This window comes from Megascapheus bottae, chromosome 5 (assembly GCF_031878675.1).
Source record: "Megascapheus bottae isolate mThoBot1 chromosome 5, mThoBot2.hap1, whole genome shotgun sequence".
NCBI lineage: Eukaryota > Metazoa > Chordata > Mammalia > Rodentia > Geomyidae > Megascapheus > Megascapheus bottae.
Window position 1 is genome coordinate 53,759,013 of NC_143513.1, and position 144,179 is coordinate 53,903,191.

At 38.7% G+C, this 144,179-nt stretch overlaps 3 protein-coding genes and 1 non-coding gene across 12 annotated transcripts in view; 2 read left to right on the top strand and 2 right to left on the bottom strand.

Moving 5' to 3' along the window:
• Positions 1–398: 398 nt before the first annotated feature.
• On the top strand, positions 399–68,932 carry Glcci1 (glucocorticoid induced 1). Of its 3 annotated transcripts, none has more exons than XM_090333155.1 (8): positions 399–1,257; positions 30,898–31,049; positions 38,465–38,551; positions 47,001–47,117; positions 51,842–51,994; positions 55,797–56,007; positions 64,762–64,882; positions 66,047–68,932. In XM_090333155.1, the coding sequence occupies exons 1-8, from the start codon at positions 783–785 to the stop codon at positions 66,390–66,392; spliced, it is 1,662 nt and encodes a 553-aa protein (XP_090189281.1). In that variant the 5' UTR covers positions 399–782; the 3' UTR covers positions 66,393–68,932. The 3 variants fall into 3 exon arrangements, with proteins under 3 accessions (XP_090189281.1, XP_090189282.1, XP_090189283.1); XM_090333156.1 differs by having other exon boundaries at positions 47,004–47,117; XM_090333157.1 differs by lacking the exon at positions 399–1,257 and adding an exon at positions 1,328–1,370.
• LOC150063417 (uncharacterized protein C14orf119 homolog) lies at positions 33,826–34,290 on the bottom strand. Its single transcript, XM_090332359.1, has one exon. It carries the CDS (start codon positions 34,288–34,290, stop codon positions 33,826–33,828), a length of 465 nt encoding a protein of 154 aa, XP_090188485.1.
• A 17,765-nt stretch (positions 68,933–86,697) lies between the features above and the next one.
• Positions 86,698–144,179, bottom strand: part of Ica1 (islet cell autoantigen 1) — a 142,877-nt gene continuing 85,395 nt past the window's right edge. For 3 of the 7 annotated variants that reach the window (XM_090333162.1, XM_090333163.1, XM_090333164.1), the window contains 9 exons: positions 129,930–130,055; positions 128,739–128,837; positions 115,804–115,898; positions 113,959–114,011; positions 111,327–111,389; positions 111,185–111,226; positions 100,016–100,201; positions 99,333–99,602; positions 86,698–86,971 (listed from right to left, as the gene is read on the bottom strand). In XM_090333162.1, coding sequence (XP_090189288.1) covers positions 86,850–86,971; positions 99,333–99,602; positions 100,016–100,201; positions 111,185–111,226; positions 111,327–111,389; positions 113,959–114,011; positions 115,804–115,898; positions 128,739–128,837; positions 129,930–130,055 — 1,056 coding nt within the window. In that variant the 3' untranslated portion in view covers positions 86,698–86,849. Of the gene's footprint in view, positions 86,972–89,192; positions 89,345–99,332; positions 99,603–100,015; positions 100,202–111,184; positions 111,227–111,326; positions 111,390–113,958; positions 114,012–115,803; positions 115,899–128,738; positions 128,838–129,929; positions 130,056–144,179 lie in introns of all 7 variants that reach the window. The other 4 variants (XR_016535538.1, XM_090333165.1, XM_090333166.1 and 1 more) reach the window with 4 other exon arrangements.
• LOC150063419 (small nucleolar RNA SNORA30/SNORA37 family) lies at positions 140,120–140,247 on the top strand. The gene has a single exon (XR_016535754.1). It is a non-coding gene; the product is annotated as a small nucleolar RNA SNORA30/SNORA37 family (small nucleolar RNA).

The following is a 144,179-nucleotide window of genomic DNA, read 5'->3' on the forward strand; positions in this document are numbered from 1 at the left end:
CCGAGGGGAGACGTGCTACTGTGGTTGGAGAAAGTTCCCTTCATTCTCAGGCCACAACCAATCATTCGAGTTCTTGAGGAGGGCGGGGGAGCCAATGAGGAGCTCTCGCCGCGGCAGCTGCCCGGCCCGAGCGCCGGGGGGCGGTGCCAGGGGGCGGGCTGCGGGCGGAGGATTAGTTGCCTTTCCAAGTGAAAAGCTAGTAGAAGCGGTGGAGGCGGCGGCGGCGGCGGCGGCGGCGGCGACGGCGGCGGGGGCGGCGGCGGGGGCGGCGGCGGGAGCAGCAGCAGCAGCGGCGTTCGCGGTGCAGCCGCGGAGCGCGCGGCAGTACGAGGCCCTTTCCACCTCCACTCCCCCCACCACCCCGGGTTCTCAGGAGCCAGAGTCGCGGGCCGCCCTGCAACCGCGGGCTTCCCCGGCGCGTGCGGCCCCGCGGGGGCTGAGCAGGAGGAGGCTGCGGGTGGCCCCGTCGCTGCGGGACCCGGGCCAGTACCCTGACAGCGCGATGCCCAAGGCAGCAGCGGCGGCGGCTTCGGGCTCCTCGCGGTCCGGGCCGTGATCGCCACGCCGAGCCCAGCGGGGCGGTTGGGGCCGTTGGACGTTCCCCTCCCCCTCGTCGAGCCGACGGGGGTGCGAGTGGGGCCGGGGGAGCCCCGAGACTCCTCCCTCCCGGCCTCCGCCTCCCGGTACACACCCGCACGCGCTCGCGCCGGCTCCCACACGCCCGCTCGCGCGCCTCGGGGTCGGCCGGTGGCGGCGGCGGCGTCCAAGGCCGCAGAGCCACCATGTCCACCGCCTCCTCTTCCTCCTCCTCCTCCTCCTCTAGTTCCTCCCAGACCCCTCACCCCGCGCCGCAGAGGATGCGGCGCAGCGCCGCGGCTTCCCCGCCGGCCGCCGCCGGGAGCGCGAGCGCTGCGGGTGCCGGCGGCGCGAGCTGCGTCCCGGCCGCAGGAGCCAGCCGGCTGCTGCAACCCATCCGCGCCACGGTGCCCTACCAGCTCCTGCGGGGCAGCCAGCACAGCCCCACGCGCCCGCCCGCCGCCGCCACCGCCGGGCCCGCCGCCGCCCCGCTGAGCAGCCTCCCGGGGCCCGCGGCGGCCCACGGCCCCAGCCCGCCCAGCCCGACGCCTCCGCCGCCGCCGGCCGCCATCCCGGCCGAGCCGGCGCCGCGAGCCAAGGGCCGCCCGAGACGGTCCCCAGAGAGCCACCGGAGGAGCTGCTCACCTGAGAGAAGGAGCCCCGGCTCGCCCGCGTGCAGAGGTAGCGAGCCCAACCCTCCCGTCCTCCCGGGCCGGCGTCTCCCCGACGGCGCCCTCGGCGCGCGCGGAAACTCCAGCCTCCCCGGGCTGCGCCGGGCCAGTGCGCGCCCCAAGGTGTGAAAGCGGCCCCGGAGCCTCCCCCGCCCGCGGGCGCTGTCGCGGCTCGCGGGCGCGGACTGCACAGCAACTTTTCCCCTGTCCCTCGTGCCACCCCTCTGATTTTTATCTTCCCTCACTGGCCTGCGTCGGAGGGTTTTTGTTGTTGTTGGTGGTGGTGGTGTTTGCTTGTTTGCCCTTTTTCCTCCCGGCTAGCTCCTTCCTCTAGCTAGCTGTCTCCCGTTCGCGGTCGATAGCCAGGGAAGGAGGCGCTGGGGCGAAACCCTTCAAGTCGCACACAAACTCTCCAGCAGCGGGGAAGGTGGTCCTGGTAATCTCCGCAGCCTTTGTGCTCTCCTGCGAAGTTCCTGACATGCCCGAATAGTGTTTTCTGTTCTCACTTTTTGGAGGGCTGGTGGCATTAGTTATTTTGTAAGGCTTTCCTTTAGATGTGTCGAAGGGACACTTTGAATGTTCAGTGGAAATGTATAGGGTTTTCTTTCCTCTTTTTTTCTTCCTTCTTTCCTCTTTTTTTTTCTTCCTTCCCCAGACTCTATTTTTATATAGTCATGTATCAGAGCCTTACTTCACTACAAATGGTTTTGTGCCCAGATCATGATTTTCATGAAGGATTTCTGAAAGAAAAGTATTTGTGTAGAGTGTTCACTTTTTCCTTCTATTTTAAAGTACACTTCACAGCTCAGATGAGCTGTGTAAAGATCTCAAGTTTGTTTTTTTGTGGTTGTTGTTGGATGTCAAAGGTAGTGGTGAGTTGGCGAGTGCTGTGGGCTTCTCTTACATGTTTTCTGTTTTGCTTTGGTTTTGCTTAATGTCTAGGGACACAATGCATGATCTTAGTTGAGTCCTGGGGGAGAGAAAGTAAGATTAGCCCAAACAGGGACTTAAGCCCATAAGGGAGAGTAGTGTAGCTAGTATTATTAGATACCAGTCTAAAGCTACAGTTGCTGTTGCTGCTGCTGCTCCGCTGCTGCATTGTGGAAGGAAGGGGTCATAGGAAGGAGTGGAAAAAAAATCTCTGCCTGGAAGGGAAACACTGTCAAGCTCTGTACTATGTTTATATGGTATGTGGAATTTTTTAAATGGGAGTTTCTTGAAGAAGGTGTTAGAGTTGGCAAAAGTGTTTGCATTACAATGGATCACAGTTTTGGTGGTTTTAGTTTTTATATTTCAGGCCTGCAATTAGCATGTTCCCAGGCGTTTGTTTTCAGAACACTTGATGGTGAACCCCAGGGTAGGATGTAGTGCAGCAGGGTAAGTACACGAGCACCGAGAAATACATCCTGTAATCTGTATGCGCCGGGAGGAATTTGCTCCCCCCTCTTCCCCCAGGTCAGGCCAGCTGCTGCAGAAACTGACATCCCCCAGCAAATCCTGAATGAATGAATGAAAACAACGTGATCGCCCTAATAATGACCACAACTGAACACACATCTTTGGCTGTATTTTATAGAAAAGACCACCATTTTCTAACAGATTAATGCCATATGCAACTCCCTTACACATTTTCAAGAGCTATATTAAATAAGAGGTAACAGAAAGAGGGCAGCAGTTACATAAAATTTTGAGTGATTTAGCTTTAACAATGCATAAATTGAGTTTAGGGGATTTTCTTTTAGAGAGTAATATAAGAAGCATAAAATAAGCACTGCTGATTATGTGCAGAGGATTTTGTTAGTAGAGTAAGAGAAGTTTTAGCAATTGCTACAACAGTATAATGACCAACTAGTACCTCCTTCCTTTTGTTGATAAACAGTAACATCTGACAAAAGATAATAGTACATCTTGTTTTTCTGCATCCTTCAAAAGCCCTAATTGCTTAGGAATTACATGCCCCATCATCAAATAGTTTTAATGAAATTTGTGATCAGGTTTAAGCTCTCCTCTTTGTTGTAGCATGGCACATCGAGTTTAATGCAATTTTAATGCAATCATGATGAAAACACGTTTCTGAATCTTGTTGTGCAGGAGACAGATTTGCAGTGTCAGAGCTTGTGTTGGGAATTGAAAGGCTTTCTTTGCTAGTGATTTTTTTTTTTTTTAAACACCAGGTGGTTTTGTCAGTTTCTTCCATTGAAGTGATTTTCAATGCCACCTCTGTACCCCTCAGTTCCCTGATTGTATTACTCTTATGTTCCAGCTCTACATCTTGCCTCTATTAAACTACCCACCCAATCTGTTTTGTCTACTTAGCCATTTAAAAATCATACTGTGCGTTGGTTGAAATTTTCAAGTGATTACTCAGTTTCTCTTGCATTCTGCAAGGTTCTGACTTCAGTAGATTTCAGCCTCCATTGGTCAAGGCTCCTGTGGCTGCCACTGCTGCTGCAGACACTGACATCACGATACTACGTGAATGAAAAACAACGTGCTCCATGTCTTCCTCTGCTGTCCACCTTCTTCCTTTTCTTCACAGTTCAGTGTGTGTACGTGTGTGTGTGTGTGTGTGTGTGTGTGTGTTTAGATAATATGGTGGTGTTATCCTTTAATAAGTACGATCTAGTAGATCGTGGCTCCAGAGATATGTATTTTATTTAGAGGAATATTATTTACAGAAAGATTGAAGGGCTGTAGACTTTTGCATTAGAGGTGTTATCATTTAATCTTCGGCACATTTTTGAATGGCATGATGATTATGGAAGAAAATTTAGAAACTAAGTTTTCTAATTCTTTTGCCAAGAAAAAATAATAAGACAATGGAATCTCTAAACATATTATGTCACTTTGTCTTAAATATATGCATATATATATTTATAGAATGACTAGAGAATTAGTACTCAGATTATTTTACAAAGCTGAGAAAAAAACTAACCGCTGTAAGTAGAAGCAATTGTAATATTATCAAGATACTAATTTATGAATCTCAGCAAAAAGGTAGTGATTTCATTTGCACTATATAGTCGTAAATAATTTAAATAGTTACCATAACAGAAGATGCATAAACTTGGAAACATCTTGCTCTTTATAGAGGCATAGAGTTTAACAAATTGAAAGTTTTATTTATGCTCATAGATTATAATCTTTTTTCTTTCTTTTGTATTATTGAAACTTCAAGGTTTGTTATTTATATTCATTTCTGTACTTCTCCTATTAGCAAACTGTCACCCTCCCCCTTGTTTGGTTCTGAGGGGTCTTGAAGGGGTGAATGACAAGCTGCTGAATGCGTCCTCAGGCTCCCTGTGATGTGTTTGTGATAGATGTAAAATCATAAAGTGTTATGCAAATAGTTATTTTTTGTGATGGTAATACACAAAGTCCACCTTTGAGATAAATAGAACAAGTCAAGTGAGACTATAGCCAAATGTTAGTTCTAAAATTAATGATCTTTAAGCTAAAGCCATTAGTAGTAATAAAAAAAAGTTTTTTTTCCCCCCCTCAAACCACATAGAGCAAAACTCATGGATTTAAGCATAGATTAAAAACATACACCCTTATACTATCACTGTACAGGAGTGTAAGTATCAAATGCAAATCCTCATGGTTCATAAAGATGTAAAAACATTTGCATTAAGGTACTCTGGTTGGAAAATAATGTTTTAAGTGTACAGAAGCTTATTTATATAGCTTTTGTGACAAATAGTGTGAATTGATTTTTGATTGAGCATTTTAGGTTTCTTTAGGTCTAATACCTTGGCAGATAGCTAACTCCATAGTGAAATTTGAATCAGATTTTTTCTCTGTCTTGAGATCTCATTGTTTTGTATATAAAGAGGTTACAGTTCTATTTTAAGAGATAGTACAAAGCCAATCAGCATATAATATGTCATGACTTTCATGCAGTATGTTTATATCTGTTTTAATCAGTTCATTTGCTTTCAGTATTTTATCTTTCCATTAAATTCCTTTTGAGTAATTTTTGTTTTGTGCTCAGTTGTAGGATACAGACATTTTAAATATTTTTCTCTTTTTTAAAATAAATACTCATGATAATCTTAAAGTTTACATCTAAGCTAATATTTTGGGGGACTGAAGTCTTCCTCCCCATTTATAATTTTTTCAAGCATGTATTGCGGTCCTTCCACAGCAAATAGGTAAAAACTTTAAACTTTTCTAAAAGCATATTTTGAGATACAGATTTTTGATAGTCTAGTAACAAAATATTTATAAATAAAATTTGCCATTAAGTCCAGAGACAGACTAAAATCTTTGTGCTTTAAAATAAGAATTGAAGGTAGAATCCTGTGAGAACATTGATCATTCCAGGGAGCAGAACTGGACCCTTTCCATCTTTTGAATAATAATATTATTATCTCCTAAAGGCATACCGTTTTTGCTTTTTAACAAAACAAATTGAAATTATAGCACAAACCTTGGGTTCAATAATTGCTGTTGCAGAAAGAAAAGCTGGTTTTCAAGAAAGGTTTTGAGTCTCTGAGAACTTCAATAAATACAAGCAGCAGTAGTGTTCATTATTTATAGATCTAATTGTGTCCAGTCACTTATCTCATAGTGCTTAATAATCTTTCTAGTTCCATGAGTGAGTAAAATAAATAAATGAATTTGTAGTTATTTAATCAATACAGTAAATTATGTTCAGAGAAATATATTTCTTTCAAATAACTTACTGAGTTTATTGAGTAATGAATACCTAAGGCGTATATAAACACCTAAATTTTAAAAAAACTATGTAAAGTTGTGTGTGTATGTGTTGAGCTGAAAAGTCCTTTCTTTCATAACAGAACTTTTGACACAGGTACATTTTGTTAACTCAAGTTTTACATTTCTGGAAAGATTTAATGCAAATTAAGATTTTGTACATTGGGGAAATGTTGAAGGATAATGATGTCCTTGTTTTCTTTTTGTGGTAATGCATTTGAATGTTTTTGAAAAAGAAGTAACTTAACTCCATGCAATGAGTAAAATGGAAGTAAATGACAGTATTCAACAAATAGGAAACAAATTTCCTTTTCCTGAAATTTAAAAAAAAAATGTTAAAAGCCTGTTTTACCAAAACCTCCACAGATGGCTAATAATAATCATCTGCAAAGGAGTATATACTAATGATGTTGTTCTTAATATTAGTTCATTCTTTTTTCTAGTGTTAAAATTCCCAGACACAGCAACCTGTTCTAGGTCTGTAACTAGAACTATTGTGTCTTTTCCCTATATAATATTTTTCTTTTAAGAAATGCCTAAAAAATCAAACCAGTGACACTCTTTTTATGTCCAATATCCTGCTTAATTCTTCTTCATGGGGCTTGAACTCTAGGCTTGGGCGCTGCCCCTGAGCTCTTCAGCTCAAGGCTATACTCCACCACTTGAGCCACAGTGCCATTTTCAGTTTTCTGATGGTTAATTGGAGATAAGTCTCACAGACTTTTATGAGGGTAAGGGGGTTGGTTTTGAACTGTGATCCTCAGCCCTCAGCCTCCTGAGTAGCTAGAATTAGAATTGTGAGCCACTGACGCTTGGCTTGCTCCTTAATTATTTTAACAGTTGGTTTAACTTATCTAAATTATTAGGGTCTCCAGACTGCTTTACCAGAAGTAGAGGAAAGATAATACAACTCACATATTGACATAGATAGCTCGAGAAACTGATAAAAGAACCAGATCCACCATCTCTTACCTGTTATATTGGACCCATAGAAATAACTATGAATTCACTCATCCCCTATTCTAGAAGAATAGGTTAGATTGCAGAACAAATTATATCTGCAGTAAGATTACACACCAGTGGGCTGGGTTTTTTTTTATCGCTCTTGCCCAGTTATTCCAGGACTTGGAGATTTCAAAGGCAGTAGAATGTATTAATTACAGTGGAGAGGTCAGTAGCATAGAGTTTGGGCCCAAGGCTCCTGACAACCAGAGTGTGGCATGAAGGTTTAGGGTTTAGAACCCAGCCCCCAATGGCCAGGATAGTTGTACAAGATTGGACTCCAAAGTGGTACAGCTCTATACCAAGATGACTCTCCCAAAGGGATCTTTCTATCATTTGGGCTTACTGTTACAAATCCACAGCTGGAAGGAATCTCTGCCAGCCATGATCCATTTTATTTTCTCTGTGCTGCCAGCTGTTGTCTGCCCACCCTGCTCTGGTCAGTTCCATCCAGACTGTTCATCTTGCCAGCCTTACTTCTCCAGGGCAGCTTTCTTTCTTTCATCATTGCTGCTGCTTCTTTTTTTTCTTGCCAGTCCTGGGGCTTGAATTCAGGGCCTTGGCATTGTCCTTGAGCTTTCTACCACTTGAGCCACAGCACTACTTCTGGCTTTTTCTGTATATGTGGTACCCAGAAATCAAACCAGCTCAGTAAAAGTGGGAAAGACCACTTGGGAGAAAGTCTTTGTCTGGGACCTGATGTTTATAGCATCAGGAAGGCCTCAAGGAAAATGCTTCTCAGCTGCTCACAGGAGTTGAACAGCCTGCTTATATAGCTTGGGATGGTAGTGGGGGGCAAGACAAGAGTGCCAGCCCCCTTGCTTTTGCACTATTCTTGGTATAGTCTTGTATGTAAATGACAGATAGTGTTTACATCAGTCATAGGTCTTCTCTTGGGTTGTAGTCTTGTACAAGCTGCTTGTTGGGGCAGTGCCCTCTGGAGCTGTAGTTTTTATGCTTGAGTGTTGGCATGAGGGTTATATAGCTCCCTGGTTGGCAGTCCTTTGCTCAAGGCAGATGGGTTTCTGGAGTAGGGTCTGGCAGCTGTCAGTTAAAGATTAAGTTTCTCTACTCCCCAACATCTTTGCATAAAGGAAAAAAATCAAAAGGGTGATGATTTCCAGAAAAAGCACTTTTAACGGTATGATAACAATGATTACTTTCTGACCTGGTGTGTCAGGGAGAGGTGGTCTCTACCATCTATTTCAATGAGTCTGAAAAATCTCAAGACTTCGCTTATGATTAAATGTCTTTTCAGAATTTCATCTTAGTAGGAAAAACATCAGTTAACACTGATTTAATTACTTTTAGTGAGTAGTGCTAAGGCAAAGGCCAGAAAAGGCAAGTTCACCAGAATCCCTGTTTATGACTTTCTATACTAAGCTGCATCTATAAGTTGTAGGTCAAAAGGAAGAAAATAGTTAAGTATATGGTTATAGAATTAATATTTTCTCATTCCTAATCCCATATTCATTCCAGGAGATTGTTCCCTTGCGCCTAACTCTAAAAGATTGATGATAATTAGCTGGGATTTTTGAACTAAAAGGAAGACTAAGGAATGAGTTTTCTTTTGTTTCCATGGCACCATTTTGCTTTGCTGGAATAAGCTCTGACATTTTCAGAATATCTAAAAATGTGAGACCTAGTTTGGTGAATATAACCAAAATAGTATTTAGAAGGATTGACCATTTTTCTCCAGTTGTTCTTTGTATAAAGGGGTGGGGGTGGGTAAGGATCCCAAGGTGACTGTCTCTGAGCCTTCTTTTATGTAACCTATAGTGAGCAGAGCAGATGTGTCTTTCTTCTTTCATAGAAGTTATATATGGTAGTAAGCTGATTAATACTTCAGAAATTACTGAGAAGAATCTGGTCTCAAATGATTCTCTCAGTAACTGATGCTTGGTTGGCTCAGTCTTCCCTAAGCACTAACACTTAACTCCTTCAGTTTGTGAGTTTGAAGTCTACATACATAGCTCAATGAATTTACAGTTCATCTTAATGATGGCTTGCAAAAAGAATAATGAATTAAAGAAACTAGTGACACCCTCTATTGTGTGGCAAGGTTAGTGTCCACGTTATGAGACTTGTCAAGATACCCACTATACATACAGAAAACTTCTTTAGCTTGCTGTGTAGCTGATGACCAAATTCTTAACTGCTGACAGTAATGGTCTCTTACTATGCCTATGAGAGAGCTTTTGTAAATAGTTCAGCAGCTAATTTTATCTATCTATCTATCTATTTATTTATTTATTTATTTTTTGCCAGTCTTGGGACTTGAACTCAGGGCCTAAGCAAATGTTCTTCCACTGGAGCCACAACACTACTTCAGGCTTTTCAATATATGTGGTGCTGAAGAATTGAACCTGGGTCTTCGTGCATGCTAGGCAAACACTTATCACTAATTTTAATTTTATTTTACTAAAAATTAGTAAATACTGCTTAAGTGAGAAATTAATTGGTTCTGCTTTTTTTCCCTTACGTACCCTGCTATCCCATCTCCTCACCCTTTTTGCCCTCTCTTCTCATCCTCCTCCCTTTGTACTCTTGTTCCTCCCTGCTGTAGCCCAAGCTGTGCTTGAACTTAAGTTCCTCCCTGCTGTAGCCCAAGCTGTGCTTGAACTTAAGAGCCTCTTGCCTTACCTACTAAGTACTGGAATTATAGATGTGGGTCACCACATACAGATTCTGTCTATCTTAAGCAGAGTTAATATGACATAAATGAACTGTTGGCAATTTTGTTAACTCTGTTAATGTCCATTATATTCCTGATGAGTACATTTAGAAGCATTTATATCTTCAACTTCAAGTATCTGTTTGGTTCCACATTTGAAAAGAGCTCTTTCAGATGTCAGATGTCATAATAATAGAATGACTTGGGGGAATTGTTTTAAAGTTGTCCCTATGTATATTACTTTCTCTTATTGGATGCAGCTTTAAATAGATTCACATATGGCTTCACTAAACTTAATATGTATTGCTGCCTTACAGTATTAAAATATTTAATATAGTTTGGCTTAGGTTAATATCACTGGCTATTTTCCTCTGTGAACACACACACACATACACATATGCACACTGTTACCACAACTGTGGGTGTGGTTTCTGGTGTAGTGATGCAGTAGTATGTAGTAATAGTGTTGTGTAGAAATATATAGACATTGAAATAAGTAGGAATTGGCTTTGGCTTCTTGATGTTTTGATTCTACAGTGACTTTATTTAGTATACTTTCAGTAATTTTTATTTTATCTACTTTTAGTTTTTATTTTAAAGAAATAGTAGCATTATAGCTTTTTGCATTATTAATTGATGTTAATATTTAGGATAATTTTTATATTTTACTTTGTACTAATGTATATGGCCTAAAAATATCCTTGCAGGTGTTATTATTTTGTTGGTGGTGGGGTTGTGGGGCTTGAACTTGTGGCATGGGTGCTGTCCCTGAGCTCTTTTGCTCAAGGCTAACATTCTACCACTTTGAGCAACAATACCATTTTCAGTTTTCTGGTAGTTAATTGGAGATGAGAGTATCATGGACTTTCTTGTCTTGGCTGGCTTTGAACTGCAATCCCCAAATCTCAGACTGTTGAGTAGCTAGGATTATAGGTATGAGCCACCAGTTTCTGGCCCAGATATTGTTATTTTAAGGATTAAATATTACACTTAACCTCATAGTAAAACAAACATGTTAGATTTTGTGGAACATTTTTTTTTAAAGCTGCATTATGAAACATGGAAGAAAACCCATGGCTCCTGAATATAACTGTATAATTCATTTGAAATTGAGTGTAAAAGTAATAGGAAGGTATAGAAAAGTAGTAGTCTTAAGTTACTGTTTTACTCATTTAAAAATATTTCTCATAGTATAAAAGAAAGTAATCATAGTTTAGTTACTGACTCTGAATATTTGACCCACTGCATCATTCTCATAATTAATATAGCTATTTGAAAGGTCTTAATAACTTTTTTTCATTTGTCTTAAGTGTGTCTTAATATTTCTGCAATCTGTATTAAGGTAATTTTTGGTGAATTCATAAGCAGCACCTGTGTCATTTTCAGTATTTCAACATTTATCTAGTTTGTTGTCACTTTGAAGGCCCTGCAATAATCCAGATATGGTGGCTAAAAGCCTATAATCCTAGATACGGAGGGAGAAATAGGGATTCCATGATTCTAGGCCAGTCCAGGCATAGAAGTGAGACTCCATCTCAACTAATGGCTGGTTGTTGTGGCATGTACCTATTATGGTAGCTACAGCTTAAATACAACTGCTGGTCAGGCAGTGGTGGCTCACTCCTATAATTCTAACTACTTAGGAAATTGAGATCTGAGATATTCAGGAAGCTGAGATCTGAGGATTGCAGTTCAAAGCCAGCCTGGACAGGAAAATCCATGAGGCTCTTAATCTCCAGTTAACTTCCAATTAAGAAAACTGGAAGTAGCGATGTAGCTCAAAGTGGTAGAGCCCTAGCTTTAGCATAAAAGATGGCTCAGGGACAATGCCCAGGCCCTGGGTTCAAGTCCCACAATTGCCAAAAACTAAAAATAAATGAATGAATACAGTGACTGTGTTCAGTGTTGCATAGCTGTCATCCCCTGGGACAAAAGGAAGCACAACTAGAATTGCAGCGTAGGCTAGTCTGGGTATAAAGTATGAGACACTGCCTTGAAGAGTAACCATTGTCAAAGGAGCTTCAAGTGACAGAGCACCTGCATAGCGAGCATAATAAGACTCTTAAGTTTAGTCTTCAGTACTGCCCAGGTGGTGGGCAGCAAGGAGGAGAATGTGGCTGTTGCTACAGTAAATATTGTTTAAATATGTAGTATTTAAATAGATATTTCTGTTTGAGAAGAAATGTATTCATATAGGGGAAGTATATGTGAGCATACCCAGTAATTGTTAGGACATCAAATCTTGTAAATACATGGCAGAGTTTAATATTAGTAGATGGTATTATGGTGCCCGTTTTCCAGAGTGCTTTAAGTAACTAATGGTCTTTATCTTCATTCATTGGTGGTATTAAACTTGGACAGGCATTGACTTAGATTTTTGTACTAGTAAAAGGAGCTAGGCATTCATGAAGGTAAAGATAGGTGGGACAAAGATAAATTATGTCAGGATAGGATACATATTAACAGATAGAAGGCAGGCTTCTGCCTAAGTAAGTTTCTAATTCCACTTAGATTCCTTTAAGTGAATTTTGTTGAGGATCCATGGAATCCTCTAGAAAATTTAACACTACCATGTCCTAAATTCAGTGGGCTCTTTCAGTTAAGAATTTCAGTGGTGGCCAGGAGTTTGGCCTAGTGATAGAGTGCTTGCCTAGCATACACAAAGACTAAGTTCGATTCCTCATACCACATATAGAAAATTCTGCTGGAAGTGGTGCTGTGACTAAAGTGGTAGAGCACTAGCCTTGAGGAAAAGTTCAAGACCCAGGACTGGCAAATAAAAAAATAAAAAATAAAAATTTTCTGTAGTTTTGTAGTCACTCCTAAAGGCCATAATTTATATACTAATCTCCAGTCAAGAATACTGTGAAAATGTGAATGGTAAAGCAAATTTTAGAGTGACTGCATGCTTTTAGAATATCTAATGTGAAGTACAATGATTAAGTTTACCAAAATGTTATTTACATATATTGTTTTAGAAAGCCAGTTGCACAAAGTTGAGATTCAAGTGAGATTGCAAAAACTCATTACTGAACATCATAATTTCTCTTTCCTGAATAAAATATTCTGAAATTTAGCAAAATTAATAGTCTAGAACATGGTTTTAAATGAACATAGATATTTTCTATTCTCTTTGTAATCTGAGTTTTAAAATTCAAGGAAATTTGTTATTCAAGTAACTACTAAAAGAGAAAGAACTAATATACTGATGATAACTCGTCTCTGAAAAGATAATGCTTACATGAGGTAAAGTCTTAAGTTGCATGCTAGTGGTTCACATTTGTAATCTTAGTTTTTCAGGAGGCTAAGACCTAGAGGATGCATGTTCAAAGCCAGCCAGCTGTATAGAAAAATCCATCTCCAGTTCACCAAAAGAATGCTGGACTGGAGGCATGGCTCAGTTGATAGAGTACTAGCTATGACCAAGCAAGCCGAGGACGTGTGAAGCCTAAATTCAAGCCCTGTGCCTGGCAATAAACATATTCCATTTGTATATTATATTTTGTCCTTTAAAAATTATGACCTAAATTTCAGTTCCTTAGAAAACAATTCCCAACCAGCTTTAAGTAGTATCCTTATTTATTTATTTTTTTTTTTGTGAAAAGCTTCTTCAAAAGTCTCTGCTCTTATCAATGTTAGGAAGAAAAGGCTATGGTGTAATGATTTTTTTTTTTTTTTTGCCAGTCCTGGCCTTGAGCTCAGGGCCTGAGCACTATCCTTGGACTTTCCTCAAGGCTAGAGCTCTACCACTTGAGCCTCAGCACCACTTCTGGCTTTTTTCTATGTATGTGGTATCGAGGAATCGAACCCGGGTCTTCGTGCATGCTAGGCAAGCACTCAACCACTAGGCCAAACTCCCGGCCCCATGGATATATGATTATTATGGGTTGTGCTTGGGTATTTCCCTTAGTATGATTTTAAACTTGAAGTTTCTGTATATACTTAAGGGCCAAGAGATTAAGTGCCAGCTGACTTGTTCACTTGTATAGCTTGGTATGTGTGTGGAAGGAATATTGACTGCTAAAGATCATGAATTCCTTTTTCATCAGTTGCCAGATAAATCAGTGACTGATACTTTCTCCATGCATAGTAGAGGGTCACAGTCATCTTTTTGTATAGTAATTTAAAGTTATTAAGTAAAATACATGGGGTGGTAGTGACTTAGGATTTTGCTCACCTAATATAGATGAAATCAATGGAAGAGTGGGTGAGAACAATTATTCGAATTGTTCAGAAGGGTTCTTTGTTTTTATTTGTTTGCTTTTTTGGTTTGTTTTGGCTAAGAAATAAGAAGAAAGTTTAGTTCATTCTCTTTTCTGAATCACCTTTTAATTTAAAATTAAGATAAAGTTGTACTTTATCTTCTTAGCAAATGCAGTTTTTTCTGTTAGAATATGCTTTTTAACTTTTGAGCAAGGACTGTATTGGTATCTAAATTTGACATTGGTATGGACTCTGAAAAGTGTAGTTCTATCCAGGCATGATTCATGCCTGTAATCCTAGTAGTTGGCAGGAAGGCTGAGTCAGGAGGAACTATATAGCTATACACTCTTGTCAAGAAGAGTGTATAAGAGTGCAGATTGTGCTTGTACACAACAAATTAAAACTTACATTCTTGATAGTCTAAAAAATTACAGATGTAAGTATTTTGAAGTATAATATTGCATGTGTGCATGTATTGCTACACCAAGACCTGAACCAGGATCTCATAGTCTTGTTTGGTTTTCTTCCTTACAGTGGCCATTCCTTGGTTTATTGGTACTGGAGTTTCTCAGACTTTTCTGTCTGGGTTAGTGCTTCAAACTGTGATCCTGAATAACTAGGATTATAGGCATGAGCCACTGACATGTTGTTGGACCTATATTTCATAGTAAAATATGTTATATGCCCTTAGTATGGGAGTTAATACTTAGTTTATATGCTTTGGAAAGGAGACCTAGTACATATTTATATACTATTGAGACAAGAATCAATTTGTTAATAAAATTTACTCTTTATGATTTTAAGATAATGGGTCATATGCTTTAGTGACTCGTGTGTAAGGAGATGATTTAAAAGTGTAGTTACTAAGAGTATTGAGTGATTTAATTTTAAACTCCAGAGACTTGGTATGAAAATGAAACCAAATGGTTTCTTTAATTTGTTTACTGGTACTGTGAAACAGTCTTAAGAGATATTCATCACTACATTGCATTTTTCCCCTACTTATAATCTTTGACTTTTCTTCCCCTTTCATTTCTCCTACCCAGCTTACTTCAGTACATTGTCCTGTCTCTTCAAAATTCTGTCCTATTCTTCACATTGCTCCATGTTCTAATTATTACTTCTTTCTTCAACTATTGACATTGATACCTTTTACATCTTTTCTCATACCATTAACCTTTGGTTTACCATTTTACTATTACAAGAAGTCTTTGTGAGGCAAAAATGATTTTGATGGAAGATTTTTTTCTTAGATCCTTGGTTAATAAGAAGTAAAAATCCAGCGTGTTTAATTTGACATGAAAGAGCCACCTTAAAATCTTCCTTGGTATACCTTGTTTTTCTGCCAAACTGAATTCAGTTTTGTACCACCATCCACCCCCCCCACTTCTGTTTTTTTTTTTTTTCAAAAGGCTGTTATCCATGTTTTGAATATATTGCTTGTCATGAGTTTATCTCCAAAACAGCCCAGTTTTTGTTGTTTTTGCCTAGAAACCCCCTGAGTTGTTTGAAAGCATCTTTCAAATGTCATTTTTCTTTGTATAAAATGTTTCCATCTTTTCTAGGTAAAAATCACTGTTACTTCTCTGAGTATTATATTTAAACCTTTTTGTTGCTGTTAAAGGTGCTTTGATGGCTTACCTAAAAAGTAATTTCTTGGGAGCAGGATTTCTTTCTTCCTTTTTGTTAATGTATAATTTATTTACTTTTTATTATCTTCAAATACTTGTACAAGGGAGTTACCATTTAACAAAGCAATTTGTTAATGTATCTTGATCAGTGTTACCCTTTTCAACATTCTCACCCATCCCTCTCCTTCCCATCTTTTCCTTCACTCTTACTTTGTAGGCTATAGATTAGATACTTGTCTGCATTATTTCCATCTTCTCTTCATTCCTCTATTCCTTTCCTCTTGACCCCACCCCACCCTTTTCAAGTACCCGCTTCCTGGTGTTTTATTTTGCTGAACTTTGATTTTGGCTTTCTAAGGAATTATACTTACTTTAGATCTCCCTTGAATCTACCATATTTCAGTTAGTACATTTGTATATACTTGCATATCACTCAATGTATTTACTTAAGAGTTTGTAAGCAAAATTTAGCATTGACACATAAAGGAAAATATGGATCCTTTGTCTTTCTGGGATGGACATTTAACATACTTTTTTTTCCCCAAATATTCCCATTGGTTTACAAGTGGTACAATATCATTCTTTCTAGGAGATGAGTAGAATTCCATTGGGTATATATAAAACATTTCATTGATCCATTTGTCTGTTGAGGGCTGATTGCATTCCTTGGCTATGTTGAGTAGTACTGTAGTAAATATTGTTGTGATGGTTGCTTTACTATATCCTTTTTTATAATCTTGGGGTAAATGCCCAGGAGTGCAGTTACTGTATCATAGTGTAGTTCTATGTTCAATTTTTTGAGGAACCTCCTACTGTTCTTTAGAGTGGTAGAACAAGTTTATGTTCCCACCAAAAGAGTATTAGGGTTTGCTTTTGGCCTGCATCCTTTTCATCGTCTGTTACTGTTTGTTTTCTTAATGATATTTGTTCTAATTGAGGTGATGTGGAATCTCAATATTGTTTTGATTTGCATTTCCTTAATGACCACAGATGTTAAGCATTTCTTTTTGTATCTATTGTCCATTTTTCTTCAGAGAAAACTCTCTTTAGCACATTAGCTCATTTATTAATTGGGTTGTTGGGGTTTTTTTGTTTTTAAGTTTTCTGAATATTAGGGCTATTAGACCATTGTCTGACATATAGCTGGCAAAAATCTGTAGGTTGTCATTTTAGCCTGTTGGCTATGTCCTTGTCATGCAGAAACTTTCGTTGATGCAATCCTATTTATCAGGAGTATTTTTTTTTAAGTTGCTGTACTTCTGGATCTTTACTCAAAAAGTTTCTCCCAAGTCAGGTGCAGTGGCTTACGCCTGTATTCCTAGCTATTTAGGAGGCTGATCAAAGCCAGCCCGGGCACTAAAGTCCATGAGACTTTTATTCCATTTAACCACTAGAAGTGGTGCTGTGGCTCAAGGGTTATGGCAATGGCTCAAGCTGAAGAGCTCAGGGACCTGTTGCCCTTATTATGTCTTTATAATAGAGTTTGAAATTTGGTAATCTTATTCTTCTAGTACTATTTTACCTACTAAGGATTTCTTTTGCTATTTGGGGTTTTTGGCTTGCTTTCTCTATTTCATTGAAGAATGAGGTTGGGATTTTGATGAGTATTACATTGCATTTGTAGATTTTTGGCGGTATTGCCATTTTCACTATGTTAATTCTTCCAATCCAGGAGCAAGGAAGGCCTTTCTACTTCCTTAAGTCTTCCTTAATTGCATTCTTTAAATTGTTAAAGGTTTTCAATATAGAGACCCTTCCTGTCTTCAGCTAAATTAATTTCTAAGGTTTTTAAGTTGTTACAAATGGAGTTACTTTCCTGATTTTAGTCTGTATCTTCTGTTTGCATACGGAAGAACTACTGATTTTTGAGGGTTTATTTTTTTGGTTGGTCATGGGACTTGAACTTGGGACCTGGGAGCTCTTTTTGCTCAAGGCAAAAAAAAAATGTTCATCCACTTTAAGCCATAGTGACACTTCTGGTTTCCTGCTGGTTAACTGCAGATTCAAGTCTCAAGGACTTTTCTTCCTGGACTGGCTTTACCAGTGTTTTAAATTAGCTTGGGGGAAGAGTGTATAGGATCCTTTAAGTACAGGATCATATCGCGTGCAAACGGGGTAGTTTTACTCTTTCCTTCTCTGTTTGGGTCTCCTTTATGTTTTTCTCTTGCCTTGTTCTTGCTAGGAATTCCAGTACTATATTGAAGAAGAACAGAGAGTGGACATCCTTGTTTTGTTTCTGATTTTAGAGGAGAGGGAATTATCTTGGTTTTTCACTATTAAGAATTATGTTGGCTGTGAGGGCAGGATTTCTGATCTCTTAAGGATATTTCTGCAAATCAATTGTGTTTCTATACCTATTTTTTTTTCTGGTCCTAGGGCTTTAACGCTAGGTCTGGACACTGTCTCTCTTGAATTTCTTTTGCTTGAGGCAAGCTCTTTACCACTTGAGCCAGTTGAATAGTTTGTTGAAGATAAGAATATCAGAGTTTCTTGCCCAGGCTGGCTTAGATCCACGACCCTCAGATCTCAGCCTCTTGAGTAGCTAGGATTATAGGCATGAGCAACTGATGCCTGCCCTCTAAATTCTTACCTCCAAAATAACCGGTGCAAAAAGGGACTAGAAGCATGGCTCACATAAACTACTTCTCTAGCAAGCCACTTTCAAGTTGACCTTTTTTTTTTTTTTTTCAGCCAGATCTTTCTGAAAAGATATTCATGGAACTAACTCACTTTCTTTGTATAAATTGTTTCAGTTGTATTATTTTCCTTGTGACATGTAGTCAAGGACAACAGCAGCAAGAGAGTAGATAGTAGACAAACACCCTACCAATAGGCCACATGTCTGGAGAAATGTTTTTAGAGCTAGAGCATTTTATTTATAACAGTGTCTCAGGAGTGAATCTCATTTAGGGTTAGATATGACTTTTGAAAATAACCAGAAGTCATTAAAAGCCTAAGGTAGAGAGTAAAATAATTTAATAAATTATCTTATTTGTAGTGACAGACTGTGATGGTTATTCAGTGTGATTTACTTTAAAGTTTTGTTCATACTTTTTTTTTTGAACTTGCTAAAAATGGAGGGGTTCCAGTAACATAATAGGCAAAAGTATATTTCCTTTCCTCTTTCTCTCTCACAGTTTTTACCTCCCAACCTACCCACAAGTTGTATAGCTGATTTTCAACACAGTTGAATTATCTTTTTTCATTTTGTTGGTTGTGGGGCTTAAACTCTGGGCCTGGATGCTGTTCCTGAGCTCTTCAGCTCAAGTCTAGCACTCTACCACTTGAGCCACATCGCCACTTCCATTTTTTTCTGGTAGTTAATTGGAGATAAGAGTCTCAGGGACCTTCGTGCCCAAGCTGGGTTTGAACCTCGATCCTCAGATCTCAGCCTTTTGACTAGCAGGATTACAGGCATGAGCTACTGATGCCCAGCCAGTTGAATTATGTTTAAGGATAATTCAAATAAATGGTGACCAAGACTTATGATAAACTCTTATGTGGGTTAGCCAAATATTTTCCCCTCCTAGATTATAGTTCCTATCTCCTTTGCAGTTAGATAAAAGTAAATAATACATACTTTAATCCTTGTGCAATTAAAAGTATACTGTACCAATGCTTCTCATTCTTGATTTTCTTTCATCTCCAGCTGGATTCAGATAATCTGGTAGAACACTTGAATCAGGCCCTAGGGCAAGGGTGAAACCATAAAAGTCTGAATGAGGAAATGAAGACTTTAAAGGCTGTCTGCAGGATTATACCCATTTGGGCTGTTATTACTATTGGCCACCTAAGTTTTTCAGATTGTAGCTTCTTGCTTTACTCAACCTGAGAGTTTAAAGAAAGCTCACTAGCTGCTGCTATGAAGCTAGATCACTGAGGAGACAATGAGACCCATCTGTTACATTGTCAATTATGGCAAGATGATCTTCAAAACAATTCAAAAGATAGAGGGAAAGTTTTGTATATTTGCTAAATGGGTTTGTTATTTTAATGAATGTGTTGTGTTGTTGGTTATACGTTGTATGCAAAGTTCTGTTATATAAACTTACCCCCTGTTTGTGAAATATTTGAGCATAGAAATATGATCTTTTATCTCTGTGGGGGAGCAGGACCTGAAATCAAATAGCCATTCCTTTTTTCTTCCTTTTTTTTTTGTCGGTTGTGGGACTTAAACTCTGGGCCTGGGCATTGTCCCTGAGCACTCTCAAGGCTACCTTCCTACCCCTTGAGCCACAGCACCACTTCTGGTTTTCCAGTGGTTAATTGGAGATAAGAGTCTCGTGGACTTGTGTGCCCAGCCTGGCTTTGAACCGAGATCTTCAGATCTCAGCTTCCTAAGTAGCTAGGAAAATAGACATGAGCCACCACCCCCGGTTCAAATAGCTTTTGGAGTCTTATATTTTATTCATCATTATTATAATATAGCGCCACATGAATATTAAAGAAAAATGTAGACCTATTTGAGGCTTTCCTAAAGTATCTCTTTTGATTCAGAGGTTCAACATGGATGCTAGACAGTTTTTAGTTTTTGAATGTCTAGTTCATAAGGGTGTGAAGAGGCTCAGTAAATAATATCCACAAATTTAATAAACGTTTCTTGAGCACCAGATGTTACAGAAAAATATGACAAAAGCCTTGCTTTTAAGGAGTTCACTTTGTAGTAGATAAGACTTACATTAATCATTTAAGTACATACCAAACAGGTTTTTGGTTATTACTTTTTTTCCTTTCATTCTTAAGTGAAAGTAATATGACTAAAATTTGAGTAGTAGGATAGGTACAAATGCATAATGGGACAGCTCTGTGAAGAATAAGTGAACTCTGCATTATTTATAAAGCACTGAATACAAACTGTTCAGTACTTTTCCCATGTCAGAGCTACATAGAAATATTAATGAAATATGAAGAGAGAGAAAGGGGAAAAAATGAATTGTCCTTTTTTTATTGGTTAATATGGACTTCTTGTCTTCCACATTGAAATGTCTCCAAATATATCTGAAGGTACTATTCAAGTTTTTATTCCAAATGCCCCAGACCTTGGTATTTTTAAGCTGTATCAAAAACAATAATTTGTAAAAATTCATTTGATTTTCGGGCAATGGTGTTGAAGAGTGTTCCTCCATTATTTAAGAGGAAAACAAAATCAACTTAGATGTTAATAAACTCTGGATGGAACCTTGTGGCTTTAGTCTGTTACTGTATCCTGGATTAGTGACATTTTGAACAAGGAACTGCTCCATCAATATCAACAGTGTATTCTTGACTAAGATTGTAATTGTCAGTTTTATTTTTACTCTAGAGAAATAAAAACATTATTCTAAATTTTTAAAATGTATTTCATGACTCTGTTCTCCTACTTAAGTCATACTGTCACCTGGCTTGTTTTATTTCCTCTTGGATTCTCAGTCCCTTGGCATTGTTTCCTGATAGCCTTTTGTGTATAATATTAGTTGAATTGTTTGGGTGGAAGGTGTTCAGTGTTTGCAGATACTGACTTCCACACAAATGTGATTGGTCTAAGGCATTTTATTTCAGATATTTTTCTTATGCCTTTCCTTATGATCCACAGTTAACTGTGTACTGGACTATTCTATTAAGTTGTATAAGCTAATACATGTTACCCCCCTACTATGGGAAAGTGTTTAAATGCTTTTATCTTTTTATTGATAAATTGTATATTAAGAAATATTTGATTTATAATTTAAAATATTTTAGTTTAATTAGCACAAGAAAAACTGTCCACTTATTTAGTAGACTTACATGTTTTCTAAATCATATGAAGTTATATTATTCAAATAGGGAAAGAAAATGCTGACAATTTTTATGGGAAGAGTATCATTTCAAATTGTTAGCAAACATAAGATACCAAAATACTTTATTTACATTTTTTTAAAATGTATTTGGCTCCTATTGTGCATATGCTGTTGAGGTGTTTTGTTTGTTTGTTTGTTTGGTTTTTGTTTTTGCCAGTCCTGGGCTTGGGCTCAGGGGCTGAGCCCTGTCCTTGGACTTTCTCAAGGCTAGCACTCTACCACTTGAGCCTCAGCATCATTTCCAGCTTTTTGCTATGTATGTGGTACCGAGGAATCGAACCCGGGTCTTCGTGCATGCTAGGCAAGCACTCTACCACTTGGCCAAACTCCCGGCCCCTTTATTTACATTTTTATATTATATTCATTGTATCTCACATTATATTTTTCAGCTGGCCTGATCTGCTCGTTTTTATAATTTCCATAATGTAAATAATCATAATCAGTTTTTTATTGGCTTTGAAATTTAAGAACACTTTTGCTATCTTCCTTGGCTACAGGGGTCAGGTGTCTTTGTTCTTCTGGGACACTTCCACATTTATGCTGTTGCAGGTGTAAGGCTCTTTCTCAGGGTTCCCCCACCACTCTGTCCTTTCCCCAACCAGGCTTCCAGTTTCTTTCTTTCTTTTTTTTTTAAGTTTCCAAGCACATACCACTCATGGTAAATACTTTTCTTCATAAAATAATTCCTTTTTATTGGACACTTCCTGGTTTTTGGGGCAGGATTCCTTAGGATGCACTTTGAAACTTTGTGATTGTTGACTTTGAGGGGAGAGAATAAGCAAACATTCTGTTAATGAAATCCTGTTTAAATTTCTCCTTTCCATGTGGAAGGACTGTTATTTCTTTCTTTGGTTTCTTTCTCTTGTTTTTCTGAGAAGCAAATATCTGTAAGGCTAGCCAAGACAATGAAAATTTTGTATAAGAGTATCTTACAGGTAGGTATAAACCAATATAAGTAAATATCTAGTTCTAAAACAAATTTGATAGCTCAGATTTAGTTTTTAGTTTTAGTCTGGAAATTTGTAGTCTTCATTTCAAATGTGCTGAGAAGTTTCCCCAATTATACATATGATGGACCTTCTTTGCTTATCTACATATCAATTATTTTCCTTTCAATTCTTTTTTGTTCTATTTTAAATTCTAAAATTTGACTTATTTTCCAATTCATATTTTGGTTCAGTCATGGTCCATTATGTTTATTCTTTTCTTCCCTTCCTCCCTTCTTCCCTTACTTCCTCCCTCCCTCCCTCCCCTCCTCCCCTCCTCTCCTCCTCCTCTCCTTCCCTCCTCCCCTCCTCCCCTCCTCCCCTCCTCCCCTCCTCCTCTTCTTCCCTCCTCCCCTCCTTCTCTCCTTTCTACCCCCCCCCTCTCCCTCTCTCCCTCTCTCCCTCTCTCCCTCTCTCCCTCTCTCCCTCTCTCCCTCTCTCCCTCTCTCCCTCTCTCCCTCTCTCCCTCTCTCCCTCTCTCCCTCTCTCCCTCTCTCCCTCTCTCCCTCTCTCCCTCTCTCCCTCTCTCCCTCTCTCCCTCTCTCCCTCTCTCCCTCTCTCCCTCTCTCCCTCTCTCCCTCTCTCCCTCTCTCCCTCTCCTCTCTCTCTCTCTCTCTCTCTCTCTCTCTCTCTCTCTCTCTCTCTCTCTCTCTCTCTCTCTCTCGTTTTCTCTTTCTCTCATTCTTTTTTTTTGTTGTTCCAGTACTAGGGATTGACCTTGTGCTTGGCTTTTTCACTCAAGTCTGGCACACTCTACACTCTACCACTTTAGGCTTTTTTTTGGGGGGGGGGTGGGTGGTTAACAGGAGCTGTACAGGCCTGCTTCAAACTGGTATTCTCAGATCTCAGCCTCTTGAATAGCATAAGCTACCAGTGTTTGGCCATTCTGTTTCTTGTAATTTAAGTTTTTTCCTAGTTTTTTGGGTTTTTTTTTCTTAGAAATATTCCTGATTATTTCTCTCTTCCTTCTCCTTTTTCCAAACATCGCTCCTGAGTTTTTCATTTCTATTCATTGGGGAAAAAAAAAGATTTTTAGCTTGATTTGAAATAATAGGCTCTAGTTTTCATCTTCTTTGGGTGTATCTTTCTGGCATGCTCTATTTCTTTTACTCCTTGTCCTTTTTTTCTTTGTGATACTTGATATAATACTTACATACTTATTTGTTCTTTTCTAGTACTCATTTTTTAAGTGAAGTGATTTTTTTAACTTTTAAGAAGATGAAATCATTCAGAATGGTGCTCCTACTGTCAGAACCCCAGTGCACTCACTTGTGTTGTTTTCGTAAAATGCCTTAAGATCTCTTGCTCAGAAATTAACCTCCTGGACTCCCTCAACTCAACATATTTTTAGTTTCTCTTTCTTTTTCTTATACCATTTCATTCTTCTCACATTTGAATCAACTGCAAGCTCTGTCAATGTTTAAACTGTAAGTTAAACCCTTGAAACAGGATTTTATAAAATCAGTCATTCTGATTAATAAATATTTGCCTGTCATTTACAATATGACTGCACTTTTGGATGGTTGTTTTGTTTGTTATAGTTGTATTTTACTTGGTGTTTTGTTTGTTATAGTTGTATTTTACTTGGTGATTATTTCTTAATATTTGAGTTTATTAGTCAAAACGAAGTTCAACTGTTTGAAATTTCTGTTAATAGAATTCATGGGGAATTCATAACATTAATGGAGCTCCTTATACTAGGTACTAATTTGCTAAAGTTCTTTAAAGAACTATCATTCTTCACCAGAAAAACTTAAAACACCCAAAACTCTGGTATCTGTCTTATCTTTAGCTTTTGGTATCTAGGCATTCTTCCAGATCTTATTGCTAGGCTTTTCATGGTTTTCTTATAGAAGTCTTCTTTACAACTTTGATATAGAAAGAGATTCTCTTGGATTTTTTTTTGAAAGTAGTCTGGAGGATTTCTTCTAAAGTATCTTGTCTCAATATGTGTGTTATTTGACATGGGTTCAATTGAGTGAGCTGAAACCTGGAGAATCATGCTGAAATGGCTGCTTGGCTGCATTTTTTCCTTGGATTTGGGTTACAAGGTTGTGTCAGGCCTCATTTGCTCAGAAGCATGTTTATTTCTCTTGTCAGCTTCTTGATTGGGTCTTCTCCAGATTCCTACAGGGCAGCCATATGGAGATTGTTGTGTGTTTTTTAGATTGTTCCTGTGTCAGGATTCCAGATCTGGTTGATTAGTGTTTCAGAACAGACTAATACTTAGAGAGTTTTAGGTTTTGGTTTTTACCCTTTGGTTTTATTTTGGATAGCATATTCGGGTTTACTGTCTTTCCTGACTCTTACCTGAAGTTCATTTGAATTTGTGATTTGTTTTATGTGGCTGCCATAGTGTAACTCATGAGTTAAATTCTTCCATGTAGTAGGATTGGGAGATGGGGCATAATTGGGAGGCCCTAATGACTAGGTTAATGTGTCACAGAAGTGAGGAAATGAGTTCTAACTCTGTGGGATGGGATATGTTATTTTAAGTGTAAGTTGTTCTAAAGAAAGATGAATGCCCATGTGTTGCTTCTTCTACAGGGGCCCAATGGCCTTCTTCCAGAAACTAAGTAGGTACTTGGATTTTCCAGTTTTTGGAACCAAGAGACAAAATAAACTCTTTTATTAACTACCGAGTCTCAGGTATTCTGTTACAGCAACAAATACAGTGGTGGCCCACATATTTGGCTAACTTTTCATCATTTTGTATGCCAAGGAGGAAAGAAAAAAACAGATAGTTGGTAAAGTGCATACGAGGTAGGATTATAGGGAAATGAGAAAAAAAGAGATTGCAGAGTTGGCTAAGGCTGATGCAGGCACAGAGCTATTATAATATTAGGACCAAACAGCAAAAAATTGGACCCACCCCAAACCATATAGAACAAGACCTGATAACTCCTTTACTTCATTACAATGGCATCTCCAAGTTATTAGCCTTGAAAATTTATCTGCTTCATCACGCATTTGACACCAGAATACATCTGAAATCTGTGTATTTGGAGGGACTAAAGGAGTAAATCTTACTCCAGGAAAATCTGCCTTTTGCCCCTTCATTCAGGAATAATCTTTCCCTCCATTGAAGTTAATCCAAAATCCAGGTGATGCCATTCTCTTGAGTATGTACTTCTACTTTGAATTACGTTTCTTACCAGTTCCTTACTTCATCCTATCTGTTAATTCTCTTTCTGGAAGCACTGAGTAGAGAAGCCTCAATCTGTCACTCTAATACTTCCCCAGCCTTCCCTACCTAACACCCAGCCATTGTGCTGACTTTGGAAAAATAAATCTGGAACTGATTCTATTAGATGGTCAATAAGGAATATGCTAGATTGGATAGAGGGACATATCAGTGTCCTTTTCACAGTTTTTATTCTGTTGATTGGTGTTTAATTTTTAATTTTTTTTAAAATTGTGAGGCAAGGAAAAATTATTCATAATGTTATCATAGGAATTTTGAAGCTATAGCTGTCAAGATTAGCTCTCATTGCAGAAAGACTGAAGTAAATCTGTTGATGAGTTTTAATAGGTTTGTACTTAAAATCATTAAGCCAGTAGTGGAAAAATTCCCTACTCTATTTATGGCTATTCATTTTCTCTTCTGTCCCTTCCTTTTTCCCACTTCCCTTCATTTTCGTTGTACTAGGGTTTGAATTCAGGGCCCTGAGAAGTATTGCTGAGCCACACCTTTAGCCCTGTTTGTCACTGTTTTTAGATTAGGATCAAAAGAAACTATTGGACTTTAAAGTTAGAGTGATTTGAGTTTCAGTGTCATGGCCAGCATTTTTTGAAGGAGCTGACCAAATTTTTAAATATATTAGATCTAGAACTTAGTTGCTAGATAAAATTTAAAGAACTGATTAACTTATTGAGCACAATATTTTGAGTATGTGGTCAAACTTTAAGTACATTTAAAGGAACTGCTAGGTTATTACTAAAAAAAATAGTTTATTTATTTGAGCACCTATATCCTAAGCACTTTGTAACAGTCCTCCAGACATTGGTTCTCAGGGTGTTTTCTGTTTTGTTTTAAGTAACATGTGAGTCACTTGAGATGCCTTTGTGAGACATTGTCTTAGTGTTTAACCCAGGCTTGTCTCAAATTTGGGAACCTCCTGCTTTAGAGTTGATTTCAGCATGTGTCATTTATGGTAGATGCAGAACATTTCCCATTTCCTTATTCAGCAACCAGAGTCTCACATTATTGATGAAAAATTGGGCCTAGAAGTAAATTTTTTTTTTGTCCATCCGAGGGCTTGAACTCTGGGCCTGGGTGCTGTCCCTATGCTTTTCAGCTCAAGGCTACTGCCCTACCCTTTGAGCCACAGCACCATTTTCAGATTTCTGGTAGTTAATTGGAGATGAGAGTCTCAGTGACTCTTTAGTGCCTGAGCTGGCTTTGAAACACCATCCTCAGAGCTCAGCTTCCTGAGAAGGTAGGATTAAAGGCATGAGGATGAGGTACTGCACCTGGCTTTAGAAGTCAATATTTTTAATACATTTTTTTCCTGCTTTGAGAATCATTGCTATATGACCTCAGTGGTTTCTAATCCCAGTGATGCACCAGAATCTGTTTGCTTTAACTAATTTGTTAAGTTTTGGTCTGTTCAATAACTTTAATCAGAATCTGTGGAGAATAGACCTTGTAATTTAGCTTCATTTTTAGTAGGGTTCTGGTAGTCTTTTCATAGAAAATATATCTTAGGATATTGTCCATTGTTTAGAATATCTGAGTTACCTGTGGGCTTTGTGTCTTCGTGATCTAGAATCATTCTTAAGATATCATTTCTGGGTCAAATTTTTAGACAACTGTTTCTGTTACTGCTTAGACACGCATGCTCTGTTGGTGACATTGTAAGGCTTAAAAACTATTGCTAATTTAAAAAAAACTCAACATCTTTCTTTCTTCCTTCCTTCCTTCCTTTCTTTCTCTCTCTCTCTCCCTCTCTCTCTCTCCCCCCCCCCCCCTCTCTCTCTCTCTCTCTCTCTCTCTCTCTCTCTCTCTCTCTCTCTCTCTCTCTCTTTCTTTCTTTTTGCCAGTCCTGGACCTTGAACTCAGGACCTGAGCACTGTCCTTGGGCTTTCTCAAGGCTAGAGCTTTACCACTTGAGCCACAGAATCATTTCTATGTATATGTGGTACGGAGGAATCTAACCCCTGTCTTCGTGCATGCTAGGCAAGTACTCTACTACTAGGCCAAACTCCCAGCCTCCTTTAACATTTTTTTAAACCACTGTTTGGTAAGTTTTACACATATACACTTGCATATAAGTGAATATATATGTATGTATTAATGGCTTTTCATTTCTAACCTTAACCAAGTTAGCTTGTAGGTAGGATTTTTTTTTTTGCTATGTTACTGTCATGGGATGAACTTTTTCTTTTTTCTAATTATCGAGGTAATGTATAGAGGGGTTATAGTTACATTTGCCAGATAGTGGGTGCATTGCTTCTCACATATTGATACCCCTTCTTATGTTTTTGTCCCCATTTCCCTCCCCTACCCCTCCCAATCATCTTGTTTTCCCCCTTCCCTTTTCTATTTCAAATAAACAAATAAATGTATGTACAATATACCAGGTAACAAAGCCAGCTACAATAACAATATGAGATTAACCAAAAGGCAACAAAGGAGAAGAGAAATAACATAGTACATTAACAACAATAATCACTCAAGATAAAGCTCTTGTTTCCATATTCTAGAGACCTTTCATTTGGTCTCATCCTATATGACCTTGTATATCTAGGTTTAGAGCTATTGTAATCCTCTGCTAGGAAAGTCCTCATGGAGTAAACTTTTAACAGTTTAAAATCAAAATTTCTTTGTATGTGTCTGCAGTTTTTCTTTAAAAACTGCTTACTGATATGGTTTATATACAGTAAAGTCATAGTATTTATAGTTATTTTAAGCACTTAAAGAATTGTACAGCTTTCCACAACTAGAATCCTGCAAGTTGTGATCAGTGATAGTTTTGGAATTAAATAGGAAGTGTTGAAGTGTCATTATGACAGTTAAGTTTCAGGGAGTTAACAGTTCTTGTACAAAAGACCATTAGCACTTTATCAGAAATTCTAATTGTTACTTAGATGTCTTCAGTTTAGATATACTGTTCCCGTGTCATCAAGATGGGGAAATTTTGGTTAATCAGGAATTGACTGAGAACTACACAAAAAGAGCTAACAGGTTTTATTTGCTTATACTGACTGAATATAGAATAACAAGCTTGGAGGGTGTTAAAAGTCTAAGAAAAGAATGTGAGTCTATTATTCAGTCTGTTATTAACATTATGTAAGGCTATGCTGTAACAACTCAAAATTGTCACATTGTCTTTACCACTTGGTAAATACATTTTGGAGAGTGTGGTGATTTTGAATCATAGAACCCTGTAGCCAAAGCTTTTAAGGCATCTAACATGTTGTAACTTCCTGGTTTTTGTTTTATAAGAGTCTCACCTAGGTAGATCAGGCTTGTCTGCAACTTTCCAAGTAACTTAGTCCTTGAGCTCATAGTCCTGCTCTTAGTGCCCTGTATGAGATGTGCACCATCAGGCTCGCCTGACTTTTTTTTGGTAGGAAAAAATTACCAGAATACCATATTTTCAAACTCATTAATCAGTCAATGTCAAGTAGTTGCCACTAACAAAAAATTATTGGGAAAAAATGAGTTTGGCATCATGTTACATTACTCTGGATTAGATATTATATTTATTTACTTTTTTAAATCTTGACTGGCTTGCTGTTTAAATTGAGAGCTATCATGTTTGATTTTCTGGTTTTAGAAGACTTTACTATTATAATTTTAGCATGAAATTGCCAATTGACTTCTACAGAGTAAGAATTATTTGTGTGGCACTCAGGTACCACAGAAGGCCTTTTCTCTGTTGATGCCATATGAGGAAGGAAAACACAAGGAGCAAAATGCAGAGGTTTTCGCATCTTTGCTACTGAAACTTGGAAGGCTCATCCACTGTCTCACTAAGGGTGTGATCTCTTAAAATTGTCACATTTCTTGCTGAATTTATGAAATTATCTTACATTTATAAGGAACAGTTTAGCAATAGGACTGCGTTATGTTTTAGCTGAACTCATTCTACTACTTGAGAGTTTTCTTTGGTATATTTGTACAGCAGCATTCATACCATCTGCTGCTTAGGGTTTTGTTTTTGTTATTTGTTTTTTGTTTTTGCCTGCCTCCCTATCCTTTATTGACGTGCATATGTCATACTTATACTTCTTTATTATATATATTATATATGTACATAATAAACAAGTGTGTATATATGCACATACATTTATGCATATATATTCTTCACAGCTAGAATGTAAATTTGAAGGTAGGAAAGCAGCATTCATTAAATAATTTATTATGTTCAGGTATAAATAATGAAATTAGTATAGAATATACTTTCTTTTCTGTTTATTGTACTGAGGGTAGAATTCAGGGCCTTGTACTTGCTAGTCTTGGCCCATGCCTTCAACTTTTCATCTTTTAATGACTTTTTTTATTTTCTTTTTTTTTTTTGATAGCATCTTACATTTTTACCTGAGAATAGCCTCGTAACACAATTCTCCTTCTTGTGCCTTACATGTAACTGGTATTACACATGTGTTCCATCACACTATACTTGTTTATTGAAATGAGGTTCCACTAACTTTTTGTACAAGGTGGCCAAAAACTGAGCCACAGTGTCACTTCCAGTTTTCTGGTGGTTAAAGAGTCTCACAGACTTTCGTAACCTGGCTGACTTTGAACCACGATGCTCAGATCTCAGACTCCTGAGAAACTAGGATTACAGGCGTGAGCTATTGGCATGGGCTTGATGTAATAGTCTTAATTAAAAATAGATGGTAGAGATGATCTGAAGATTTTTATTACATGTCTCTAAAATGAATGGGGTCTAGGGTTGTGCAAAAGCCCTGATACTTTTTGCACAGTTTCTAAATGTGATACACTTTTCTTAGAATAGGGTCTGTAAATTCTGTTCAATAATATGAGATTTGGGTAAATATATTTTATAGGGAAATAAATGACATAACATGTACAAATGTTGAACTCTAAAAGAAATTTTTTTCCTGCAAGTGAATATTTTTAATGTTTGTGGTCCATATGGCCTGTGTCCAAATCACTCAGTACTACTACTGTTGTATGAAAGCAGATATGAACAATACATAAACAACATGTTCCACTGTGTACAAGTGGCAAACCAGATTTGACCTGCAGGCTGGAGTTGGCTCTCCTGGTCTCCTGTAGCTGAGAAGATGAAGACTCAACTCTCCGCTGTGTCTCCAGTGTCCAGACAACTGTTTGGTCCATAGTCATGCTCAGGACGTAAATTTCAGACATTTTTATGAATTTATGCATTTTTATAAGTAAAGATAGAGTTTTTTTTTTTCTATCAGACACTTATTTTGAGCAATTAGATATAGTCAAGGATAAGGAGTCTTAGCCACAGATCCTGAAGTGTACTCTTTTTTTTTTTTGTATTTTTTAACTGTAAGTAATAGAAGGGTTACATTATATTCACCAGATAGAAGGTGCATTACTTCACAAACATTGATACTCTTTCTCATGACCTGGTCCCCTTTTAACATTTATTTTTCATCACTTTTTTATAGTGGACAGGCCAAAATCTCAACAAGTTCGAACTTCTAGTACAATAAGGCGAACCTCTTCATTGGATGCGATAACAGGACCTTACCTCACAGGACAGTGGCCACGAGATCCTCATGTTCATTACCCTTCATGCATGAAAGATAAAGCAACTCAGGTAAACGTGACAAAATCAGTTTTCCTATGACTTATTTTCCTCACAGTAAAGAAAATGAAATGTAATCAGTGTTTATGAATAGTTGAAAAAACAAAACCTTAAGTAAACTGTAGCATAATTTTTTGTTTTCTGGATTTTAGAACTTTTTAAATTTAACATTTAATAGGTACCAATCTATATTACAGTTTTAGAAAACATGGTAGTTGTAAGGATGCTTCCCAATAGAAATTAACATAATGACTAATAACCATATTAGAATATAATGCTGAATAAAATTTTGTATAATTTTTATAAATAATTATAAACAACATGAATAACAAAGTTTATGTGAAAGGTTTGTTTCTTCTGTGCTTTAAGCCAAGATTAAAAACTCAGAGAAATAGAAAATGTTCAGTTGGTCACACTTCAAACATTCCCAGAATAATCTCTAACCTTGTAGCTTGAAAAACTCCCTCTTGTAACATCTTGATTCATAATTAGTTGAATTCTTGATGATACCTTCCTTCAGAATTTATTAGCATTATTGAAAAACCTTAAAAGTGTTTTGAGCATAAAGGACTTATAATATAGGTAGCAAGATTGAATGTATGGAAATTGGTAATAGACAATAGTAGTAATAGACATACGTAGTAGATGAGTAAAACATGTAAACACAGGACATTCCAAAGGAAGAGAGCATTTTATGATAGGTTTAAAAAATAAATAAATAAAAAGAATTAGATCCATGTCAGAATAATGACAAAAAGAGTTAGGAGAATTTGAATGTGATCTTTGGAAACTGTACTTTGCCATTTTCTCAGGAAATGTGTAAATTAGCTTATCATTAGTCCCATCACTTTTGCTTTTGTTACATTTTATACTGGCAGTCTTTTGTTTTTCTGTTCTTATTTTAGTGAGAAAAATTCCACCTGATAAATAGTGGGATTCTCAAGTAGAAATAACTTGCAAAGCTGAGAGATGTTGGCCTACAAATTTAGAGCAAAATTGAGTCACAGTTGTGCAAAAGTACAGGGCTACTTGGCTGTCTCATATTATTACAGTATTTTGTATACTGTATACAAAATACTGTATATTGTATATATGTTGATTTGTTTATTTGAAAAATAGCATAGGGAAGGGGGAAAAGATGAAGGGGGAGGGAAATGGGGACAAAAACATGGGAAGGGGTAGCAATGTTTGTGATGTAATGCACCTTCTATCTGGCAAATATAATGTAACCCTTCTATTAATTACAATAAGAAGAATATTTAAAAAGTACAGGGCTAGAGTATGATAAAAATAAAACAAATAAAATTTAGTGTTTGGAAGGTACACAGTGAGGCATGGGCTAAGTTATTCATCTGAAAAACAACAAGAGTGTTGAGATTTAACTCATACTGGTTTTTTTATGGTTATAAAAATCCATTCTCGGGGCCGGGAGTTTGGCCTAGTGGTTAAAGTGCTTGCCTAGCATGCATGAAGACCCGGGTTCGATTCCTCGGTACCACATACATAGAAAAAAAAAGCCAGAAGTGGTGCTGAGGCTCAAGTGGTAGAGCTCTAGCCTTGAGAAAATCCAAGGACAGTTCTCAGGCCCTGAGCTCAAGCCCAGGACTGGCAAAAAAAAAAAAAATCCATTCTCTATTTTGATATTAAAAAAAATAAACTGCCAATGGTGGAGGGGATGACAATGACCCAGCTGCATTGTATTCTTTAATTGCTTTTGTTAAATGGCACCTCTTTTGTGCCACTACTCAAAGATAATAAAAACGTGGAGAGAAAAAAAAATAAACTGCCTAACTTGTAAAGTGTCACTTTATACCTTTTTAGAACAGGAACAGAATTGGAACATCTGCTACCAAGTCCCAAGGTATCACATACACTTTAGGTCATCGCTATTCAATATTTTCACTGCTATCAGGAGTCAAAGAGCATAGAGGATAGAGTATCTCCTTTTCCTAATTTTTCTCTTTAAATCATTTTATTGTTATTGGAATTGTGATGAACAGAGGGTTTACAGTTACCTAAGTCGGGTAAAGAGTACATTTATTTTGGGGCAATGTTGCTTCTTCCTGCTCTCTCTCTGCTGTCCCCTTCCATCCCCACTGATTTTCTTTTTGCCAGTCCTAGGCTTGAGCTCAGGGCCTGAGCACTGTCCTTGGGCTTTCTTTAGGCTAGAGTTTTACCACTTGAGCCACAACACCATTTCCCGCTTTTTCTATGTATGTGGTACTGAGGAATTGAGCCCAGGTCTTTGTGCATGCTAGGCAAGCACTTTAGCACTAAGCCACACTCCATACTTCAAACTCTTCCCCCCGCTCCCTCTGCCCTCTGAATTTCTAGTTTTTCAGATCATCACTAGGAACTCCATTGTGCTAGTGTCTGATCAGAGTATAAACCCAGACATCTAAATGCAGCTAAACTAGAAACATACCTTATATTTTTCTTCTTTCCTGTTTTGAAAGGAGAATTTTACTTTATACCCATTATGGACCACAGACTGGTATTAGCAAGTAGGTACTTTTTAGTTATAGCTGCAAAAGTCATTGAATTCTTGAGTTTTACATCTCTTGGAAAGCAAAGTAGGAGACTGATATCTCAATTTGCTTAGAAAAATACCATTTCCACCCAGTCCAGTTGATACACTGCTAATATTGAAATAAGCGTGCCTGTGCTTATCAAATTCAGTCAGCTCACTGGATACTACCCCAAAATCTTCAAGTGACACATCTGAACAGTTTTCACTGAAGAGTCATAGCCTTGGCTCTGTTAGCTATGGCGTCTTCTTTCTGAGTTATCAGTCCTTTCCAGCTGTAGCAGCCACTGCTTGGTAAAACTTTGCCACAAAGTCTGGTTCACTAGCTTCCAGTTGTCGGACAAATTCATTGCGCTCCTGCTCAGCCCAACCTCGAAACCACTGATCCCAAAGACGTAGTTGACACTCAAAGATACAAGATGGACAGTTTGTCCTAGATACACTAAGCTGTTCCAGACTGTCGAGTAGGGGCTGTAATTTTCCTGGCACTGCTTTAGCTACCATGTCCTGCAGAAAACGTTCCCATTGGGGACCAGACCAAGTGGCAAACCAGTGAAGAATGCACTTCATCTCCTGGGATGTGTTATAAGACATTGGAGGAGGGGAGGAGTTGGTAATGCTGTCGGGTACTGAGGGTAATGCAGAAGGCAAGGATTGTGACAGCGAAGAGGAAGGTGACTCCAGTGGCATCCTCCCCTTTCCTTTCAGAGCGCTCCCTGGGATCATCACAAAAGTCCTTCAGATCCAATTACACGTCCATGTTTCCTGCAAACCCTGGCCGGAGCCAGCAGGCTGCCCCTACTGTTGTTTTTTAACTTACATTTTGTTTAATTCTCACAAGAACATTGCAGCTTTACTCTGATGAAGAAGCAGAAACTTAGGGAAATTAAGTGAATTACTTTGGGTCATATACTCAGAAAATGTTGAAGCCAGATTTCTGATAAGTTCTATTATTTTCTCTTAATGCAGTAACCAGGTACTGTTTATAAAAGGTTACTATTCTTTTTAACTAACAGGAAAAAGGAAAACCCACAAGAAAACTTGCTTGGACATGTGTTTTATTCTGAAACTTTCCAGAAAAATTATCTTACTTATTCTTAAAATAAAACAAACAAACAAACAACAACAACAAAAAAAAGAAACTCAGAAATAAAAGGAGTGAAAAAAAGTAAAAGGCTGGAACTGAAAGTGGATTAGTATAGTCTTAGAAACCAAATAACAAAAATGCTCTGCCAAAGATTGTTGGCAGATGCTAAAGAAAGTTAAGGACTAGATTTAGGGATTAGGAAGACATTTTCTTGGAGAATGTAGTATTGGAAAATCCAGATAGGGAGTAATGTGGAAATAGAAGGAAAAAGCATGGTATTAAATGCATATATGTCTTGATTTGTGCAATGGATATCACAAAACCCAAGTCATCATGTTGTATGAATAAATAACTAAAAGTAAACATGGCGAGTGTTGTAAGACGTATTAGCTCTTGGAGACCAAGCCTACTTGTAACATTTGGAAGGTGTGCAGCAAATATATAAACACATAAACATGAAATAAATGATAAATGATAAAGTTTATTTAAGATTTTATTAAAGATATGTCAAATAAAATATGCTTGGTCTTCTGTTAATGAATAAATCTTTGTATGGATCTATAAGGTCAAATTTGAACTAAGAATTCCTGGATTCTTTATCATATTTCAGAATGTATTCACATGGTTGAAGCCTAACCCAGGCACAAACACTTACTATCTGTTCCTATCTCATGCTCTATTCTGTACTTTAAGGTGTCTTTATATACATAAGTATGTGTGTATATATATATATATTGGGGGGGTGTAGTTCTGTGTTTTGAACACAGGTCCTAGGTTCTAAACTTTTCTACTTAAAGCTAGTACTCTACCATTTGAGCCACAGCTCTGCTTTTGGCTTTTTGTTGGGTAATTGAAGAATCTCACAGGGTTTCCTTTCCTGGATGCCTTTGAATCATAATTCTCAGATCTCAACTTCCTGAGTACCTAGAATTACAGGCATGAATATATCATGGTGTGCATATCCTTTAGCCTCAAGATTTCTTCACCTCTGCGAGAGGAATGTAATTAGAGAAATTAGCAAATCAAGGAACCAATGTGAATTAATAAATTTAATACAAGGCATCAATAGCAGTAAAGAATCACATGATCATATATACCTTATTTTGAAATAAATTTACAGAGGACCAATCGGATAGGTAGATAAGTAATAAGGCAAATATAGAAAATATTATAGATAGAATAATCTAAGTATTGACTTGGAGTATTCATTGAGCACTTTTGTATTTGTTTTGCCATATTGGGGATCAAATCCATGGCTTTGTGTGTGTTAGGCATGCACTTAACCACTAAGCCATACTTTTTTTATTCAGAGTGAGGAAAAAATCATTTATAGAAGTTATGATACTTTGTGAGTATTCTTACAGATACAGCCTTTTTAGAGAAATAATTATTAATGACTTCCATGATATATAAGCCTATAATCCCAGCTATGTGAGCAGTTTGTCTAGGGCAGTAGTAGTCCAGAGCTGCCTGGGCAAAAAGTGAGACCCAGTCTGAAACAACTCAGGTTGCGCTCACCTTACAGCACAAGGGCTAAAGGCATAACTCCCGGCAAATACTAGGCTCTAGGCTCAAACCATAGTGTCACCAAAATAACAAAAATAATATTTCGAGCTTGATGTTTTCCCTTTCTATATTGTAAATAGGTTAAAGCCATAAGTAACAGAAATATCCAATGCTTTTATCTTCTTATAGATATAGAAAAGTAATTTTTAAATCTATCTTTAATTATCTTTTTTATATATATTTTTATTGTAATTAATAAAAGGGTTACATGATATTTGCCAGATAGAAGGTGCATTAATTCACATACATTGATACCCTTTCACATGTCTTGGTACCCATTTCCCTCCCCACTTTAATTATCTTTAAGTAGCTGTATGAAGGCATTGCCATTCGACAAAGTAGTTTGCCTATCCTGATCAACCTTCTAAGCCTACCCTTATTTCTGTAGGAAAAAAAATAATGTATCTAACATGTATTCACATTGTTGCCTGTTCAGTCCTCTGCAGTGGGATTGTCTTTTAGCATATTTTATTTAGAGAGGAGTGATCCTTGCAAGGAAAGCTGGACTTGAGAGGGTGAGCACACTTTTCTCTCTCCTGGTAGTCTTAAGTGGATTCAACTAGAAAAGAAGAATCTCCCTCCTACAAATAATAAATGTATTAAACACTATATCTCTCCAACATGACTCTGGAATTGTGTGTTACATTTGAATAAGTATGCTTGCATCATACAAATAAGTGAAATTTAAACAGGTTTTATAAAACTGTGTGTATGTCCATGAGAGTATGTGTTTTGGTTTTTTTTGATTGTTTGTGGGTCATGGGGCTTGAACTCTGGGCCTGGGCTCTGTCCCTTAGCTTTTCAGGTCAAGGCTACTGCTTTGCCCCTTGAGCCACAGCCCCACTTCTTGTTATTTAGTGATAAATTGCAGGTAAGTCTCAGATTTTTTTTTAGTGCCCAGGATGGACCTTGATCCTCAGATCTCAGCCTCCTGAGTAGCTAGGATTATAGGCATGAGCCACTGTGCCCTGCAAGAGTAAGTGTTTTTGTGGTTTTGGTTATGGAATACTGCAAAAATCAAAAAAAAAAATAAAATACTAAAAAGAAAGGAAAAAAAAAATAAAAAAACATAAAAATAGTATCATACATAGAATAGAGAAGTTATAATATAACTCTCTCCCAAATCTCTTTGACCATGGAATCCTTTTCTTTTACATGTTTCCTTCCATATAAAGGTAGACTTATATTCTAGTCTAAATAGTAGACAGAGTAACAGACGAATTAAAAGGAACTTCTTGCTGATATGAAAGAAGAGTTTTTGCTATTTTGCTATTTTCCTCTTTCAAATGTTGAAACATTTCTCAGAATTAATAATTTATATTAAAATTAGCTCACTGACTTCTTAAATTGATTTGATATAGTGATTATTATATCTTTTGGTTTTTAGTTTAGATAACTTACTGAAAAACAATATTGATATATGATAGACTATAATAGAACTTTGTCCAGTAGAGTGAATATTCCATTTCTCTGCTGTTCCATGTAACAGCCCACACCCAGTATCTACGTGGAATTACTGAACATTTACAATGTGACAGTACAACTTAAGGAACTGAATCTTAGTTTTGTTTTCATTTAAACCTGAATAGTTATATGTGAGTAGTAGACATGGTATTGGATATAGTACAATGCATTTGTAACCAGAATGTTTTTATATCATTTATTTTAAATCATTGTGCTTGGATATTATTAAATGGTATTGTTAAACAGGATAAGTCAAACATCTTGAATTAGTTATGTTTAGTTCTAAATATGTTTGGGTTTTGGGGTTTTTTTTGCTTTAATTTTTACTGTGTTTTTGATTTAGGACCTTACAGTTGCTAAGTAAGCACTCAAACATTTGAGCTATGTCTCTAGCTCTTTTTGGCTTATGTTTCTACTAGAAGGTTACATTTTTTGCTCTACTCAGCTTACAACTGCAGTCTTCCTATTATTGGCCTAGAAAGGTAGGACCAGTGGTCTGCCATATGGCTAAGATTGCAGGAGTGTGCCATTTTGCCTGGCTTGTTGGGCCAAGATGGGGTCTCCTGAACTTTTTGCTTAAACTAGCCTTAAACTGCTATCCTCTGTAATCTCTGTCTCTCAAGTAGCTGGAGTCACATGCGTAAGTCATTATATCTTCTATTTTAGATATTTTATATAGCCATGAAATTCTGTTTAAAGGATTTTAGGGTAGTTTTTTAATTGGTATGTGCTAAGAATTCAGATCATAGAAACAATTATATAAATTTTTCTCCCTTCTTAAAGACACCTAGCTGTTGGGCAGAAGAAGGAGTAGAGAAAAGATCCCATCAGCGTTCTGCATCATGGGGAAGTGCTGACCAACTAAAAGAGGTAAGGAATTTCTGTTTATATTCTATAATATGTTTTCATTCCAAAAGACTATTGTACTATTTCGCGAATGGATTAGTACTACTTTTATTTGTTATATTCAGAATTTAAGGGTTTGAGTCTATATTTTGATGAACAAATCAGTTTTCCTTATTTGTATTTTTTATGCCTTTTATTAACTTTCACTACAGTCAGCTGCAGCATTTCCAGTATAAAGTCTGTTCTTCTGTAATAATCTCTATATCTATTCATTTTGATTGCATTTCATTTTTAAGTCATAGCAATTAAGAGTTATAAATTATATCTATATATGATAATATCGATATGAGATAGGATAGCTTGTTTTTCTTCAGAGAACTTTTTTTTTCTTGGTAGTGGGGCTGGAACTCTGGTCCTGGGTGCTGTCCCCAAGTGCTTCAGCTCAAGGCTACCACCCTGCCTTGAGCCACAGTGCCACTTCCAGTTTTCTAGTGGTTAATTGGTGATAAGAATCTCACAGACTTTAGTGTCTGGGCTGGCTTTGAACCATGATCCTCAGATCTTAGCCTTTTGATTAGCAAACATTACAGGCTGAGCCACCACACCCAGCATCAGGTAACTTTCTTTCTTTTTTTTTTTTTGGCTTTTTTTTGGCACTGGGGATCGAACCCAGGACGTTGCACTTGCTAGGCAAGTGCTTTGCCACTGAGCTACATCCCAGCCCCAGGTAACTTTCTTAAGACATCCACCATAGCACTTTCTTTTGAGATACAAAATTACTAGATCTATTAGAAATGACCTATTATTTTACTTATGATTAGCCTGAAGATAATCTTTGTATCTATTTGAGGTTTTTTTTCTTCTGGTAGTATTATGGATCTATATAGGGAAGCAATGTATTTTTATGAAATTACAGAAATTAGCATGCATGAAGCCCTGGGTTCAATTCCTTGGTTACCACATACATAGAAAAAACTGGAAGTGGTGCTGTGGCTCAAGTGGTAGAGCACTAGCCTTGAGCAAAGAAAGGTCAAAGACAATGCTCAAATCCTGAGTTAAAGCCCCAGGATTAGCAAAAAAAAAAAAAAAAAAAAAAAAAAAAAGGATATAATTGCAGAGATTAAAGCTACATAAACAATCATTTAAAAAATGGTATTTAGGCAACAGTGGCTCATGTCTGCAATCTATCTACTCAGCAGATAGAGATCTTAGGATCTCAGTTCAAAACGAGTTTGGGAAGGAAGGTGTGTAGACCTTTATACAATTAACTACCAAAACACCACATGTGGAGCTTTGGATCAAATGGTAGAGCACTAGCCTTGAACAAACAAGCAAGCAAACAAAGTCTCATAGACAGTATTCATGGCCTGAGTTAAAGGTCTAGGACCAGCATGTGTGCACCCACAAACACACACACACACACACACACACACACACACACACACACACACACAGGGGTTATTTTCTGTGTTGCAATCTTCTCAGAAGGGAGAACTCTTTTTTTTTTCTTTAGTAAGAGAACCAATTTGATTATTTTAACTTAAGTTCTCTTACATATTAGAACTTTACCATTTCTTAAAGTGTAAAGTATCTATCAGTGGGATCAATATTAAGTCCTCTTTATTTATTTTTTTTTGGCAGTGGTGGGGCTTGAACTCTGGGCCTAGGTGCTGTTCCTGGGCTTTTCAGCTCAAAGCCACCTCCCTATCCCTTGAGCCACAGCGCTACTTCCTAAATATTTTAATATGTCGCCGGCTGCCAGTGTCTCATGTCTATAATCCTAGCTATTCAGGAGGATGAGATCTGAAGATCAAGGTTCAAAGCCAGCCCAGGCATGAAAGTCCATGAGACTCTTACCTCCAACTAACCACCTGAAAACCAGAAGTGGCACTGTGGCTCAAGGGGTAGAGTGCTAGCCTTGTGCTGAATTGCTCAGGGAAAATACCCAGGCCCAGAGTTCAAGTCCCACGACTGACAAAGAAAAAAATTATATGTCATTTATTTTCTCCAAGTTAAATTTTCTCACAATCATGTTTATACTTCTTTAATATTTTTATATTGTGTAGAATATCAGTGTCCCTCATGTATTGTGGTATCTAAACAGATAGTCTGTTACTATGACTGTAATACATTTTTTTTGTAGCTTCTTAATGTCATGGAAGTAGAGAAAGCCATAACTCCTACTACCACACACATAACTACATATGAATAAAATCAATATACCCAGCGGCAACCCAAAAGAAGTGAAATTGAGTGTAAATACTATAGTAGGACCGTAAATCCATGCATAGAGTACGACTCACAAATAAATGAACTTGTAGTTCAACATTAAATACAATCTCAAAGTTATCACCAAAATTTGATATAGTTGAATTATAGAAACTTGATCATGACTACACTATTAAAAGAAATGAATGACTTACAAAGGAGATTTGATTACTTTTCTCAGAAAGCAGTCATAAGGCTAGGCAAGACAGTCAGAACAACTGTTTCCAACTTTCTTCAGTTACTAAATAAAAGGTGAGAAACTGTATGAAAACTGCTGAATACGGTAAGAAAAGGGAGTGTGGTCTTGCCTCTTGCTGCTTCTCTTCCCTTCCCTTCTTATGCTCAGCTCAGTTGGTGTGTCTTCTCAGCCACAGTAGGCAGACCTTGAGAACGAACAGCTTTGCTGACCATGCTAATTTAGAACATTGTAGTTACAATAGTGATCTTGGTGACAGAACAGGGAGGACTAATGACTTCACAAGTCAGAAGTGATAGTCCAGTTGGGGCAAGCAACAAACTCTAGAGAGATTTGATAAGAGTTCTGAAAGGTAAGATAATCAGGGAGACTTGAAAATTACTCCACATAGCCCAGACTGATAGAGCTGTGGACCTGAATAGCAGAGAAGGGAGAGGGCACAAGTCATCCAGACATCCCTGGTCTGGTGCCTCAGCATAGGTGCAAAGGAAATTGAAGAAGGCCAATGAAAATAATATGCAGAGAAGACCGTGAAGGTTCTGAACTTCAAATGTTCCTCTGATCCCACTCAATACCCATTAGTGGTCAATGACACCTTACTGGCTTAGGGCATTTGCACAAAATCTGATCCATCTTTAACGGAACACTAAGACGAACACTAGAGAATAGTTTGGTTTTTAAGTGTATATCAATGTATCTATATAGATATATAGATATTTTCCCCCCACACTAGGCTTGCCTAGGCTGGTAGCTCATGTTTGTAACTGTAACTGCTCAGGAGGCTGAGATCTGAGGAGTGCAGTTTGAAGCTAGTCTGGACAGGAAAGTCCACGAGACTCTTATCTCCAGTTTGCCATCCCTCAAACTGGAAGTGGAGGTGTGGCTCAAATGGTAGAGTGCTAGCTCAGGGACACTCCACGCCCTGTGACTGAAGGAAAAAAAAAGTCAGGCTTAAGAGTTAGGATGTTCCAAGGTCCTTGGTTTAATGTCTAGCACCATATAGGAAAATACCAAAAAAAAGAGAAAGAAAAAGAAAGGAAAAACTATGAGATTTAAAGTGCATTGATTACTACCTTATTGTATATTACAGATGAATCTGAGTTTTTGGCCATCCTGTTTTTTTAAAAAAAAAAAAAAAGCAAGTAATTGTGACAGTAGCAACACTTTGTGGGAGAAAAATCAGAATGTGGAGTTGCTGACTATGTGATATCTAAAAAAACATTTAACCTAAAATTTTGTGACATGCAAAAAAGAAAAACTGAGACATATGCAGGGGAAAAAAAAGTACTTTTAAGAACCTGCCAGTGGCAATTTTATCTTAGGCATATGTTGAATTTAGCCAACAGACAACTAAAGCAGCTATTATAAAATTGTCAGGGAACTGAAGGAAATCATGCTTAAAGTATAAAAGAGAAGTAAAAGAACACTCGGTTAATAAAGAGCTTTTATAAGAATAGTTATTCTAAGAAAGATGCCCACAAAATTCCAGACAAAGGATCATGACTAAAACTAAAATTTACTACATAGCTCTGACAGATTTGAGTTAGCAGAAGTAATCAGTGACTATGAAGATGTATCAATAGAATTTATAAACTGAAGAAGGTGGGTGAAAGATAAAACATGGAAGAAAAGTCAAAAAAATCTCAGAAGTCTATGGCACAGCATATCCAAGTACATATACTTAATATGGAACCCTGAAAAGAGACAAAGCAAAATTAAGTAAGAATGGAAGAAATAATGGCAACCAGGCATCAGTGGCTCACTCCTGTAACTCTAGCATCTCAGGAGGCTGAGATATTAAAATTGTGGTTAAGCCAGCCTGGGCACAAAAGTTGTAAGACTCTTAACTTCCAGTGAACAACCAGAAAACCTGAAGTAGTGCTCTGGCTCAAAGTGGTAGAGCACTAGCCTTGAGCTGAAGAATTCAGGAACAGCACCCAGGCCCAGAGTTCAAACACCATACTCGACAAAAAAAGGAAGGAAGGAAGGGGAAGGAAGAGGATTTTACAAACTTGGTTAAAACTGTATTATGTCAAGAAGCTGAACCAACTCTAGTTAAGAAGATAGCCACAGGCAGACAAAAGAAAACCTTCCCCTTCCCTATTGATCTTCCTCCTCACCTTTTAAAGTTTCCACACTTCCCAGTAGTGTCTTAAACTGAGCACAAGTTTTTAACACATGGGCCTTTGAGAGGACATATCAGACCCAGCTTATTCCCTTGTTTGGCTGTTGAAAATAGTGCTGTGATAGAGACGTGCAGGTATCATTCTGGCAAACATTTGCGCTCTTTGGGATATATACACAATAGTGACATGGTAGGGTTATAAGAAAGGTCTATTTTTAACCTTTTAAGAAACTTCCATACTGATGTTCATAGAGCATGTACGGGTTTACACTCGCACTAACAGTGTGTCAGTGTTCTCTTTTCCCCTACATCTTCCCCAGTATTTGTTGTTTGTTTTCTTGATGGATACCATTGTGACTGGAGAGAGATAGAATCTTAGTGTACTTTTGATGTGCATTTTCTTTATGGCTAAGAATGTTGTATGTCCCATTATTAAAGTCTTGGGTTCTTGTAGGGAACCGAGTGCAGGGTCAGGCTGCCCATGAATCTGCATCACTAAGTATAACCACTTATACTTAGCAGAAAGTGAATCACTTTCTGCTGAGACTTGATTACCATTGGGTACGAATGTGTTATTGCTTTATCATTCTCTACTGAGACCTATAGTGAGAGTATGAACGTGTTATTGCTTTATCATTCTCTGCTGAGACCTATAGTGAGAGTAAACATGTGGATCTCCTCCGCCCTGCCCACCTTTGTGCTGATAGGCTCCTGCACCCTGTATTAGCTGAATGTACTTCCTCAATAAACTGGCTCCTGCCTTGACAGGTCTCCCTGACGCATCTGATTGTCCTCTGGTGAGGGAGGGTGGGGTGCGGGCAGTCAGTTGGCCCTCCTTTCTAGGCTCGTCCTGGTTGGGGCATGTTCTCTTCATCCCTCCTGCAGGTCAGGAGGGACTGAGGACTAAAAACCCTGACAGGTTCTTGCTTTTTAAGTCCAATAGTGTTCATTAATGCAATTGTGTGTACCCACTTTTGAGTCATATATGTTAAAAACTATTTTAATGACTTGTTCCCTTTTTAAAGAGATGGCCTTTGTTTTGTCTCATTTTGATTTGAAGTCTACTTAATCAGACTTAAAAAAGGCTATACCAAACCTGCTTTGGGGGCCTATTTGTTTGGAAGATCTTTTCCACAATTTCATCTTTAACCAAATTGTTTTTCTATCAATAAGATAATATCTCTTGCAGGCAACATTTATTGGGCTACATTTTTAAACCTAACTTTCCATTTGCTATCTTTTGTTTTGAGCCTTGGGACAATTAACATTTAGTGTTGTTAGAAGGCTGGTAGTAATTCTTACCATTTTATTGTTTTTATAGTACTTGATGCTTTCATTTCCCCTTTTAGATTCATTTGCTTATCTACTCATCTCATGAGATTTATTCTGTCCTATATTCACAGATACATTTATGTTCCTTTTCTGTCTCCAGCATTCCTTTTTAGTCTCTTCTGCAGTGTTATACCAATCATACATTGCTAATTTTCTTAGAATGTGTTCTCCTTAGGTTATGAATTCACTGGGTAACCTTGGCTAGAAGGGTTTTATTGAGTGCTCTAAACACATTTCATGCCTTCCTTGCTTAACTCTACCAAGAAATCCATTATCTTGATGGATTGACACTACTGTATAGTTAGTTTGGCACATCTCTCTTGCGGCGTTCAATAGTCTTGTCTTGTTCTTCACATTCATAATTTTAACTGGTATATCTTGGAATAGTTCTTTCCTGATCTAGTCTGTTTGGTATTATAAGCTTCTTATTTCAAAATGTTGTTTCTTTCACAATATTTGGGAAATTTTCTCTTATTTTATTGAATATATGTTCTATCCCTTTAGCTTTCATCTATTTCCTTTCTATGCTCATGATTTATATGTTAGGTCTTCCCCCTTTTGTGCTCATGATTCATATACTTGGTCCTAAAGGCCTTGTATATCTCATTCATACTTCTTTATATATGTCTTATCCCTAATCCCTGATAATCTGTTATCAACCTGATTGGCTGTACTGAAGAGCCTTTCTATTGAGTTTTTAAATTTGATTTACTAAAACTTCAATTAGATTCTTTTCCAGGATTTCTATATCTGTTAAATTCCTTTTTTCACATCCTCAGTTATCTTCTGTACTTTTTTCAGCTGTTTATTTGTAAGTTTTTCTGTTAATTTGTTTCCTCTGTTTTTAAATCACATTTTGTTCATTATTCTTATGGTCCACTTCTGAGTTCTTTGGTCTTTCTCCCCCTTTACCGTCCTTAGCAATACAATTGGCCTTTGGAGATGTTGTACAGCTTTATGTTAGGATTTCTATCTGTGTAGTGTGTTTAGATTTACACATATGAGGCCAATCTATTGGTTAAGAGTTTTAGTTACCTGTTAGTCTTGTAGTTGAAATGTTCACCAGTGCTCAGGACTGTGGAGTGAAAAGGTTACAGTGTGGACAAATGTATAGATCCATTAGCCAAACTGTTCTCTGTATGCTCAGTGCACAATCCCTAATCCCTTAGCATCATCGTATTTGTGTATAGATTGTTGTTACATGAGGGTTGAGGGTGGGGGATCACTGTGCTGTTGCACAGTGTATTTTAGTCAGTAGGACAGTCAAACTCCCACTTGCTGCACAGGTCCTCATGTTTGTGCTTCCCGAAGCAGCCCATTTGTGGGGGTGTTTCCCTAATGTGCCTGACAATGGGGAGAACAAATCTTACACTGCATTCTACATTCGTGGTGGGAACTGAGAAACTTAGGTGGCCCACCTCTATTCTTTCAGTTCCACCTAGCAGTTCATCACTTATGGGAAGACTGAGGCTAAAGGGTTTCATGTAAGTCTTGGGTCATCTGTGGTTGGAGCACTCAGCCCCACCTGGCAGCAACCTTCAAAGCTACCTGATAGCTCTTAGATACTTAGCATTCTATCAGCCACTGGCTTGTTGGCATTTCTGTAGTGTTCTTCGGACACTGAGACTTGTTGTAGCCAGTGAGGTTGAGGGAACTATGCTCTGAACCCTTTACTTCTATTCCTTCTTTGAAGTTTCAGTTTGCCTCCTCCCTCCCCACCACCATTTCTCATGGCTGCTTCTTAATTGTTCCAAGTACCTGAGGTGTGACTCACTCTCTAGGCTTCCCTAGTGTTAGACCACTTAAAAACAACTAATGTAAACTGATCATTTTGTAATATGAGTTCTCTGCTAGGTGAAGCTGTCTAGCTTTGTATCTGAAATAGCCCTCAGGCAATGAAGTTGTTCTCAATAGGCAGGATGAAACTGCTGAGCCTTTTTCTGTTTTCAGAGCATAGGAGCTCCTCCCTCAAGATGCAACATTACTACAGCTCTCCCAGGGGGAGCAATAGGTTGTCCTGTGATATTGACCTGTCACACAGGCAAGTCACTATTGTGCCAAGACCTAGGACTGGGGTATAAGGTTTGCAGGACAAGGTGGAGGCTTTGGCTTTTCCTTGCTAATGGAATTGGGACTTTGTAACAATCTTTTTTTTTCCTCTGTTGACTTTCTGTGTTTCAACATTTTTCAGTTGTCCTGTTCTCTCTTAATTCTCCATATTTTTCCCCAGTTCTGTTCTTTCAAATATAGCCTTTTCATGTTACTTAGGTTTCTAGCTCTCAGAGTCTGTCCATTGAACTATGAATGAGAAGAACTGTATAAGTTTGTGAAACATTCTGCAGTGCTCTATACAAGAAGTGAAATATAGCATCTATTTGTCATTTTCAAAAGCTTTAGTCACAAAAACTTTAAAGGATAATTTATTGTGGTGTAATCTCTCTTTTTGAAACATTTGAGAAAAAAGTCATTAATATTTGAAAGTTGAAGAAAAAATAAAAAACATTGGTATTTATTTTTGTTGTCTTCCTATTTTTCTTTTCCTCTTCCCAAAGCAGATTGCCAAACTGAGGCAGCAACTGCAGCGCAGTAAGCAGAGTAGTCGTCACAGTAAGGAAAAAGACCGGCAGTCACCTCTCCATAGCAACCATATAACAATCAGTCATACTCAGGTAGGCTGAATTCTTTTTGTCCATATTTGAATAACTCTTGGTTTTTATTAAAAGGGAATTAATCCCATTAGGAGTTAAAATATAACAGTCTTTAATAAATTGCTACCACTGTATTAAATGGTTTTTATGTTGTTTTTTGATGTTGTTTTGTTTTACCAGTCCTGGCACTTAATTACAGCACCTGGGCACTGTTCTTGGACTTTTTATTGCCCAAGGCTAGCACTCTGCCACTTGAGCCACAGCGCTACTTCTGGCTTTATCTGTGCATGTGATACCAAGGACTTAAACACAGGGCTTCATACCTGCTAAGCAAGCACTCTACTCCTAGGCCACACTCCCAGCCCCAATCATACATTCTTTTTAAAGTGTATCTATATGGTATGTTTATATATGCACATATTTAAATATGCTCATTTGTACAAATTTACTGTTTATTTCTTATTTCCAAAGAGATTTCTAACTTCTGGACAGCAAAGACCTCATTTTTTACTTTTGATAAAGAACATTTCACATACCTGTACAGTGAATTACTTATTATTCAGCAGTAAAAATGAAACAGTTGATACATATGAAAGCATGGGTGAATCTCAGTAACATGCTAAGTTTAAAAGGTTTGGAACAAAGGCTACTTATTTTGTTATGTAAAATTATTTCAAAGGTAAAATTTGGGGCCAGGAATATGGCCTAGTGGAATAATGTTCTCCTAGCGTGCACAAAGCCCTGGGTTCGATTCCTCAGTACCACATACACAGAAAAAGCTGAAAGTGGTGTTGCAGCTCAAGTGGCACAGCTCTAACCTTGAGCAAAAAGTGTCCAAGGACAGTGCCAGGCCCTGAGTTCAAGCCCCAGGACTGCAAAAAGAAAAAAAAAACAAATGGTAAAATTATAAAAACTTAACATTGAGCCCAGGAACTGAATCAAGAGAAGCCATAGGTTCTAAATATTACTGTGCCATTAACTGGCTGGCAGTTTATATTTAACAGTGCTCAACTAACTAACTGCATACTTAAAGTGAGATTTTAGTGTATACTGATAAATCCTTACCAGTACTGCAAGCCTCAGCATTTAAAGTGAAAATTCACATGTGCTTTCCTTTTTTCCTATTAATCTGATAGCATTAACATATTATTCTTAAATTTATTTCAAGCACTGTTTCTTAGAGTACAATGCACTTGAAAGTGTAGTGCACTTGTACTAAATTGATTGACCTAACACATCTTACAAACTGTTTAAATTTACATTGGATTGTTTGCCATCTACTTATATTTAAAAATACTTACCTTTTGCTATACAGGTATTTGTAAGTAAATTTGAAGTCCAAACTGTTTTAAAGTATGCAAAAAAAACGTTTAAAAAATGGATATTTAGATTAAATAAATTGGCTATTTATGTTGATAATTTGTTTTTTGCAAGTCCTGGGGCTTGAACTTAGGGTCTGAGTACTACCTTGGGCTTTCTCAAGGTTAGAGCTCTACCACTTGAGCCATAACCCCACTTCTGACTTTTTCTTTGTATGTGGTACTGAGGAATCAAACGTGGGTCTTTCTCACCTGGGTAAGCACTCTCTCATTAGGTCAAACTCCCGACCCTATGTTAATTTTTGAAGCTAATTATGCACACTAGAGGATTCATGAAGCTCTTTTTTTATTAATTATTTTTTTCTTGTAACTTTTATTGTAATTATTAGAAGGGTTACATTATATTCACCAGATAGAAGGTGCATTACTTCACAAACATTGATACCGTTTCTCATGTTTTGGTCCCCATTTCCCTCCCCCCACCCCACCCCTCATCTTGTTTTCCCCCCTTCCCTGTCCTATTTCAAAAAACCAAATATGAATATATACAATATATCAGATAACAGGGTAAAATACTATAACAATATGAGATAACCAAGGGGCAGTAAAAGAGATGAGAGATAGCATAGTACATTAAGGACAACAATCACTCATTCTATGGCTTTTGTTTCTATATCCTGAAGGTCCTTATGTATGTTTTGCTCTATTGTAAATCTATGCTAGGAGAACCCAAGGTTTATACTGGTTAAGACAAATGAGGGAAACCATTGAGCCTATGTTCCTTTGAGTCTGGCTTACTTCACTTAATATGATTTTCTCTAAGTCTTTCCATTTCTTTACAAATGGTGTGATGTCGTTCTTTCTGACAGCAGCATAGAATTCCATTGTGTATAAATACCACATCTTGTTGATCCACTCATCGACTGAGGGGCATCTGGGTTGGTTCCATATCTTTGCTATGGTAAATAGTGCTGCAATGAACATCGTTGTACTAATGGATTTAGTATGTCCTTGTTTCATGAAGCTCTTTTATATGATTGTTTATTTGAATTTATTTTATTTATTTATTTATTTTTTGCTAGTCCTGGGGCTTGAGCTCAAGGCCTGAGCACTGTCCTGGGGTATTCCTCAAGGCTAGAGCTCTACTGCTTGAGCCATAGTACCACTTGTGGCTTTTTCTGTGTATGTGGTAGGAATTGAACCCAAGTCTTCGTGCATGATAGACAAGCACACTACCACTAGGCCACACACCCAGCGCTATTTGAATTTTGTATAGTGAAAAGGTAAAAGAACTGTACCTTGGGGCTGGGAATTTGGCCTAGTGGTAGAGTGCTTGCTTAGCATGCATGAAGACCCGGGTTTGATTCCTCGGTTCCCCACATACATAGCAAAAAGCCGGAAGTTGCGCTGAGGCTCAAGTGGTAGAGTGCTAGCCTTGGGAAAGTCCAAGGACAGTGCTCAAGCCCTGAGCCCAAGTCCAGGACTGGCAAAAAAAAAAAAAAAAAAAGAACTGTACCTTAAGATAAGTACAGATAAATATAAATTTTTAATTTCAGAAGTCTGAAATGTGAGGATTGTGGTTGAAGCCAGCCCAGGCAGGAATGTCTGTGAGATTTTCAACTCAAACTAACTACTAAAAGATCTAGCAGTGGATCTGTGGCTCAAGTGGCAGAGCAAAAAGAAGCTCAGGGACAGTTCCCAGGCCCTGAGTTCAAGCTCCAGGACTAGCACCAAAATAAAAGAGAGAAGCAGAGAGAAGAATATTAAAATGAATGATCTTCACTCATTACTGACTGAAAAGATAATGTTTTTGGATAGTACTTTATAGTTTATCCACAATTAATGAACAAATTGTGTTTGAGTTTAAAGTTACAAAGGATTATTTTTAATGTCTTGAGATATTGTTTCTGAAGGTCATTGAAAAACAAGGACAATAATTTGAAAACTCTACAGTAAAACAAACACTTAATTTGTATGAATAATCAGATAGTAGTTGTAGGAATTCCTTAAGGCAAGTGGGTGGGGGGATGGTGAATACCGAGACTTCTACCTTACACTGTCCACAAAAATGACTAGGTTTAGTATTTAAGAGTGGAAACCCACAAAAGTACCAAAAGAAAAATGTGACACTAAAGAAGTAGCAGATGGGGAATAAAGTTAAAGTTTCAGCTTTCATTCATACATCAGAAAGAGACAAAATATGTCAATAGGCAGCAATGTACAGCTGGTAGAAGCACTGCATTGAGTATGGAAAGATGGTTGTGCTGTTCAGTGAGTGGAAGTCTTCTTCATTACTAATCATGGATAGCAACAGAAATCATTTGGTCTTAGATGAGATCATCATTATTGTGTGTGTGTGTGTGTGTGTGTGTGTGTGTGTGTGTGTGTGTGTGTATGTGACACGTACCCACCCTAGGGCTTGAACTCAGGGGCTTAAGCACTATCTCTTAGCATTTTCGTTCAAGGCTGGAGCATTACTACTTGAGCCATACCTATGATCTGGCGTTTTATTGATTAACTGATGATCAGAATCTCACAGACTTTCCTGACTGGCTTGGCTTCAAACTATGATCCTCACATCTAAGCCTCCTCAGTAGCCAGATTACAAGCATGAGCCACTGGCTCCTAGTTATTTACATATATATATATATATTGTTTAATTTCCTATTGTTTAATTTCCTAACATCAAAATGCCGTTTAACATTTTTTTGGTAGACCTTACAATAGCTATCAGAAGTGGTTAATTTTTGGTAACTTCAGAGGATTTCTATATTGCCTAACAACCAATTCATTATTTTTTTTAATGATTGACAAATAGAAATGAAAAGTACTAAAAGGTAATTGTCACTATATAGGAAACAAATCTTGAAAACATATACAGAACTATGCAGTGGAATCCCATGATAACTTACGTAATTTCAATTACATTTTCCCAATAGTGAAGATGCTGTCCATTATTCTAAGTGAAGACGCATGTACGTTATAAAGTTATGCCTTTATACTCATACATGTCTCAAGAATACCGTTACTCCATGTAATTTTTAACCTTCCTTATTTTAACATCCTATGTATTTATCAAATTCATGCTCTTTTGAAATGTCAAAAATAATTTATTTGACTTTTTATATTAGGGTTTTTTGTGCATCTGTGTAGTGTATAGTATGTTTAGAGACTGGAGATTGCTCTTGTGCAACTGAGCTCCATCCTCAGTCCTTCAACTACTTAATCAACTAGTTGATTGATAAATTAATCACGTTATGCATATATTAAACTCAGGGCTCTGCACTTGCCACGCATGTGTGTGCTCTACCACTTAATCTATGTCCCAAATTCTCTAGCTCTTCAATTTTTGAGATTTACCATGCTAATTAGCTCTTAATTGCTTTGCACAAATAACCTAATACCACTTTATCTTCTGTATCAAAGGGTACTGGATCAAGGTCAGTCCCCATGCCACTGTCAAATATGTCTGTGCCAAAATCATCTGCTTCACGTGTGCCCTGCAGTGTCGAAGGAATAAGTCCAGAATTGGAAAAGGTATTCATTAAAGAAAATAATGGGAAAGAAGAAGTGTCCAAGGTAAGGTTACATGGTATATTTAAATATTTACTTTTCTCCTTAAATATTACAGACTTTCTTAGAAGTACAGTTTTATGTTAACTGCATATGAAAATAGAGTTTCCATATGCAATTTATCTATTTAGTGTGCAATTTAGTGGCTTTTAGTATATTCATAAAGTTGTGGAACCAAAATCAAGACATTTTCATCGCCTAAAAAGAAATTTCACATCGTTTGGTAGTCATCTCTTCTTTCCCTTTAACATTCTTGGCCTTAGGCCAACCACTGATCTCTATGGGTCTGTGGATTTTTCTATTCTAGGTATTTAAAATATATGGAATATTATACTACATAGCCTTTTGAACCAGCTTTGTTCACTTAATATACAATTTATATGACTTAAGTAGGTTGTGACATTTGTAATTGTTTCCTTAGAGCCAGACAGTACACAGTTGTATCAGATTTTATTATTCAGTTGTTAGTTGTATATTTCAGTTGTTTCTACTTTTTGACTATTATGAATGATACTGCTATAATATGTGTAAAAATAATGTATTCACGTCTCTTGGGTGTATATGTGAGACTGGAAGTGTTCATATGGTAACTATGTTTAATCTTTGAAGAACTTACAGATTGTTTTTTCAACTATTTATGTAAGCTCCAGTTTCTCTACATCTTCAACATGTGTACTTCCCTGATTTTTCAAAATTTAGACCAACCAATAGATGTGATATGGCATTTTATCATGCTGTTATTTGCATTTTGTAATGGCTAATGTCTTCAGCATGTTTCTATGAGCTATTGGTGATTTTATATCTTCTTTTTTTAAATTTCAACCCTGTGCTCCATTTTAAAATTGGATTAAATGTCATTTTCTAATTTTGTTTTTTGTAAATCCCTTCATTTTCTAGATACATATTTCTTTGCATTTATATGATTTTCAAATAATCTCTATATCAGTTGCCTTTTCACTTTCTTTTTTTGGTGTATGTGTGTAGGTCATGGGGCTTAAACTTGGTCTGGTCATTGTCCCTGAGCTCTTCAGCTCAAGACTACCACCTTACCCTCAAGCCAAGCCCCACTTCCCTTTTTCTGGAGGTTAATTGGAGATAAGAGTCTTGGGTCCTTTTGTGCCTGGGCTGGTTTTGAACCTTGATCATCAGATCTCAGCCTCTTGAGCATTACAGGCATGAGCCAGCGCGCCAGGCGCCTTTTCACTTTCTTGATGATGATTTTAAATCATAATGTAAAGAAGTGAAGTTGATCAAACATAGAGAAGAAGATAATCACTTTTTTGTCTATTCCTAATTTAAAGACACCAAGGACAAATATACAATTGTACTCTACTGAAATGCACTTCCTAGAATAATTCTGCTTCTAAATAAGCCATATCCTAATTTCATAGTGATGGTATCAGAATTCTAAGATAATCAACAAACTTAAAACTCTGAAGCATTTTAGGGGCCGGGAGTTTGGCCCAGTGGTAGAGTGCTTGCCTAGCATGCACGAAGACCCGGGTTCGATTCCTTGGTACCACATAGTTAGAAAAAGCCAGAAGTGATGCTGATGCTCAAGTGGTAGAGTTCTTGCCTTGAGGAAAAATCCAAGGACAGTCTTCAGGCTCTGAGCTTAACCCCAGGACTGGCAAAAACAAAACAAAATAAAACAAAACAAAAACTCTGAAGCATTTTAAATTGTACCTCAAAGTTTTAATGAATCAAAATGTCAATATAAATCAAAATTATCTAAATATGTAACTTAGCACATATGGTAGTTAGCTTGAGATAGTAATTCCCCTATGTATACATATTTGGGGGTATTATGTTTAGAAATGACAGATTATGATCTTAGATATGCATCACTAGAAGATTTCTATTTTGCAAACATAAGTGTATGTATACATAAATGAAAATGGTTTTGACATCCTTATGCCTTGTAGGATCACCATTACATGGGGACCATCGTTGAAATATTATGTGGTTCAAAACTACATACAATTTCTGTTCTTCAATTAAAAATAAATAAGCTAGAAAAAAATAAATCAAAATTGTCACATTAACTATGTTTATGGTGTGAACTGTTATTTCCACTTGTATTTAGTGCAAATATGTAGAATTTTTTTTTTTTTTGGTAAGTTATGGGGCTTGAATTCTGGGCTTGGGATCTGTACCTGAGCTCTTCAGCTCAAGGCTAGTGCTCTACCATGTTGAGCCACAACACCACTTCTGATTTTCTGGTAGTTAATTGGAGATAAAAATCTCACGGACGTTCATGCCCAGGCTGGCTTTGAACCTCAGTCCTCAGAGCTTAGCTTCCTGAGTAGCTGGGATTACAGGTGTGAGCCATCAGCACCCACCTGTAAACATTTCTAACATCTGTTCTGTTGTAGTTCTATCACTAGCAAAACAAAAGGTGGTAAAGGAAATTAATTTATATTATCCAATTAAGAAAAATGTGAAAAATTATCATATAAGACAGGAATAATGGATGTGGTGCTGTGGCTCATGGGGTAGATCGGTGGCCTTGAGCTGAAGAGCTCAGAGACAACACCCAGGACAAAAGTCAAGTTCCATGACTGACCCCCCCCCCCAAAAAAAGGCAAGAATAAGATATAACTAAAATTTCTTAGCTGGAAATGAATATATTATCCTTTTACTGATTCCCATCATTGAGATTATGAAGAATCATTTTCTTTGTTGGAATGAAGAAATTATTTCATTCCTAAATTGCATACATTTTACTTTTTATGTTTTATAAACTGAACTTCCATTAGTCATCATGTTGTAAAAATATTTTAAGTGATTGAAAAAGTAATTGTCTATATGGACTTTTACATATTGACAGTACCTTGTTAGCATTTAAATAAGTAAACTAGACTACATTTTTAAAAATTTTTATGTTACTAGTAGAGAAGGGATCCATTCAACAAGATCTGATGCCACTTAATTAGCTATTTCATCAGCAATTCTGAACTGCAGATTCCTTGTTTGTGAAAGCAAGACACTGGAATAATAAATTGTAATGTGTGCTCTCATACAAAATATGTCATTTTTATGCTTATGACTTCCAATTCATTTTTTTCTTTTTGCCACTTTAAAATAATGCATTAGAACTAAGCAAAACTATGAATAATCATAGTTGTATGTCAAATTATAAAGTTAATCTGAGGTATTTTAATATCTTATGTTGAGTACTAGTAGATTAAAACCAGTAAATATTTGGGGTAACTGCACAAAAACAACTGAAATGTTTGGATCTAATGTGAGCCTCTAAAAATTAAAAATAATAAAGAATTCAAAAATAGAATTTTTTTTACTTGTGATTGTTAGATTTTTTATTACCAAGTGAAAAATTTTTTAAGTATTAATTTTCCCATATTTATTGAATGTCTGTTTTGTAGCAGGCACAGTGGTAGACATTTGAGATGCAGTACTAAACACATGCAGCCTTTGAGGAGTATCATGGGAAGTATTAACCTACTAACACATACAGAGAGTTATGTAATTTTTATTCCTTTTTATTTTTTATTACAATTAATAGAAGGGTTACATTATGTTTGCCAGGTAGAAGGTCCCTTACTTAACGATTATTCAGAGAGTTATGTAATTTTTAAGGCAAGCAGTTTCATTCGAAGAGAAAGTTTACTTCAAAGGGCAGTATGCCTAGAAATAAATGTTAGATAGAAGGTATTTTTATTCTCTGAAAAATAAAGTATGGTAATGATATGGTGGAATATGAGATCAAATGACAAATTATGTGTTTTTTATATGAAAAGAAACTGAACACTGTCACTCACAGGTTTAATGATATTACTCTTTGCAGCCTTTGGACATTCCAGATGGTCGAAGAGCTCCACTCCCTGCTCACTATCGGAGCAGTAGCACTCGTAGCATAGACACCCAGACTCCTTCTGTCCAGGAGCGCAGCAGTAGCTGCAGCAGTCATTCACCTTGTGTGTCCCCCTTTTGTCCTCCCGAATCCCAGGATGGTAGCCCTTGCTCAGCAGAAGATTTGCTGTATGATCGAGATAAAGGTGAGAATGGAGTTACCTACTTAAGTGAAGCATTTTCTGTGGGGCCTTGCTCATTATATTGTCTGTCTTAGACCATTGCATCATTTTTCCTTCATTGAGTGGTAAGATTATAAAAGATGACTTCATCTAGGTTTGTTTGTTTCACATTCCCCCTTCTTTGTGGCTCTCACAAACATCTTCCATAAATGTGTCAGAGAAGTGCAGCACCTAGTTCTAAGAGCTAATAAGAGCTATAAAATGGACCATATACAACTTCATACAGACCTTTTCCTTATTATTGTCTAAAGCTGATGAAAGTTAATGGTAGAGCTTATCTTTCTCATGCTAAAAATTAGAGTTATAATCAGTAATTTTAGAGGAAATACTTTGCCATTTCTTCATATTGTTTAGAAGAATGAATATATTTTTAATCAAGTAGACGAAGATTGGTGAGCACAGAACATCATTATATTATAGTGTATCGGTGAATTACTTTATTTTGTGGGGGACAGTTGGGAGGGCAGCCAGTCCTGGGCCTTGAACTCAGGGTCTGAGCACTGTCCTTGGGCTTTCTCAAGGCTAGAGTTTTACCACTTGAGTCACAGCGCCACTTCCAGCTTTTTTCTATGTATATGGTACCAAGGAATCAAACCGGGTCTTTGTGCATGCTAAGCAGGTACTCTTCTGCTAGGCCAAACTCCCAGCCCAATGTGAGTTACTTTTAACAGTTCATCTTGCCTATCATTTCAAATTGAACAATTTTGTAGTTTGAGTAAAGTGCAAAGTGGAAGTAGTGGTAGTGGTACATATAGACAGTTAATTCTGGAATTTTGTTTTCTCTTTTTTAAGATTAATACCATAGATAAACCAAAAATGCAAAATCATTGGCACGGTGATAATGAATTTCATTTCAGTTGACTGGTTGTGACACTGCCTTTAGGGTCTCCAAGGGACTATGTCTGTAACACAGAAACATGTGGTCTTAGTAGTTCAGAAGAGGTCTGCACTTAGACCTTGACTTTCAAAGAGTATAAATTCACTTAATGTCTCTTTTTTCTGAAACTCTATAGCCCATTTTATTATGAGAAAGTATAACATGTTGCTCTTCCACCCCAGATCTTTTGTTAGAAACATTATTACACGGATGTTAAGAACAGCACAGGTTGTTGTTCTTAACAGTGGCACACACCTGTAATCCTAGCTATGCAGGAGGCTGAGATCTGAGGACTGCAGTTTGAAGTTAGCCTGAAACTACTTCAGCTAAGTTGGATGTAGAGCTGTGGCTCGAGTTGTAGAACAGGAGCCTTGAGCATAAAAGCTCAGGGACAGCATCCAGGTCCTGAATTCAAGCCCTACGAATGATACACACAAAAATGGATTATCTCTGGAGCAGTTTTTTTAGTGTTTTGAGTGTTTTGGGTTTTTTAATGGTAACAGTTAAAAAAGGTTTTTTAGTAAAATAGAGTGGCTGAGGCAGACAGATCTTGAGTTCAAGACCAGTCTGGGCTACATAGCTAGACCCTGTTTTGAAAGGGAGAGAATGTGTGAGTGGGGGAGAAGGAAGAGAGAGAGAATACAGTAGGAAGGAGAGAAGAGAGGGGGCAAAGTATGAAAACATACCTATCCCATCGTTTGGAGGATTAAATAAGATAGTGTATCTCAGTGTACTCAGAAATACAATCCTGATTTGTAGGAAACAATAAATGGTGGTGAACAATATACTGTTTTGCAGCTGTGTTTGTAGAGAAGAGAGTTGCCAATTTTACTGTTTATGGAGTTTGTATACATTAATACCATTCAAACTATAGAATCATCTCCAATTTGTGGCCTCTCTATGCAAAGTCTAAATGATAGGTTGATTTTCTTGATTTGTGTGGGATTCTTTTGTTTGTCTTTTTGTTTTGTTTTTTTGCCAGTCCTGGGGTTTGAACTCAGGGCCTGGGCACTGTCCTTGGGCTTTCTCAAGGCTAGAGCTCTACCACTTGAGCCACAGCACCACTTCTAGCTTTTTTCTGTATATGTGGTACCAAGAAATTGAACCAGAGCATGCTAAAAATTAGGCCAAACTCCTAGCGCCCTGTGTGTGTGTGTGTGTGTGTGTATGTGTATGTGTGCGCACGCGTGTGCGCACACGCGTGTGTTTAATACAAATACCTTAAGATTTGCATTCTCTACACTAAACTATAAACTGGTCTCTTTTTTTTGTTCCCAGTAAAGGAAAATAGAATCTGTATATAGTTATGTTTATATCTCCAAGATCATGTCCATAACATTGGGTACCCAAATATTGAGTTATCACTTTTATACTGTTTGGATCTAATACTCACATATTAATGATACCATGCACCTTTTGTTCCTTTGGCCTTGATTTATTTCACTCAACATGATTTGCTCTAATTTCATCCACTTTGCAGTGAATGCCATTACTTTATCTTGTTTGTTGGCTATGGAGAATTCCATTGTATATAAATACCACTTTATTTATTTGTTTATTTTCTGGGTCAGGGGCTTAAACTCTGCCTGGGTGCTGTCTCTGAGCTCTTCACCTCAAGATTATCACCCTGCCCTTGGGCCTGGGTGCTGTCCTGAGCTCTTCAGCTCAAGGCTACCACCCTAACCCTGAGCCTGGGCATTGTCCCTGAGCTCTTCAGCTCAAGGCTACCTCCTCAACCCTGAACCAAGCTTTACTTCCCATTTTCTAGAGGTTAATTGGATAAGAGTTTCAGGTCTTTTGTATCTGGACTGACTTTGAACCTTGATCCTCAGATCTCAGCCTCCTGAGTCGCTAGGATTACAGGCGTGAGCCATTGTGCCCAGCTTAAATACCACATTTTTTGAATCCATTCATTTGCAGTAGGGCATCTGGGCACGATGTCCTGGGTAGATGCCCAGGAGTGGCATGATCGTAGGGAAGGTCTATTTTCAGTTTTTTAAGAAACCTCCAAACTGCCTTCCAGAGTGGCTGGACTAGTTTCTTACTGGTTTTTATTAACCATAAAAACAAAATGAAGCTAGGAGCCAGTGGCTCATACCTGTAATCCTAGCTACTCAGGAGGCTAAGACCTGAGGATCATGATTCAAAGCCAGCCTGAGCACTAAAGTCTCTGAGACTTTAACTGGAGACTATCTCCAATTAACCACCAGAAAACTGGAAGTACCACTGTGGCTTAAGGGGTAGGGTGGTGGCCTTGTGCAGAAGAGCTCAGGGATAGCACCTAGGCCCAGAATTTAAGGCCCAGAGTTCAAGCCCCTCAACCCATAAAATAAATAAATAAATAAATAATAAATGCTGTAATTTTCTGATCAGCTAGGATCAGTTTGGAGTCCCTTGTACGATAGCTAATTGAGGCATCTGTAGGAGCCTGAGCAGAAGATGTGAGGATCATAGGTAGTGAATTCATGTACAGTGAGAGATGTACTGATATGCTGATTATTTTTCTAATACTCATCTGTAATATTCTTTTTTCTGCCTTTGCTGACATTTTTTCCTGTTCCTAACAACTATTGGCCATAAATCATTTATAATTTGAGATGAATAATTTTAGTTGACATAGTACACTGGCTTTTTCTTTGACTATATCAGTTGCAATGCTTGGACAAAAACACTTGACTGTTTAGAAAGTTCCAGTTACTGAGAGACTTATTTCAGATAAATTTCTTGATTTTGTTATTTGATTTGAGTTCAGGGGTTTTTTTCTCCCTAGACTTTCCCAGTAGCTAACAACCAAAGGTAGCTTAGTGACACAAGTGTAAACTTACCAGGCTAATTAACATAATCTGCAATTCCTTTGGCTTCTTTCTGGTAGAGAATTTAAGGATCCAGAATAGGAGCTCTTATAATGATAATTTTGTGTTTATGGGGAGAACTTAAGGATCCAGAATAGGAGCTCTTATAATGATAATTTTTGCTAATATTGTCAATATATTGTAAGAGGTGGTCTAAATCCTTCCACATTTTCATGCCTAAAATGCCAGGAGTCTTTTATATAATGCTCTGCCAGTGTTCCTTGATGGTAGCCAACAGACTTTAGACTTCAGTCTGCCGCTTATCACTGCTATTTGGTACAATTCAGGCAGTTGTTCTCATATTCTGCAGTTTTGCAAGATATTGTAGAAACATTGATGATTGTGATCATGAAGTAAATAGAACTACTTTTATTCAGGCCAACTACCAAAGTTGTATTCCAAAAGCCCATAAATTGATTGCATATTACTTAAACCGTATTTTCTTGAAGGAACAAGGTATACTATGTGGTTGGAGTTTCCCAAGACAGTACCTGTAAGCCAGTTCAAATCATACGATGATTTTGACTTGTAAATGTTAATATTGCTAAGCTTCAAGTGGTAGGATTACGAAAACACGAATTCCAGGAGTACAAAGGAGCAGTATTGTGTCTTTAGAGTTGAGCTGATCCTAGATAGACCTCTAAAAATATTTTATTGTGAAGGTGATGTACAGACGGGACACAGTTATGTAAATCAGATAATGAGAACATTTCTTTTTGAACAGTTTCCCCTCTTCTCTCTATTTTCCCAGTTTTTCCCTCCCAAGCCCCTGACCCCACGTATATTGACAATCACTGCTACATTTGTTTACCCTTTGTCTGAAAGAGTCTGCTTTGAACACTTTCCTAGTCTTTTCAGTATATAGCTTATCCCTTTTTGATCTTTAGGGCTCTAATTCTCAACAAATTACTTTGTTCCCTTTCTGAAAATATTATTTTTGTTGTTGTTGCTGCTACTGTTGTTGTTGATCATGGGGCTTGGACTCTGGGCCTGGGAGCTGTCCCAGAGCTTTTCAGTTTATGGCTACAGGCCTACCCCCAGGCCTGGGAATTGTTCCTGAGCTCTTCAGCTCAAAGCTACTGCCTTACCCCTTGAGCCACAGAGCCATTTCCAGTTTTCAAGTGGTTAACAGGAGATAAGAGTCTCATGGTCTTTAGTGCATGGACTGGCTTTGAACTCTGATTCTCAGACCTCAGCCTCCTTAGCAGCTAGGATTACAGGCATGAGCCACCAGGCCTGGCTGAAAATATTCTTTTTAAATTTATTGATAATGTACAGAAGGGTTACAGTTAACATTGTTAACTCCAACATTGTTAGCCTCTCCCATGTTTTTCTCCCACTTTTCCTCCCCCCTTCTACTCCCATCGGGGCTTTTTTTTTTAAATGGGAACAGAAGAAAGAATTTCCTTTCAAGATTAAAGGAAGAAAAATAACTTTACTGAGATCTGTCTTGTTTTTCTCTTGTCATGTTTGTAACAGGTAAACTCTGATCATGACTAGAAACCCATTTATCAACTAAGTTAAAAGAAACGGGCATCTGTTGGGGTTTTGCTCCACATTATTTTTGTATTTCTCCAAGAAATAATGGCGAATAGAGGTCACTCTTTATTTTTTCTATTAACAAGTTGAATTATATCCCTTTTGTACAACTACTTAAAGATAATAAAAATACAATTAAAATTAAAAAGAAATGGAGATCCTCTTTATATTGTCTCCTTGAAAGACTTAACAGAAGTTATCGCCTTTAAATCAAAACCCAAGAATGTTAGCTAGGAAGGAAAAAGATCATCTACTCACTTTCTTATGTGCTCAACTCGAGTTGAGATAGAGCAAACTTAGTGGAGTATACGACATGTGGTAATGAATTCTGACATTTGGGTAACCAAATTAAGTCCTTGCTTTGTTCCATGGACAAATTATTTACCTTCTAGGTATCTTGGGGTTTTGTTGCCTAAAATTTAATTGGAGTTAGTTTTCCCATACAGTTATTATGATGATTAAATGTGCTCAGGTAATTTTACTTTCATTTCCTGTAATATTATCACAACTCTGTGGTTAGACAGCATTGTCTTTACTTCAAGACAACTTTCCTAACTAGTGTGCAATCCAGATCCCAGCAATGATATTTTGCAAGGCTGTCCTAATACATTTTACTGCCTTTGCAGAAGGAACAGCCTTCATATAGCATTCATCTATAAAAGGGCCTGGTATGGAAGAAATTGTGTAGTTGGAGTCCCTGGATGAATGTTGAGAAATAAAACAGGAAAAGTGGAGAAGTAGAAAGACTAGTATTTCACCAGGAGTCCTCTAGTCATTGGTAAGAGAAATAAAGGGCCAAGGAAGAATGACCAGCTTAATACTTAAGAGCCACAACTTGCTGGGCTCAGTGGTTCACACTTGTACTCCTGGCTACCCAGGAGTCTGAGATCTGAGGATCATGGTTCAAAAGTCAGCCTGGGCACTAAAGAACGTGAAATTTTTATCTCCAGTTAACCACTAGAAAATGGGAAATGGGACTGAGGCTCAAGGAGATAGCCTTGAGCTGAAGAGCTCAGGGACAGCGCTCAAGCCCAAAGTTCAAACCCCATGACTTCCCCCCACACACACACACAAAAAAAAAACCATAACTCAGGTAGAACTTCACAAGTGGAGAGAGAGTCCAGAAGGAGAATATAACATGCTATTTTGATAGTCTGTTTTTATGGATTTCAGAATTTTATTATATACCCATGACACCAGTTTTGAATTTGTACCCCTAACATATTTCTAAGTTATATGTGTGTTTTCATTCCACAAACATTTTAGCCAAATTAATTTATTTTTAAAGACAAAAGAAATGTGAAAAGAGTGTTTTCATATTTTCTTTCTGAATGTCAACATACTGCTGACAGTCAGGAGGCAAGAATTGTAGGATAAAGATAAGGCAATCTGTTAAGTATAATAGCATGAGAAATAGGGAGATTTACCCCCTTTCAATAAGAGGCGAATATTGGAAAAAGCATACATTTTCAGCAAATAAAATGATAAGGCTAAGGTTCCACCTTAGCTTTAAGATGTTATAGTAACATTTGGTTTTAAACTTTTTTTCAAAGAGGCAATATTGGGTTTTATCTAGTTTTGCATTGTCAACATTTATAGCATTTGGCTTTGCGTTCTACTTTACCTATAGTAAGTGTGCAGTAAATATTTACATGAACATTTAAACTGGAGTGAGGTTTTATTAGAAGTTCAAGAACATCCCCCAAAGACAGATTCATCCATCTGCTCTTCCCCATAGGAACAATATATATATATATATATATATATATATATATATATATAAGTTTTTGAAAACTTATGTTCCTGTTAATGTTATTTTCATTTAAAAGATTGAGAATATTAAAAAAAATGTAATAATGATTTCCCTAATATTCTTAAGTGTGTTATATACTTTTCAACATATATATATACACACATATGCATATGTGTATATATTTTTTATATTTAATTTTATGTCACTTCTATAACTTGAATTTAAGGCCTGGGCACTGTCCCAGCGTGTTTGTGCTCAAGGCTAGTGCTCTACCACTGGAGCCACAATTCTACTTCCAGCTTTTTCGTGGTTAATTAGAGATAAGAATCTCAGACTTTTCTGCCCAAGACTAAGTTCAGAACCTTTACTTGAGCTAATGATGCTCAGGGTCATAGTCCCCTTATTTTCTTTTATTTGTGTAATCAAAATATAGGATAACTGTTGAATTATAAAATTCAAATCTAAATGGTGTTAGAAGAAACCTCTACAGATATAAATGAAGTCATTTTCTTCATTTCAAGAGACTATGTATTCTGTGAGGAAGCTTCACAGGGATAGACTGTGTGATCTTCCAAGCATTTCCAGTAGTGTGTCTTTGTTATGTGGCAGAGAGTCATTTTCAATTCACAGACACACTTGTGAAACTAACAGATGCTCTTTGAATCATTTGCAAAATAAAATATCAGGGGTCATGGAAGGCTTACTTTCTGAGCATGTATCACCATTAAAAGTATTACTGTTACTGAGATTCTAAAGGTTGAACTGTGCTACATATCCTAAACTAAAAGTATCATACAGAATTACAGTGCTAATGACATTTTTTAAGTAAACTTAAAATACATCTCAATCAATCATATAGTTAGTATTTTAACAGTGGGAATTGGTTTGCATTCGGTCAGAATTTATATAAATAGGACTGTTTATAATTATACTAGCATGTTACTAACTTTACAACTTGGCATCAGATATATTTTTGGTGGATCTAAATTTCCAAAACCATTTGCCAGATAGGAAAGGGAGAAATTATGTATAGTTTTTAAAGCTTTTCATGAATAGAAAGCTCTTTTGGGTCAAAAACTGTGAGGAAAACATACTAGGTAGAAATGGTTTGGGATTCTTGTGTTTTCTGGTAACTAAAATTCAGTATTCTGAAAAAGTTCTTTTATTCACAATTTAAAGGCAAAATTTTGGGAACTGTTACCTTTTTATGATGGGTAAATAGAAGAAATCAAGAAACAACTTTTCCTCCTGCATACGTGTTATTCATGGTGTGTACATTCTGCTGAATTAAAAAAAATTGTAGTGTTATTCCACATAGAAAGAATTTTATTTAAATTGGGTTGGACAGTGAGAAAGTTTGGAGAGAACTGTGTTTTATTATAATCTGTTTTAATTTATGTGTGTGATTGATGAATATAACCTTACTCAGATTCTTGAAATATATAACATTTGTTTTCAGTTTATAATACACTTTATTCAAGTGTAGTTTTCTGGCTAAATTATCCTCCTTTTATATTGTATGGGATGGCAGATACATTGCATTTTGTTATTTAAAAGAAACACAAGGTTGTTAGAGGTGGCTTTGCAATTCAAAAGGGATAGTAATAGGTAGATTGTGGAAAGGGTCTATTTGGAAATCAAATTTAATTTAAAAGAGCATTCAATCACTAGTTAATATAACTGCTTTAAATTTGCAGACAGTGGGAGTAGCTCACCGTTACCCAAGTATGCTTCATCTCCCAAACCAAACAACAGCTACATGTTCAAACGGGAGCCCCCCGAGGGATGTGAGCGAGTGAAGGTCTTTGAGGAAATGGCGTAAGTAATGTCTTTTCTATCAGCTGGGATCTGTAAAGTTTTTTTACTGAAAATGGCTGATTATAGACGAATCAACTACTTCATCCAGCTGACAATGTGTTTCAAAAGCAAATGCAAATTATGAAAAGAGAATTGAGCAGGCCAAAGAGATCTTATTGAGGGAAAATGGGAGTCTGTATAAGCCACTTCAAAAACAAAATCCTTGGGAATTTATTCTGCCCATGAAAGCTTTTATTTTGTTTTCTTTTTTCCAAAGCTCTGTTTTTAATCTTTAACAATATTTCTTCCAAAATATCTATTAATTTAGGTGGATAATAAGACATTTAAAGGAAAAAAACCAATACCCATGTGTGACTAGTCCACAGTGCATTCTACAAGAGAGCAAGTAGTCTCTTTCCCTGTAGATACATCTAGCATGTTTGTTTATGAATTTAGCCTTTCTGCTCATTGGTTTTCCCCCTTTTTATCTCAATATATGTAAGTTAAAAATAAGTTAGAAAAGAGGTTTGTACTGTAAATCCTGACTGAGAAACTCAGAAGATGATGTGGCTCTTCATTTCATGGATCCTCATGTCCCAGTACAGGCACCTCCGAGGCTACTGAATTCCCGCAACCTAACACCCGTCAGGCAAGAATTAAAGCCTTAGTGTCATAAATGGAAGAGAGCTTCTGGACCCTTCTCAGTTGGATTGACTGTCTCTTTGAGAGACCCCCCCCCCCAAACCTTTTTTTTTTTTTAAATCTGTGCTGAGTAGAAGTATTTCTAAAGATGCAGCAATGGGAGGAAGTGCTTTAAATTAAGTTCTTGGTGGTTAATACCCCTCTGTATGCTGTTGCTTTACAGAAAAGGTCATCCTAACCTTGCATAATCTTCAGCTATGATGTGGGAAACTTTTTCACATTCCTAAATGATTAAAATCAAGTTAATGATCTCTAAAAGTTTGCCTGCCTAGTCTTTTTGAAAACTGTTTTGTCTCAAGTACACATCAGCACTGTGTATGTGAATAGTCTGCCAGCTGACTTGTGCTATGGAAGATGTTTACCCCTCTGTGATCACTTAACCCATCCCTGCCATTCACAATTTAGCTGTTCTAAAGATCTCTGGTTTATTTAGAAAGTGCTTGACCTCTTGGTGACTGTAAACCTTTTGTTTTATGGTTTTAGGTCTCGTCAGCCTATCTCGGCCCCTCTCTTTTCATGTCCTGACAAAAATAAGGTTAATTTCATCCCAACCGGGTCAGCTTTCTGCCCTGTAAAACTTCTAGGCCCTCTCTTACCTGCCTCTGACTTGATGCTCAAGAACTCTCCTAACTCTGGCCAGAACTCAGCTCTGGCAACTCTGACAGTTGAACAGCTCTCATCCCGGGTTTCCTTCACATCTCTTTCTGATGACACCAGCACAGCAGGCTCCCCAGAAGCTTCTGTCCAACAGCCATCCCAGCAGCAGCAGCTCCTTCAGGACCCACAGGCTGAGGAACACATCTCTGCTCAGAACTACATGATCATATGAAGCAGAGGGGGAGCCGGCCTCCACCCATATACCATAAATGGGAACAAGATCTCAAACATCTATCTGCATGGAGTGACAAACTTTCTCAACACACCAACACAAACTTAGCATTATAATGTATCTCTTAACACTGATCTTGGCAGGGACGGAACTCCTTTTCAACAGTTTTTGTGGAAAGCAGTAATGCTTGCAAAATGTGTGTGTCATTCAGCATTTTAAGTGGAGACTATGCATTTCATTGTATGTTGGACAGATTAGTACTGTGTCCTGTGTTTTGTTCCAAATTCTTCAGTATAAATAAGCTCTATATCAAAAGTTGCCTGTCTAAGTAGAAAATGTCTTGCTGTGTTTTGTCCTATGGAAAATACTGTACTTCAGGATTATGTTTACAATTGATCCAGGTGTTTGTTTCTAACTTCTGTAATACATACAATGCAAAAAAAAAAAAAATGGCCACAACAGTTGCACAGTGCCCGCCCTATGGCCTAGCTTCAGGTACTTCAGTTGAAGTCTAAACTCAGGTAACTTGGAATGTATATCATATTGGGATACTAAATATTTCACAGCTAAAAAGCTAAAGAGGGAACATCACTCTTTTGCCTTTCCTTATTTTATGCATTTCCCTTTCCTCATTGCATTCCACATTCTTAGAATTAGAAGTGCATTCAACTCTAGGAGAATGATAATCCTGGACATGGGTGAACATGAGAAGAACCAGCAAATCTGTGGTGTGTGACATCACTTCGTCATGTGGTTACCAGTACAACAACTGTTGTATTCACTGTTTCAACATGTGTATATGTGGCTTTTTTTTTTAGAAGTTCAGGTGTTGCTCAGATAATTACTGTTACAATGTTGCAAATGAAGCATTGAAAACTAGACTATACATGAACATTCCATATTGTGTGTGATGGAATTTAAAAACAAGAATGTCTGGAGTGAAGTTTCACAGGGGATGGTTGAAGTTGTTCTTGTTTAGATTGGGTATCAGAATTGTAATTGCTACCATTTTTATCTAAAGGCATATTTATAGTTTCTCCTTGAGATAGACACCTTTATTTTCAGGTTAAAATGCAATCCACTTTTGGTTATTGTTTTGGTTATCCTTAAGCAGTTTCTATGCATGAACTTTCATCACATAGAATTCATAGGTCTCAGAATTGATACAGTGTCAGTGAAGAGGCTGGTTGGTGACTTGTAAAAGCAATAGTTTGGCATCTTATTTAAGCCTCATATACATTATTAGGAATAGTTTCATTTAAGATTTGGGGTACATGAGTAGAGTATGAACCCAGGTAAATACCCTTGAACTTGAAGACTTGACATAAGTTCTCCTCAGAGTATAAAAAGAGCCCTAGATATTCCTGATTGGTCAGTGGGAGAGCCTGACTTTCAGACATTGTTTTCTGTGGTACAAAGAGTATCCAGAACTAAAGGGAAGTTTTTGTATTTGTATTCCATTGTTTCCATTTCAGCAAAACCTAGAGTCCTCTCGTTTGTACCTAAAGTATATGGCACAATGCTTATAAACTGAGGGAACAAGATGCCTATGGTTAAAGGAATGCTTCAGTTCCTTCAATCATTCCTGAGTTTTCCTTGTTTGGTCAGTCTTCTAAGGAGGATACAGAAGGATTGAAGATGATAGAGAAGAAAGCAGCACCATTTTTTAAAATGTGTGTATCTGTGTGTGTGTGTGTGTGTGTGTGTGTGTGTGTGTGTGTGTGTATCCTGTGTATTATTTTGTCATGATCCCAATTCTCTTCTTTCCACCAAAGTTTGCAGTAATATTCTCTCCAGAAAGTGCATTCTGGTTCCTTTAAATTAGTCAGTGTTATATTGTAGGAGACTGTCATGGAGAAAAGGACTCAGTTTACTTTGCCATCTTCACAGGGGAACCTTTTAAAACTATCTTAGCAGCAGCAGCAGATACCTTTAACCCTAATAATCTCAGGCCTTGATGAAAATACTCTATTTTGTAGATTATGGTTAAAGGGAGAAAAGTACTAGTTCTGTAAGATAAATATGAGCTCCATTTAACTTCTGATACCTGGTTTCGCATTCCATGATGTGTTGAACTTATCCTCTGCTTTTGTCCAAATAAGCTGCAATAGTATCAATATCAGTTCTAGAAAGTTAGACACAACATGCTTTTTTGGTGATGAAATCTGATGTACGATATTTATGGTGATACGTGCTTTTATTTTCTCATGAGAAACTAAATATGAATTGTGTTGTACATTTGTTCTTAGCATATTAAAGTTTTGAACCAAATGTGTTAAAGACTATGCTTTGTCATGTAAATCTCCCAGAAGTTGTTGAGCTCAAATGTATCCTACATCCAGCTGTAGAAATTTGTCAGAAATTGTTTAAATTTTTTGTATATAGTTGTACTGTTTAGTTTTAGCCATTGAGCTGAACAGTATTCGAGTTATCATACAATATGGCTTTACACAAGGAAATGTGTGGCTTCTGTTTTGTATTTTTTTCAGTATAGAAGTTCCTGTGTCTTATTTAAATAAAGTTATTAGTAAAAACTGGAATCATTCATGTGTACTTTTGGAAAACAAGGGTTTGGGGCACATTACCAACCAAGATGAATTCAGCAGCACTCAGTGCTCAGCAAGTTCCTGACCTGTGTCCCTAGAGCTGTGAGGCAACTCTCTGATCAGATTTCTCCAACTCGCTTTCCTCTTGGCACTTAATTTGCACACTTTCCATTACAAGGTAAGAAGCTAGATGTCTAGAATTCCAAGTCTTTGTACTGTTCCCAGCTAGGAGCACTTTAAATAGAGAAAACATTGTTCCCCTATCATTATTTTATACCTAACAACTAATAGGAAGTGAGTTTAAGTTTAGTAAAATTACCTCCAAGGAAGTTACGTGCATCTTACAAAAAAAAAAAAAAAAGCTAACCTGGTAAATTTTAGCTTTCCATCCTTAAGAGGGAAGGAACCTTGAAAAAAAAAATGAGTTGCTGTTATTCCCAAATGGGGCCATGTTAGTCATGTGGGTGGCATGAAATTTCAGCAAAGCAAACTACTTTGAGAACTGACTTACAGGCGGTGTTGTTCATTTCTGAAGCACATCTTATCAACAGAATTGATAAGATTCAGCCTTTAAGGTGGATGAGGGTATGGGTCAGTGGTGCTTGCCTAGCATGTACAAAGCCCTGTATTAGAGCCCTAGCACCACAAATAACTAAAGAAATAAAGTCATTAAATTTAAAATTTTCTATTTAGTAGCTGGGTTTTCTAGCTGCAAAGAAAGCTAGAACTTTTTTGATGAATGAGGTCAGCTATATGAAATGATAATATGTAGTTCATGCAGGAAATTCATCTGAATTAGACATTGTTGTACATATCTCTTTTTTTTTCTTTTTCTTTTTTTTGGTCGCTTGTGTGGCTTGAACTCCAGATCTGAGCATTGTCCCTGAGCTCTTCAGCTCAAGGCTATCGCTCTACCTCTTGAACCACAGCACCATTTCCTCATACATAACTCTAATCCCAGCACTTGGAAGGCTAAGGAGGGAAGATCAAGAGTTCAACGCCAACTTTGGTTACATAATTCCAGAATAGCCCGGGTTGAAAACACAAATAATAAAAGATTAGAGACTAGATGCAGGTATCTTCTATCATATATGTGGTTTTTGAGACTAGCAAACATCAGTGGTTTAAACGCAGAGAGCTGGTTTTCCTTGGATCTACTTGAGCTATGTGAGAAGCTGTTGGATTCTGTCCACATTGCACAGTCCCCTGCACACAGCTCTCAGCTGATTGGCCATGAGCTGCTTGGTGTAGAAACAGAAACTCTGGTAAACGGACATCTTGGATGGAAGGATGCCACTTGATTAATAACAGATTAACCTGGTAGACTGAATTATATACTGAAAAATTGAACACTGCTAGCCCTTGCAAAGTTTAGGTTTTCAGTAGCTCATTAGCAGGGACCAGTAACCCAGCTACATGACCATGTGGGATAATCCCTTGTGAGGATAGAGGGGAATCTTGAGTGTGCACTTAAGAAGGACATTTAAATACCCATCCAAGCTGCCAGTTTAGTGGGTACTGGAAATTGCAAGCAGATTACTGTAGTACTCACACTTAACCTCCTCATTCCATGAGTGCACATTGGGGAGGGCTGCAGCAGTTCAGACTGAATTTAGACCAAAACATATTCCTCATACCTTTGCAGGGACAAAACCCATTCTCTATAGCAGCAAGAGATGGAAACTGAGTGGGGCATAGTTTCATGCCTGCAGTCCCAATGTACGGCAGGCTGAGGCTGGAAGAGTGCAAATTGGAGGCTAGATTTGCTTGTCATGTGACCTTGTCTCCTAGAGTTCCCTGCTTGCTGAGAGCATTACGCTGTGGGAACCAAAGATCTAGTGGCAGCCTACACACCGAAGTAGTAATGGGTTGTACAGAATAAGATTCTACTAATACAGCAATGTCTTTTGAGTTATGCCTTCATTGTCAGGGATCTGTGTTTTCAGAACAGGCCGTGGGGAGGTGGGGTGGCCTGTGATGTGTGTTTTTCTGGGTTTCATCCATGGGTCCCAGCACATGACTTCCTCTTTAAGTCAGACCATAGAAACTAGGATCTCTGTCCCGCAAATATGGATAATAAAAACTATAGGCATTGGGCCTAAAAAAAAAATTCTGAACTACCCGTTGTGAACATTAGTTACAAGACCCTTCTCATTCCATGGAGTCTGCCCCCCTAAAAAAGAAATGCACTAAGAGACCAAAAAGCACCTAGACAAGAAAATCTTCATAAACACCCAAAAGGACAGGTTTTGGAGAGTTTCTGGACAGGTGGAGGTTGCTGGAGGGTGAATGCATTGGGAGACATGGAAGCTTCTCTCCCCTTCCACCACACTGTGCATCAACTCATCTGTATTTTTTTAATAGTCTTTACAATAACACTTGACATGAGAGAAGTCATATTATGATACTTGGGAAGTGAGTGGGCAGACCAATGGTGAGAATCAGAGGCCTCTGTCCACCAACTTTGCAAGAACTAATGACCCTTGGCCACAAACATGGATGCACATCCTCCAGACCCAGGTTAGTCTGCAATCTCATGAGACAACTTACATCAGAACCAGTAGCTACATTGTTTCTGAGTCTCCAGAAACTGGGTAAGCTAAATGCTTGTATATTGTTTTAATGTAAGAATTTGTTAGAAATCTAATACAATGTAGAAGTTGCCATTCCCTTCCACATATATAGTCCCTTTATTACCATAAGGCCATCTATAGTCTGATGATGCAAGTCTATCCTCTGACTCCAGAAAAACAGGCTTGCTTTTCAGAACGGACAGTTTTGAAAGGAGCCCTTTTGGCTTTGTACACCTACGCTCAAACTTTCTCATGCAGTATTTTGTTATTTGAGCTGATCACATGATAATAAGTTTCTGCTGTGTGTGCCTAAAAGTTAACTTGTCTAACACTAAACCACTTCAGAGTATCCAGTGAAGAAGAGGAATTAAGACCCTTGGAGAGCTAGGGTGTTGGTGTCCTACACTTGTAATCCTAGCTATATAGAAGCTGAAACGTGATGGATTGCAGTTCAAAGCCAGCCTAGGCAGAAAAATCTGAGATTTCGTCTACCATTGATCAACAAATTGATGGCTCAAGTGGTATGACATCAGCTGTAAGCAACAAAGCTGAGTCGAAGTGTAAAGTCCCTAAGTTCAAATCCTGGTATCAGCCCCCCCAAAAAAGTAAATGTATTTTCTGCAGCAACTTCTGCAAGAAAAAATGATCAAGCTTTACAGAAAAAAGGAGAGAAAATTTTTCAAAAGTCGGAATTTCTCCAGTTTTTCAGCCCTGAATATTTTTTGATGTTGCTTGTTTGGTTTCTGAGTCAGGTTCTTACTGGGACTCCCATGCTGACCCTGAGCACCTCTTCTTCTTATTTTAGCTGTGCAAGCACTAACATTACAGGCAAGTGCCACAACACTTACTTAACTTGAGCATCTTTTTTTCTTCTTTAATTAATAGAAGGCTGTGACCCAGTGGCTCTGAAATAGCCTATCCTATTCCACAGGCATTTCCAAGAAACAAAAAATACAATTTCTGAAAAGTTCCAGATGAGTTTGGCAATAGCTTCCCTCATTCCTGCTAGCCATTTTCTTAGTACTAAAAATTTGAACACTTAGATCATTTTTCTTCTGAAAGATTTGGTGATAAAAAAGGAATGGGTTTTTGTTTCACACTACAAATTCTACTCAAGTCTCGCCATCTGATTTAAGTATGACTTTGATGACATTCCTTTACCCAGAATTGGGTATGACCTGCAGGCAATGGATGTTATTTCAAACCACTGTCTGGAAGCAAGATGGATAAAGGTGGATGTAGGGCCCCACCAGGGCCTGCCAAAGGGAAAGAAGCATTCATGCTGGAAAGCCAAAACTTTTCTTAGATATTTTCTATTCTACTTTGTAAAGGAACAAGGTTATATTCAAGGGACAGGAGTTATCAAGGGACACTGCTCAGATACTGCAGTAAACAGCTTGCCATTTTTCATAGGGACTGGAGTCAAGGCAAAGGGAGGAATCTTACCCCACCCTCCATTCATTTACAATTTGATTACTGAGGAAAACCTGGTTTGGGGGCTCTCCTGCTTACCTTTCCAGGGACCACCCTGGAGCTCTAGGAGCTTTGTATGAAGATACTTTTCCATTTCAAAACTCTAACCTTTTCTCCTGAGTGTTCTCTTAAATCCATGGCCAATGCAGCAGGTGCTGTGGGAAGAAACGAGGTGGAGGAGGGGGATTAGATGAAGGCAGCTAGAGATGGTGACTCATTCTGGCAGGTGGGTGAGAGCTTTTTACAATATTCATATGCCCTTTACAGATATTCAGTTTTTTCTTACAGTAAACATGTATTCCTTCCGCCTTGCTGGGTAAAAGATGAGGGAGCATCCAGCCCTTCCGTATGCAGGGTTGTTGACAGGCTCTTCTCAGCCTGCATCACCTTCATCCAGCATCCCTCATCCAGCCTTCAGCACGGTGTCTCTGAGTGAACAGACTGCTTTGCATATTTCTAACCTAAAGGCATGGTGAAAATGGAGGGAAGTGATCAACATGAAAATAAATGTTTAACCTAACTAGTAATCAAAGCAATGCAAATTACAACAAGCTGTTGCCTTAGGTTAGCAAAGAATAAAAAGACAGAAAACATTCAGAGCTGAGGGAAGCAAAGGGGATTATGGTCACTGTTATAGTTTGGATTTTAAATGTCCTTCCTCCAGCCTCAAACCTTTGTGTTAAACATTTGGTCATCAGCCTCCGGCATTTTTGGAGACGATAGAACTTTTAGGATGTGGGACCTAGCAGTCGGAAGTAAGACCACTGGATCTCTTGAAGGGGATGGTCAGATCCTCACCCCTTCCTGACTCTGCTTTGCTTTTTTTTTTTTTTTTTTTGCCAGTTTTGGGGACTGAACTTAGAGCCTGTGCACTGTCCTTGCGTTTTCCTCAAGGCTAGTGCTCTACCATTTGAGCCACAGTACCATTTCCAGCTTTTCTATGTATTTCATACCAAGAAATCCAACTCAGGTCTTGGTGCACACTAGGCAAGCATTCTATCACTATACCAAACTCCCGGTCCCTCCTTTGCTTTCTTGACTCCATGAGGTTAACAAATTTGCTCAGTCATATTTCCCCACCATAAATAATACTTTGCCACCAGAGGCCAAAGTGATAGGCCAACCAACCATAGACTAAAACCTGTAAAAATATGATCCCAAATCAGTCTTTCCTCCTCATAAGTTGTTTTTCTCAGTTATTTTCCCCCACAGGGACAGAAAGCTGTTAAACAGTCATACCTTCTGTGAGAATAATAACTGGTGTATCATTTCAGAATAACAGTGCTGCAGCAATTCACACCAAGTGTCAAACTGTCAAAGAGAAGGTTAGAAACCTATGTGATCACTTTGTTTATATATGTATATTTACATATTTTGTTTATGCTTATAAATATGTGTATTTATATACATGACACACCTGTAATCCAAGGCAGGCCCTATGTGAAGAAATGAAGAGAGAGAAAGGACAAATATGAAAACTTGATTTCAAAACTCAATACTGACCATGTCATGAGAAAGGGTATCAATGTTTCTGAACTTATGCACCTTTTATCTGGTGAATATAATATAAACCTTCTATTAATCACAATAAAAAACCTTATTAAAAAACTCAATACTGATATATGTGTATATGTGCACATATATGTATATATGAATACATATTCATACATATATATCTAAAAGATATGAAATGGGTACAATATTTAGTGGTGTTTATATCTGGCAGATAATTCTTTAACATTTACTTTTGTCTATTTCTGTTTTGTCCATTATTACTTGTTAACTATATAATTTGGGAGACAATGCATGCTAGTTTCTAAATATCAAGGAAAGAGAAAAAGTAGGGAGAAAAGGAAGAAAATGGCAGCAGGTGATTTTATTGTAACAGAAATGAGCAGCAGGTGTTTTTACATGAGGTCACTTGAGAGGATGCAGGGTAGTGTGAGCTCAGTGGGCAAATCCATGCACAGAGTATAGTATCATGCTTATCCTAGAAAAAAATGGCCCTAATATCATCATACTAAGATAAACAGAATTAAATTATTTAACCCTGGAATGGGGTTCAGATGCCTGTGGGGAATCAGAGAAGAGAATGTTTCCTGTAGAGTATTCCATATTATTGAAATGAATTCATAAAAATGAATACCAAGGAGCCCAGAAATCTGTTCTGTCAATTATGGTTCTTGAACTACTTCTTCTAAAAAACAAACAAACTGAACAAGTTTTTTCCAGAAAATTGTACAAGTCTGAATATAACAGAGTTCATACTTGAGTGTGATTCCTATGTCTAATATGACTAGTATGTCTACATGAGGGTTGTTTTATCTAGTTCTACAAAAATGATTACAATGAGTACAAGTGAGATATCATGGATGCTTTGGTCATTGGCCAGGACCCTGGACTTGGAGTGATAGTTATAAATAAGAGCATTATGCTGGGCAGGGTGGCTCATGCCTGTAATCCTAGCTACTCAGAGGCTGAGATCTGTGGATCAAGGTTCAAAGCCATCCCAGGTAATACAAAGCCAAGAGACTTTTATCTCCAATTAATCACTAGAAAACGGGAACTGGGGCTGTGGCTCAAGGGTGGGGCGGTAGCCTTGAGCTGAAGAGCTCTGGGACAGAGCCCAGGCCAGAGTTCAAGCCCCATGAGCCCCCCGCCGAAAAAAAAAAAAAAAAACCAAAAGAAATAAGAGCATTTGACAGACTGTAAGCTAAGGCACTTGCCTTAACTTCCAAGTTTGTGGGCTGCTCTTATTAATCTTTGGGTCTGCAATGAGCATAAGGGGTGGGAGGACTTAGGCACTCAGACCTTTCTTGTGTCACCTTCTTTGCAAGTTTCTGTCCCTTATTCAAAGAAGTAAGTGTTGGCACTGTGCTATCTGTGATCTTTTGGGGTGGGGGCAGTCAGCTGACAGTTCATACCGGTAAAGTTATGTCCTTCTTACCTTCAGGAATCCAGTAACCATACGACACAGGGAAATGGGCTAGATACTGGTTTTAAACAGAAGCAAGAGATAACCTTATCCTTCTGTGAATCTTTACTTATAAAATCAAGACAATTTTTCTATCTTAGTTGTTTGGCTACCATAAAGAAACACTACAGATTCAGTGGCTTAAATAACAGGAAGTTATGTCTCACAGTTCTGAAACCTGATTGGGTTTGGTTTTGATGCGGATTTTCTACCTGACATGCAGTGGGTTGCTCTGTTGATCCTCACCTGGAATTTCCTGGGAAGGCAAGCAAACTTTCTTGTGTCTCTTTTTATATGGGTCAGCACACACACACACACACACACACACACACACACACACACACACGCACGCACATGCACACGCACACACACACACACACACACACTGTGATCTCATTTTCCCTTAATTACCTTCCAAGGCCCTATATCCAGAAACACTGTCACTGGGGATTAGAGCTTTACCATATATTTTGAGAGGTACATGACTCAGTCCATAGCAAATACTTTCTTTCATTAGGGAAATGCAAATTAAAGTACTTCATACCAACTGGAACAGCCACAATTAAAAAGTCAGATAGTTGCAAGTACTGGGAGGATCTACAACAATTGGGGCTCCCCGCCTAGTCACTGCTAACAGGGGTGTAGAATGATATAGCCACTTGGGAAAACAGTGTGCTTAAGCTTAGTGTTATCATATAGACCTGTGATTCTACTGCTAAATATATACTCAAGAAAATAAATACATGTACCTACCTAAAAGCTTATTATTCACAACAGCCCCCAAATAGTAACAATCCAAATATCTATCAACTGGATGACCGTATATATAAAATGTGTATTCATAAGATACATATAATTGTATGCACATATAAAATCTGCATACAATTAAGTATTTAACAATAAGAGGGTCTGAAATGCTGTACATTGCTATAAGGATGAGTCTTTTTTTTTTCTTTTTCTTTTTTTTAAGGATGAGTCTTAAAAGCATTATGTTAAGAGTCAGATGCCAATCGCAAAAGACAATGTAATGAGAGGAAGGATAGACAAATATAGTCATAATACTCTATATTCATATGTGAAAATAGAACTTGGAAGCTTGAAGGGACAGGTGAGATTGGAATAGCTCAGCAAGGAAGAATAATGAAAGGGAGGATATGGATCAAGATGTATATTGTACACATAAATCGACATGTTGGATTGAAACCCTTTTGTATCACTATCCAAAATATGAAAAAATTATTTTTAAAAAAAGAACACATACTGTATAAACCTTCTGATATCAGATGTTTATTTCAGAGAAATCCTTAGAGACTGGAAAAAGATGAATGAGCCAGGATCTGAGTCAAGAGAGAATAGGAAGTCACTCCTAATAGGTACAAAGTTTCTTTGAGGTTAACAAAAATACTTGGTATTGCATAATGATGATTGTTGTATGACCCTGATAGTACACTTTAAAAAAATCACCATTTATCTAAAGGGTATATTTTGTGACATGAGATATATTATAATTTTAATAATTATACATACACTATGATGAAAATGAACTATACAACTTGGGAGTGGAGGAAGGGAAAAGCTGGGAGAGAGTAAGGAAGGGATGGCATTTTCCAAAAAGAAATGAACTCTTTCCTTGACTTAGGTAACTGTAACCCCCCTGTACATCACCTTTAAATTAATTTTTTTAATAAAAATAAAATAAATCACTTATATGTACAAAATACACTATACCAAAGATAATTAAGATAATGAAATAGATTTGTATGCATATACCCCCATGTCTTGCATAGAATAACTGCTTTGTGGATACTAGCTGTTTTACTAAGTCTCTGTAGGATCAGAAAAGTCAAGGGAATAAGCACATGAGTCTACTTAATAGCTCACAAGAAGCTACCCAACACATGAGAGAAGCATGCTTTCTCGGATGTCCATGGAACATAGTTGCCATTTTCCTAGGTTTTATAGGTGTGACAGTCAGGCCTGCATGATTGTCCGGCAGTCCTTCTACACTCTCTCCTCTATGATCCTGACTGTCTGTCTCTCTCCATCTTGCCCAGATCTAGAAAATAAACCCAGGAGCTGTGAACACCAGGAGCTTCAGCCTGGGACCCACTCCCATATCTTTTCCAGGTACTTTCTCTTTAACTGGAAGCTGTCCTGCTTATAGGGCAGAAAAACTAGTTTGCTTAGCTCTGGGCCTCTCATCACAGGTTCACCATTAGAGTCCAAAATGGAGAAGCCAGGATTCCCCTTGGGCAGGTTCTGAGGGCAGGTAACAGATGGGTGGCAGACTGTAGGTAACCTTAGCTAAGGCTTATGTGCAGTCAGGATTTGCTTTCTCCCTGCAAGCTTCTTCCTTTCCAGCTGGAGCCAAAGTCACTGCTCACCTAGGATGGCAGCTCCCATTGGCAGGATAAAAATATACTTCAGTTTGACTGCTGAGGCCCATGCATGACCATCTCAGTCTATAAGGACAGAGAGAAAGAGTACAGACGGTGGGGTTTCCCTGCTGGGATGGGAACCTGGGAGCCTCCAGCCTGCTTCTGTAGAAGCTGAGGGCTGTCAGTCCTCAGGAAGTTCCAAGAACTCTGCTGGTAACTTCTGCGCCGGTGTGACATCATGATGATGTGAAAGTTTCTGACTTTTGATATTCATTTAAGAATTTATGGAAGCACTAGACCATTTCTCCTGCTTAGAAGTCCACATGGGTGCATTTCTACAAAAACCTGTAGATGACCACAGAGGAAATGTACAATAGTGAAGCTATGAAGTCCTTAAATCCCCAGCCACAATAGAATTTATAGCAAAGATATCAGAAATATACAGAAGCAAGGGTGTTGATTCGTCAAGGGCTAACTGTCCTAAAAACCTGTTTTGTTTGTGCTGGGGATGGGACACAGTGGAGAGTGCTATAAATGTGGAAAATATTTTGAGGTACCACAGTTCAAGGCAGATTTTCTATTCAGGGATGCCTCAGATCAAAGTCAGTAAGACTTCCTACAAAGTAGCTGAAGAAGGAAACTTCAGAAAGCTGACAGTAATCTAACATCTTCTGATGAGGAATTTCTAAAACCAATGGTACTCACACTGGCTAGCAAAGACTGCTTGAGTGTAGATCCCCCCCTAGTTTCTGGATTTTTCTGAGTTCTGATCAGCTGCTCTAAGAAGTCATTTAAAGTTGTTCACCTTACTACTCAAGAGAAAGTCTTCCCGTTGGCACAGACATGTTACTGAACTTTCCAAGAATCTCAGGCAAAGGGAAAAGGGAAGAGTGACATAGAACCTGGGTGGCTTCATCATTTAATTAAATTTAATCATGCACTCTAGGGGAATAAACACACATTCTATCACTCTAACCACGTGCTTGAGGATTTTAGACAAAGCATTTGAGCCTGCAGGGCCCTTGGGATCTGTTTCCTACCAAAAGCCAATGGGAAAAACATAAATATTTATTTTGTATTAAAGTCAAAGATTCCCCTTCTTAGATGTAAATACAGAGTGGTGTGACTGATCATAGTCTTACCAAGCAGTAGGGGTTCAATGATACCCAGGCTTCAAGGTGACTCAGAAACCAGGTAAGATCCTGTGGCAAACGCTCTCCCAGCCACCTTATGGTTCCCCTGTGCATCTTTTTGGCACTTCTACTCTGGTAGCCCATGTTTTGTGGCTGCACAAGGATCCTGCTGTTTTATAGGAATTATGTATTGCTTCTGTTATTCTTGGTTACTTCTTTTATAATTGATAGGATATTTCATTGTTTTACCAGTTCAAAATCAAAGAAGGGAGAATCTGACAAACTCAGATTCCTCTCCGGGTGAAAAGTTGTGTTGGCAGGCCAACTGTGTTGGCTTCCTGAGCTGGTCAGCTGAGACCAGAGGCTCAGAGCATGGCTTAGTTGTTTAAGACTGTTGGTTTCACTGCAAAACAGCAGTTGGAAATGCTTAAAAATGAGAACATGGGTGAGGACGGTATTTTTAATATTGATGGATAACATAATATTCTGAAGGAATCTCCCCAATCTCCTGTAAGAAGCCACACACACACACTATCCCCTTAATAATACATATATATTTGCTTCTTTCTTTAAGTAAATAGATTTTCTATTGCAAGATTTACAAAATTAAGTTTGAAGACCAAGAACCCTTCTCATGGTTTTTATTAGTGTTATTACTTTTTATTAACATAAATACACCCTACAAATGAGTTTCATTGTGATATTTACAACATGGATATAATCAATCAAATTCATCCCATCTATATCACTCCTTTTTTTAACCCATCCCATTTTTTTTGCCTATTCCCTTTAAACAATTTGTAGTGAGCTTCATTATGCTATCTATATTCTATAAAATATAGCTATTATATAGCTCATATATTATGTTATATACGTATATTCATTATACTTCTGTACTATTAAAGAACCTTGAAAGAAGTAGCAGCATGGTACTCTTACAATATTCTATTATTCCTGTACATGAATAGTGCTGCTTTCCCAGAAGCATGTCATCGTTACATCTGCATCCCACAGAGTCTTGCTGGAGGTCATGTCTCAGTAGCTCTTGTAGCATCTTGTGCAGAAACCCAATTTCTTTACTTTCTATTTTTGGACTCATTAACACATAATTACACACAACACAATTCATCCTTTTAATGTATAGCTGTATAGATTTTTTAAAGTGCATATTATCATCTAACTATGAACTTAGTCAGTTTCCAGGAGATTTCCATTTCCCCAAATTCTCCTGTGTTCCTTTGGGGTTAACCACCTTCTACCCTATTCTCCTGGCAAACACACATATGATATCTGTCCTTGCAGCGTTGTCTTTTTTCAAAATGTCACTCAAAGCAACCACACAGTAAAAAGCCTTTTTGTGGGGAGGGGAGAAGGGCAGAGAAGGAAAACAACATTTTACATTTGAATACTTTTTGGTTTATAGAAAATTTGCCCAGGGTGGTACAAAATTCCCACATACCCTTTATCCCACTGCTCCTCTTAGTAACAACTTACATACCTACAGGAAAATTGTCAAAATTAACAAATTGGCACAATACTATTAACTAAGGTGTCAACTTTATTTGGACTTCAGTGGTTTTTCCAGTCATGTCTTTTATTGGCTTTGGAATCCAATCAGGATTCAAGATGGTGTTTGGTTGCCATGGCTCCTTCCAATTTGTGGTGGTTTCTTAATATTTTCTTCTCGTTTTTAAAAAAAATGAGGTTGGTACTTTATTTTTTATTGTTGGGGTAATGTATAGAGGGATTACAGTTATATTCACCAGATAGTAGGTGCATTACATCTCACACATTGATACCCCTTCTCGTGTTTTTGTCCCCATTTTCCTCCCCCCACCCTCTCCCAATTGTCTTGTTGAATTTGGTACTTTAGAAAGACAATGATTAGGTATTTTATAGAAAGTCTCTCATTTTGGGTTTGTTTGATATTGTTCTTATTTCTCAACTGGGCTATGAGTCTTGGATAAGATACCACAGATTGAAGTGCTCTTCTTGCAACATAACAGGAGGCACATGATATCAATGTGAATTATCATGGTGTTGTGTATATCAATATCTCCATGTTTGCTGATAAATAACACTTCCTGTGTGCATATGTCACAGTTTTTATTAAATCATTCTAGCAGCGGAAAGACTTTTGGGTTGTTTCCAATTTGTGGAAATTATGCATAAAGCTGCTATACATTCATATACAGGTTTCTGTGTGAACATTCTCTCTCTCTCTCTCTCTCTCTCTCTCTCTCTCTCTCTCTCTCTCTCTCTCTCTCTTCTCTCTCTCTCTCTCTCTCTCTCTCTTGTACTGAGACTTGAACTTGGGGCCTCCATGCTGTCCCTTAGCTTTTTGCTCTAAGCTGGTGATCTATCATTGGATCCACAACTTCACTTTCAGCTTTTGCTGGTTAAATGGAGCAACGAGTTGCATGGACTTTCCTGCCCTTGGCTGGCTTCCAGTTGAGACCCTCAGATCACAATCTCCAGAGTGACTAGGATTACAGGTGTGAGCCACAAGCACCCTAGCTGAGATTTTTCTGTGGGGGATTTTTGTATGTTTGTTTTACAAACTTTTGGTCTCAGTTTCCTCATCTAGATAGAAAATGGGCTGGATGCAGAAGGCCCAGTAGAAGAAGCCTCAATAGGTTACTGGGATTTCCAAGCTTCTGCTCAAGGGCACTTCTAATAGAATCCCTTCAGGGAGACCTCTGGAAAACAGTCCAGTTCTTGAACCATTTGTGCCCTTCTGGAAAGACTAGACAAGTAACTCTTCAAAACCATTCTAGGGAAGAGTAGAGCAGATCTCAATTGCATTTTCCTGCCTAGTGTTTATTCCTTGTTTCTGTAGCAACACCCCAATTTGCCTGAAGGAACTATGCTTTTCTTTTCTTTTTTTTTAGTTCTTGAGGGTCAGAATCCGGGGGCAAGAACATGAAAAGCTGGACAAACAGCATATTTTTCACATATCCCTTGATCCCGGTGACAGAAGAATGGATGCTTGAGTGAAAGCAGGCTTCATTCTAGACCTTAGCTGGAGATCCTGGCTGCCTTTGTGCCTTCTTGTTAGAAGAATCTGTTTGAATGAAGAAATGGAGAGTGTCAGAGCTGAGAGCTAGTGAGGACAGTTGTTGAGGATATCAAGGGAACCCCTGGATCCAGCTGTGCCTGCCTACAGCCTTAATTCAAGCTACCAAAGCCAATAAGGCCGCTTCCATACTTTTCATGTTAAGTCAGTTTGAATTGGCCTGTGTTTCAGTAATGATGTGCTCTTTGAGTTTAATTTTTCTCACCCATGCATGATTTTGTCTCAAGGTTCCAGAACCCTAGTTACATTTGATTGATTGATTTAGATGCTGGTTCTGGGTTTTGAACAGCCTAGGTGCTGTTCTTGAGATTTTTCTGCTCAAGGCTAGCACTCTACCTCTTGAGACACAGCGCTACTTCTGTCTTTCTTTTTTTTTAATTGCTAGTTGTAGTTAAGAATGGGGACCAAGACATGTGAAAGGGTATCAATGTATGGGAATTAATGCACCATCTATCTGGCAAATATCATGTAACCCTTCTATTAATTACAATAAAAATATATGAAAAAAAAAGAATCTCACAAACTTTCCTGCCAGGGCTGGCTTTGTAACTTCCATTCTCAGCTCTCGCTTTCTGAGTATCTAGAATTCCAAGCATGAGCCATTAGCTCCTAGCTGACTTTTTTTAAACAAGGCCCATACAAATCAGTATAGGTTGCCACTACTCCCTGTAGCCTTCCCTTAATCATAAACCTTGGTCACTTATCAGAATTATTCTCAGTGCTGAATTTCTGGCATCCATTGCCAGTCCTTTGGGATTGTCTTTAAGCTGTTGGACATTTTCCAACACATCTGAAGAGACCTAGATCATTGAATGGTGAGTGCTGCCAGTGGAGGGACTGGGAAGATGAGTTAAATCAGAGGATTAATCCCATGGCTGATCTGGAGGACCCTAATTGATTACAAAGACAGGTGCAATGGTTACTCATCGGTATTACCAAAATAGGGTTAAGATTTAGCCCTGTGCCATTGCCAGAGGTAACCTTCAGGACTGCAGTAGCCTCTGGGAGGGGAGGGCATGGAGCTGAGTGAGCTGGCTCCAGAAGCAGTGTGGATGAGAGAGTCCTGGCAGGTGCCATCTTTACACAGATGGCCGGGCAGCCTCATAAGGCACCTTGCGGGTGTGGATGGAGGAAGAGCCTGGCTCACAGCAGTTTTTAAAACTGGCTAAAGCACATAGCTGAGCCCCACCTTCATTCATGCCCACTGGCTGTTGATGGCTTCCAAGTGTGCCAGCTTCATTTGAAACTCCCTCTTAATAAAAAAAGCACTGACTCTTCCTAAATTGGTACATTTCTAATTCTGAAGCTGATAGATGCTTTTCTCATTCTCCCAGGACTGAAAATCAACTTGACATTTCTAAGATTACATTTTGAAGCAAATGAATCTATAAAGGACACCAAGCATCCATACCAGCCAGAGACACAAGTATGGAAGGAAGAAAGTGTCATTTCTGGATCCTTCCCTTCAATGCATCCATCATTTATCCATTGGTGGTGGGGAGAGAGGGACAGAGAGCTAAATGTGCAGACCTCTGAAAATGGCAGGAAAAGCAGTCCTGGAACCCTGGCTTCCCCAAGGGATCCTGCCTGGGGCACTTGAGGCTCAGGCTGGCCTCCCTACATGGGATGCAAACAAGGCGGAAGCAAGAGTAAGGCACCTTTGTCTTCTTCATGCCAGAGACAGGCTGTGGGCAGCTGGGTAGCCGCCCGAGGTGGCTCCCAGAAGAAGCCCCCTGGCCAGGCTGGCGTGCAGGCCACTTACAAGAGAATCAGGCAGCAGCTGCTTCTCCTTAAACTGGAGAGGTGGTTGAGGGCTTTGTGTGAGCCCGGATCAAAACACGCCTATCAAAAGGGATCAAGAGGCTGGCCAAGTGGACTGCAGATGGGAGAGGGGATGGAATCCCTTTCTTTTCTTTTCTTTTCTTTCATTTTCAGAAAGGAAAGAAAATTTGAGGAGAAAATGCCTCCATGGGTAATTCTTTTCCTTTCCCTAGTTACAAAGCCTGTTCAGCTCCCACAATCCTCTCCCCTTCATCCACAGATCAGTTTTAAAATGCAGCCTGTTGGTATTTAAAGCCATTCAGAACTGAACCTTCCCACCCCCACTCCTGCCCTCCAGCTTCTCCTCCTCCATGCTGGTGCTGTGTTCCCTCTGGGCTACACACATGACTCAGGATGCAACTAGGACTGGAATTCTGTGAAGGGCAAGTTGATTTGGCAATCATTAATCCTTTGCTTCCTAGTTGTTGGGGAGAGATCTGGGGAAGTAGGGCCCAGTTCTCTAGTGTGGCAACACTCATGGTATGAAGTTACAATTTTCCAGACCAAGCACAGCATCTTCCTGACTTGGCTTTATGAGCTGGTCAGAGGAAGGGCTGGGATTAGGGAGTTTTCAGGGAAAGATGACGGCTAGTTCCGAACCATAGGAAACCTGGGAGTGTGATTGCGAGATTCCCATGGTCCACCCTCTGCCCCCGTCGTGGAAGGGGTTTTGAGGAGGCTCTTGAGGGGTTAGGTAGGGTTGTGATGGTAGTGCAGGGAGGCACAGTAAGGTCTTGAGATGTGGAGGGAGATCTGGAGGGACCAGTGTTCTGTGTGTGCATGAGGAGTGTGAGGCAGCACCCTGGTGTGTATGCTGATGTTCTCAAAACTCGCAAATGTCAGGCTGTGGGTTCCACAAAAGACACCCTGATTGCCTGTGCTGTGTGGGACGCTTACAGAGCTATGACAGCTGTGTTCCCTCCTGGCTCCCCAGCATTCTCCTAGAGAATACTTTCCTGTACCACAACCTCTTTCCACAGCCATCTTCAGTGTTCTATAGAGGACAGAGGTCATGTCTGCAGTCAGCCCTCTCCACAGAGCTCTTTGAGTCAGGAGAGACTCACTGACTTAGCCAACTGTCAAGAACCATTTGTTTCCTGGTTTCTCATCAGGTCCATACTCATGCAGGGCTGTAAGTGCATTGAAAGGACTATGAGATTGTGGGGCCCTTACCTAGCAGGTCCTTTGTGATACCGGAAGGAGACATGCCAGCTCTGGGGTCTGGCACACTGGTAGAGTATCTGTCCCTGTGCTCCAATCCCATGACCTGTAAAAGTCTCATGCACTCCCCTATCCCAGCTGCATGATGTAGGAATGCACGGGATGAAGTGGATAGCCACAAAGCTGTGGGTAGGAATCTTCCTCCTCCTCTTCCTCCTCCTCTTCTTCCTCCTCCTCCTCCATTGTCCCCCTCCAGTCTCCACACCCACCGAACAACACCGAGTGCCCACAACAGAATCTGTGACTTGCCTTTGCATGTCAAATGTTGTCTATTAAAAAAAAAGGTGGTGTGGGGGACCACCAATATGTAATATTGCTCCAGAAATACATGTTTTTAGATTCCAAACATGAAGAGCACAAAAGGAGATGGCAGCATCCACAAATATGGCCGTATTCTGTCAAAAGCAGAGGAACCCCACATCTCCACTGCCGTGAGGACACACTCTACCAAAAGAAGTGCTGTGGAGATGGTGTGGTGTCTTTGGCTGGCCAGAGCTTCCTCCAGTACTCAAGAAAGGGTGGTTTAAAAGGAAGAAGGGCTCTTCCTACATATACTATTTCCCCCAGGGGGATGAGGGAAGGAAAACTGGAGGAGGAGTCATTAAGCTTTGTAAGCCCTCCTCCTGCCTTGAGGAAGTGTTGGACGCTTCACTTACACCTAAGTAGGCGAGGCTGGATATTTGGTGGCTCGCCCCTATAAGCCTAGCAAGTCAGAAGGCTGAGATCTGAGAATCTAGGGCCAAGGACAGCTGGGGCAGACAAATCTGTGAGGCTCTTAGCTCCAATTTAAAACAAGTGGGGGAGCACCAGCCTTGAGTGAAAAAGCTGAGTGTGTAAGGCCCTGGGTTCAAGCCCTAGTACTGGTGCACACACACACATGCACACACCCATGCACACACATACACATATGTGCACACACAAAGTAAATAAACGTGATGCTTGGGTTTAGGACTTGGACTCGCATCTCATCATAGCCCCTTGGTACCACAGCAGCAGGATTGGCAGGGGAGTGTCAGCCTGGACTTGGCTTTGGGATACTTGATACCATTTTGATCTTTATATTGTTCAGATCCAAAGAGAGAACTCTTTACACCAAAGAACAGTAAAATATTATACAATTATAAACAGGGCCTCTGACCCTTCCATTTTATTAAAATGGCACGTAAATATTAAAACAGCATATTGATCACACTGTACTTCTGCTTTGCCCCAGGGGAAGTGCTGTGGAGCGGCAACTGAGCTCCTTCTCGAAGGCTGCAAATTCATGCATTGAGCAATTCGTGTTCTTTATCAGTTTTCCCAATAGCATCAGGATTTGATAAGGGGTCGAGGTCTGCAAAGAGGCTGAACCAGGCAGTCAGGTCCGAGGAGGCCTTGGCAGGCTCTGCGGAGAAAAGAAGAAACATCAACACACCCACCTTTCCAGTGCCAAACTCTGCTATGTTGGGTATAGGCATGCATCATCTGGAAAAGGAAAATCTCTTTTAGCCTGTTTCTAACAGACAGGGAATTTCACATATCTCCTGGCTGGCTGCTTGGTTGGGTAACATTTCTAAACTGTGGCCCGAAGCTCACTGAAGAACTAGCTCTGTGTTAACTCACACTTACAATGCAACCCCAGCTAATGTCCACATAGCCCTAGGAGTTGCTCAAGGGCTCACACCCTGTCACTTCACCACAATCAGGAAATAGTAATTTCAGACATCAGACTAAATGCACAAAGAAGTAAGGTGCTTTCCAGTGTCTGCTGGGAGCACCTCTTCAAATCTAGTGGGTCTGGGGAGATCTTGGGGCCTCTTTTCACCCTTCAAAGCCACAGGCCCAGGGGAGGTTGCACTTAACGCTGGCTTCCTCTTGTCTTTTTCACCCTTTCTTGTTAAGAAGGCCCATGAATGTGCCTTTCCTTTTCCAATGTGCTCAAAATCCCTTCCTCCTCCTCATCTTTATGAGATCCCCCCTTTTTGCTATTTTACCAAAACCCCTACCTTTCTAAATCCTGTTGTACAGATAAATTATCTTATAGATGAGGAGAATATTTTCAAAACACTGCCTCATGCAAGCAACTTCTAAATAATGCATAGGTGTGTGTGTGTGTGTGTGTGTGTGTGTGTGTGTATCATTCCACATGAGAATTTAATTCCTCTCCTTTCTTCAAAATACCTTGCTATAGATACATTATTTTATTATGATATAATCAATATATCTCTTACTGAGATAAAACTATTGCTAACTAAGCTAGTAGTATGTAGATTATTATTCCACATAACATTAAATCTCCTGTGATAAGCCCATATTTTGATATGATAAATCAAGAGTTGACAGTATTAAATACAATTCAATCAAAGGATAAGAGATAGAAGGAACTGCTTTAAAAAGAGAGAGAAGGGTGATTCATCTTTAGTTACCATGTAAGGTGTCACATGAAGATCTTGTATGGGGCAAGACTGGTTTGATGAATTAGTTTATCTTCATTGTTGATAGAGAATATCAAGATATCTTAAAGATATCTCTAGTAAAAATATGCTACTTCCCCTTCTAACCTCTGTCAAGGTCTCAGGATATCCTCAGAGGCTAATTATGACCCTGCTATGAGGAGCCAGGTCATTATATTTGTGTGGGGAAGGGGGAGGTGTGGGCAACTCTCACATTCGCCAGTCCTCTGTTACGAGGGGCAAAAAACCAGGTGCAACTTATTTGCACAACACTTAAAAGAACATTAAAGGAGTATTTTTTTGATGGTAATGGAACAGACATTCCCTTTAACTTCCTGTGGTCAAAGAAAAGTGGGCGATGACCAAATGAACAGAGAGACAGCTACAACATACACATGGGATGCTCTGTCCAGCAGATGTTCTTTTTGGAGGCCTGTCCCAAAACAGAACAGGCTTCATGAGCTTGAAAGGACCTCTTTTGACAACTAAGAAACCTAGCCCTTTCTGAGAAGCACTAATTAAATCGTCTATGAGTAGAGGGAGCAACATTGCTTGGCAGTATTTTTGTTTCCACTCAGGGTCTTCCACTTGCTAGACAAACACTCTTCTACGAGCCATTTCTGTACACGTTTTTCTTTTAGTTGAGGTTTGAACTTAGGACCTTGTGCTTGCTAACCTGGCACTCTATCACTTGAGCCACACACCCAGCCTCAACAGTGTTTTAAAGTCAACAAAGCATCATAGCCTCTGCCACTCTTAGTATTTCTCAGCAATACTGAGGTACAACCAACCACTCACAGATATTGACTCATCCACCTTAGATGTAATTTGATAAAGGGAATTATGAATTAATGGAGTAAGCCAAGAGAAGAGTCAGAATGTAACTTCTAGGATTGTGTAAATCACTTCATCTCATAGTTCTGCCTAGAGCTCTAGATATTTAAATGGAGATTAGTAGAGAAATACAGTATAGTCTTAGGCTCCCAGAATGAAGGCAACTGTCATGCCAATGACAGAAGTCTGTATTACCTTTAAAAGCAGAGCTGCTGTCATTGGAATTGCTTGATTTGGCGGGGAGGACTGACATTGTTCTCTGACCAGCCTAATATTCAAACTCAGAGGATGTCAGGTCTAGTAAGAGTCACACTGACCCACCAGCTGCAGGGTACATACATGCTTTTCAACTGTGCCAGAGTCCAAAGAAAGATCAGAGGATAGCATGATAAGATTCTTCTTCCATGTTTCTCATAATGGGATGTATTTAAGAGGACAAGAGATAGGAGGAATTGTGTCCAATTTCAAAATATGGAAGGCCAAGGAAGAGACTGGATTTTGAAAAACAAAGGAGAAACTGATAAGTCAATGCACTTAATAAAAGCCTTTTCTAGCTGTATGTCTAGTTATTCTTTAAGCATAGTCAGCTCATAATCACATCAGATAATAGTATGCCAAGGAAAGGCTTAAAACACAACAGAATTAAATATAACATTCAAACTAGTAACTTCACCTCTCTGCTTCCAAAAAGATCTAGTCCATTTATCTTCCATTTGAATTGCTTGATTTTGGGTGCTGGCCATGGTTTAAATTTTGGGGATGTTTGATTGATATGTCAATCCACGCTACTGACATTTTAAAGCAGAGTTCTGCTTTAACCTTCTGTGACACCTTACAATTGCATTTAGCTCATATAACCCAATGTTCTGTCTCAGTTCCCTATGTGAATGCTCTTCTCTGAGTAGTTAGATACATTCAGCACTCTCATTTTAGGAAAGCAACCCCAGTTTCCCCACAGCATTTACTATCTGTCTGGATCCTCTGGCAGGACTTGAGAACTCTACTGTATGTCCCTTTGCATCTATGCTTTAACGATGTGGGTTGAGTCCTTCTAAATGACATAAGGAAGTTTTTCTTCAGTGTGCACCAGAATACTTAACACACAACAGGACAATGTATGTGATTACGGCATTGCTGATTCTTCTTGTGAAATGTAAAATATAGACCATCAGACAATTCATCATGGGACCATTATGTTTAACTTACGTACTTTTACTGGGATGCTCTGAGCTTTTGTGCTCAAGGCTAGCACTCTACCACATAACCCATAGTTCCACTTCAGTCATTTTTTCTTTTCTTTTGTTGTGTTTTTGGAGTTCAGTGGAAACAAGAGTCTTATGAACTTTCCTGTTCAAACAAGTTTTGAACTGCAATCCTTGAATCTCAGCCGCCTGAGTAGCTAGGATTATAGGCTTGAGGCACAGTGCCTGGCTTGTTTTGTTTTTGAAGAAAGATAGAGTCTTCAAGACAGATCATGTGTGGTTGGCAGAGCTGAGGCAGGTCAGAGAAATAACTCTTTTTTAGAACAGAATCTCATCCCTAAGATCATTTGGTATGGCCCTTACCACTTTGGTGTGGTCCCACCGAAGATGAGACTCCAAATTCAAAAAATCTAGGAACTTCTCTTTAACATGAAATTCAGTAAATACAGACCCATGGATGATTTAATCAATATCCAAATGGCCCTTGGCAGAAAAAAGGTTTTCATCCCTGCAGACAAGAGTCAATGAGCCCCTCAACCAGGGCTGTGTTTATATGTTTTATAGTTCACTGCCTGACATACAAGGAAGGTTTAAACAGATGACTGTTGAATTAATTTAGCACAAAAACGTACTTGAGCATAGATGTAACATAATTTGTAAACAATACAGAAAATATTAGAAGAGAGAAGCAGATACAGAGCAGGATACTTTGCAGTTTGGGAAGTGGAATACAGCCATCAAAGAAGGCAGAAAGACATCTATATTTTAAAATGAAAGCCACCTCCAATTTTGTAATGCTCATGTACTTGGTACACTATAGACACAAAGTCTGTATATTAACTCATATATTTAAAGCACCACAAAATATAAACTATATTTTAAGTATACTGTTTTTTTAGATGGTATAAGGGTTGGAAATCAGGGCCTCACATTTATTTGGCTTGTTTGCTTGGCTAGTTCTCTACCACATGAGACATGCTCCAGCTCAGATTTTGGCAGCTGTTTTGGAGATGGAGTCTCATAGACTTTTCTACCTAGGCTGGTCTCGAACTGTGATCCTCCTCCTGATGTAGTTAGAATTATAGGCATAAACATACATGCAAAAGGATTTCTGTTTAGAGAAAAATAAATTTCTTATTTTTCTTTTGAGGGTTATTGGAGTGTGAAACTCAAGTCCTGTGAAGGTTTGTAAGTGTCCTACTGCAGCCATGTCCTCAACCCATGAATGTCTTCTCCCTGAATTCTTTGTAACTATGGCATTCTGAGTGTTATTTACCTTACACACTCACAGAACAAAAAAGAAACAGGTAGAATCTATACATTTTGGAACTTTTCCACAGCCAAGAACATGAAGAAGTAAGAGCTCGAAGCATCTTTTTCAGTAGCTGAGATGGCAGGACAGGATGGTTTTTTGTTTTTTTTTAACAAACCCAAAGGACATCTTTGCCTGGTAGTGCAAAACAGAAACAGCTGCCAGTGTTCAATAACATTCTCTCCTCAGAAGAATTCTTAAGCATCCACCCAACAGCTTAAGTATACATGCATGAGTGGATAAAAGAGTATGGATGTGACACCAGCTATGAAAAAAAAAAACCCTAGCTGCAGTTTCAACCTCATTCATATCACTCTGGAAATTATTAGGGGAAGGGCGCAATGAGGGTAATTATGGATGGAACGCCAAGCCAGACTTCAAATGTCTTGGCTTCTGTCAGGGAAAAAAAAGCTATTTAAAGAGAACTTAAGAGTTACTAATATCGCAGTAATTGCCATCAACTATTCTCCAGTCAGCGTTAGTTGGCTGAGGCTTTTTTTTTTAACATGAAGGTGTGGCTGGAAGGATGTCTCCCCATTGTACAGAAGTATTGTCAGGAGAGTGAGCTGAGGGGAAGGGCAGGGGCAGGAGGACACCATGAGCTCTTACTATTCTAGCTCTTGGTTCCTTTGATATGTCAAATGTACTATTTGCAAAAAGCCTACACACAATTTTATTACAGCAACCCTGCCCCCATTACTTAAATATGGGAAAAGACCAATCAGCCAGAATTACCACTAACCAGTGAAAGCAGAGACAGAGCCAGAGCAAAGCATACTAAGTGTTTGCCATAATGCAACTCACTTACTGGGAGCCAAAACCCAGACTAGGTTACTGATCTCAGCCCGGAGAGCTCTGAGATGGGTTGGCTGGATAGGTTGCAATGAAGGCAAGGCAGAGTAGGAATCTCCATAGCCTCAGTGGCCAAGCAGTACCCTGCCACCCCCATTCATCACCTGTCACCTAAGCTGTTCTACAGTTGCACTGGGATGTTGAAGATGAAACCAGGAAGTAGTAAAGCCAGAGAGAAGGAATGTGGTAAGTCTACACTAAACTGGGTAGTTTTTAAAATATATAACCCAAAAACCATCAGAAACAACTTCTGAGAGCATCATTTCCTCAGGGATCTACAATTTAGGACTCTTCTTTTACTCTAGGGTCATCTGTTGATTTCTATCTCTCCTTTCATCACCCATTCAGCATTTATCCACCCATCCATCCATCCATCCATCCATCATCCATTCACCTACTCATCATCATCCCTTGAATTCTTGGCACTGAGTGGTTTTGTGGAACTATAGTGAGAAACATAAATACAGATTGGTTCCTGTAACCACATAGAGCAAGAGGCAGAAATGAAATTTCTTGCCTTAGTTTTCAATTAGGTAAGGAAAGAGGAATAATTATAAGTACAGGATATAATGACAGAAACACATAACACTAACTGCAGGGATGATGAGGAGTCACAGAAGGATTCCTGGATGATATGGCATTGAAACTAAGATCCCAAAGGAGTAGTCAGATATCACTTAGTGGAAGTGGGATGGTGTGGTATAAAGAGTGCATGTGCCAAGGCCCTGTGGGTGGGGAAAGCAGGGCACCTTGGAGCTCAGTAGGGCTGGAGTCCAGTGTATGAATAAATTACATGGTTCTCTGGCAGAACAACATCACTGAGTCATGCTAAGTGAAGGTGTGGGAGGAGCAGGCAGCTATGAATCTGGAGGCAGATCCTAAGGGACCTTGTAAACTAAGCTGAGTTTAGAACTTACCCCACTGGTGGAAAAATTGCAACAACTTGGCAAATTGCAAGACCTTTCTGAGGTTCTTTAATTTCCTCATCTGCAACATGTGGGTGGAAGAGATGGTCATCAAGGTTCCTTTTATGAACAGAGGCACATCATTCTTCATCTCTCAGAAACCCGCCTTGCAGATGCTCCCCAGTAGGCTTAGAAAGTGCTGTTGCTGGGGCCGGGAGTTTGGTCTAGTGGTAGAGTGCTTGCCTAGCATGCACTAAGACCCGGGTTCAATTCCTTGGTACCACATACTTAGAAAAAGCTGGAAGTGGTGCTGAGGCTCAAGTGGTAGAGCTCTAGCCTTGAGAAAAATCCAAAGACAGTGCTTAGGCCCTGAGCTTAAGCCCAAGACTTGCAAAAAAAAAATAGTGAGAGATGATCTCCAGTGGGTGATGATCCAAAACTTGATACTATACTAGCTTTAAATGGAAACCTACCCAGACAGTAATCACATCTGAAAACCATCAGTAGTCTAAAGGAACACAAAACTCTCTGAATGGTAGTTTATGCTTGTAATCCCTGTCCGACAACCCCCTCCACATGAGAAGTAGAGATAGAAGAACAGTGGACCAAGGTTGACTCAAACAAAAGCCTGAAACTCTGTAGAAAAAAAAAAAAGCAAAAGAGACTGAGGGTGTGCCCATGCCCTTGAATGCTCATTTAGCACATAAAAGGCCTTGAGATCAAATCCCCAGTAAAACACACACACACACACACACACACACACACACACACACACACACACAGAGTCTGAAACAAGATTTGTAGAATACTAAATTGAAAAATGTTTCGGCATATTTACTTTTGAGCAGCTTAAAATCTCTCCAGTATCAGAATGTCTTTCAAAATAAATTTTAGATATTGGTGGAGAACTGAGAAGCACTGAGAAGGATCTGAAGCCTCCCAAATCTTGGTTATTCTCAGCTTTTGCATTCATCTCAGGCTGGCTCTCCTCCTACTCATGCTAAGAGGCCTCAGGAAGGCACAATTTTCTCATCATTGTATGACACAGGAAACCCCAGTCCCATCATGCTCATAACTTCAGAAAGTTAGAAATTTCAGCTAAAATTAACTCTTAAATCTGTAGCACAAATTGATGTGACATGTAATCTTTTTTTTTTTTTATTTCTAGGGCTTAAAGTAGGATGAAAGTAGGGGATAATTGTTCTTGAACTAAGTCTCTTTTCCTTGGCATCCTTCCAGAAGGCTGGGTACAGAATGATGAGAGGTGTCAAGAAGAAGATAGGCATATATGAATCTCAGACATAAAAGATGGAGCAGGCCGGGAGTTTGGCCTAGTGGTAGAGTGCTTGCCTAGCATGCATGAAAACCAGAGTTAAATTCCTCCACACCACATGCATAGAAAAAAGCTGGAAGTGGTGCTGTGGCTCAAGGGTAAAGCTCTAGCCTTGAGAAAAGTCCAAGGACAGTGCTCAGGCCCTGAGTTCAAGCCTCACAACTGGCAAAAATAAGATGGAGCAGGAGCAATGAGAGAAGATTGTTGAAGAGACCCAGGAACTATGGAGGCAGCCAGAACAGGTAGCTTTGGTCTCTGACTCTCTGACCCTGAGTAGAGCTTCAGCTCCTCAAGATGACAGAGATGAGACTCAGCACAGATATGTAAATTCATAGACTTTCTAGGACAATCCAGCTTCTTGAACACTGTTGAAAACTACTGCATTCTGTGTTGAACAGAGTCCTTGTCTCTCCACACTCACAATGTTCCTCTGTGGCTACTTGGGGGTGTCCTTGCTCCTGTGTATTACTAGGCTGATCATGATAAGTCCTGTTCTTTCTGCAGCATCCAGTGAAAGGCTGAAGGGCCATGATGGAAACTACTGGATCAAGGACACAATGTAGAGAGGCCACAGGAGGTTCTAGTGAAAGGTACAGGCTACATTCAAAGCTGTCCCTACTAGGTGCATGACCGTGGGCCAACTACTTAGCCACTGAGTTCCTCAGTTTGCCAGACCACTAAATGCAGATGATAATAGCACCGGGGTAATGAATAAGGTGACATAGGTAAAGAGTACACAGCATAGTGTTTGGCCCATGTCCACCTGGGCTGCTTCCTTACTATCTTCAAATATATTCATGGAACCACATGATCTGACATCTCAGCATCTGTGAAGTACAGGTTAGCCCACAGGTTAGAAGGCATCACTAGGATAAGAAGTGGAGTTTTGTATTCATTTTGCAAACAATAAGGGAAAGAACAAGAGTTGGAGAGGCCTTTCCCTCATTTGTAATAATTAGTACAAACCTTGGACTCTCCTAGTAGAGGATTACAATAGCTTAAAACCTAGATACATAAGGCCATATATGATGAGGCTAAATGAAAGGACCTCCAGGATATGGAAACAAGAGCTATATAGTGTGTGATTGTTGTTCTTAATGTACTATGGTATTTCTCATCTCTTTTGTTATCTCTTGGTTATTCTCATATTGTTACAGTATCTTACCTTATTATCTGGTATATTGTATGTATGTTTATTTGTTTATTTGAAATAGGAAAGGGAAGGGGGAAATAAGATGAGGGGAGGGGGTGGGAGGAGGGAAATGGAGACAAAGATATGAGAAGGGGTGTCAATGTGTGTGAAGTAATGCACCTTCTATCTGGTGAATGTAACTGTAACCCCTCTATTAATTACAATAAAAATATATGAAAAAAAGGGTTGGAGAGGCTTGACCATGGACTGCAGACTGGGAAAGAGAGGTCACTTGCAAGAGGAACTCTGTCCTGTTTCCCTGAGCCAATGTGCCGGGAAGCTTCTCTAGGCCATACTTAGTTTGGCTACTTAATGATTTCAGAGGTTATTAAACTTAGTTTTTGAGACAATATGGTTAATCAGCAAAAAATATTATAATAAAAGGTAGCCAAAGGTAGTTTAATAGTTACTCTTACATTGATATACATACATGACTATCTATATTCATGTATACAGTTGGACATTCCAGACCATGAGGGAGCAAAAAATAAAGTCTTAAGCCATCCTAAGACTCCATCCTTCTATCTTTTGGATAGTGGGAGGAGCCCTGCCAGAACTGTATAAGGAAGGTAATTGAGCATGCCCTACCCCTGAAGTAGGAACCCAATGTCTACTTTTACCCCATATGTTTGGAGGTTCCCTAAACCATAAGCATGGGGCAGAAGTGAGGTAGCTAGCCTAGACGCTGAATGGGCTACTTCTTTCAGCCAATTAGGTGCAATGTTCTTTCTTGTCATGTTAAGTCCCATAGGCATTCTACTGGTGGATGAGAATATATAAAACAAATCTGATAACTCAGCAATAACAGAACTCCTTTAAAATTCCTCTGGCTAGAACCCCAGTGGATGAAAGGATATTTTAGCAGCCACAATGAGCCTTTAACTGGTAATTCAGTAATGCACGTCATGTCATGGTTGGAGATGCTGTGAGGATTCCCAATTTTACTTGTGCTGAAAATGGGCCTAAGATTTTTTCTTTCTTTCTTTCTTTCTTTCTTTCTTTCTTTCTTTCTTTCTTTCTTTCTTTCTTTCTTTTTTTGTACTAGTCCTGGGGCTTGAACTCAGGGCCTGAGACTGTCTTTGCTTTCTCAAGGCTAGCACTCTACCAGTTGAGCCATAGCACCACTTCCAGCTTTCTCTATGTATGTGGTATTGAGGAATCAAACCCAGTTCCTCATATATGCTAGGCAAGCATAATATCACTAGGCCAAACTCCTGGCCCCTTAAGGTTTTCCAAATAGTTACTACCTACATGGCCTAGCCTATAAGGTGGTCACCCATAAGGTGGCCTCATCTACAAGATGATCTAACACCCATGGCTTCTCACAGCCTTTTCTCCTTGCTTAGCCAGCACAATGTCACATTGGGATTTAGTTCAGGTTGTCCTTTATGCCCAAGTATCCATGTGGCTAATTTCTACCCCCTGAAAAATTATGTGTTGGAATCTCATCTCTCCAGCATAAGCCTAGTCAATCCTGGAACCCGATGTCTGCCAACATTCACCTGCTCTGACATCCACTACTACTCTTTTTCCTTTCCTTCCTAACATCACTCATTTTCTTACCTGCAATGGGATTTGCTTACTATGCTTATTGTTTTGGCTTGCTATGTTTATTGTTATTGTTTGTTATTTTTTTTCCATCAGAATGTGAGTTTCATGAAGGCACGGGGATTTGTTTGCTTTGTTCATAGATACCTCCCCATTTTTCCAGGCACACTGAGAAACCCAGTAAATACTCACTAACAATTGAGCAGGTTGGCATTAGAGTAGCAACCTCCAGTGAGATTTTCTTTCCCTGAGAAATAAATGTCCTCCCTTCAGAAAGCTTTCTTCTCCTTCCATAGTATACTTGTATTTCTCTCTCACTCTGGGAACCCTTCCCTCCTTTGCCTCATATGAGGTTTGGTGCCTTCCCTTCGACATGGAACAAGTCTAAAGTGCAAAGTTCCATAGCCACTGCCTTGGGACAGCTCTCAGGCAGGTCTCTAGCAGAGCTCTGCCTTCTCTCTTTTATAGCAATGGACATTTAGCCAGCCTTATTCCTAGCATCAGTAGGGCTCTTGTGTCTCCAAAGCTTGAGGAAGGCCAGAATGAGGACCATTCTACAACATAGCTGAAGCATCTCTGGTGCCCCAAAGAGAAGAGCTGAAAACTAAGGCTCTGGCCTCCCAAGTCTCCCACGCCCCTTTAGCACCTCCACCACAGGTGGGTGGGGTGAAACTCAAGTCAGTTGGCAGTCTCACAGTCTAAACTCCAGTATAGGAGATGGTGAAACCCGGGGTGAAACTGGGGTGGAACATTTCTGGATTCCACTTATCCCTACTATCTTACCTCCATTATTCTAATACACGAGAGGGGGACAAAATAGGACTCAGAAAGGAAGATAAAACGAATTAGGAATTTCGTTAAATAAAAAAAAAGCCCTTTTTTTGCCTTGCCCACCAACTTCTGAATCTATGACTTCATCTTCAAAGACCCAAGGTTGTAATAGCCCATAATTACTTAATCATTCTGGCTCTGCTGTTTGTTCTTAGTTTTAAGTGCCAGATAAACATGTTGTTTATTAAGAAGATAGCCTAAATTCACAGGAAAGGAAAAAAAAGAACAATTTGGGAATTTCTTAATAGTAATACCTGTTTTAACAATTCACATTGCATGCAAGGAAAATAAAGTATTGAGATAGAAGAAAATGGTTTATTTCCTGAGGTCTGCCTGTTTAGCAACTCGGAAGGACATTTCACCTGAGTTTTCTGTACTTCAAACCAAAGTGGGAGCATGCCAACCAGTATGTGGCCTACTATTGAGCCTTGGGATATTTTGAAGTCTTCCTTGCTGGTGGTGCTGACTGCCTTTGGTCAGCGTGGAAACCCTATTTTGGCTAACACTATTCAAGTTCACTCCCTCTAAGGAAATGCTGGGCTAGGGGGCAGGAGGGAGAGCACATGTGTAAGATGAAACCAAGATTGAACTCAAAGTTCAAGGGCCAGGGGAGTGAAAGTCAATATGAAAGAGGAAATGTTTACCTGGCCATGAGAAACTCTGCTTTGTGGCAAATGGGAAAGTTCAGGCTGATGACCAGGTAGGGGTGACCAGGCCAATAGGGCCATAATCATGCAGGCAATTTGAGCCTCACTCATATGCTACAAAAAAAAGCCTTAATCAACTCAGGTGCTGGCTCACTGTGTAATCCTAGCTACTCAAGAGGATAAGATATGAAGAGTAGCAGTCTATAGCCAGACTGAGCAAACAAATCTTATCTCCGATTAGCCAGCAAAAGCCTGGAAGAGTGGAACTGCAGCTCAGATGGTAGGGCACCAACCTTGAATGAGAAAGTTAATAGAGAATACAAGCTCCAGTATAGGCACCAATAATAAAAAAAAGCCTTAACCAAAGGAAGATAATATGACTGAAAATCACCCTCTTAAATGTCAACCTTGGGAAGAAATAAATGATCAGAATGAATGGATCTTAAAGTTGGGATGTGATTCAGGAGTTTCAGAAAAAAAAGTCACTGGATTGGAATAAAAATACAAAAGAGAAAAAGGGGAAAGACAGTAAATACAAAATAAAAATATGGAAAGTATAACAGATAATACAACAAGGGATAATCTGCCTTTGAATGAAAATGAAGAAAAAAGAAGGAATAGGGAACAGAAGCTAATGTCAGTCACTGCAGTATATACCTTGGAGTGAGGCCTGTAAGTCTTTCAGATTTTGGTCTAAAAGCTGCGAAGGAAGGAATCCAGAGCCTGTTGGGGGCTTGGAGTCTGGCTCTCCTGGGGGTCCCGTGGGTGCTGTCTCCTTCAGACGATGCTCTCCAAACACCGCAGCCCACTCTTTGCTGAACTCGCCCTCTTCCAGGGAGGAAGCATTGAAGATCTCACTCAACAGCAGCAAGTCATCTTTCTCGGCTCCTTCAGGCTCTGGGGGTCCCGTCTTTGGGTCCAGGCAAGCTGATGGAAGCAACAGAGCACAGAACACATGACTTCCCAGGGCCTGAGCCTCTGTATTTAGGGACCAAACTGAGACAAATTGGTTGATGACTAGATTTAAGGAAAAGTTCATCCAGTGCTTTGCAGCATTGTTTACCATAGCTAAGATATGGAACCAACCCAAAAGCCCCTCAGTAAATGAATGGATCAAGAAGATGTGGTACTTATACACAACGGAATTCTACGCTGCCAACAGAAAGAATGGCATTGCCCCATTCCTAAGGAAATGGAAAGACTTGGGGGAAAAATCATGTTAAGTGAAGTATACTGGACATAAAAAAAACATAGACTCCGTGGCTTCCCTCATTTATAATAATTAGTATATGTCTAGGATAGTCCTAGCAGAGGATTACAGTAGCTCAATAGGTATGTACCTATGACCACATAAGATGACGCTAAGTGAAGTGAACTCCAAGATATGGAAACAAGAAGTTTTTCTTTGTTGCTGTTGCTTTTAATGTACTGTGTGAAGTCATTTCTTCTTTCTTTCCTTTTTTCCTTTGGTTTATCATCTATTGTCACTGTATTTGACATTGGTACCCTGTGTCTTGTATGTTTATCTGAATTGGGGAAAGGAAGGGAAAAACAAAATGGTGAGACAAAGGACAAAGGGTGAACCAATGCCAGAGCGTTACTCACAAGACACTAGGTTGGAAATTAACTTTACAATGCAGGGGGGGAGTGGGGAAGAGAGAAAAATGAGGGAGGGGGTTACAACGTTCAAAAAGCAATGTACTCATTCCCTTACACATGTAATTATAACCCTCTGTACATCACCTTTACAAGAAAATAAAATAAAAAATAACTTTTAAAAAAGAAAAATAAAAATCCATCTAAATGTAAATTTAGTTCTTATAACCTCTTTTTCTTTATTCTTTCTTTTCTCGATTAAAAAAAATTTGTGCAGGTATCGGGGCTTGAATTCAGAGCCTTCCACTCTCACTTGGCTTTTTTGCTTAAGGCTAGTTCTCTAACACTTGAGCTAGACTTCCACCTCCAGCTTTTTGCTACTTAATTGTAATGTCTTGTGGGCTTTTCTTCGCAACCTGACTTTGAGCTGTGATCCTGAGATCTTTGCCTCCTAAGTAACGAGGATTATAGGCATGAGCTACCCCAGTGCCTGGCTCCATTATTATCTTTCTGACAGATTTTAGAATTGAAATTAATGTCACATGCCTTTGTGCCCCTTCCCGCAAAGTCAGCCCAGTTATTGAGCATCACTGGATTACAATAAAATGTCCTGAAAAGTTCTAGGGTGTGGGTTTTTCCTTAACATGAACACCAGATTTTACCAAAACATTTCTCAGATATGAAAGAAAGCCAGGATTGAAAGCTTGCTGGAGATTTGAGGTTTTTTTTTTTTTTTTTGTAAAGCTTCCCGAACCTTCCCACACAAGCCCTCAATCCACATTGCCTGGGCTGTAGCAGCCAACACAACCATGTGGCAGCCTGTCCTGCCACCCAGGCTGGGGAGAAAAGCTCACCACACCCTTGCCCAGGGGAGTGTGTTGGGGGGCCCAGCAAAGCCTGAAGACAGGCAACTTGGCTGAAACAGAGCTGTAGGAAGCCAAGGAAGGGGGGTGGGTCTGGGTAGTTGAAGGTAGCAGTGAGAAAATAACAAGGAAGAGGGATGATCCAGAGTGTAAGCTTCAAATGCCAGAACATAGAATGGAGGGTGGAAATGGGCACCAGAACTCAAAGTTATCTGTAGGTAATTCTTCCTTGCTCTACAGAGAGTCTTTGAGCCTCTGTTTTCTCATCTCTAAAGTTATAGTACTGCTGAAGCCCACCTTGGAGTGTTGTTGCAAAGACCAAAAATACACTTTAACACTCATTGCTCCTTGCAAGGAAGTTTTCAAGGGAGAGAACATCCTCTTGTGTGAATATAAACAAAATACTGAATGTCAGATACAAGCAGAATGGGGACATGGCTCACAGAAATCCTACAGCAGGTGCTTTTGCTGAGTTTTCCACATATTTTGAGAACCAAGAACTGAGGATGTTAACCATTTTTATTTTAACATTGGAAGTGGTATCTAACTGCCACTTGCAAATTGTAAACGTTTTATTGTTGAGCCGTGAGATGAGGATAAAAACAACATGTCTCATACTTTTTTGGAGATATATTGTAATTCTGTCATATTAAATGAGAGGATCATGGTCTTCCTCAAACACACACATATATTTACAATAATAGTAAGTGAAGGCTTAAAAAAATACATCTTCATTGTGGTGTCAGCTCTACTAAATCTATTTTCACCCACGTTACATAAAGATCTAAAGATTAAGGGGATTTTTGATGTGCCAAGCAGACTGGCTGTAAATCAGTCTAATTTAAGCATTTTTTATTGTTTGTGTTATCAAAGACAATTTTACTGAGCCATAGCCTAGGGGTGAGAAGATGGGGAAAATGGCATTGTAAAGAGGCTTCTAAGATAGTGCTGGAGGAAAGGGGAAGCACAGGAACCTCTCCAGGCTCTGCACAGGGTTGAAGGCAGGGCTGGCAGCATTGGGCAGGCAGCCTACCTGTGTACATGCAGGGAGGAGCTGAGAGTTGTATCCTGGGTCCTTCTTTCTGGAAGAACTTTTCTGGTCTCTGTACTGCCTGGTTTCAAATGGGACTGTGATGTCCCCATCCCTTCTTATGATTTATTTTCTGTCTTGAATGAAACCAGATGAATACTGAACCAAAACCACTTAACTGGAACCAGCTCAAATCAATGAGCAGATCCTAAGAGGCTGCCTATTAGTGAGCTGTGTGTGTGTGTGTGTGTGTGTGTGTGTGTGTGTGTTTTGGGGGGGTGATTTGTGTTCCTTCTGTAGTCAATTCCTTCAGTTCTTTGCAAAATTCAGCCCTGGAGGAAGCCACACTGCTGGAAACTAGATGTCTATCAAGAGAAGAGTACCATCAACACAAGTGACAACAAACGATAATGCTGGAGTCCTTCAAAAATCACCACAGCCAAAAAGTTCTATCTTTATTTCTATTGTTTAGCTTTTGTGGGAGGCTGTGTAGAATACTCTTCAGTGGGTTTTGCTAACTTAGCAAAAATACCTTCTCAAGGTAGTCCTTGCAAGATAGGTCTTAGAATCCCCTCTACCCAAGATGGATGTGTGACCATGGCAGGCCAGCATTCTAATTCTCCAGGCCACAATGACTGGCTGAGGGATGGACATGTACTGGAGACTGCCAGGACCCAAAGATGCAAATTGGGAGCAGCTAGTGAAAATCGACAATACACAGACATAAAGAACTGGAAAGAGATTTTTTTTTTCTGTGCCAGTCCTGGGGCTTGAACCCAGGGCTTAAGTGTTGTACATGAGATTTTGTGCTCAATGCTAGTTCTCTGCCATTTGAGCTACAGTGATTTATTGAAGATAAGAGTCTCATGGACTTTCTTGTCCAGACTTTGAACTGTGATTCTCAGATCTCAGCCTCCTGAGTAGTGAGGATGACAAGTATGAGCTACTGGTAGCTGGCTCCACAGAGAGAATCTTACAGTACTGTCTAAGCTCTTGGATCTAGTCTTGATTAAAGCCAACCTATAGCTTAGTTACATGATCAATACTTTGAAAAAAGGCTTATAACAAGGTAGATTTCTACACTTGCAACCAAAAGATTCCTAATATCATATCCCATCAAACTCACCTGTTTAGTCACACAAAGAGAAAAGAATCCATAGTGTGTGTGTGTGTGTGTGTGTGTGTGTGTGTGTGTGTGTCTGTGTATGTATGTGTGTGTTTTGTCAGTCCTGGGACTTGAACTCAGGTCAGGGCCTGGACTTTCCTATGGCTAGCACTCTACCACTGTACCATTTCTGCCTTTTTCTGTGTATGCATGTACTGAGGAATCAAACCTAGGGCTTTGTGCAAGCTAGATAAGCACTCTACCACTAGGTCATGCTCTCAGCCCAGAAATCCATATTCTTGATAGGTGATTTTTTGATAAGCCAATTCACTTATAATGAGGTCCACCACTAAATAAGGTCTATTATTTAATATCTCAGGTATTCAAGAGTTAAAACAGATTGCATAGTGAAGATATACTCTCTTTAGAGAACTTACTGTTTAGCTAAATTCAATGAAACTGGCACTGACTTGAACCATAAAACGCAGAAACCACCCAATTATTGCACTGATAATTAAGATGCCTGAAATTACTATATATAACTTGTAAGAAAAGCTTAATTACAAGTAGAAAAGGACAGGCTCAGGTCTTTAACCAGACAAGTAAAGGCTTGAGAAATAACTTTATGTCAGTAGGTGCTTGAGAATCAAATCATGCTATCATTTTCTTTGAAAATAATTCAACTCTACTGACAGAAAATAAAGACACACACAGAGAGAGATGATGTGATGCTTGAGAGAACTTTTAGGAAGAGCTACATATCAGCAGTTTCACCCAAGGAGACAAAGATTGTTACTGGTTTGTGGGTCTCTCATTCTGTTTTTGGCTTAAAGAATGAGCAAAGTTTGTGGATCTCTCGGAACCAACCCTGCAGATAGCTCCTCAGAGCCTCTGTTCTCTTTGTAGCAGTTTTGCAAGTTTCCATCAGATAACCAACTACAGATACTATTACACAGACATGATATACCCATACTCTCACCAAATGCCTTTTTGAGTTAACCTTCTCTGTACCGACTCTCCTTCTGTCACTCTGTCCACATACCATTATTCAGCATCTCTACTCTTTCATTTCCCAATGTTTCTTTCTCTGGCTTTATGAAAGGAATGCACATTCCAACAATAATTCACTTTCATTTGCTTTTGCCCACCTCCTTTTGCCCTTTCAAGTTACTGTTCTGATTTCTTTTTCCTTCCATAGCCACACATTCTACTTTTTCTTGTCATCTGCTGGGAATTAAGTTCCTGCCCCTATAGGAAGTGGGTGAAGTGGTTGTCTTACAGGTTTAGGTGAGACCCTAAGAGCCAGTTTCAACTCCCTTTGCTTTTATTTGTTTATCTATTTTTGGTCATAGGGCTTGAACTCTGGGCCTGCACGCTGTCCCTGAGCTCTTCAGCTCAAGGATACTGCTCTACTACTTGAACCATAGTGCCACTTCCAGTTTTCTAGTGGTTAATTGAAGGTCAGAGTCTCACAGACTTTATTGCCCAGCTGGCTTTGAACTGCGATCCTCAGATCTCAGCCTCCAGAGTAGCTAGGATTACAGGCCTAAGCCACCGCACCCAGCTCAGTTCCCTTTTCTCAGGCCTCGATTTTTGTACCATTTTGCACTGCTGACTTGCTCTGTAAATGTCCTCACTGTGGCTCTCTTGAATGGGCCTTGACAGTAACTTCTCAGCACCTCTTCCTACTCTCCCTGGTCTTAACATTGCACCTTAAACCATCACATCTCCCTTCCATAGGTTGTTCCAAAAATCTTATCTATCTACTCTCATGGCATTCTCAACTTGAATACCAAAGATCCATTCCCCACGCACTGCCCAGGACTCTAAAATAAGTAGCCCAGTCCATGACCTTGGATTTTGGAAAACATTTCCTAGAAGAACTGATCCTCAGTGAGTTCTGTCTGGTGCAAACTCAAACACAGAGGAAGCTCTGAGGTTTAGGCAGTGTGTGAGAAATGGGTGACAACTCAGATTAGTATTTTTGAAATCATACCAAGTTTCATGACCTCAGCATAAATTAGGAACACAAAAGACAGAAACACAACTTCATAGACCGAAAATGAGAGCACAAAGAAGCAAACACATAAATGTCACTTAATTTACCTCCACTATGTGTGAAACAGGAAGACTCCCTCCTTTGGGTTTCTCCCCAGCCTCTGCTCCCCACAGGATGACTAATCTTAAAGGCCACATGCCCACAGCACAGATGAAAACCCCAAACACCAACACAATCCTCCCATCACCCAGTCGAGAGTAGGGGAAGATGGGGAGGAAACCACCTTACAAAAATGGCTAACCAGAAAAATATTTTACATGATACAAGACTATGGTTACAAACTGTACTTGTTCAGAATTCAAGAATGCTGCTTCTAAAAACTCCCTTCTGTTAAAAAAGAAAAAAGACACAAATTATAACAACAGAAGGGTTAAGAAGAAGGCATCTCTCATTCCTAACAACTCTTCGAAAACAACCATTCGATTATGTTGGACCTAAAAATAGCAACAATAACAAAAAAAATCTAAAAAGCTTGCTGATGGTTCTTAAGTCTCTGCTCCTTCATTTCAGTATTCAATTTTAGCAATCTTACTGAGAAAACATGAAATCTGGGGAACGGTTAAATGCTTTTAGGGGCAAATCTACGTAGAATACTTTCGATTGACTGCATGATGTTTAAGTACAGTAGTTGATTTTTAAAGTGTATTATTACTGAGTAAGGGATGTGGCTCAGTGGTAGAGTTCTTGCTTAGTGCATATTAAAAAAAAAATCAGTTTCCATCCCCAGCACCAGGGGAAAAAAAGGGAAAGGAATCACAGCTAGTAGCACATCTGAGAATAGTGTGAGGCAGGGAGGGGAAATGTTTATGAACCTATATAAGGAAATAAGTATCATTCACAAGCAGGAAGTAATCTAGCCTGAATATATGGCTGACTTCAGAGGTCAGGTCTGAATGGCTCAAGAGGAGGGTATGATTGCTATGAGCTAAAGGTTTTCACCCAGATCTCTGGACACTGAATGAGCTGTCATTTGACCCATACTCAGAATGTGGACTTACACATAATAACCAAGGAAGTCATAGAAGACAAATATGCTATTGTATTCTAGACAATAAAAAAATTTAATTGGTTTAGATAACCTTGTTCTAGAGATGGATCTTTTGGGTAAGAAAAAGTGGTAAGATGTAAATGAGTTAAGTTCATCTTCCTTTCCTTTCTTGTTACTTTTTCTCTTTTATCCTGATGCTGGCTGCACTGAAGGCCTTATGCTTGCTTGCTTGCTTGCCTTGCTTGCTCAGCTTGCATTCTACCATTCCAGCTATTCCTCCAGCTCTGCTGTTTTGCTGGTTATTTACGGATTTTCTACCTGGGCTGGCTTTTAAAACTGTGACCCTCTATATCTCGCCTCCTGAGCAGTTGGGATTATAGAGACAAACCACTGGTACTTGGTGAGTCCATTGATTTTTGTCTGTTTTATGCGAACATTTTTTGTTGTTTTTTGTTGTTTTTCTTGATCTGACTTGAAGGAATACAAAGACCTGTACCTATTATATAACTCGTGAATTGAAGTAGAATTGTCATCTGTGGTCATAAGGCAAATTCAGATCCACTTTCAAGTATCTCAAAATGTACTAGGCATTTTATTTCACCTCAAATGTTTTGTACAAGCTATACTCAAGATCTGGTTTTCCATTACATTACCATTTAGTAGAAAAAAGTGAATGTCATTATGGCACTGGATTGGAGAGATTTTCTGGACACTGGTTCCTGTTGTCATAAGGGGTTTGCTTTGTGATAACACTGAACTCCAGCTTAGCCATTACTGTTCAAAAGAATTACCATTGGGAGTAACTAGGCCCTCAAGCAGCAGGGAGCCAAAGCTTACAGAGTCCAATAAAGTCAACCATCCCTGGATTAAGCTCTTTTTATTTCTTTGACTATGTTTACATATTATAATCAGCATTTTAATTCAGGATTTGGGCCCTGTGGCAGCTTTCCAAAGGGCACACATTTCCAAGCAATAAAATAATGAGCATTGTCTTCAACCACTAGTTCCCTGTGCAATGGGAAAACGTATTTATACTAGTAGATACATTAATATTTAATCTCATGTTATCCAGAAGAGGCTCAGAGTGGAAAGCATTGTTCATGCCTATAGATAACACAGGGGTAAAGGGAAAGGAGGTAGTAGTATGTTATCCTGCACTTAAGTGACAAAAGATTTGGGTTTTTTTGGCCAGTCCTGGGCTTGAGCTCAGGGCCTGAGCACTGTCCTTGGACTTTCTCAATGCTCACACTCTAGCACTTGAGCCTCAGCACCACTTCAGCTTTTGTAACTCTATTTTTCTGCCCAAGAATGAACAAAGCATGTTAGGGGGAGAACACATGTATACATTGGTGCCTTGCAAAGATACAAGTTGCTATTCTACAAGACTAACAAAAGATGGTAACTATCAGCACTGAGATAGAAAAGTTGTTTTAAATGTGTTGGGACATGTCAATCTCACCCCAGTCTCTCTTGGCACCTGCTTCTGAGAGAAGTTATGAAAGTAAGCTATTTATGTCAGACACTAGTGTTTAATTCTGCAGAGAACTAACTTCTGGTTACTGGGCTACTAGTACTTTTTTAATTTTGGAAGAGAGGGAACACAAACATGAGAATATCAACTTACTATTTACTGTGTCTGAGTACAGAAACTCTAGAAGAATATTCTGGAGGACAGGAATATTAAAATATGGGAAAGGGTAGGGAACAGGAAGGAGAATTTATTTATCAACATTGAGTTTTGAACTCAACACCTCTTACTAACTAGACAGGTAGTCTACCACTTCAACCATAAACCTACCTCTGAAAGGTTTTTTCTTTTTGTAATAAGCTTAGTTTTTAAAATCATGTGATAGGGTCCGGGAGTTTGGCCTAGTGGTTAAAGTGCTTGCCTAGCATGCACGAAGACCTGGGTTCGATTCCTCGGTACCACATACATAGAAAAAAGCCAGAAGTGGTGCTGAGGCTCAAGTGGTAGAGCTCTAGCCTTGAGAAAGTCCAAGGCAGTGCTCAGGCCCTGAGCTCAAGCCAGGACTGGCAAAAAAAAAAAAAAATCATGTGATAGCCAGGTACGGTGGCTCACACCTAGTACTAAAGTCCATGGGACTTATATCTTCAATTAACCACCAGAAAACCAGAAGTAGTGCTGTGGCTCTATGAGTAGGGCGGTAAGCCTTGAACTGAAGAGCTTAGGGACAGTGCCCAGGCCCAAAGTTCAAGCTTCATGACCAACAAAGAAAAAGAAATCAGAGCTGGGTTCTGATTTCAGGCTCATGCCTGTAATCCCAGCTATTCAAGAGGCTGAGATCTGAGGATCGAGGTTCAAAGCCAGCCTGGGCACAAAAGGACCTGAGACTCTTATCTCCTATTAACCTCTAGAAAATGAGAAGTGGGGCTTGGCTTAAGGTTAAGGAGATAGCCTTGAGCTGAAGAGCTCAGGGACAATGCCCAGGCCCAGGGATAGGGAGGTAGCCTTGAACTGAAGAGCTCAGGGACAGCACCCAGGTGGAGTTCATGACCCACAAAAAAAAACAAAAAAACAAAAAAACAAATAAGTATAAATATACCACCTATTCAAACAAATTCATAATTAAGTTAAATAGGGTGATTTTAAAAAGCAAATAACTAATTGTATAGACAAGATTAAGGTTTAGGATGAATACCAACCTAACCATGGAAATAAACTGAAGGATATGTATGATTATAAACACATTTGTTGAATTTTAATAGTGGCTGAAACTGGGTAATGTTTATTATCATTTTGGTAGGATTAAAATGTTTCCTTACTCCAAATATAATTTTTGAGAAATTCATTAAAAATATTCTATTCTTAAGCCAAGAGATAAGTTTTCACAAAAATGTTTGCTATTAAGGGGTGACATTGTCCAAAAGGAAATGTACTTATTACCTGCCTTATGGAACTGTAACTCACCTGTAAAGAATAACAATTCAAAAGTAGAGGCCATGTATACCAGTCTTTATTAATTGCTTACTTGTGCATTTCACTACCTAGTAGAACATCAATATTTATCAACAATTTATTTTTGCTAGTTCTGGGGCTTGAACTCTGCACCTAGGTGCTGTCCCTAGGCTCCTTTTGCTCTAGGTTAGCACTCTACCACTTGAGCCGTAATGCCACCTGTGGGTTTTTCTGTGATAAACTGGAGGTAAGAGTCTCATAGACTCTGCCTGGATTGGCTTTGAACCATGATCCTCAGATCTTAGCCTCTGAGTACTTAGGCTTACAAGCTTGAGCCACTAGTGCTGTGCTACTTATTTTGATGAAATGGGTAAATATTCATGAAATATTGTGTGGTTTTGAGTCTGTAATAAAATATTAATAAGAAAAGCAATTTCTGCTCTCAAGTTCATCTTCCTAAATCCTGGAAAGTTACACTGCCCCTTTTTTAACAAAAAGCTTTAATAATACTTGTCTTTAATAATAATTAATAAGTTTTAATAATAACTGCTAAAGATTTTCTTCCTCTCGTACTACCAAAGAAATCCATGTTATTGGATTGAAAACTGCCTAGGAGATTGGTAAAGTATACCTCTGCGTGTGTTTATGTGTGAGGGTATTTCTAGAACAGAAGGGCTCTAACCTAATCAGTGGTTTACTCCATAGATGGATTAAAAGTTTGAATAGACTACCAAAAGGTGGTTGAACTGTGGAAATTAGGGCTTAGCTGGAGGAGGTAGGTCATTGAGGGTGTTCCTTTGATGGATATGTCTTGGCTCTTGCTCTTTCCTGTTATTCCTCTTTGCTTCTTGGCAGCAACAAGGTGAGCAGCTTTCCTCTGCCATGCCCTTCATCAAATTTCTGCCTTGCCTCAAACTTAAGAGGAATGGAGCCAGCCAGCTATGGACTAAAACTTCAGAAAGCAGCAGCCAAAACAAATCTGTCTTCCTTTGGATTGTTTCTTTCAGGTATCTGTCACTGTGACATATGTCTGCCTAAATAGCTATCAAGCTCAGAATGAGTTAAGTCATCTGTCCTAGTTAACTAAGTCACACAAGGTGGCTCTGGCCAGTTTCTCTTCTGCAAGAAATCCATATGACCAGAGCAGAATAGCAGTTACCAGCACAGGGACACTGTGATTTTTGGTTCAGAAAAAGAGGTATTTTGGATTATTGGTAAGTTAATTACTTCAGAAAACTCTTGGTATGATGGAGAACAAAGGTGCTGATCAAACTGAATTCTTTGCTGTTTGTTTGTTTGGGGAGATCACATAGCACCATAAAGATCTCATCTAAATGCATGGCTCTGGATTCTCTTTTGAGAATATCTTCAGTCAGAGATTTTTAGTTCTGATGAACTTGGCAAGGACTTAGGAAAACTCTCCTCCTGAATGTAACTAGGGTTCAGTGGAGACTTAGTAAAACATGTGTTCAACATTGCTGTTGTTTCTTCTGACCATTTCAAGAATGGTCAGAAACCACAAAGTATCCTTCACACACTCAATCTCCAATCTTGACAATAGCCCAGTAAGACTACTGCTTCTGTTATACTTGACAAACACAAACAACTAAGGTTTAGGACTTTACATATTGGCCATTTATGGTAGAATCAAAATTCAAATTCATATCTATCTTATTCAGAAAGTCACTTTTTTCCTACCATTAAATGAATTTGGCATAACTTTTAACTTTGGTAGTTTCAACATTAAAAAATTAAATATAGTAACAGTAATAGATACAGATATACTAAAATGTGCCAGGGCAAATTTCAAGTTATTTTTAAAGACTGTCATCTAAAAATGTTTTGCTTCGAAATGTGAAAGTATCAAAATGATAAATATTACATTTTTCTTGCATATGAAAAAAGAATTAGAAATTAGATTATAAACTTAAAAGAAATGTATAACTCTTACCTCCATCCTCAGGTTTCATATCTAATAGTTCATTTATAGGTCCTTCACAGAAGAGGAAAAGAAAAGAATTATGAGTTAGTTTCATTTCATATGGACTTTGAGTAAAATTATTAAAATTGATTATTTTCCTCAAGTAGATTACCTGAACAAGAATCATATGTAGAAGTTTTGTCTATGGCAGATAAAATACTTTTTCTATCTTCTGCTGTAACATAATGTATGTATTTGGTTATCAGTGGCTTAGAGTGGAGCTCATATTCACATAGAATTGCACTGTGGGGTAGATACACTGCTTCAGGACAAGCATGCAGAAGAATATATTTTATTCCAGTTGTTAGCTTTCAATGAAGGTAAAATTAGCCTTTGTGTGGTAGCTATCTCAGAAATTTATATGATGCAGACCCAACAATTCTCCCATACATAAATGTGTGACATAAATCAATGAATATAATGATGTTGATAATAACCTTAGCCTTATGAACTTAGCAAACATGGAAACAGCTAACTATTGAATGAAAGAAAGCAGTTTTGAAAGGATGAATATGACATTCTGGGAAAGGTGAAACTCTGAAAACAGTAAAAAGATCAAGGCCTGTGGGAATGTGGGATGAACAGGTGAAGCACAGGGCAGCGGAGATCAGTGAAAGTATTATCTATGATACTAGAATGGTATACAAACATTTTATATTTTAGTACACATAAAAGACACAACACCAAGAATGAACCCTTAGCTCATTGATTCTAACAAATACACCATACGATGGTGTAGGATGAGACAGAAGAAGAGTTTATTCACATGTGAGCTCAGGAAGTATATGGGAAATCTTTGCCTTGCATTTAATTATGCTGTGAACTAAATCTGCTCTGTGTGTTTTGATGCACACACATATATGCACACCACAGACCAACCTTAAAACTTGGTTCGCTCAATTGTTAAGAGTTTCTGTAGGTCACAGAATAAAATGCAGAGGCCATTTCATTAGATTAGATTCTATCCTGTGTATGTATAAAACAAGGTGGCAGATGTATTTACAATCTTAAAATGTGATTCAAACACTACACCCAATTATACTGTACAGGGAAAGACAAATAGGTCATTTTCTCCTGCAAAGGCATATGTTGTACAAATACATAGAGGTTTGTAACTTGTATATAATTATCAACTAAAGTTTATTCCCCCCCCAAAACTAAATGTATTCTGTCCAACATTTATGATTCACGGTAGGCTCACTGAGGGACACTGTGGGTGCAGGCTTAGATCCATTTAGACAGAACTCTTCCAGGGTTGGTAGTAAGATTGGGGCCAGCCTTTCTACCACTTGCTCCCTTCTTGTGCTCTGCAATGTAGTTCTTCTGGCTTTTGGTTGGTTCTTCCTGGCTGACAAACTTTTGCTTAGGCTGCTTCTTTTGCTATGACAATCTTGTAATAGAACCTGGTTTTAGCTTTCACCTCATCCCTTCAGACAGGTGAAGCCCAGAGCCTTGCACTTCTCCAGAGTAACTTTCTCCAAAGCTGGAGTTACCTGACTGTGTGATTATTAGGCTGCCATCTGCTTCCCCTTTTGACTGTGAGCCTCGTCCTGGAAGGGTCTGAATATATGTATGTCACCACTATCTGTCTGGAACCCAGTGTTGTGCCTGGAAGAGGAAGCCTTCAGTGAACATCTGCTGAACAAATGGGCAAGTCCATGAGTATTGAAGGCTCACACACGCACAGGAGCAGATGACAGGAAGCCAGGCCCTGAAGGCAAATAGTAAGTTGCTTTTGCTTTTCCTGTTGTTTTATTCTCAGTTAAAAGGGTGATATGAGAAAAGCAAATGGATGAGTGGAGTGGGGGAAGTGTCAGGTGGTTTGGTAAAGTAGACAGAAGAGAATGGTAGAGAGGGGAGATTCTAGGACCTGTTTTGTTTAGCCTGCCATCTTGTGAAAAGGCTACCGAAGCACAGAGTTAGGTAGGACAGAGATGGATGTGTCATTAGAAGGGCCTAGCTGAAGAAGGTTCAGAGCACCTGTAAAATGCTCCCCTGAATCTCTGAGGGCCTTGAGTTTGAGGGTCAAAGTTTTGGCATTGTACCACACTAGTGTTACCATGATTTTCATCTAGCCTCATCCTTTATGAGACAAGGAGATAGTGCAAAAGACAAGAGATAGCATAGCAGGAAGCCCTTCTCCTCAAACTGTCCTTTTAATGCTTTGACCCCTTCTCCTAACACAACAGATTGGGGTTCTTCTGAGAGCAGGTAACACTCTTTAAAGGCAGCCTGAGGAACTACCTGTCAAGAGCAGAGAGCCCTACTCATCTCTTCAACAGTGACCAACACTAACCCACAAATCCCTAAGCTCTACACTGTCTGCTGTAATAGCAAAGTGATCTTCCTAAGAATATCTCCACAGCACATGTGGCAGTTAGGACTTGTCAAGGCAGTGGCAGCAGCCTTATAATCTGTTGTGCAAAGAAATAGCTTTCTTCAGATCTTGCTTAGAGCTGCTTCCTGAAAGGTGGCACTGAGGGATAGAGCTTCCATTTTTTTTCTAGCTCAAAATATACAGCATCTCTCAGTAATGCCATGGGGTTTATTGTAGGGTTGACACTATCAATGCTTGAACACTTAAATTTGAAACTGTATAATACAAGTTAATATAGTCTTTTCTCAGCTGCAAATGAAGGAGTTTGTAAAAAAGAAAGAAAGAAAGAAAATGAGTGGACTATTGAGTATAAAATTGTATATCAGAAATGACAAAATATTTGAGATGGAAAAAGATCACAACTTACTCTTAGAACTGGAGGATTCGTTGATTTGGCTTTCATCTTCTAATGAAATTAATCTTAAAATAAAAAGAAAGTTAAGCCACCAAGTTCTGCAAATATTATATTTATGATGTGGTCAGATTTTTTCAGTACAACTATTATTTCAGTTATAACAACACACATCAATATAGAATCATTTGCATGGTATATATTTTCTGGCACCAAGGTCTTCTCTACCTGATACTTGTGAACAAAATTCCTTTAAGTTTTTCTGACATTTAAAATAATCACTACCTTATTGCCTTTTGAGCTTTTGTTGCTGCTCTTGTTTTTCCAGTACTCATATTTGAACTCCCCTACTTTGTGCCTTGTGTTCTCACTTTCTTTGCTCAAGGTTAGCACTATACCATTTGGAACCATACTTCTACTTCCAGATTTTATTTTGGCTAAGCAGACATCAGCGACCCCTGGATTTTTCTGCTCAGGCTGGCTTTGAACTGGGATTCTCAGATATCAGCCTCCTGGGGGACTAGGGTTATCCGTGTGACTCATTGGCTACCAACTTGCCTTTTAACCTTTTTAAAACAATTACTAAAATGCTTGAACTCTGAAATTAAAATGAATTGAGAAACAGATTCCTTTTTGAGTAAAGGTGAGGGTGTTATGTGGATTGCATTAACTCAACTGGTAAAGAGAAGGTGTTGGTCCTCACCCTGGGCTCAGCACAGAACACATAGAGCAGACCCTTAATGTCCATGATCCTGTCCTCCAGCATTCACATACTGAGGAAATGCCAACAGTGAACACGCAGGCTCATGAGCATGAGTTACATACACAGAATATCTAGCGCTGGACCTAGAAGAATTTAGTAGGTGCTTACCAAAGGACAGTTAAGATTATTATTCTTACCTTGAGTAAGTTAAATATATTTCCCTTAAAGAGCCAATCAAATTGGATCCAGATCACATTTTGGAGTTTGTTAGACAATAGGAACTAGTCTTAATTCTGCACTAGAAAAATTTCTAGTATTTGCTTTAAAAAAAAGAGGGAGGGAGAGAGCTAACATTGGTAGCAAATGTTTCTATGGAACAAAAACATATCTGAAAAAATGCATCTGGAATTTTATTTAGAAGTATGGTAACAATGCAAGCCTACTTTCTCATAAAATGGTCATCTAAATTGTGTGATGTGGGGAAAAGTAATGAATGGGGCTAAGGTCGGTGGTGAATTTGCTCTCTTAGGTCAGCCAGTTCAAAGGGCAATTGCATTCCTGTGAGCTATGACATCGCCATAGAGAAATGACACACATTCACCAATTCACATTTCGCACTCCTTCTTGCTGGGATGGAGTGAGGAACCGTGTGCCATCTGTGTTGTAAAGTTCACTGTGGTGTTTCTAATGAGCCAGGCAGCTGCTTTGTTTACACAGAGGTAAGGCTCTTGGAGGTGGGGCAGTCACTTCCTGCACTGGGAGCTGCTCTCTGCTTCACAGAGGACAAAACAGTCTGAGCAGTGAAGACAAAAATGTCACAAGCCACTATTTTTGTAGGATAATAGCTCAGTCCTATGTGCATTACCAAGGCAATTTCCTAAGTCACCAGTTTCTACAAGAAAAGCCAGGGGATTTCTTGTCTAAGACAGCATCTTGTGAGCCAGGAGTGACAACAGGACCAGACAGGATTCATGAATCCACAAATCTGCGGCTGAGACAAGAGACAGGGAACCGGGCACTGTGGGGATAGTGTGGGAACTTTTTAGGCCACCAGCCATGGGTTTCAGGTGGGATGGGGGCTCAGTGTGGAGCACTAGTCTGGACTTGGCCAGTGAGGATGGAGGAAGCCATTCCATGAGCAGAGACCTGGGACTTACTGGCTAGGCTCCTGCACTGCTGCTTCTGTGCTTTCCTGCCGGTTAATCTTCCTTTCTTCTTTCCCAACTAGAGTCTTCATGGGGTCTTGTAAGCTCTTGATGGTGAGTCATAAGTGATGAAAACAGAAGATAAAGACAAAAAGAAGAAAAGAAAAATGGGGAGAGGGAGAGAAAAGTTACCAATAAAAATCATATTAAGTGAAGCATACCAGGCCCAAAGAAACATAGACTCTGTAGACTCTAAAATTTAGTATACATCTAGGATTCTCTTAGCAGAGGAGTGCAATAGCTAAAAAGCTTATGTGCATGTGGCCATATAGGAAGAGGCCAAGCGAAACTCCAGGATAGGAAAACAAGAGTCATCCTTGTGGTTGATGTTGTTTTTAATGTACTATGTGGAGTTTTTTTTTTACTCCTTTCTCTTTTTCTGTTTTTCTTTCCCTTATGGTTTAGCCTTTGTTCTTGCTGTATCTGACTTTGGTCCCTGATGTATTGTATATACATTTATTTGACTCAGGAAGGGAAGGGGAAAAGCAAGATGATAAGATGATGAGACAAAGGATGAAGGATGAATCAGAGTAACTGTGAGATTCACAAGACAATATGTCGGAAATGAGCTCTACAACTTGGGAGGCAATAGGGGGAGGGAAAGTGGGAGTAAAACATGGGAATGGGTAACAATGCTCAAAAAGTAATGCACTCAGTACCTAATGAATATTACTGTAACCCCTCTATACATCACCCTGATAATATATTTTAAAAAATGAAGCAAATAACTCCCCCCGCCAAACAAGTGGACAGAAATGCAATTTACTACTGCAAAGCAACAATGTTCTCAGGGCCATCCAAGAAATACTAGCTTATAAAGGAGAGTGGATTTGCCACTAGATTTATGTTTTCCCTCCTGTGATAAGTTGTGCAAAAGAAGGCCTTTTGGCTATTGCTAGCTTTATTTTCCAACTTCAACCATCAGCTAAGATAAACATTCTGTTCTGCTTGCAGCCCACACACTGACAAGAGGAGAAGCTTCCTCTGCCACTAAAGATGAGGCAATTCCATTTTATTTTTAATTTTGTTTGCTATTTTGCAATTTAAAAACTACTTTCACAAAATAACAGAAAACAAAACCTTTTTTTAAACCCAAAATAGTCTTAGCATATTCTGACAACTTAACTCCCACAAATGAGCAGAGCAGGTGCATCTAAATATTTCTAGATTGAAAACAGGTGAGTCTTTTTTAAGCGACATTATTTGTTGAAGTTACTGTTTTCAAGATTTATTAAATATTTTAAGACATTATTCTTTGAAAGCAAGTTTCTACAAACTGTATATTACTAACAAAGACCTAGAAAAAAAAGAAAAAATATTTCTTTAACAGCTGGAGAAGTATAATGAGTTACACACACATCCCTATTTCTGGCCCTAATTAAAATACATATTTATAAAAGCAAAGGAAGCATCTCAAGATACTTATCCTTATTTTATTCTCAGAACTACTAAAATCCAGATTTTCATCCTGTCCACCTCCTTCATGTGGTTTTCTTCCCTCTCATGATCATAGGCAGATCTCTTGGCCAATTCAGATTGATTAGTAATGGCTGGGTAAGGCCAGAGAGAGGATGGTTCGAGGCTGTGTTCACATTGAGCAGGCTCTGGCTGACTTTGGAGTCTGCCATGGATACCAGATGGACAGTGGCCTGCCCCTGCTAACTGCCAGACTGATTTCAGGCTGTACTGAGCAAAATTTTCCCAAAACACCCATTCTTTAAAAAATTATAATCGTCCCTTATTTGTTTCCACCTCTAATCTACAAATTCATCTATCTTTAAGGAAAGATATTCTGAAATATGATTTTCAGTCTGAAATGTCTCTTTAGTCTCCTCAAAAATCCTGTCTTTTCAAAGCACAGATCACTTACCACAGTTTTTCATACTGCTTTACTAAGCATGCCAAATTCAATCAATTCCTTCAAACTCCAAGTAACATTTTACAGTCTCATTAATACCTAGTCATATCTATCTTCTTATTATTTTCCTTTCAAAATAATTTTTTAACAACAGAACCATATGAAAAATGGTGGAAAAATACAAAAGGTATCATAATTCAATTTCCGTAGAATGATTCTTTTTATATAGTTCTTTCTTAAGCTCAAGCTATTGGTAGAAATTGAATTAGTCTATCTATATATTTTATAGACATTTTTTTTTTTGCCAGTCTTGAACTCAGGGCCCTAGCACTGTCCTTAAGCTTCTTTTGCTCAAGGCTAGCATTCTACCATTTGAGCCACAAGTCATTTCCGGCTTTTTCTGTTTATGTGATACTGAGGAATCAGATCCAGGACTTCATGCATCTAGGTAAGCATTCTACCACAGTCACAGTGTATTTCTTCTTCTTCTTCCTCCTCCTCCTCCTTCCTCCTCCTCCTCCTCCTGCTCCTGCTCCTTTTCCTCCTCTCCTTCTCCTCCTGCTCCTGCTCCTGTTCCTCCTCCTTCTCCTCCCTCTTTCTCCTTTTTTTTTTTTGGCCAGTCCTAGGGCTTGAACTCAGGACCTCTACTGTGTCTCTGAACCCTCTGTGCTTGCACTCTACCACTTGAGCCACAGAGCTACTTCTGGCCTTTTCTGAGTAGTTTGTTGGAAATAAGTGTCTCGTGGACTTTCCTGCCCAGGTGGCATTAAACTGCCATCCCCAGATCTCAGTTTCCAGAACAGCTAGGGTTATAGGCATGAGCCACCCGTGCCCAGCTTCTGTATTTCTTCTTACACAACAGAATTTGCATAGGTTCTCATAATCAGATTATTAGACTTGGCAGTATAGAATGATTGTATGTCTTGAGCATTTAATATTAAATTAAAATGTTGAATTAATTATTGGCAAATGAATACACCAATATACTAAAGGAGGATCAAGTTTTTCTCTGTGAGTACATATCCCTGGATTAGACTTCTGAAACATTTTAATTAAAGCCTATCTATAAGGCACAGCTATAATTTTTTTTCTGCCAGTCCCAGCTTTGAACTTAGGGCCTGAGCACTGCTCTTGGGCTACAGATCCACTACTTGAGCCACAGCACCACTTCTAGCTTTTTCTATGTATGTGGTACCGAGGAAATGAACCCAGGTCTTCATGCATGCTAGGTAAGTGCTCTACCACTAGGCCACACTACCCACCCAATGCTATCATTTTTTTCATTGCTATCATTTTTAATGACACCCTACTTTGTTAGTATAGTCATTCAGCTAATACTCCTTGAGCACCAACCAAGTGTCAAGCACTGCTTTGGATAGTTCAGAGACAGTAGTTAATAAGATGGACAGAATTATCGGCTCTTGATGAGCCTAGATAGGTCATTTAAATAAGAGATATTGGGCCATTGCCTCATTGAACAGGATGTCTTCTCTTGAAAGTGACACTTCAACTGAGAACTGATAAGGAGTCAGCCTTGTGTAGTTCCCACAGAGGAGCACACCCTCACTGCAAAGGCCCAAAGGTGGGAACAATGTGGTTTATTTGATGCCCTGTGGTATGGTAGGCCAGAATTTAGGTCTTATGAGATGGGATTAAAAAGGTCAGCAGCATCACACAGGGAGAACATTCCTTTTCTCAGTAAACATTGTTTACTGAGTAAACATTTTGCCCCATTTGCTTCATTACACTCTTTTGCTGTCTCTGTCTCTAATGCATAAAAGCTAAAGGTTATACATGATAGTCAGCTTGTATCCTAGGCTAGAAGCAAAAATGCTACCTAGGACACTCTTAGAACAAATGGGACAAAGGTATTTGGATTGCAGATAATCATGATTCTTTTTATATATCTCAAAGCATCAGGTACAAAGGAAAGGAGGGAGAGAGAGGAGAGAGATTAAGAGTGTATACTCGTGATCAGTTCATCAGATGTCAAGAACATACTCTTGATAATAGATCTGCCAATCACAGTATAATATTCACACACACAGACACTACAGAATTCTTATTCTCCTTAGAGTGGTCCAATTCTGATCAGGGGAAAGCCAGGAGTATTTGCGGTGGCCAATGTTCTGATGAATCTCAGGATTTACTTTTAGATTCTGTGACACTAGTCCAGGCCTCCTGGTTCAATGATCTTCTCATTGTGTTTCATTTTTGTAAGTCAACCCTAGGCAGGGCTAGGACTTGTCTGCTTTGGAGGCTGCATCAAGCTGCCACAGCCTTTGCCTAAGGCCCCAAGATGCCCTTGACAGTTTCATGGTTATCATACTTGCTGTCTCCAGTCCGACCGCCCCTCCTGACCACACTTGAGCAGCTCTCAGACAATTCCTTTGTAATGTAAACCACTCATTCCTTCTTTTCAAGCCCTTTGGCAGTTGGGCCATTAGCAGGGGCTCAATTGTTGGTTCCCTGTCACCACCATCACAGTTAAGACACTATTGTGTTTGCCCAACAGAATAGTTGCAGTTCCAGTTGCTACTTTAATTTATTATTAATAAGTCCTCTGAATCACTCCTCTTCCTACATCATCATTGTTCCTATAACAACTTGGTTTCTGCAGCTCAAGAGGTGCTCAATATTTGGTTGATAAACCAATGTACATAGGTTAAACTAAAAAAAAAAAGATTTCTTTGACTAGGAAATTAAAAGGCTCAAGGGAATAATATGGAAGGGATTTTAAAGCCTCAAACAAAATTAATATGAGCATGTAAGCTTATTTATTAAATATTACTCTTCTGAACCAAGGAGAATCTATGTATGTTCACATACACAGTAGCTTCGCTGAGATATACACCTCATAAAATCCAAACATTTCTAGAATATACACATAAATAATTTATAGCATATTCACTGACTTATACAACCTTTACTGTGATAAATTTTAGGACATTTTCAAGGATCATCTCTTCAAGCAAAAGTTTTTAGATCAAATTTAACAAGGCTATATTCTCTTCTAAACAGAAAGAAGAAGAGAAACTTCACACATGGAACTTGTTTCTTTCAGAAGATGGTATATACTGCAGACATAAGCAGGGTAAAGAGAATGCTGGAAGGTCGGGGATGGCAAATCATGTTCCCTGTCTTTCCAGGAAATTGGTTCCTGGGTGTGACAGTCAGATACAGGACATTCTGTGGGGTGGACAGCATTCTCCCTCAAAGCTTTATGGGCTGGGGGTAGGGGGTAGAGGTGAATTCTTCAGATTATTTTGAAGTCCACCAGTCATCTGAAAGCACTTAATCCTACATCATCCGGTAAAAGTCAGAGGTGGCATTATTTTCTGTGTGACTTAAACACCTGTTCAGACATGAATAGAAGAGGTCTGGGGCTTCTGTACCAAAGCAACACCCATCAGTTGGAAGCATTTCCAGTCACTGGTTGATGGAAGCCACATTTGAATCCCGGCCCAGATAAGAAAAGTCTAAAGCATTCTGTTTGGAAAACCCAAGCCCTCTTGATTCTGTATTAAAATTGACTGCAAAGAGCACTATTGCAGCAGCAGAAAACACATGGCATCATTAAGACAGAAAGGTTCTCTATGGAGTACAAGAGTGTTTTTAAGCTAAATAATTTCTCTCTATAAAGGCTGCAAAAATATGCTAATAGTTTCCATCAATGTATAAATGGTTTCAGGAACCAAACACACAACATATAAGATCAGCCTGACAGAGGAAACTGCAGACCCAGCTTGCAGAAGTGTCTTAGAACGGAAACAGCTTAATATAATAAAGGGAGTTACTACTTCCTGTATTAGGAAAATAAAAGCAACAGCAACATGCATCTGAATGAAAGCTCAGCAAAACACATTTCTCAGACAAAAGGCCAGCAGCCAATGTTAATAAACCTAAATTTAATGTCTAACTCAGACAACTGAGTAACATTTCCTCTAATCTTTAATTAGGACACTTAATTTTCTTATGCTACTTTCCATTAATTACACTGTATGTATACAAGGGTGCCAAATAATTGTCCACAGAAAGAAATGAAAGTGCTTAAAATAGCCAGGCATGGTTCAAAGTTGCTGAACTCAGTTGGATGTGTATATGTTTGTGTTTATATAATTAATAGCACATGAGAAATAAAAAGCAGAGGCCATAATGTGCACCAGCCAGGCAATTCATGGACATTTAGCACATACATCCTTCTCACCGCTGCAAGGCACTCAGATATGTACAGAGACACCATATAAGAAATGCTATTGGGCTGGGAGTTTGGCCTAGTGGTAGAGTGCTTGCCTAGCATGCACGAAGACCTAGGTTCTATTCTTCAGTACACATACATAGAAAAAGCCAGAAGTGGTGCTGTGGCTCAAGTGGTAAAGCTCTAGCCTTGAGAATACCCAAGGATAGTGCTCAGGCCCTGGACTTAAGCCCAGGACTGGCAAAAAAATAAAATAAAAAGGAAATGCTATTTATGTAGGACTAGAAGTGACCTTGAACTGTGCTATAAACAAAAAAGAAACACAAAAATGTGATCATAATTATAAGTAAAACATGCGTGGAATGGTGGAGGAGGTGTGGTGTGTGTGTGTGTGTGTGTGTGTGTGTGTGTGTGTGTGTGTGTGTGTATGCTGGTCCTGAAGCTCAGGGCCTGGGCATTGACCCTAAGCTTTTTACTCAAGGTTAATGCTCTACCACTTAAGCCATGGCTCCACCTTTTGATAGTTAATTGAGGAAAAGGAATTTCGCAGACTCTGTTTGTTTGTTTGTTTGTTTTTAAACAGGCTGGCTTTGAACCACAAACTTAAAATTCCAGTTTTCTGAATAGCTAGGATTATCAACATGAACAACTACTGATGGTCAAAACATGCAATATTATACTTTGAAATAAGATGGCAAATTGGTAATGGGAAGGTATCATGGTGTCCTGGAAAAAGATTAGATAGGGTTATATGAACATTGTGATTTCCTTGTTTACCCATCTGAACAATGGAGGTATGCTAAGTATACCTTTTGGGGGACATCTGTGAAGAGAAACTGAGTAAATGCTTCTACAGAGTATCAAGCTTATAGTAAGCATTCAAAACATGCTTTGATGTGGTTTACTTTGAAAGGGCTTAATGAGAATCGTTCAGTGTTCAGTTTTCATACTGAATCCACCTCTCTCTCTCTCTCTCTCTCTCTCTCTCTCTCTCTCTCTCTCTCTCTCTCTCTCTCTCTCTCCTCCTCCTCCTCCTCCTCCTCCTCCTCCTCCTCCTCCCACTCTTTGGTTAGTTTTGGAGCTTGAACACAGGACCTGGATGCTGTCACTGAGCGGTTTTGCTAAAGGCTAGCACTCTACCACTTTGAGCCACAACTCCACTTCTGGTTTTTCTGGTATTAAACTGGAGATAAGAGTCTCATGGACTTTCCTGCCCAGGCTGGCTTCGAATAACAATCCTTTAATCTCAGCCTCCTGAGTAGCTAGGATTACAGGCATGAGCCACTGGGTGCCCAGTTTATACCTCTCTTTTAATCTTCACAAAATAGGGATAAACATCGTGTGCCTGACCTGGAAAGGGAAACTCAAAGAGGTGAAGTAACTTGCTTCAGGCCATTCAACCATAAATAAGTAGAAGCAATATTTAAATCTAAGTCTTTAAAATCCTATAACTTGTTAAGAAAAGGTCTTGAAGAGCCAAGCCAAGGACATTTCCTGAACTCCTCTTTCAATGAGAAGTGCTGAGGAGATTTCATTCCTCTAAGAGAGCAGTCCCTTGGGCTCCCAGGAATCTGAGGGACCATCATATAAATTATAGTTTCCACTTACAAACAAACACTTCAAAGTGTTATTTTTAATTGGGAGTTTATAGTTGTGCCATTCAAAGGTGGCACATCTTTCTCTTGCTCACCTGCCTCACAGTCAGAAGTATGTGTGGGAAACTGCATAGCAGGTTGGAAAATGGCTAAGCTTTTCCCCAAAATTACCACACACTGCATATGGCCTTGGCAAAATTGTTAGACTTCTCTGAGGTCCAGTTGACTCACTTGACACAAGACCAAGGATATGTAAGATTCTGAGTTTAATCTGGAAAATATTTATGGTAGATTCTATATGTCCATGCTGAACCCAACAGTGTTATTAATTGTAATAATAGCTATCTTGGGACTTCTGAGTCCCATATCCAGTATGAAAAACTCTCCTAGATATTATTTTCATTTTCCCTCAGCAGACTGTCTGGCACAGTGGTAACCATTTTTGCTCTAAAAGAGGAGTTAGGGAATGAATCAAGTGGGGGAAGTGAAGACCCATGTCATTTGGAGGAAGGCGGGTGACCAGCTGCCTGGAGAATGAATGCTAATCACCATAAGGCAGAGATGAACAAATGTCAGCCACTCTCTGGTCATTCACCTCAAATTTCAGTGATGGTGTTGGTCAGCTCATCTATTATTCCCTCCTCTCTAGTGACCTGGATGCATCCCAAATTGCTGTTTCCAATGATTTGGCCTGGAGTAGCTTGGGAAAAACAAAAACAAAAACAAAAACAAAAACCTTTGCTAAATGCCCTGTAGAGTAATGACACACAGAGAAAACTTGAAAGTCTAAAAAGATATCCTGGATGTTCGCCATAAGTAATTGCCTTGTTGGGACAAGTTGCTAAAATAGAATTGCGAGGATATTTACCCAGTTTTCATAAAAACTATTATGGCTTTATTTTTCAAAGCAAGTAACTACAGAGCCATGTGGCCTGTCGGTAAATGTTCAAATGATTAACTGAGAAATGTGGAGGTGGGTGGAAGAAAGCTGCTAGGGATAAAAATGTTAAGAAAAACAAAATTTAGAAAAGGATGTTTTGTTGAATTTTCAAGCAAAAAAGCATTTGGGTCTCAAAAATGTTCTGTATAACAGAATTGAGACCTACACCCCAGAGAGCAAAAAGGAAACACTAGCACAGCTGTTTCGACCCTTATTTTTGAACATGTTCAGAGTTATGTTTTCAAATTCAGGTTTCCTTAGAGTTAAAATCTTGGCACTGATCAAGAGCCAGTTGTAAAGCCAAATTGCATGTGTTAGAATAAGCCCTGTTGCAGACATGGCCAGCCTCCTGCCTTTCTTTCTGGCTTGTAGGCCAGCCCAGCCCTCTCCCTTCCCTGGTGGGAACTGGGCGAGCCCAGACCAAGGCCTGGGGGTCTGAAGGACAAGTTTGGGAACAGAGCTGTCAGAGAGTCTGTGAGAGCCAAGGAGGGAGTGGGCTGGGTACCCTGAGGCCAGGCCTAGTGAGATCTCCTACAAACTGCCATTCTCAGCCTGGCCTGTGAAACTCACAAAAACCTAACTATCACAGATGAAAATGGTAAGACAATCTGGCCTACTGTACCGAGGCTTCTTCATCAAGTGTCCTGTACCTCTGTTTTCAATGGCTGACTACTGGATCCATTATGTAAGTTACTAGAGCCTTTCCCATGACTGCCACATCACCCCCAGTGTGGTCATTTTCTGGTCACCTTCACCATCTGTGCTATCATCTCAACAACTCTGCTGCCACTTTTCACCGCCACCACTACCACCACCACCAATTCCACCATCCCTTTCATCAACTTTAAAGTGGAATCTGTTTTCTGAATGGATTCCACTTTAAAGTTGACCTGTTACAATTAGGAGGTTAAAAATTTAAAAACATTTATACATGTCAAGGCTAACTTTTTCCATATAGTGAAGTATTACAAAAATCGATCACCAAATTAAAATGATGAAGGAATATATCCATAAAGGTAAAATCAGTATAATCATATCAGGCCCAGGCAACAAAGCACTAACTTTACGACAAAATCCTCACAAAACTTCACAACAACCACTTAGAAGTTTTCCACATTGTGTGAGGTACAGGTTCCATTTGCTTCTGAAATGTGATTATTTTGTAAAAGAACTTTTATGAGCTGAGTGCTGGTGGCACATGCCTGCAATCCTAAACTCAGGAGGTTGATATCAGCATCACAGTTCCAAAGCCAGCCCAAGTAGGAAAGTCTATATAACTTATCTAACCACTAAAGAGTTAGAAGTAGAGCTGTGGCTCAAGTGGTAGAATCAGCCCTGAGAGGAAAAGCTAAGGAGAAGTGCTCAGATCCTGAATTCAAGCCCCAGTACCTCACAAAAAATAACAAAAGACACACCTGCAAAACAACTCTATTACATACTTCTTAGAGAAAGAGTCATTTGAAGTAAAACTTTGAACTTTTAACAGCATGAGACACAGCTCTATAATTCCGCCACAAAACTCCCCCTCTTAACAGGATACACCAAGTGTTTAACACATTAATTATCATCCTTCATCAAGCATAAAACTAACAGTCAGGAAATACAGCTGCAGTGGCACAATTACCAACACTCAGAATACACCCTAAAGCAAAGAAAACAAATGGCTTGCTTTTCATTAACAGAGCTTGGCAACTCTCTCCAAAGACAATGTTTTCTTTCCAGTCAGAGTCCCAAAAGGCATTTAAGGGGCTATTTGCTTACGTAAACCCAGAGAACAAATTAATCATGAAAACATTATTTAAATTTCAAAATATCCATGACTGTAGACAGTGCCATCCCCGAATTATATGTATTAAAAGGAAGCTTAATAAAATAAAAATCTTATAAATATAGGATATATATATACATATATATATGTATATATATATATGTATATATATATATATATATAGAGAGAGAGAGAGAGAGAGAGAGAAGGATGTTGATGTAAGAGGGCAAGGAATTTAAATATCCTTATACTTGACCATTCTTAGTTTTTATTTTTATGTTCTGTGGTAGACAATTTTATCTGCAAGTATCTCTGTTTATAGAACAAATAACAAGATTTGATTTTATCATCTTTGAGTCTGTAAAAATAATTAATTTTCTGCTTGAAAATACTAGTATGTCATACTGAAAACCTAGATAAATAGCATCCTACAGATGTCATTGTCATAGTGTATTTGAGTTAATTTCTGGATACTTAATATTTCTATAATACCATTATACTTTAATAGATATATGACTCCTGCTAAGATTACAAATGAAGTATGCACTATTATTTCAACTATAACTTAAAGAAAGCTCTGGGGATATAAAACGTAAAAGAGAGTCATCTGCTTAAAGTAATTGTAATTATGTCCTGAGCCATGACTGTTAAACTTTCACTAAATTCACTGCCCAGAAATCCTCTCACATGATCAGCTTGATCCTCTCTGCAGGGTCAAATAGCATGGCAAAAATTAAGGAGCCATATTTTCCTCAGCACAGGAGGCCAGAGACACACATATGGGTTCTTCCATGCTTGTGGCACAACTTCAATGTCACGAATTGATGTACTTTATATGCAATAAACTCATGAAGTTCTTGTGAACTGTTCTTGAGGTAGACATCATTTCATCTTCTAACAAGCCAACTTGTGTTCTGTAGAATTGTCCTTCTGAAGTCAGGCAACCTTTGTTATTAGACACTAGATAAGACAGGATGACCTGAATGTGCTTTATGGAAGGTTGGTCTATGGTCTGTTTAGGGTTGTGTAATAATTGTGTAGCAAGAGTTAGAATTATATCCCCTCTCCCTTGGTCCGGATGGCAACTTCTAGTGGCGTTGAAAGCAGCAGATCACAGGGGAAAATGCAGCTCCTACCAACAACAGCACTCTGTCACAGTGAGGAAGGCTTCTAACTAACTGTGTGCAGAATGTTTTGGCTGGACAAAGGACGACATATTAAAAAAAAAAGGTCCAACCTACTTAAGGGCTTACAATTGATAGAGCAAAGAGGTACCTTCTCTACATGTGCTTGCAAAGCAGCAATGTCAGTTAGTGCCAAACAATGCCCAGGCAAGGTGGGGGTTAGGAAGCCTAAGTTCACAGCCTGCTGTTCTGGTCAGGTGCATCCCAGGACAAGTGAACTCTCTTGGTTTCCTCTGGGATTTTCATTGAAGGCAAGGTCTATAAAGATTTCTCTCTAAGTAATTTTGTAGATGTAGAAACATAAATACCTCAAGTTCAAAGAAGCATTTTAAGACCAAAAAAAAGTTCTCTAATGTTTTGATGTATTGTTGTGAAAAAACACAAATTGCTAGAAAAACAAGGCAAATTTCAAGACAAACTTCAGTTAGTTTTTGCTTGATATTTTTTCTTCAAAAATATGACCTGGTGAGGCCAGGAGTTTGGCCTAGTGGTAGAGTGCTTGCCTAGCTTGAACAAAGACCTAGGTTTGATTCCTCGGTACCACATACATAGGGAAAGAGCTGGAAGTGGTGCTAAGTGGTAGAGCTCTAGTCTTGAGAGAAGTCCAAGGACAGTGCTCAGACCCTGAGTTCAAGCCCCACAACTGGCAACAAAAAAATATGGCCTGATTACAAAGTATCCCACTGTTGTCTTGTCATTCTACAAAATCCATTTGAACCTCCAAATATCTTTCCTATTTTTTTGCCAGTCCTAATACTACCAAAACAAAACCAAAAAAGGCAACCAACTAAAAGATTCTTGGACAGTTCTCACTGTGGCAATGTGCTCTAAAAAAAAAAAAAGACCTTAACTCAGGCTAGAGTTCGCCAGAGTTCATCTGCCAGTAATGTGGGTACTGAGGCTCAATGTCTGTAGAGTTCAGTGGGTTATCACAGCATCTCATAGGGATGTAGTATAAAAGACTCTTCAGGGAACATGATTCTTTTTGGAGTGTGTGTGTGTGTGTGTGTGCCAATACTGGGGGCTTGAACTCAGGGATTGGGAGCTGTCTCTTAGCTTCCTCCCTCAAGGCTGGTGCACTATCACCTGAGTTATTGCTCCACCTCTAGAGTTTTGATGGTTAATTGGAGATAAGAGTCTTACAGACTTTGCTTCCTAGGCTCGTTTCAAACTGCAGTCCTCAGAACACGCCTTCCTAAGTAGCTAGGATTATAGATGTAAGTCACTTGGACCTGTTGTATTTGGGGTCTTGGAAAAATGAAGCTCACTGTAATAGACACTGCTTATGCTTTACTAGAATTTGACTTTTATAAAGTGTTTTAATGGCTACTCTAGCCTTCATACCTTCAGGGTGGTGAACTCGTACGGTTGATAACCTCTGAAGCTCTCATGGACAGCTGCCATAGTGTGAGAAGTTTTCTCCCAGAAATGAAGCAGAGTGGTCTGTAAAGAGAGACAGGAAATCTACTGATATTTTGAATGCTCAGAGCTAGTGGTGGGCCCCATAGAAGTATGCTTCACTCTAGCTTTCAAGGTCTTCTAAAATATAATTTGAACTCATTTCTGCACCCTTTGTTCCCCATGTACTCTGCCCTATGTGCACCTTGTATTTCAGCCAAACTAAAGGCCTCCCACAGCACAGTCTGCTCCTACCACCTGGAACTCTCTCTTCTCCATTTTCTTTGTCTCATCTAATCTGTCCTCCAAAATCCAGTGCTAATCATTAATCTGGCCTTGTGATCATTCAACTGGGGTGATTTCTCCCTCTTCAAATACTAATGGTTTTCTGAGAACTTTTTTCACTTAGTGTACTCTATTCTATCCTAGAAGTTTGGGAAATATAATCTGAGCTTCCTGTGTCCTACTTGCTAAACTTTTAAGTGTTCGGAAAACAAGGTATCTGGTGGTGTCAATTTTCATACCCCCCATAACAGCCACTACTTGGCACCCCACACACAGTTGAGGTTCAGTAGTACTATTGATGGACACAGATGTCATGCTGAAGGAATTCAGAGAGAAAACCAAGTGTACCACATAACGATCATCAGTAAGGAATGTGTGACATAGGGTGTCATACAATGCCATGGACTTTAGTTTGGCTGAAATACATGGAGTACATAGGGCAGAGCTCATGGGAAACCAAGGGTACAGAAAGTGAGTCCAATTTATATTTTAGAGGACCATGAAAGCTAGGGGAATTGGGGGGAGTTGGAGCGGTGTAGGACATTTGGTGGGGTGTATCAAAAAGAGCACAATTTGGGAAGGCCCAGGTAAAGGGGAAAAGGCATTCCACCCTGAGAGGAAACCTGAAGTTAGTGCAGGGAGGTGGTAAATTCCATTCTATACAAGGACAGGGAGATTACTCAGTCTGATTAAACTGTAGAATATGGAAGCCCGAAATGGGGTACATAAATTATGAGAAAGGCATTCAGAACTTTGTAACTCACAAACCATTTGTTTGGTGCAAACATGAGTTTTACGTTTTCTAAGCCCCATTCCAGTCTACTTACATTGGAACAAATATCGCTTTGTTACCTGATAAGTTGCTAGCATGTGAGACAAGAGATTGCATCTGCTTGCTCCTAAAAGATCCACTTTTTGACACACATCCATCTTCAATTTGTCAAAATTTTTTTTTGCAAGGCGTACTTGTGTCTGTACCTAGGAAAGTAAAATGGAACCTCTGAGTCAAAATAGTTAAAAATATGATAAAAATGACCTCTAATAGTAATTTTCTCTTTTACATAAAGAAAAAAACCACGTTGGAAAATTCTAGACAAATTAAAAGCTCCAATAACATCCATTCTTTACTTCACAAAGACCTAAATGGAAGTATAGAAAATTATCATCTTATAGCAGATGTACTGTTCTAATTATATTTTTCTTGGACACACGTTAAAATCAGAGGAAGGAGAAATTGGAGATGCACAGGGAATATTTGTTCCATACTTTTCCTAATTATGGAAGCTAATTTGGAAGCTGATTTTTCATACCTTTTAACTCAGTTTTCCTAATATTAAACGTCATTTATAACATTTGCTGACGTGAGGAAATGATTACTGACACATCTTATTTATTAACCTACAGGTTTTACATGGATACTACCTGTTTTCCATGAAGGCCCTTCCTCTATTTCAGGACCTCCTAACCTAAGATTTATATCAGGCATTTTTTTCTATAGCTTAAAATACTACTTCATAAAAACCTTCAAATTTTTATTATGGAAATATATATCAGCAATTCCACGTCCATCTCTAAACCATCTAGAAATTCATGAGGGGAGACCAGAAAAATTCAGAAATGTTGAGTCTATATATTATTTCAGAATACAAATAACAATTTTGAAAATCTAATATTGCTAGTTTGAAAATTAGGCAGTCAAAATTTGCCCCTTTCTTTTCCAGGGTCTCCGAAATATAATAGGCCACTTATTTTCAAATCGCTTTACTGAGGTATATGATTAACACGTAAAAAGCTGTACATGTTTAATGTATTCAATATGATGAGTTGAAAAATTAACTTACCTAAGATAATTCACGTAGTTGCAGATAATATATGCAGAAGTGAACATAAGAAACAACTGACTCTGTAATGGTCTTTTATCATAAGACACCAGGTGGTATTGACAACGTGCAAGCAACATTTTAATTTACGTTTTTGGTGCTGGGGATAGAACCCAGGTCCATTTGAATGCTATGCAAGTGCTCCGTTACTGAGCTACCCCTAGCTGTATAGTCTATCTTGTTTACCATTACATCATATGTCAACCTTGTACAAAGCAGGTACTTAAAACATACTCGCTGGATGAACGAAGAACTTTGTTGAGCCATCTAAACAAAGAAGTCCATATTTACATATAACCTCTAAAATTTTTTAAATAAAATAATGTATTGATTAAAGTTGTTTTGGAATGAATGTTCCCTGGAAGTGAACCTGTAGATTACTTGCTGTAAATACATTAATTTACTAGTGATATGAGCATATTCACCACTTATAACATTGTGGGGGGAATTATATAATAATTGAAATAATACTAATAGTAAATTTAGTGACTGACACAATTGTTTACTGGCTGTCTGCATTATTCTATCGTACTGCTCTGATGCTTTTCCTCCTGGATGGGGACTGAGTCTTCCTGAGGCCCAGGGCTCACTTTCAGTATGGCTGGCCCTCAAAGTCACCCTGACTGATCTCAAAGCTATGCTACTCGGTGAAAGGAAGTTCCTCTACTCCCTGATAAATCAACATGTTCAAACCACGATTCACTCAGAAACACTAAGTCTTCCCTGTAGGATTTTATGGAACTGAGAAATACTGAAGCTGTCCATTTAGCACCATTTTGGTAGAATGCATGCCCGGTATGAAGAGATGCCATAGGAATAGCATCTAGAACTATCAATAGTCTCTGGTGGTGGAGCTAGAAAGACTAGAGAACAACAATCATAAGCTCCTCACAAACTGATCATACCTTGAGCTGAAATAATCCTGCAGTATAATCAATTCCCACTAAAGAATTGGAGCTGTCATTTCAGCTCTTGGAAGCTCTGATTATAAAAGCATTTATATGAATATCAGTGATTTTCTTCCTCCCTTTGAGGGGAGAAGGGAGACAGCAAAAATAATAACTGGATTCTGAGAAGTGGGAATCTGGAGAAAAGGGGAAGAATTGTCACTATAGCCTTCCACCATACCTCTCCTCCCCCACCACCCCACCCCCGCCATGCTCACCAGCGGATTGGGCCAGGAAAGCCTCATCAGTTAGGCACCTGAAAGGCACCTGTCCTCAGCCCCTCCTCTGAGAGGAAAGGAAAGGCATGTGGGGAGTGAGCTTCACGTGTGCATTTATTCAACACACTTACTGAGCACCTATTATATCCAGACCAATGCTAGGCATTGAGTGTCTTTAGAAGAAAGAAATGATGTCATACAGGAAATATGACAATATGGTCAATAAATAGTTAAGAATGAATGCACATTTGATATTAGGACCCCTAACCTTGAGGAGGACATTCAAGTCAGCATCTGTACTGCAGGAAAATGTAACAAGAAAGCTGAGAGGGAGGAGCAGAGGAGCATCAGTCAGTGGATGATTAAGGCTGGTAGCAGGGTGGGAAGGTCTCTGAGGATGATTGACATTTAAGTATGAGCATGTGGTTTAGCTATGGCCTCTGCGAGGCTAACAAATATGACTCAATTGGAAGCTTAAATGCGCATGTTTCTACTTTTTCTCTTGAGTTTCTCAGATGGTCATGAGAATATGTCCAGGCTGGTCCAGGGAACAGGTGTGAGAAATGTGTGCAGACATGAGGAGGACCCAGTCATAGGGGGAACCAACCATTATTACCGTTATTAAATCCTATTTAATAATGTTTAATGCTCCCGAGCTGTCCAACAACACATATGAGCCACCCTGCTAATGGTAGACTTGTGAGCAGTAAAGAGATACTTACTGTTTTAAGCCATTGCCTGTCAGTATTACTTATTTCATGTTATTATGGCTGCAGGTAAATAATATAAACAGTAAGCAAAGATACTATGAAGGCTCGGAGAAGTGGCAGTATTGAAGAACAGTCTTAAAGTGTGACTGAGAACTACAAAGCAAACAGAAGATGAGTACTGCTATATAAATTCTAGATTTTTCTCATGAACTGCAAAGTAATTTTTTGCAGAGATACGAATTCATCTTTCTCTTACTTTGAAATAATCAGCTGATTATTTCCACTGATACCATGATATCTTAGGAGAAAATTTATTTCACTTGCTGATAACATAAGATTCCTGAATGAATATAGTTTGATGCAAGCCCTAATTAAATTTTGTTTGAAGTTGGAAAAGGTAATTTTAGAAACCTTAGAAGACAACTTCAGCACTTGACCCAGTGAGCTCTGAAAGGCCATATGTTTTGTGTGTCAACAATGATTATTAAAATACTTAATGCACTGCTGAGTTTCCAAATGCTGATCCCTTTCCCTGCCAACCAAGGAGGATGGTATCCTGTTGGGCATGTTGAATACAGTGAAATTCATTTACTATTTTGTGCTCCATGCCTGTTCTATAAAACACACTCCCAGCCTGCAGCCTGAGGACAAGACAACAAGGGCACAGCTGAGCCCGGGCTACCATCAAAAGTATAATTTCCTAGGCCTCCAGATGGACTTAAGTGAAAAATGTTTTGATTATTATTCCTCTCAATCCCAGATAAATTATATTCAATTACACAAACATCTCGAGGAGCTCTTGTGGTTTCAAGGCTCTTGAATGTTTTTTTCACTCAAATAAATGCACCCTTTGTTCATTTCTTCATTTTACTTCAGTTAACTCACCTTTCTCTTTTTATTCCCCAAGCTCTAAGAAATGACTGCACATATTCAACTCTCTTTAGTCTGGGTCTTGCCATCCCTAGGCCACAAAAATTCCATTTACCAGAGAAAGCAGTAATGTCTCAATTGCCAAAACTACAGGGTATTTCTCAGTACTTGTTCCTCCTAACCTGAAATTCTACCTCTCAACCCCGACTTGAACTATTAGGGCGAAGCCAAAATCTTCATCTTCTTACTTCAACTTGGCATCCCCATCCAGTGGGAAAAGTCTTCATATTACTCCGCAACCAAATAATCAGAGAGTTACTTCTACATTTGTTTTTTAAGTGTTTTATTTCCTTTTTGAACAAAATAAAGTGAAAGCAGTTCTCCTAGTTTTAGATCTTCTCTCAGGAGATATCTCTGATTCCTCCACTCATTCATTAGGCAAATATTTACTGAGTCTTTTGTCTGTGCTGGTAGCTGGTAGCACAATTGGAGGTAGTCTTTGCCCTCACAGATTAGATAGTCCAGCAGAGACTTTCATATTGGGGAAGGCATAACTGCAGATTGAATGAGGTACCCAGAAGAAAAGCTATATAGCCTCACCAAGAGTTGATCCAGAGGTTTTCCAAGTACTTGGTGCTCAACCAACATTTCAAGGACTGGGCAGGATTGAGGAAACATGCCTGAAAAGACTAATCCAACATGGGGAGGAGTGTGTGCAAAGGCTCTGGGAACAGAGGATAACAGGCGGAGAACTGACAGTAGGCTAGTGTAGGTAGCAGTTAGAACATGCAGGAAGATACTATTAGAAGAGCTAGGGTAGGAGTGCCAGATCACATCCTGAAGAAGGAACTTACTAATGTACTCAGGATTTTAGTTTTTGTCCTAGAAGCGGCAGAAAAACATTGCAGGTTTTTAAGTCAAGAAGAGATAGGTTCCTATTTTCAGCTGGGAAAAATAGGTTCCTATTTTCAGCAGTGTGGAGATAGACTGGAATAGAGAGGGAAAGGCAGATAAGGATAGATCTGGAGTCAAGGAGGAAGATGATGATAGCTGTACAAATCAGTGGTGACACCAGATATGGAGACTTGAGTGTTGATCTGAGAGATATTTAGGAACTAAAAAAGAATCTGTTGAGGGGGGAGGATATTGGGACAAAAACACAAGAGGAGGTCGTCAGTGTGTGAGAAGTAAAAACATGAGGGGGGTATCAATGTGTGAGAAGTAATCCATCCACTACCTGGCAAATGTAACTGTAATCCCTCTATACATTATTAGCCCAACAATAAAAAATAAAATGAAAAATTTTAAAAAGGCTTTGCACTATTCACAATAGCCAGGTGATGGAAACAATCCAGATGCCCTACTGCAGATGAATGGATACAGAAAATGAGGTATATATATATACAATGTAATTCTACCTAGCCAACAGACAAGATAAAATAATGGCATTTGCAGGGAAGTGGATGAATCTAGAGCGAATCATGTTGAGACAAGACCAAAGGAACAAAAGGCGCATGGTATCCTTAGTATGTGCTATTAGATCCAAACAGTACAAGAGAGAGGACTCAATATTTGCATACCCAATGCTATGGACATGGTATTGGAAATATAAACACAACTACATAGACATAAAAACCTATGACTCTACAGACAATGTTTTATTACATAGATTAATATGTATCTGTGATATACAAACCCTTAGCCTAATTTTGATTATGTTCTAAAAACTAAGTGCCAGTGATTGTATATAGATTCCCTTCTTGAATATTTGTTTGTTAAACATATCATCTGAAATATGATGCAAAAATCAATGTTAATTCTTTAATAAAAAATCAATGTTAATAAATTCTTTAATAAAAAATAAATAAGTAAATAAATAAGCAAAACTTCTAAAATAAAAAAGGCTTTTTAGATCAACCAAAATATTATAATTCCATATTGTCATTTTATGCAAATTTACCTCTGAAAAAGCCCATTAAATACAAAAATACAAGAGCCCATTAAAGATAAAAATATTTGTAATATCCTCTCTACCTGGGACATGCACATTTAAATAAACTATGTTGCTAGATGCTGAAAAATGAAAAAGAATCTATTGCAGGATTAAATGTTGGGGGTTAAAGAGGCTGACTCACTCCTACGTAGCTGACCAGCCCAACTCCAATGTTATTAGCTAAACCTCGCTTTCCACTAGCACATTCTACTTCACCAATCTTTGTGGACACCTCCGATCACAATAGAATTCTTGGCTTTCTTCCCCAACAGCTCTTAATATTCCTCTCTTGTTAACTTGATCTGTTTTTCCCTTTGTCCTTCTGAGGCAACATTTTCATTCTGGGAAAATGCTTGCATCATAAGACATATCAACTGCTTTTGCCTTTTCAGAAGTGGCCATGAAAAGAGGATCTTAGTTGGCCAATCTAAGTCTCTTAGAAAACAGAAGGTCAGATATCTGAATGTATTAAAAGAGGAGCTTTTTGTTTGGGACCAATGAGTCTTTTCAAAAATTAATATAATAGCCTACTGTTTTCATTTGTTCACTGATGTCAGGAGCATTTTTGTTACTGCATTATGCAAAACAGTTATACACAATTATGCACGGAACATGTGTGTGCCCTAGTATGGACTTGAGGAACCACTTTCTGTCTGACTTATGTTTGGAAAAATATTCCTTTTATCTTCCTCCTGAAAAATGTGGTTTAAAGTTTGCAATGAAATATATTACATCACTTTTGAAACTGCAACCCCTCTGTATATCACCTTTACAGTAAAATTAAATTAAAAAAATTAAAAATGGGGGGAGGCATGCTTTACTGTAGGCCACTTCCACTGACTAGCCCAGCATGTGGCATGAAACCCAAAGTGAGGCATTCACAATGCACCATGGTTGATGGCTCAGGGGAAGACACTGATCCAAGATCAGTGATCCATACTCGTCCTTAGGATGTCTGAACTTAAGAGAAAGAAGTCTTCATCCATCTCCTATGGCCTGTGAGTTTTTTGTTAAGAAAGGTCGTCTATAGGGGCCAGGAGTTTGGCCTAGTGGCAAAGTGCTTGCCTAGCATACACGAAGACCATGGTTTGACTCCTCTGTACCACATACATAGAAAAAGCCAGAAGTGGTAATGTTGTTCTAGTGGTAGAGTTCTAGCCTTAAGAAAGCCCAAGGATAGTGCTCAGTCCCTGAGTTCAAACCCCAGAACTGGCACACGCAAGAAAGGTGGTCTATATGAATAAAGGTAATATACACAGAAAAAGCACAGGAAATGTGTCTCAAGTTCTTGGAACTAGTTGCCCTTCCTATGGACACATGATGATTCTAATTAACTCCTTCCTTGGCCTCAGTAAATCACACAAACATGAACCCAACCTGAATTAATCTAGGTGGTAAATTTTGCCTTCTTATAAATTCCTGGGTGAGGCTCTAAGAATTCCTTTGGTAAGATTTCCTTTTTCAGTGATTCCAGCTTTTCTAAAATTTATTGTAAACCCTTTCCACATATCCGATATTCCCTATTATAGGGCATAACGTTTGCTGGGGATAAATCCCTGTTTTAGAGAAAAGGAAATAATGATCTATATTTATCTAGTATATAAAAATGACATTGTGACTTGGGTCCAACAATCCATGCTCTTTACACTCACCTACAAATAGAGGCTCATTGATTAACACTGACCAAGTGACTCAGTGTCCTAAGTAAGACCTGCACAAGATCCTTAGAAGCTGTTTCAGGATCTCCGTTCAACAATGCTAGCCATAGTTTAAATGAAGACTTAGCGAGATTTTTAAGTAAAACAGAATTCGAATCAGATCTCTTGCAAAGGGCCTGTAGGTAAGGCCTGTGCACACAATGTTCCCTCTGGTGCACTGTGGTCAGAGGATCTCTTGTTTTCTGGGGGAAAATATGCAGAGACGGTATCTGTGTATTGGGACCTGGGAGGTAAGGCTGTCACTGTTTTCCTTTTTCTTTCTTTCTTTCATTTTTTTTAAAAATCATGCTGTTATCACCATATCTTTCAATCTGCTCCACTGAGCTGCAATTTTAGGTGTATGACCATATGAGTTCTTGGAATATGTATTCCACCATGCTACTCTTCTCACAATTATGACCTGGAGCATTTCAATTGTTTCCCCAAATTCTTAAGGGATCAGCCAATTCCTAATTTGCTTTCTGGTACTGTAGATTAGGTTTGACTTTTCCAGAGTTTCATATAACTGATATTTGGAATTCAAGGAACTCACACCTGCTTGGCTTGCTTGTTTGTTTGTCTGATGATCTACCATGTTTCCAAACTGGGTTTTTTGCTGGTTAACTGGAGACACGGTTGGGTGGACTTTTTGTTTTGTTTAGGCTGGCTTCAAACTATTATCTCTCCAGTTTCAGTCTCCTAAGTAGCTGGCATTACAAGTGTAAGCCATGGGTGCCTGGCTAGTAATGTGACTATTTAAAATATGTGAGCAGAACAAAATTGATGGGTATAGTGTCACCTATATATTCATTTCTATTCTTTCCAGTTTGGAGTTATTCTAAATAAATGAAACAAACGTCTGAGCACTAGTCTTCACAAGGACATGCCTTTTACTTCTGATAGGTAGATAGGAATAGACTGCTGAATCTGATAGTAAGTGTATGTTTAACTTTATAAGAAACTGCCAAACAATTTTCCAAAATAACGAACACTTTACGTCACCACCAATAAAGAATGCAAGTTCCAATAGTCCCACATTCTCATTACCACTGGTATTTTCCATTTGTAAATTCTAGCCATTCTAGTTGATATGCAGTCACAGCTATTGTGACTCTAACTTGCATTTCTCTAATGACTAAAAATGTCAAACTTCTTTTTATGTCTTCTTTGCCTCTTACATAACTTTAGTAATGTGTCTATTCAAATCTTTTGCCTATTTTTGTTAGCTTTGTCTTCTTATTGCTGAATTATAAGAGCTCTTTGTATGTGCTGAATGTGAACCATTTGGAAAGACATACATTTGGAAATATTTTCTTCAGGGCTGAAACTGGCCTTTCGTTTTACTTAATAGTGTCCTTTGAAAAGAAAAGGGTTCTAATTTTGATGGAGTCCAGTTTACCCAGCTTTTCTTTTATGGTTTAAGCTCTTTATGTCTTAACAAACTTTCCTCTAACTCAAGGAAAAGATGTTTTCCTTTATTTTTTTTCTAGAAACAATGTGTTTAGCTATTATATTTAAATCTGTAATCATTTCAAGCTCATCTTGCATATGGAATATATTTTATACATGGTGCAGATTCACTTTGCTTTACCCCCTGTGGATATTCAGTGGTTACAGCACATTTGTTTAAAAATGATTTAATCACCCATTTTATTACCTTGGCATTTATAGCAAAAATCAGTAAGTCCTGCAGATGTGAGTTTACTTCTAGATTTTTCTATTTTATTACTGTATTTTGTTGTTCATGTCTACCATTCTACTAATACCACACAACTATTTCCACCTTCAATAATTTGATATCAAGAATGTTAAGTCCTATTGGTTTTTTTTGGCAGTCCTGGGGCTTGAACTCAGAGCCTGAGCACTGTCCTTGAACTTTCCTTGGGCTATCTCAAGGCTAGCACTCTACCACTTGAGTCACAGCACCACTTCCAGCTTTTTCTATGTATGTGGTATCATGGCATCCAACCCGGGTCTTCGTGCATGCTAGGCAAGCACTGTACCATTAGACCAATCTCCTGGCCCTCATTTTGTTCTTTTTGAGGTCAGTGTGTGCCTCAGAATGGCAAGCCATGTGTTCTATTACTGAGGGATATCCTGATCAAGTTCTTTCTGTTTCTGTGTGTACAGGTCCTGGGTCTTCAATTCAGGGCCTGAGTGATATCTCTGAGCTTTTCTGCTTAAGGTTAGCAGTCCACTATGTGAGCCACAGCTCCATTTCCAGCTGGTGGTTAATTGGAGATAAGAGTCTCCTGGACTCTCCTGCTGTGGCTGGCTTCAAATTTTGATCTTCAGATATCAGCTTTAGCTAGCATTACAGGCATGAGCTACCAGCACTGGGCTCCTGATTTGATCTAATCCCTTATACAAAATGTTATAGTGAGCTTGTCAATTGCAATAAGATCCTCAAGACATTAGGATCAACTTTCTCCCACTTTCTCTCAACAACTCCTTTCTCCCGCAAGATTTTTTTTTATTGACTTTAATACACAGATCTTACTTTGTTAAATTTATTGCTTGAGGATCTCATATTTTTGATGTTGTTGTAATTTCTTAAAATTTTAATTGCCAATTATTTAGAAATTCAGAAAATATAATTTAGAAATATAATTTCTAAATTTTGTAATATTATCTTTCATCTTATGATAGTTAAATTGAATTATTAGTTTTAAAATCTCTGCATTTTGTTGTTTATTTTGGAGATGGAGTGCAAAGAATTCTTCTACCCTAGTACTTTCAAGGTCCTCCCTTGGGAAATGGGGTTAGGATTTGGTAGCTGGTGCTTAAAGAAAAATCCTTGACTGCATCCTCGCCCTAGTATTGTACAGCGGCAGCTGTCACTCAATGGGACAGAGACAAAAAAAAAAAATTCTTCTACCCAGGTTGGTATCACATTTTGAACAGATTTCAACTGCTTGAGTAGCTAGAATTACAGGTGTGAGCCACTACTAGTACCTACCTCTACTTGGTAGTATTTTAACAAGTGCAGAGCAGTACAATCTAGTCATTTAAAGTGTAAACATTCAACAGCTTTCAGTCCTGGGGCTTGTACTCAGGGCCTGAGCACTGTCCTTCCTCTACCACTTGAGCACCATTTCCAATTTTTTCGATGTATGTGGTACCAAGGAATTGAACTCAGGGCTTTGTGCATGCTAGCCAAGCACTCTACCACTAAGCTACACTATCATAATACTAGGCAAAATAAAACATAATTCAGAATGAAGAATATTACCAGAAACAAAGAGGAATAATTAATAATAACTATAATAACATTGTTTTATGGAAAGGTTTTTACCAAATTTTGTCTACAACTAACAGTATCAGAATACATGAAGCAAGGACTACTAGGAAAAATAGATATATCTGTAATAATAGTTGGTGATTTCAACACTCTTTGTTCAATAGTTGCTTGATAAAGTAGACAAATCAACAAGGCTATTGAAGACTGTTGGCTACCTTGATCTATTTTTCACAATGCTCCATTCAGTGACAGAATATACTTTTTTCAAGGGCACACAAAATATTCAATGCTTAACTCCAAAAAGCAGGCCTAAGTAAATTATTTTTTTTTGTAGTGGTGAGGATCAAACCCAAGGCCTATGAACTGTACTACCAGTACTCTAAATTTTCAAAAGTTGAAAGTATGCAAAGTATTTTCTAGCTAACAATAAAATGTGTACCCTATAAATCAATTACAAATATATGTCTGGCAGATATCCTAAATTTGGAAATTAAAAAATGTCTACACAAATAACACATAGGTCAAGAAAAGACATCACAAGGGAAATTAAAGTCTATTTTAAAGTGAATGTAGGGAAAACTCAATATATCATAGTTAATGGAATACAGCCAAAGTACTATTTGGAGGCAAATTTATACCACTAAATAATACTATTAGAAGACAAGGATCTTAAATCAATAAATGTTTATCTTAGGAGGTTAGGAAAATAGCAAATTAAACCCGAGCTAGTAGAAGGAAGGCAATAATTCAGAGCAGAACAAATAAAATTGTAAACAGAAAACAATAGAGAAATTAATCACTGGTCCTCTGAAAAAAATGTAATTGATACTATCTAATTCAACTGATCAGCAGCAAAAGAGAGAAGATATAAATTACTAATATCAAGATAAAAAAGTACTATGGACACCACAAACATATAACTTTATTAAAAGGAAAATATTATGAACAACTTCAAGCTGACAAAATTGATAATTTAGATGAAATAGATAAATCCTGAACTATACAAACTACAAAACTTACTCAATAGAAACAAGGAACATGACAGCCATACACCTATTACCATACCTGATCTATAATTTAAAACTTTCCAAAAAGGAAATTCTGGTCCCATATGAGGAAATGTACTAATAACCAGTGGAAAAATGTAATACCAATTCCTCACTAACTCTTAAGGAAGTAGATGAGGAGTGAACACTTCCCTATTCATTGGAGGAGGCCAGCCTTATCGTCATAGTAAGTGTAGAAAGTATTTCAGAAAAACACATTCTAATACATCGAAAAGTTTGTGATTTCTAAACTTGTCCAAATTAAAGTGCAATGAAACTCCTTGTGCAAGTATTATATACTAATAAAGTTTGTGACTCCAGCTTTTTGTTTTAAAATACAAATAATTATTCACTAATTGTATCTATTTTGTAGAACAAAAGATCTACTTTCAAATTCAAATTGAAATAAATAGTTAAAATTATTCTTGACAACATAATTTGTATTACAGCGTGAAGATACCTCTCAGATTTAGTCAGCAATCACATTCCTAACGTTAATGTTTACTCAGCTGGTGAATTGTTTTTCTTATTTTCTGTTTTTAACTTAAGAAATCAATTCTTTATCAGAAATTTAACTGACTAGATTCACTTCCTCTTTTGGGTCACTAATGGAAGTATCAACATAGGTCACAAGACAAGAGCCCAGGGCATGACTTTAGCAATGTCTTTCTCATCTTTAAAGCATATATAGGCCTGGTGCCAGTGGCTTACTCCTGTCATTCTAGCTACTCAGGAGGCTAAGATCTGAGGATTGTGATTCAAGGCCAGCCTGGGGAATGAAAGTCCCTGGGACTCTTATCTCCAATGAACCACCAGAAAACTGGCAGTTGGTGCTGTGTCTCAAATGGTAGACTGCTAGCCTTGAGCTCTTCAGCTCAGGGACAGCACGGAAGCCCAGAATTCAAGCCCCATGACCAACCAAAATAAAAAAAAAATTTAAAAAGCACATATATCAGCTGATGGCCAAAGTGTACAAAATTGTACTTTTACCCCATTTATATTATTATATTATATTGTGGGTTTAAAACTATATAATCATATCCTTTGTTTGATATTATTTCATAATTTATTCTTGAGAAAGCCTGCAGAATTTGTCTCTTGGGTATGCAAGCTGTATTTCACATTGCTGTACACTTTTATTATACTTATTAATGACCAGTCACTGTAAGCAACTATAACTCATATACACAAATCGCCCAACAAAGTAATATGCAAACTGATTGGCAGGATGAGTGGTGAGCAGTGTTTATTCAGTTTAGTGCTCTGTACAGAACGAATGGGGCTTTTTCCTTGATGAGATTCAGGCTGCTGCCCTTGATTTGCAAAGTGGAGCTGAAGTGGGTGCTCGGCAGCAGCTGGAATGAGTGGGTTACATGAACAGTTCTAAGTGTTCCCCAGTCATCACAGGCAAACTTGGGCACAGAACTCTGAGCACATATCCTTCATCAACTTCCCTGGCCCACTTATCTGCCTTCTTCTGCATTTTTTTCCCTCCCTCCCTCCTTCCCTCCCTCCCTTCTCCCTCCTTCCTTCTCTTCTTCCCTCCCTCCCTTCCCTCTCCAACAAAACTAAACTACATGCAACTTCCAAACTCCTAAAGGGGAGTTCACTCCCTACATTTTCATGGCTTTTGATGTCACATTTTTGTTCTTCATTGGCCCTTCGATATCAATTTATACTCCCACTGCACCTCATTATAAACCTTCACTTCCTTTTCACCTTGTTCAGTCACTGCTTTCAGTAAAAGAACCACACCTTGATTTTGTTGCTCCTGTACTGACAGGAGGTACTAAAAATGCAAATCAAATAGTTTTAACTTGATACACAGTAATACTCACCATCCTGAGCTTTGGGTCTAAAGCATTTATTTCTCTAGTCTGATAAATGACATTCTGTTATTTGGTGTGGGAGATTTTTTTTTTTTTTTTTTTGGTGCCAGTCCTGGGCTTGAGCTCAGGGCCTGAGCACTGTCCTTGGACTTTCTGAAGGCTAGAGCTCTACCACTTGAGTCTCAGCACCACTTCCGGCTTTTTTCTAAGTATGTGGTACCGAGGAATCGAACCCGGGTCTTCGTGCATGCTAGGCAAGCACTCTACCACTAGGCCAAACTCCCGGCATGGGAGATTTTTTTTTTTTAAACAAATGACTGCCACAGTAATTGTATATTGAGAAGGAAGCTAGCTCCATGGCTTCAATTTCCCACTAATTTAAATCTGTGAAGCATTTTTTGTGATGAAGATCTGATATACTGCTGTAGTCTTTCTTTGCTCCTTCCTGTGGGGAATTACTAGGTACGTTTGCTCTAGATCTGCTATTCTATAACAGTCAAAATAAAAACAAAAAAATATTAGCCAGATGTAGCCAGAAGATTTTTTTTTGTCCGTTGTGGGGCTTGAACTCTGGGCCTGGCGCTGTCCCTGAGCTCTGCAGCTCAAGGCTACTTCCCTACCCCTTGAACCACAGTGCCACTTCCAGTTTTCTATTGATTAACTGGAAATAA

Excerpts from the sequence above, each read along its gene's own strand:
- Glcci1 (XM_090333155.1), top strand. The coding sequence starts at position 783 with ATGTCCACCGCCTCCTCTTCCTCCTCCTCCTCCTCCTCTAGTTCCTCC. Across the intron at positions 1,258-30,897 it reads CGGCTCGCCCGCGTGCAGAG|TGGACAGGCCAAAATCTCAA; the intron begins GTAGCGAGCCCA and ends ACTTTTTTATAG. Across the intron at positions 31,050-38,464 it reads TGAAAGATAAAGCAACTCAG|ACACCTAGCTGTTGGGCAGA; the intron begins GTAAACGTGACA and ends CCCTTCTTAAAG.
- LOC150063417 (XM_090332359.1), bottom strand. The coding sequence starts at position 34,290 with ATGATCCCAGGGAGCGCTCTGAAAGGAAAGGGGAGGATGCCACTGGAG.